We start from the raw sequence: 144,179 nt of genomic DNA, 5'->3' as shown, positions 1-144,179 counted from the left end.
GCTTCCCTGAGACCCCCGCAGCAGCGCGATGTGCAGCGCTGCTGCGGGGGCCTCCTTCCCTGCAGGTCCCCAGATCCAATATGGTGACGGGGACCTTCGGGGGCCTGTAGGGAGGCGTCTTTCTCAGTGCCTGCTGAGAGCAGGCTCTGAAAAAGCCTCCAGCAGTGCCTGCAGATTGCCGATCTGACACACTGCTGTGCAAGGTGTCAGATCAGCGATATGACATATTACAATAATGTCCCCCCCTGGGACAATGTAATAAAGTTTAAAAAAAAAGTGTAAAAATAATTTATAAAAAAATCGCTAAATAAATTAAAAAAAAAAATATTCCCTAATAAATTAATTTTTTGGAAATAAAAAAAAAAGCCAATAAAAGTACACATATTTGGTATTGCCGCGTCTGTAACGACCTACCCTATAAAAGTGTCCCACTAGTTATGAACCCCTTAAAAAATAAAAATAAAAAGCAAAGCAAAAAATAATGCTTTACTATCATACCGCCGAACAAAAAGTGCAATAACACGCGATCAAAAAGACGGATATAAATAACCATGGTACCGCTGAAAACATCATCTTGTCAGACCAAAAAAACAAGCCACCATACAGCATCATCAGCGAAAAAATAAAAAAGTTATAGCTCGCAGAATAAAGAGATGCAAAAATAATTATTTTTTATATAAATTTGTTTTCATTGCATAAAAGTGATAAAACATAAAAAAAGACATAAATGAGGTACCGCTGTAATCGCACTGACCAGGAGAATAAAACCGCTTTATCAATTTTACCGCACGCGGAACGGTGTAAACGCACCCCCCAAAAGAAATTCATGAAATGCTTGTTTTTGTTCATTCTGCGTCCCAAAAATCGGAATAAAAAGCGATCAAAAAAAGTCACGTACCCGTAAATGGTACCAATAAAAACGTCAACTCGTCCTGCAAAAAATAAGACATAACATGACTCGGTGGGTCAAAATATAGAAAAATTATAGCTCTCAAAATGTGGTGATGCAAAACTATTTTTACAATTAAAAGCGTCTTTTAGCATATGACAGCTGCCAAACATAAAAACCCGCTAAAAATATTAAATCAAACCCCCCTTTATCACCCCCTTAGTTAGGGAAAAATAATAAAATAAAAAAAATGTATTTATTTCCATTTTCCCATTAGGGTCAGATCAGTGACTGCTCTCAAAGTCATCAGGATCCTCATGGGACATTATGGATTATCTTCTCTGCGGACAGGTGAGGAATATTGTCATTATTTTATTTTTGGTACAGGAGACGTTTGCTTCAGTGCATTAGGTGTTCGGTAGTATGGTTTAATTTAGATTCAATATAGGAATCTGTGCCATTATTTCAAATAAAGGACTTTATTCTGGGTGTGTTTTTTATTTACAATTCGACTATGGGGTTAGCAATGGGAGCATCGTATAGATGCCTTTCCATTACTAACTTGTGGGCTTGATGTCACCTGACAATACAAAGGTGACATCACCACCCCCAACAATCACTCCACTTGCCACCGCTACAGGGCAAGTGTCATGATCCAGGTTGGATGATGACAGTTAAAAGCACATGTAACCTTTTTTTTTTCCTTAAGCTGTGTGCTTAAAGATAATTTTGCCCCTGGTGGTCATTAGGGTAATTGCATTGTGGTGATTTCAGTTCTAGTTTTGCCCCCGGTGGCCATTAGGGTCATTGCACGCTGGTTACTTTAGTGCACGTGATTATGAAGCAGGTGTGATTGTTGGCTCTTACCTATAAAAGAGTTTCAGGTGGTTGCAATCACTGTTGGTGTTAGTGGTCATTTCCAACCATCCTTGGTGGAGAAAGGAGCTAGAGAGAGTTCCTGGCAGCTCAGTCAGAGTCCTGGTGTGGAAGGAGCTAGAGAGAGTTCCTTGCAGCTCTGAAAAAGCTTGGTGAAGTAGCAGCGATTCTGGAGGAAAGCTGCATTCTGGTGGTGGACTCTGTTGCTGGGAGCAAGAGCAACAGAGAAAAGCTAAGTGGTGTTATCCCTGTTTGTGACTTCCCTTATGTGTGTTTTAGTGCAGTGGTGGGATTAGTTTCTGCACCGTCCAATTCATTAGAAAGGGCTAGGTGCAGGGCGAGCTAGGGTTCTTAGGTTCCAGCTCGGCAACAGGTGCGAAGCCTGTATAGGGACTGTTAGGAGTGTAGACACTGACTCAGGGGAGTGCAGGAGGTCTCCACGTCCCCGTTCCCTATCGCAGGGCCCACTATTGTAATTGTTTCCCTGGTGTTTCCCCTTATTATTTAAATTCGCCCTGCTGGAGGCGGTGTATCCAGTTTCACTTGTAATTCTGAAATTCGCCTGCTGGAGTCGGTGTATCCAGCTGCACGTTTTATTATTTAAATTTGCCCTGCTGGAGGTGGTGTTGTCCAGGGTCACGTGTGTCATAAATTCGCCCTGCTGGAGGCGGTGTGTCCAGTCACACGTGATCATCACATTATCACCAACCGAACATTTTTCTCTGGTGAGCCATGGGCCAAGTTCAGACCAGTGAGCAGTTGCTGCTGGCCCTCACTGAGATGAGTGAGGAGCTACATGATGTGTTTCAGCAGCACCTGCAGCGGAATTATGGGTCTAAGGCCTATCCTCTGCCTCAACTAGAGGGTCCATATACGGCTTTGGCGAGGATGTGCTGTGGAGTCTCTGCTGGGGAGCAGGACTTGCTTATACAGGCGGACGTACCCAGGCAGGTGGGTGGAGTCGGTGTCCCCATGGTGATGCCTGGTGTTCCCCAAGGTGAAGGGGTACGTCTCTGTAGTGAGCAGACTAATGATTTAGTCCTTGGCATTGACACCGAAAATTCGGTAATATCAGAGAAGCCATGTCCCCCTGGTCGTGTGGAGGAAGACGACCTGGTAGTGCATATTTCCTCCTCACCCTCAGAAGGTACTATGTCAGCAGAGGTGATGGTTGGCGAGGTACCTGAGGGCATACCGGTGCTTGTGGACAGTGGAGCAGAAGTCAGTCTGATGGATGCTCAGGTTGTCCAGACTCATAGTCTGAGGTGTGAGACGCTGGACAAACCCATAAGCGTCCAGGTGATTAACTCTGTCCCACTGAGCCAGGGGGGGTTAAACCAAGTCGTAGAGGACAATGTGCTGCATAGTGGACATCAACATGAGTCCCAGTCATACTACGCCTTGGAGGGAAAGCTAGCACCTATCGTTTTGGACCCCCCTTGGTCTAAAAAACACAACCCGGTCTTAGATTGGTGGATGAGGGAAGTAGTCAGCTGGGAGCAGTCGTGTGAGGGCTACTGCCTAGGGGCTTCTGTCCCTGCCGTCTCTCTACAATTGTCCCCTTCCTCTCCAGTGAGAGCAGCGGAGATGCTGCAGGAGAGTAGGGGCAAGGCTCAACCCTCACCATTAGCCAACCCTAAGAGGCGCAGACCTCGTAGTAGGAGGGGTTGGAGGGTGGTGTTTCCCTTGGTGAATTGCGGGGGTGTGAGTGTGGTGACACAGGGGGACACCTCTGTTGTCAGTTCCAGAAAGAGTTCACCCTGTTTTTACAAACGTTCAGGTCCGTACCTGTGTGTGAACGAGCATGTATGGGTGGCCCCCAAAAACATCCAGTGGAAGTGTGTTGCGGGGGTCTGGAATTCTCAGGTGATCGGGCCATATCTGGTGTCGGCTATCCAGGGCCCGGAGACTTACCGGCTGGAGTTACCCACATACTTGCCAATACACCCCTCGTTCCCCAGATCGGTGCTTTGGAGATGGGTGGTGCCTCCGGAACATACATTGCCAATATCAGCGGTGTTCGTTTGTCATCAACCTGACGTGCAGGTAGTTGCAGGGGTGAACTCTGGATCTGGTCGTCCCCTCTGTAGGTGGTTCCCTGATGAGGAGCGGTCTTGAGGGTCCAGAGGCCCCTCATTGAGGGAGGGTACTGTCATGATCCAGGTTGGATGATGACAGTTAAAAGCACATGTAACCTTTTTTTTTCCTTAAGCTGTGTGCTTAATGATAGTTTTGCCCCCCGGTGGCCATTAGGGTCATTGCACTGTGGTGGTTTCAGTTCTAGTTTTGCCCCGGTGGCTGTTAGGGTCATTGCACTCTTGTTACTTTAGTTTAGTGCACATGATTATGAAGCAGGAGTGATTGCTGGCTCTTACCTATAAAAGAGTTTCAGGTGGTTGCAATCACTGTTGGTGATAGTGGTCATTTCCAACCATCCTTGGTGGAGGAAGGAGCTAGAGAGAGTTCCTGGCAGCTCAGTCAGAGTCCTGGTGTGGAAGGAGCTAGAGAGAGTTCCTTGCAGCTCTGACAAAGCTTGGTGAAGTAGCAGCGATTCTGGAGGAAAGCTGCATTCTGGTGGTGGACTCTGTTGCTGGGAGCAAGAGCAACAGAGCAAAGTTAAGTGGTGTTATCCCTGTTTGTGACTTCCCTTATGTGTGTTTTAGTGCAGTGGTGGGATTAGTTTCTGCACCGTCCAATTCATTAGAAAGGGCTAGGTGCAAGGCGAGCTAGGGTTCTTAGGTTCCAGCTCGGCGACAGGTGCGGAGCCTGTATAGGGACTGTTAGGAGTGTAGACACTGACTCAGGGGAGTGCAGGAGGTCTCCACGTCCCCGCTCCCTATCGCAGGGCCCACTATTGTAATTGTTTCCCTGGTGTTTCCCCTTATTATTTAAATTCGCCCTGCTGGAGGCGGTGTATCCAGTTTCATGTGTAATTCTGAAATTCGCCTGCTGGAGGCAGTGTATCCGGCTGCACGTTTTATTATTTAAATTCGCCCTGCTGGAGGCGGTGTATCCAGGGTCGCATGTGTCATAAATTCGCCCTGCTGGAGGCGGTGTGCCCAGTCACACGTGATCATCACAGCAAGTGGGAAAAGCCGGGCAAAGCACCAGAATATTTTTTAAATCAACCCCCCCAACCACTACCCCACTTGCCACCACTACAGGGTAAGTAGGAAGAGCAAGACTAAGCACCAGATTTGGCGCATCTTATAGATGCGCCTTTTCTGCAGTGGCTGAAAGCTGATGTTTTTAGTCTGGGAGGGGGCCAAAATCCATGGCCTCTTCCTATGTTGTCAGCTCACAGTTGTCTGCCTAGCCTTTGCTGGTTAGATTCTATAGGTGGACCCCATGTTAATTTTTTCCGGGGTCCCCCTGTAGCCTAGCCAGTAAAGGCTAAACAAACAGCTGTGAGCTGATATTAATAGCCTGGGAACCTTTATGGCTTTTGGCTCCTTCCTGGAATATTAACATCAACCCTCTACGGTCGTCTTTCACTCTGCTTGTTATTAAAATTACGCGGGAGTCCACGCAAATTTTTTTTTTTCATTTTCTTTTTAAATTAACAGTTGCTGTTTGGTTACAGCCTATGTAGGTAATTCTGTTAACGCACCAACATAGGCTGGTGACAATGTGTGTGTTTGTTTGTATGTGTGTTGTGTTTACTTATCGACTTAGTAATGACGGTGTCTGGCTGACACCAGCTGGCTGGCTGGTTTTTCATTATAAAATCTAGGGATGGTGTCAATGACAGCTGCTGACACTAAGCCCTAATTCCATTACCCTGATGCCACACAGTATCAGAATGAAAAAGGTGTTGAGCCAAGGAATTACAACACAAAACCTTTTTAAAAAATATCTTACTTTAGTTAAAAAAACCTTCACTGATGTACAAAATGCAAGCAAAAAATGCATGCAAAATATAAGCAAAAATACAGCAAAATGCAAGTTTTTGCAACAGCGTTTTTGCTGCCAAGAGACGCAGAAACCTAGCAGAAATTTCTGAAAGCAAATACTCATTGTGCGCACATACCCTGACAGTTCAGACCAGCGGCATGGTCTCACTGCTGGTTCAAATTCTGCGTTCTATTCATTTGCTACAAAAAAGCAAAGACACTGATGCTGGTCGGATCCAATGAACCAGGAGTTTCAGAGCTATGCTTGCGGACTCTATCGCAAAGAGCTTTACAGTGTATTCCTTGCCTATGGTACACTGTGAGCAGGCAATGAGCAGTAAGATAAAAAATCCCTCCATCCAAGACAATCCCTTTAATCTCAGCTTCCTTCATGTTTAAAACAACAAATTCATCATACATAGTAAGTAATCAATACAAAGGTACATCTTTTCTCTAATATTATCTTAATCCAATTTTCTTAGTTTATGACAACCTTACTTCACATGCACTAACCTTATGTCACCTAAGAGCTTACACCCTACAGGAGAGTGAGAGATGATCCCGCTGACCATAAAAGCTTACACCATACAGGAGAGAGAGAGGACCACAGCTGACCATAAGAGCTTACGCTCTAAAGGAGAGAGAGAGGACCCCGCTGACCTTAAGAGCTTACACTCTACAGGAGAGAGGACCCAACTGACCATAAAAGCTTACACCCTACAGGAGAGAGGACCCCACTGACCATAAGAGCTTGCAATCTACAGGAGAGAGTGAGGACCCCACTGACCATAACAGCTTACACTCTACAGAAGAGAGTGAGGACCCCACTAACCATAACAGCTTATACTCAACACAAGAGAGAGAGGACCCCACTGACCATAAGAGCTTACAATCTACAGGAGAGAGTGAGGACCCCACTGACCATAACAGCTTACACTCTACAGAAGAGAGAGAGGACCCCACTGACCATAAGAGCTTACACTCTACAGGAGAGAGAGAACCCCACTGACCATAAGAGCTTACACCCTACAGGAGAGAGAGGACCCCACTGACCATAAGAGCTTACACCTTACAGGAGAGAGAGGACCCCGCTGACCATAAGAGCTTACACTCTACAGGAGAGATAGGACCCCATTGACCATAAGAGCTTATGTAAGGGGTGTACCAAGATTACGTGAAACTCCACTCCCCTTTCTCATGCTGGTATTATAATGTATGTTATATTTATACTATTGGGTAGTGAATTGTATATATGTATAATGTATGATTAGCTAGCAGTATGTCAGTCAACTAGATGGGAACACATGAGTATAAAGGGAAGAGTAAATAGTTAGAATAGGAGGGGCCAACTGTGGGTAAGCAGCAAGTTCCCGGCAATTTAGTCAGTAAAGCCTGAGAGCCAGGATAGGGCGGGTGGACCCTGTAATGTTAACCAGGGAGCCCAGCTCGTCCAGGGCAAGGAGTGCAGGACAGCTACGTCATGAGGACCGTCAGCTACATAGGCAGATGCCTGAGTATCTGGAGCGAAACGGACCGGGAACTCCTAAAGCTGGTCAGACAGATAGCTGCGGAGCTGGGAAGTACGTTGCGATATGGCAACGTTTCAATAGAGGCAAGGGACAGCACAGGGACAGAGGGTGTCATAATGTGTAAGGAATAGTGTTGAGCATTCCGATACCGCAAGTATCGGGTATCGGCCGATACTTGCTGTATCGGAATTCCGATACCGACTTCCGATATTTTTTCAATATCGGAAGTCGGCATCGGAATCGGAAGTTCAAAGTTGATTGACAGCCTGACGTCATCATGATGCGCGGTGTGTGCGCATCATGATGCGCCGTCATTTCGGGCCTTCCGGGGGTCTCTGCCGGCCTGCCGGGGGGCTGTGTGGACTGCCCGGGGTCTGTACCGGCCTGCCGGGGGGCTGTGCCGGCCTGCCGGTGGTCTGTGCACCCTGTGGGGGGCTGTGCTGGCCTGCCGGGGGGCTGTGCTGATGTCCGGGGGTCTGTGCAAGCATCGTCCGATGGGACTACAAGTCCCATCTGGCGATGCCTGCTACCATGACAGTGATTGACACATTAGCCAATGATGGGACAGTAGTAGTCCCATCATCCGGCTAATGTGTTAAATGTTAAAAAAAAAAAAAAAAAAAAATACTACATACATACTACATGCTACATACATACTACATACATACCACATACATACTACATACATACTACATACATACTACATACATACCACATATATACCACATACATACTACATACATACTACATACATACTACATACATACTATATACATAACACATATATACTACATGCATGCTACATACATACTACATGCTACATATATACTACATACATACTACATACATACATACTACATATATACTACATGCATGCTACATACATACTACATGCTACATACATACTACATATATACTACATGCATACTACATACATACTACATGCATGCTACATACATACTACATGCTACATACATACCACATACATACTACATACATACTACATGCATGCTACATACTACATACATACTACATGCTACATACATACTACATATATACTACATGCATGCTACATACATACTACATGCTACATACATACTACATATATACTACATGCATGCTACATACATACTACATGCTACATACATACTACATATATACTACATGCATGCTACATACATACTACATGCTACATACATAATACATATATACTACATACATACTACATACATACTACATGCATGCTACATACATACTACATGCTACATACATACCACATACATGCTACATACATACTACATACTACATACATACTACATATATACTACATGCATGCTACATACATACTGCATGCTACATGCATGCTACATACATACTACATACATACTACATGCTACATACATAGCATGGAAATTCCCACGCAGCAATGGCATAAAGTGAGACTAGGGACTTTTTTTTTTTTAAGTGGCGGAGGAATACAGTGCGGAAGGATACCTACCTTCCGTCATTGGATTCCTGCAGCCCGTAGAGAACGGCAGCAACAGCTGATGCTGCAGTTCTCTACCCAAGATCGTCGTGGGACACACTCGTGGACTGCTTCGGATCGTGGGTGAGTATTTTTGTGGTTTGTTATGTTAATATTTATTCCGTAAAAGACAATGGCTTCGGGGAACAATGTGACAAGTATTGGTAAGTATGTTACTCTATGTTATATGTACTGTATGTCTATGTATGTATTGTATGAATGTATTGTATGTAGTATGTATGTAGTATATATGTGGTATGTATGTAGCATGTAGTATGTATGTAGTATGTATGTAGCATGCATGTAGCATGCAGTATGTATGTAGCATGCATGTAGTATATATGTAGTATGTATGTAGCATGTAGTATGTATGTAGTATATATGTGGTATGTATGTAGCATGTAGTATGTATGTAGTATGTATGTAGCATGCATGTAGCATGCAGTATGTATGTAGCATGCATGTAGTATATATGTAGTATGTATGTAGCATGTAGTATGTATGTAGTATGTATGTGGTATGTATGTAGCATGTAGTATGTATGTAGCATGCATGTAGTATGTATGTAGTATGTATGTAGTATATATGTAGTATGTATGTAGTATGTATATAGCATATATGTAGTATGTATGTAGCATGTAGTATATATGTAGTATATATGTAGCATGTAGTATGTATGTAGTATGTATGTGGTATGTATGTAGCATGTAGTATGTATGTAGCATGCAGTATGTATGTAGTATATATGTAGTATGTATGTAGCATGTAGTATATATGTAGTATGCATGTTGCATGCATGTAGTATATATGTAGTATGTATGTTGCATGTAGTATATATGTAGTATGTATGTTGCATGTAGTATATATGTAGTATGCATGTTGCATGCATGTAGTATATATGTAGTATGTATGTTGCATGTAGTATATATGTAGTATGAATGTAGCATGTATGTAGTATGAATGTAGCATGTATGTAGTATATATGTAGTATGTATGTAGCATGTAGTATGTATGTAGTATGTATGTAGCATATATGTAGTATGTATGTAGCATGTAGTATATATGTAGTATATATGTAGCATGTAGTATGTATGTAGTATGTATGTGGTATGTATGTAGCATGTATGTAGCATGCAGTATGCATGTAGTATATATGTAGTATGTATGTAGCATGTAGTATATATGTAGTATGCATGTTGCATGCATGTAGTATATATGTAGTATGTATGTTGCATGTAGTATATATGTAGTATGTATGTTGCATGTAGTATATATGTAGTATGCATGTTGCATGCATGTAGTATATATGTAGTATGTATGTTGCATGTAGTATATATGTAGTATGAATGTAGCATGTATGTAGTATGTAGTATGAATGTAGCATGTATGTAGTATGCATGTTGTATGTATGTAGCATGTATGTAGCATGTAATTTTTTTTTTTTTTTTTACATTCAACACATTAGCCGGATGATGGGACTACTACTGTCCCATCATTGGCTAATGTGTCAATCACTGTCATGGTAGCAGGCATCGCCCGATGGGACTTGTAGTCCCATCGGACGATGCCTGCACAGACCCCCGAAGCCTGCACAGCCCCCCGGCAGGCCGGCACAGCCCCCCGGCAGGCCGGCACAGCCCCACGGAGCCTGCACAGCCCCCCGGCAGGCCGGCACAGCCCCCCGGCAGGCCGGCACAGCCCACCGGAGCCTGCACAGCCCCCCGGCAGGCCGGCACAGACCACCGGAGCCTGCACAGACCCCCTGGCAGGCCGGCACAGCCCCCCGAAAGGCCCGTACAGACCCCAGAGAGGCTGTACAAGGGAAAAACAGGATTTTTCTTATTCCGATACCGGAAGTCCCATAGACTTGAATGGGACTTCCGGTATCGGAATCGGCGATACAGATACTTTTTTTTAAGATCGGCCGATCCATTCCGATCCGATACTTTGAAGTATCGGACGGTATCGCTCAACTCTAGTAAGGAACTGTGTGCTGTATCAGTATGTGAACTGGATCAGCTGTGTCAAGCACTGAGTAAAGTTAATTGTTTAAAGTTGGACCTGAACTCTGCTTGTGTTTGTCAAGTAACCAAAGCAAGGAACCCTTGCCGGCTCAGGGAGGACCCTGAGGACCAGTCAAGTGAGTCAGAGACTTTGCGTGTATGTGGCGGATGGCCAGGGTGTGCCTAAGCAGCCATCATTGCGGGCCACGACTACGGTCCTGGCACCCCTTACACACTCTACAGGAGAGGGAGGACCCTACTGACCGTGAGCTTACACTCTACAGAAGAGAGAGGACCCCGCTGACCATAAGAGCTTACATTCTACAGGAGAGAGAGACGCCCACTGACCATAAGAGCTTACACTCTACATGAGGGAGGACCCCGCTGACCATAAGAGCTTTCACTCCACAGGAGAGAGAGAGGACCCCACTGACCATAAGAGTTTACATTCTACAGGAGAGAGGACCTGCTGACCATAAAAGCTTACACTCTACAGGAGAGATAGAGGACCCCACTGACCATAAGAACTTACACTCCATAGGAGAGAGATGACCCCACTGACCCCACTGGAGCAACTTCAGAGAAGAGCGACCAGAATGGTGACCAGTCTGCAAATCATGTCCTATGAGGAACGGTTACAGGAATTGGGAATGTTTAGCTTGCAAAAAAGAAGACTGAGAGGAGACTTAATAGCAGTCTACAGATATCTCAATGACTGTCACATTGTAGAAGGGTCATCTTTATTCTCATTTGCACAAGGAAAGACTAGAAGCAATGGGATCAAACTGAATGGAAGGAGACACCGATTATAAATTAGAAAAAACTTTTTGACAGAGTGAACAATGAGTGGAACAGGCTGCCACGAGAAGTGGTGAGTTCTCCTTCAATGGAAGTCTTCAAACAGACTGGACAGACATCGGTCTTGGATGATTTAGTGAATCCTGCTTTGAGTAGGGGGTTGGACTAGATGACCCAGGAGGTCCCTTCCAACTCTACCATTCTATGATTCTATGACCTTGGCAATTATCGAGTGCTGCTATTTTGCATACATGGGGTTAATGTCACAAGTGTAGATGTGTCATCTTCCAAATAGATCTGTAAATTCCCAGTCAGCAAAACCAGACACTTGGAATATCACATTGTTTCCAGTGTGAAAGGAATCAAACAGGGCTAGACAGCTTACAATGTACAGAAAATAAAGGCATGCATTGTACTTTCCGACATGTAGAAGATATGCTTGCAAATTTAATTAAGGGACTGCCAACATAAATAACTAAGGCTACTTTCACACATCAGTTTTTTGCCGTCAGGCAGGATCCGGCTTCTTTTTAGAAAAAACGGATCCGGCATAAATTTTGGAGAACTGTAGAAACGGATCCGTTTTTTTGCTGGATCCGTCTCTGTTCCTGGAGGCTGGCCAATTAGATCTGAGCATGCGCAGACTTAAAAAAAACGGATCCGGTGGCTGGATCCGTCTTTTTCTGGATCCGGCGCATTCCGGCGCCCATAGACTTTCATTGTAGCAAAAAGCTGGAAGCTTCCGGCTTTTTCGCCGGAGACAAAAAACGTTACAGTAGACGTTTTTTCCAGACGCCGGAATGAGACAAGTTGCCGGATCCGGCAAAAAACGGATGAAACGCAATGCCATCCGGCACGATCCGGCGCTAATGCAAGTCAATGGGGAAAAACCGGATCCGGCATTGCATTTTGCCGGATCCGGTTTTACAAAAAAAAGCCGGATCGCGCCTGAAGGCAAAAAACTTATGTGTGAAAGAGGCCTAATTGAAAATCATAGGTAATCTGTAGCATTATGGAGTTAGTTTCCAAGAAGAGTCTTGCTAATAGTATCATTTATAAATAATTTATAAAATAATGTACAAGATACCAATAATGAATAATAAACCTGAAATGTGGAAACAAAACAAAATATCTCTATGTGAACATAGAGTACCTTGAAAAAGTATTCACCACCTCAAGAGTTTTTCCACTTTTTCATGTTACACCCACAAACTTAAATTTATTTTATTGGGATCTTATGTGATATACCAACTTAAAGTAGCAAGTATTTGGGAAGTGCAAAGGAAATGATACATGGTTTTCTAAATATTTTAAAAATATAAACCTGAAAAGTTAATACTTTGTAGGACCACTTTTCGCTGCAAGTCTCATTGGGGTATTTCGCTCTACCAGCTTTTGATATCTAGAAGCTGAAATTTTTCCTCATTGTTCTTTGCAAACTACAGTGGGTACGGAAAGTATTCAGACCCCTTTAAATTTTCACTCTTTGTTTCATTGCAGCCATTTGGTAAATTCAAAAAAGTTCATTTTTTTTGTTTACTACAATTTGATTTTTTCATTAATGTACACTTTGCACCCCATCTTGAATGAAAAAACAGAAATGTAGAATTTTTTGCAAATTTATTAAAAAGAAAAACTGAAATATCACATGGTCATAATTATTCAGACCCTTTGCTCAGTATTGCATAGAAGCACCCTTTTGAGCTAGTACAGCCATGAGTCTTCTTGGGAATGATGCAACAAGTTATTCACACCTGGATTTGAGGATCCTCTGCCATTCTTCTTTGCAGATCCATGCCAGTTCTGTCAGGTTGGATGGTGAACGTTGGGGGACAGCCATTTTCAGGTCTCTCCAGAGATGCTCAATTGGGTTTAGGTCAGGGTTCTGGCTGAGCCAGACAAGAATGGTCACATAGTTTGTCATGATCCCAGTGCAGGCTTTTGAGCTGCACGTCAGGGGTTAATGTCTGGAGCTCAGTGCAGGTTTTGACCTGCACAACTGGGGTTAATGATTGTGGCCTCTTTTTGGTTCTGGGAGAGCTTCTTAAACCCCTGGGAAGCTCCAATCCCTGTCAGTTATACTTTTGCCTTTGGCCGAGTGTGGTGACCTCTGTGTGCCTGTGCCTGTTCGTTGTTATAGCTTGTTTATATGGTTCTGACCTGGTTCTGTTCCCCGTTGTGAGTTTGCCTGTTGATTCTGTACTGCGCTACCCTCTCTGTGTATGACTCATTGCCTGTGATCTGATTACTCTCTGCTCACCCCTCTTGTACCTTGCAGCTATCTCTGTGTATGACTCATTGGCTACGTCCTGACTATCCTCCCTGTCTATTCCCCTTGGTAACTTTGTCTCGCAGTTACCCTGCTAGGAGTTCTCTTGCAGCTCCTAGCTCTCTGGAGTTTAGGCCACGCCCCTAGCAGTCACGTGCTTCAGGTCCTGCTGCTCTGAAGTACGCACCTATTCGGCTGCTGCCCGCTCCACAGGTATCTTTGAGCACAGTTCGCTTTACTCAGGACACGCGCACTGGCTCAGTGAGCAAGCTCAGTGCGGTGTTCCTAACATTATAACTGACCTTGAATTTTTTTTTTCTCTCCTCACTTCTGCAGCATGGACCCAATGTGTGCTTTATCTGAGCAGGTGAAATGCTTGACTCAGTCGCTGCAGAAGCTTAGTTTGGAACACCAAGCTCTGGCTCAGTCCCAATGGTGGGTTGAGGACTCAGTTCAGGGGGTGCTTTCCGCAGGCTTTCAGCAGGTGGGGAATAGAGATGTCATTTTACCCGAATCCCTGGTTAAATTGCCATATACGTTTGCTGGTAACAAAGATGAATTCCTAGCATTTAAGGAGGGCTGTAAGCTCTTTTTCTCTTTGAGACCCCGCTCCTCTGGGGATGAGAAACAGAGGGTGGGGGTGGTTATGTCCCTGCTTAGGGGGTCCCCACAAGCCTGGGCATTTTCGCTTTCCTCTTCTGCCCTGGAGAGAATGTCTGTGGATGCGTTTTTTGAAGCCTTAGGGCATATTTATGATGAGCCTGATAGAGTGCGTTTGGCTGAGGACAAGGTGATGAGTGTCTGTCAGTGGGAACACTCAGCCGAGTGGTTCTGTACTGAATTCAGGCGTTGGGCAGCCAAGATTTCTTGGAGTGATGCAGCCCTTTGGGGGCTGTTCCGTAGAGGCCTGTGTGAACGTCTGAAGGATGCCTTGGCACTCCATCCTCCACCTGACTCCCTGGAGGAAGCCATGACCCAAGCGGTTTGCATGGATCGCAGACTATGGGCTAGAGGCGTTATGCAACTGAAACATCATTATTCTCCAGTGGAGATGAGACCCGGACTCTTCCTGTAGCTATGGAGGTGAGCATTGTCACCTGTGAGGAAAAGGAAAGAAGACGCCGCTGGGAGAAGCAGTTGTGCTTCTATTGTGGGGAATCTGGACACTGGAAGAAGGACTGCCCCGCCTGTCTGTCATCCTCCAAATGGCGGGAAACGACTAGGTCTGAGTAGTAGTCGAGGAGGCTACCCAGACCTTCAGGTACAATTTTTTCTCACGTGCAAAAATGGTGCTGCAGGTGGAACTGGAACTTGGTAATGGTCCGGTTCAGACTACTGCTTTTGTTGACTGTGGTTCTGCTGTGAACCTGAATGATACCAAAATTATGACTCTTAATAAGATAGGGACAGTCAGGCTTCAGGATCCTGTTAAACTTGTGGCAATTGACTCATCCCCTCTTACCCAGGATTGTATCTGTTGCAGGTCTGAACTTTTTTCTCTAAAATTGGGTTCCACTCATGTGGAAAAACTAAGTTGTCTTGTGCTAGATAACTTACCTGCAGGACTGGTACTGGGGATGCCTTGGCTTCAACGCCATAATCCTACCATTGATTGGGTTACAGGGGAGATCACTCAATGGGGATGCAAGGATAAATGTGGTAACCTGGGACATCTTGTTAACGCTGTTAAATCCGTATCTGTGTCGTCTGTCGGTCTGGAAGGTGTTCCGGAGTACCTGAAGGATTTTGACGACGTTTTTTCCGAAAGTGAGGCTGGGGCGCTGCCACCACATAGACCCTACGATTGTGCCATTGATTTAGTACCCGGAGCCAAGTTACCTAAGGCTCGATTGTTCAATTTGTCTGGGCCTGAGCGCCAAGCCATGAAGGAGTACATAGCTGAGAGTCTCCGCAAAGGGCATATCAGGCCTTCTGTGTCACCTGTGGCAGCAGGATTCTTCTTTGTGAAGAAGAAAGATGGTGGTTTGCGGCCGTGCCTCAACTTTCGGGAACTGAACAAGATAACGGTTAGGAACACTTACCCGCTTCCCCTCATCCCAGACTTATGTAATCAGTTAGCTGGGGCCCAATGGTTCTCCAAGTTAGATCTCTGGGGGGCCTACAATCTGATAAGGGTTCGGGAAGGGGACGAGTGGAAAACTGCATTCCTCATATCAGAAGGACTTTTTGAAAACATGGTTATGCCATTTGGGTTAACTAATGCACCCGCTATTTTCATCAATGTGGTGTTTTCTGACCTGATAGGCCGTTTTGTTAATATTTATTTGGATGACATTTTGGTGTATTCCCCGGGCAGCCAATCTCACTTGCAACATCTACAGACAGTTCTCCAGAGACTCAGGGAGAACCAATTGTTCGCTAAATTGGAAAAATGTTCGTTTTTTGTACAGGAACTGTCTTTTTTGGGGTTGATTGTGTCCTGTGAGGGGTTTCGTATGGATCCTAAGAAGGTGCTGGCGATCGCTGACTGGGTTCAGCCTCGAGATCTCAAGGGGCTCCAGCGTTTCTTAGGATTTGCGAACTATTATCGGAGATTCGTTAAAGGTTTCTCACAAGTGGTTAAACCACTCACGGATCTTACCCAGAAGGGCGCTGATGTAAAAAAATGGTCTGTACTCGCTAAGGAGTCCTTCTCAGCTATTGAGAAATGTTTCATATCCGCCCCGATGTTGGTACAACCAGACTCGTCCAAACCATTCATTGTGGAGGTGGATGCTTCTGAAGTGGGGACTGTGTTGTCCCAGGGTCCGGCCACCCTTACCAATCTCAGACCCTGTGCCTTCTTCTCCAAGAAGTTCTCTTCAGCTGAGAGAAACTATGATGTAGGCAATAGAGAACTTCTTGCGGTCAAGCTGTCGTTTGAGGAATGGAGGCACATTTTGGAAGGGGCGGCTCACCCTATCACGGTTGTCACGGATCAAAAAATTTGGCATACCTTGAATCTGCTAAGAGGCTTACTCCTAGACAAGCCCGTTGGTCACTTTTTTTTTCACGATTTCAGTTCTCCATTACTTTTCAACCGGGGTCCAAAAATGTTAAAGCGGATGCCCTGTCCAGAAGTTTTGACCCAGTGTCTCCTCCTGAGCCGCCGTCCTCCATTCTTCCCCCAGGGGTGGTAGTGGCGGGGGTCTCATCTGAGTTGGAACAAGAAATTCTAAGGGCTCAGGCCCTAGCTCCGGCAACCAGGCCAGGGGATAAATTGTTTGTTCCAGATTTATTGCGGCATAGACTTCTGCAGGAGTTTCATGAGTCTAGGCTGAGTGCTCATCCAGGTATCACGGCCACTAGAGAGGCAGTAGCCAGGGGTTTTTGGTGGCCTTCACTAAGGTCCAATGTCAAGAAATTTGTTTCTGCTTGTGGTGTGTGTGCCTGTTCCAAAAGCTTGCATAACCGGCCGGCTGGGGAACTCATACCTTTACCGGTTCCTGATAGGCCATGGACTCATCCTTCCATGGATTTTATTACCGGCCTTCCACCTCCCAGGGGCAATACCGTGATCTGGGTGATGGTTGATAGGTTTTCTAAACAGGCCCATTTCATTCCCTTGGCAGCATTACCCTCAGCAGAAACATTGTCAAGATTGTTTGTGCAGCATGTGGTCCGATTGCATGGGGTACCCATGAATGTGGTTTCTGACAGAGGTGTGCAGTTTGTGGCAAAATTTTGGAGGGTGTTCTGTATGAAATTGGGCATCTCACTCTCCTTCTCGTCGGCATATCACCCGGAGAGTAATGGTCAGACAGAACGCACCAATCAATCCCTGGAACAAATTCTCAGGTGTCTGACCTCCGCCAGACAGGAGGATTGGTGTGACGCGTTACCGTTGGCGGAATTCGCTTTTAACAACTGGGTGAGTCAGTCCACCAACATGTCCCCATTCCTGATGGGTGAGTCAGTCCACCAACATGTCCCCATTCCTGATTATCTATGGGTTTAATCCACAATTTGGGGAGTTTTCACGGGTGGATTCTGGTTGTCCAGGGGTAGAGGGGTCCATTCAACGGTTAAAAAATCTCTGGGCTGAAGTCCAGCGTAATATCTCTCGGGCCCAGGGTAGGTACAAATATTTTGCTGACAAAAAGAGAGCCTCGGGAGACATGTTTCAGGTGGGAGAGAAGGTTTTGCTTTCCACACGTAACATCAACTTAAAGGTACCATCAGCTAAGTTGGGACCAAAGTTCAATGGTCCGTACGAGATTATGGAGATAGTCAAACTAGTGGCATATAGGTTGCGTCTCCCCGCCTCCTTAAAAATATCCAATGTGTTCCATTAATCTCTGTTGAAATCCGTAGGGTTTGTCAAAGAGGTCTCCGAGCCTGTTGTTCCTCCAGTGCTGGTGGAGGGTCAATTGGAGTATGAGGTCGGACATATTGTGGACTCTCGGCGGGTGCGCCTCTCTTTGCAGTATCTGGTCCACTGGAAGGGATATGGACCAGAGGAGCGCTCATGGGTCCCTGCTCGCTCTGTACATGCAGATCGCCTGGTTTGTGCTTTCCATGCCAAGTACCCGGGGAAGCCTGGGGGTCCAGAGGCCCCTCGTTGAGAGGGGGGTACTGTCATGATCCCAGTGCAGGTTTTTGAGCTGCACGTCAGGGGTTAATGTCTGGAGCTCAGTGCAGGTTTTGACCTGCACAACTGGGGTTAATGATTGTGGCCTCTTTTTGGTTCTGGGAGAGCTTCTTAAACCCCTGGGAAGCTCCAATCCCTGTCAGTTATACTTTTGCCTTTGGCCGAGTGTGGTAACCTCTGTGTGCCTGTTTGTTGTTATAGCTTGTTTATATGGTTCTGACCTGGTTCTGTTCCCCGTTGTGAGTTTGCCTGTTGATTCTGTACTGCGCTACCCTCTCTGTGTATGACTCATTGCCTGTGATCTGACTACTCTCTGCTCACCCCTCTTGTACCTTGCAGCTATCTCTGTGTATGACTCATTGGCTACGTCCTGACTCTTGCAGCTCCTAGCTCTCTGGAGTTTAGGCCACGCCCCTAGCAGTCACGTGCTTCAGGTCCTGCTGCTCTGAAGTACGCACCTATTCGGCTGCTGCCCGCTCCACAGGTATCTTTGAGCACAGTTCGCCTTACTCAGGACACACGCACTGGCTCAGTGAGCAAGCTCAGTGCGGTGTTCCTGACATAGTTGTTCTGAAGCCACTCCTTTGTTATTTTAGCTGTGTGCTTAGGGTCATTGTCTTGTTGGAACATGAACCTTCTGCCAAGGTCCAGAGCACTCTGGAAGAGGTTTTCATCCAGGATATCTCTTTACTTGGCCGCATTCAAGTTTCCTTCAGTTGCAACCAGTCGTCCTGTCCCTGCAGCTGAAAAACAATCCCATAGCATGATGCTGCCACAGCCATATTTTACTGTTGGGATTGTATTGGGCAGGTGATGAGCAGTACCTGTTTTCTCCACACATACTGCTTAGAATTATCACCAAAAAGTTCTATCTTCGTCTCACCAGACCAGAGAATCTTATTTCTCATACTCTGGGAGTCCTTCAAGTATTTTAAGCAAACTCTATGTGGGCTTTCATATGTTTTGCACTGAGGAGAGGCTTCTGTCGGGCCACTGTACCATAAAGGCCTGACTGGTGGAGGGCTGCAGTGATAGTTGACTTTGTGGAACTTTCTCCCATCTCCCTGCTGCATCTGTGGAACTCAGTCACAGTGATCTTGGTGTTCTTCTTTACCTCTCTCGCCAAGGCTCTTCTCTCATGATTGCTCAGTTTGGCTGGATGGCCAGGTCTAGGAAGACTTCTGGTGGCCCCAAACGTCTTCCATTTAAGGATTATGAAGGACACTGTGCTCTTAGGAACCTTGAGTACTGCAGAAATTCTTTTGTAACCTTGGCCAGATCTGTGCCTTGCCACAATTCTGTCTCTGAGCTCCTTGGCCCGTTCCTTTGACCTCATGATTCTTATTTGGTCTGACATGCACTGTGAGGTGAGAGGTCTTATATAGACAGGAGTGTGCCTTTACAAATCAAGTCCTATCAGTTTAAACACAGCTGGACTCCAATGAATGAGTAGAATCAACTCAAGGAGGATCGCAAGGAAATGGACAGCATGGGACTTAAATGTAAGTGTCTGCGCAAAGGGTTTGAATACTTATGAACATGTGATATTTCAGTTTTTCTTTTTTAATAAATTTTCAAAAATTTCTACATTTTTGCTTTTTCAATCAAGATGGGGTGCATAGTGTACATTAATGAGAAAAAAATGAACTTTTTTGAATTTACCAATGGCTGCAATGAAACAAAGAGTGAAAAATTTAAAGGGGTCTGAATACTTTCCGTACCCACTGTACATACTGTACGTCCTTAGGAGTCCAAGAAAATATCTGTCATAGTAACAATTCTGCACCCCCACTTCTTCTGTTAGGGGACAGTCAGGAAGCCTCAATCCACACTAGAATGTCGGCTGATCCCACCAATATCGACAGGTTCAGCCAACTTTAGATGCACCGTCTAACACTGAATCAGAGGAAACTGTAAAGTGCTCAAGGTTTTTCCTATGGAGCAAATGATCCTATTAAAAATAAATGTCAATAGAAGTTTTCTTATATTAATAGTGTTTGTACTATCATCACATTCAGGTTTAAAAACCTGCCATGTATAAAGAGATGAGTGACACAACAAAGGCACTTTTCCCTTGTTGCAGAAGTCTGTCTTAAATTGCTTTTGCAGGAAGTTCCTACTTATGTGTCAAATGCTGATTGACTGACATATGGTATACTCTTGATGAGTTTTTTTCAACGTCTGTATTACACAGTATTTTGTCCCAGCAGCGGAGCACCATAATACATGTCACATGGTCAGCACACAATCTTTATGAATAAAATGAGGACACTTCCTTTCAATCAACCTTGGAGGGGAATCTTCCATTTTTCTTCTTTAAAAAGAGGTTTTGCAGCATTTGTGTAATATAACAAGTAATTTATCCCTTGCTATAGCCATCTCGGAGTCCTGTGAGGTGTATAAATCACTCCTTATATTATTCTATGATCATAGATCTTCTTGGTGACCGAATATTTTTTCGTTTCTGACTTACTTTGTGTTTTTATGATCAGTCCAGTTGTTTATTAAGGAGTTGTATGCTATAACTAATGTGACTAGTAGAGAACAGCGAAAAGTAATATATTACATCTTAAAATTTAGCACTGTAACTAGTGATGAGTGAGCACTTAAATGCTCGGGTACTCGTTACTTGAGTCTAGCAAATCGTAATGCTCAGGTGCTCGACCCAAGTAACGAGTATAATGGAAGTCAATGTGACACTCAAGCATTTTTCCATTGCCAGCCGTGAGTTCTGGAGATGATGGAAATAGTGCTGAAATGGCATGGGAACAGCATGCAGTAGACCCCTGGAAGCATCTCTGAATCCTAGGTTGCAGGTAGGAACAATGTTGTCAGAATATTACACCACTTATACAGACTGACAACAAAACATACAAAACCGAGGATAAAATGGATTTGACTGGAAAAAATGTTAAGAAACATTCCTTCCAGGATAATAACTTGTACATGAGTATTCAGATTAATGGAGTTTGTTGTGGATTTACTGCACATTTCGAAGTTAAAAACAATTCTTCCTCAGGGGATGATATAAAAAGTTTTATATCATCCCCTGAGGAAGAAGTGTTTTTAACTTCAAAACGCGTTGGACTATGAATAAATCTGCCATTCTTTTATAAATGAATGAATCTGTGTCATGTCTAGCAGCGCAGTAAATCCACAAAAAGCTCCATTTCTTAGGAACGGCGGAACGCTCTAAATAAAAATAAATAATAAAGTGCGTTCTCCGCTCGGGGTCCACCGTGCAGTAGATGTAAACACTGCTGATAAATAGTGACAGACGAGCAATATGGCGGAAATGCGCACGCGGGTTGAACGTCACCCAAGTGCGCTAAGCAATCTCTGTTTGCTCACAGAGATGTCAGCAGAGGTAAACACAAAAGGCTGAGCCTGTTAGTGTCACAGGTCTCAGGTAAATGCACACACGGTAGCTGGTCACAGGAGCAGGACCCAATACAGAGGAGCTGCGTCCATCTAGATCTACCGTGCGTGCGGCGTCGCTACTGCGGACGCCAAAGAGGGCTGCAACTGCAGCGCGGCCTAGGACACTGCCGCTGGTCGACAAAGCAAGGAAGCAGGCGCAATGTCGGACGCTAGCACTGTGGATGATGCTGTAGTGGCTTGAGGCTTGCCACACGCTGGCGCTGACTCTAATCTAAGTCCCTGTACACATTCGTAATATCAGAGGGAGGGGATCTTAATGAGTCATTCGCAGGTTTATACATCCATCATCATTCACACAGTAGCAACTAGAGACTATACTAGCGCATGGCCGAACGGTCATGCGCGCTTTTTATAGCCGGGACCTTCCGGAAGCTTCCAGATCTCCGAGATGGACCAATGAGATCTGGAGCAGGACCTGGGCACATGACTCCCGATCTCCAATGGGAGATCGTCTCGTGAGCATGCCCAGTAGGAGAACAGAGGGACTTAGTCTCTGGAGGGATCTGCTGCAAAGCAATCTCCTCTGCGGTAGAAAGACAGCAGGAGACCGCAGAATGTGAGGCTCTGGATTCCTGCAGAGCAGATGCAGAAACCTGACGCCTAACACCATTAATCTGAATATTCCTGCGGCCACTGGTTTGACCTGTGGATGTTCGGCAGCTGACTGACATTTCCATGTGCTTTACCTCTCCTACATCAGGGGAGTGGATTTATAATATTGTCTGAACTCTGTCTATCAGATAAGACCCTATTTGCGCTTTCTCAATTCCTACAGTGTGAGTCAGTGAACTTGTACATGAGGCAATGCGATTTTTTTTCAACAAACAATTTTTTGGGGTTTTGTGTCCCAACTCTAGCACGATAAATGCTATATAAAATGTCACTGCAGAAAAAAATTGCTATATTACAATGCCAGCAAAATGTGCCCACTTCAAATGCACGTATAAGGCTGGTTTCACATTTGCGTTTTTTAGCGCTGGAAAAAAACGCATACCTGCGCATGCGTTTTTTCCCCTATATTTAACATGGGTGCGCATACCTGCGCACTGGTAAGCGCATGTATGCGATTTTCATGCGCTGCGTTTTTTTGGGGTGTGCGTTGGTATTTTCCAGACGCAGCATGTTGCATTTTTTGGCCCTTGAAAAAAGCGCATGCGCACGTATGCGCACGTTTTGCGCTAAAAATGGCCATTATAGCCTATGGATGCGCATACGTGCGCACTGGCATGCGCAGGTATGCGTTTTTTTAGCGCTGCGTTTTTTTGGTGGTGTCCACTTGTTGTCCTAGTTATAATCTTCTAAAGTCAAAAAAAAAAAGTCTATATAAAGGAGGTGCCTGCCAAAACTCTGCCACTACTACACTGACAGATTGAAGAGCAGACAGTCAACCAAGAACCCATTATATCAGCGAAGAATGTGAGTATATTACATTATATGCCTGTCCTTTTAAATTATGTATGTACTAATGATTTTTATTATTTTTACATGCAGTATGTCTTCAGAATCAGAGTATTCCCCATCGCGGCAGGAATTGGCGCAAGCAGACCGTGAGGTGATTATTTTTGTGCATCTGGTAAGTATATCTGCTGCTTCTCCAAATCTCTTACGTTTTTTTCAACTTTTTTAAGACATCGTCATCATCCTCTTCTGTGGACGGGACTAGTGAGGGCGAAGAGCAGGAGCAGCGAAGCCAAGTCCCGGTGGTGATACGGAATGTAAGTATCAAATGATTTGTAATGTTCTTTATTTTTTATCTTCTATTTTTACTCTTTTTTATGTATCTTTTTTTGTAACTTTTTATTCAATTTAAATTGGATTATTCTAATGAATGTGTTTTGTCTAGGTTCCACAACGAGATGAAGACGTGTACCTGGATAATGAGCAGCTCATCAGCCTGGTCCAGGAGCGTTCGCCGTTGTGGGACAGCCGTGACCGGCTGCACAAGGACATTGTGGTGACCCGGCGGCTATGGAATGAGGTGGCCGCAGCGTTGATGGATGGCTGGGACAGCGCCACAGCATCCTCCAAAAAGGCGTTTAGTGAGTATTTCCCTGCTCTGTATTGTGCCGCAGTGACTGTTGTCCTTGACGGCACTGTTGGGTTTCGTGCTAGGTGTATTCTAGCAGGAAACCCAACAGTGTCATCGGGGTCTACAGTGACTGCTTTGAGTATTGTATTGCTACATTGTGCCGCAGTGACTGTTGTCCTTGACGGCACTGTTGGGTTTCGTGCTAGGTGTATTCTAGCAGGAAACCCAACAGTGTCATCGTGGTCTACAGTGACTGCTTTGAGTATTGTATTGCTACATTGTGCCGCAGTGACTGTTGTCCTTGACGGCACTGTTGGGTTTCGTGCTAGGTGTATTCTAGCAGGAAACCCAACAGTGTCATCGGGGTCTACAGTGACTGCTTTGAGTATTGTATTGCTACATTGTGCCGCAGTGACTGTTGTCCTTGACGGCACTGTTGGGTTTCGTGCTAGGTGTATTCTAGCAGGAAACCCAACAGTGTCATCGGGGTCTACAGTGACTGCTTTGAGTATTGTATTGCTACATTGTGCCGCAGTGACTGTTGTCCTTGACGGCACTGTTGGGTTTCGTGCTAGGTGTATTCTAGCAGGAAACCCAACAGTGTCATCGTGGTCTACAGTGACTGCTTTGAGTATTGTATTGCTACATTGTGCCGCAGTGACTGTTGTCCTTGACGGCACTGTTGGGTTTCGTGCTAGGTGTATTCTAGCAGGAAACCCAACAGTGTCATCGGGGTCTACAGTGACTGCTTTGAGTATTGTATTGCTACATTGTGCCGCAGTGACTGTTGTCCTTGACGGCACTGTTGGGTTTCGTGCTAGGTGTATTCTAGCAGGAAACCCAACAGTGTCATCGGGGTCTACAGTGACTGCTTTGAGTATTGTATTGCTACATTGTGCCGCAGTGACTGTTGTCCTTGACGGCACTGTTTTTTTTTATCAACAGTGGACAAAGTCCGAACACGTTGGCGTTCGATCAAGGACCGCTTCAACAGTGATGTTCGTGCTGAGGGCCAGGTTCGCAGTGGATCTGCGTCAAGGACCAGAACTAGATACCGTCACTGTAACGCGTTGCAGTTCCTAAGACCGGTCCTTGCCACGAGATCGTAAGTATTATAAATTTTGGGTTTTTATTTTTATTAATCTGTGTTTTTCTAATCCACAGCTGATGCTTCTTGTAAAGGCATGGTAGTAATGATTTTCCTTTCTTCAACAGCACCTGAAGCAGCACCCTGCAACCTGGCCCTGGAGCGGTCCTTCCTCGGACGTCCTCTGACCCGTCCCAGCCATCCGACAGCCAGGAAGCACCTTGCAGGTCAACCACACACACAGCTGGTGACCAGGAAGCTGGGCCATCAGGTGTTCCCCTGTCCCAGGTCTCTGCCACTGGTTATGCGTGCACTACCCGCCAGCGGCAGAGGGCCTTGGACAGGAATGTCTTGCCCGAGTTTATGCATTTGAGCGAGACATTTAATTCCAGCCTCAAGTCACTGTCCGACAGAGTTGAAAGCGGTTTTGCACTCATGGAACGTGGTTTTAACCACTTTGAACACCGCTTCAATTCTGTAGAACAGCGCCTTGACCGTCTGGAGGCCGACCGCAACAGACCAGCACACCATTTTTTTAGTAAGATTGAAAAGGGCATGGCGGAACACCTTAGTCCTGATCAACAGCTGAATGTGCTGCAGGCCTGCAACAATGCTTTCTTGCAGGCTATGCAGCATAATCGGTACGGTCAGCAGTCAGTGGTGTCCTTTCCACCTGTGCCACCATTGACTCGCTTCACCTCACTACCGACTTGTGCTGCATACCACTGCACGGACACCTCTATTCAAAGCCAGGACACCCACCGTTATACCACCACAAGTCTGAGTGCAGCTGGTCACTTCACCGACACCACCATGGCAAGCGCTGCTCCTGTCTGGAGCACCACCGCCACTCCCATGCATGCGTGGAGCTCAGCCACCACTAGGCAAACATGGAACAGCCCTGCCGCTACAACAACGTGTAGTAGCCCTGCCACCACCACTCTGCAAACCTGGACCATCACTGCCGCCACCAGTCCTCCTGCAAGGACGAGCACTGACAACGAAGAGCAGCAGCAGCAGCCACCTCAGCAGCAGCTCCAGCCACCTCATCAGCAGCCACCTCAGCAGCAGCAGCAGCCACCTCAGCAGCAGCAGCCACCTCAGCAGCAGCTGCAACCACCTCAGCAGCAGCTGCAACCACCTCAGCAGCAGCAGCCACCTCAGCAGCAGCCGCCACCTCAGCAGCAGCCGCCACCTCAGCAGCAGCAGCCGCCACCTCAGCAGCAGCAGCAGCCACACCTGCAGACGGGGGACCTACACTCAATATTTGCCCCTACTTCAAGGCGAAATCCATCAAGGCGGGCATTGGGCCAAAGTCGGTCCAGGCACACAAGCCTACGGCGACATGCCATTACAACTAATGTACCTGAACAGATTTCCTCTCCTCCAAGTGTTCCTAGTTTGATTCCCTTAACTGGACTACCTTCCCCCACAAGTTTTGTTGCCCCTTCCCCTCAAACACCGTCTTCAACAGCAAGTGTTGCATATTCCCTGCACACCCCCAAATTGAAACCATCTGCCCCCAAACGCCGGAAAAAATAATTTTTTGGTTTATTTTTGTGATAAAAAATAAATTTACATTTGTGGTTCACCATTACTAAGTTTCATTAATGTTGTTTGCGCCGCTCACACACACTGATGGGTAAATACATGTTAAAAACCAACCCAAGACCTAGTATAGTCATATGTGAAATAACACGGACTAGTATAGTCATACCAAGGCCTAGTGTAATAACTCGAGTTTTACCAACTTGGATCTGGTTTCATGAAAAATAAACTGTTGAAACTTGTCTTAAAAATAATTTTCTTTCTAGTTTCACCAGTTTGTTTTTTGTGAAACAAGATGCTAGTTGTTAAAAATCGAGTTATTACAGTAGGCCTTGGTATGACTATACTAGGCCGTAGTATTTCACATATTACTATACTACTAGCCCCAAGGCCTACTATACTCATATTTGAAATACCACGGCCTAGTATAGTCATTCCAAGGCCTAGTGTAATAACTCTAGTTTTACCAACTAGAATCCGGTTTCATGAAAAACAAACTGTTGAAACTTATAAGTTTCTTTCTAGTTTCACCAGTTTGTTTTTTGTGAAACAAGATGCTAGTTGTTAAAAATCGAGTTATTACAGTAGGCCTTGGTATGACTATACTAGGCCGTGGTATTTCACATATGACTATACTAGTAGGCCCAAGGCCTACTATACTCATATTTGAAATACCACGGCCTAGTGTAGTCATTCCAAGGCCTAGTGTAATAACTCTAGTTTTACCAACTAGAATCTGGTTTCATGAAAAACAAACTGTTGAAACTTATAAGTTTCTTTCTAGTTTCACCAGTTTGTTTTTTGTGAAACAAGATGCTAGTTGTTAAAAATCGAGTTATTACAGTATGCCTTGGTATGACTATACTAGGCCGTGGTATTTCACATATGACTATACTAGTAGGCCCAAGGCCTACTATACTCATATTTGAAATACCACGGCCTAGTATAGTCATTCCAAGGCCTAGTGTAATAACTCTAGTTTTACCAACTAGAATCTGGTTTCATGAAAAACAAACTGTTGAAACTTATAAGTTTCTTTCTAGTTTCACCAGTTTGTTTTTTGTGAAACAAGATGCTAGTTGTTAAAAATCGAGTTATTACAGTATGCCTTGGTATGACTATACTAGGCCGTGGTATTTCACATATGACTATACTAGTAGGCCCAAGGCCTACTATACTCATATTTGAAATACCACGGCCTAGTATAGTCATTCCAAGGCCTAGTGTAATAACTCTAGTTTTACCAACTGGAATCTGGTTTCATGAAAAACAAACTGTTGAAACTTATGTTTCTTTCTAGTTTCACCAGTTTGTTTTTTGTGAAACAAGATGCTAGTTGTTAAAAATCGAGTTATTACAGTATGCCTTGGTATGACTATACTAGGCCGTGGTATTTCACATATGACTATACTAGTAGGCCCAAGGCCTACTATACTCATATTTGAAATACCACGGCCTAGTATAGTCATTCAAAGGCCTAGTGTAATAACTTGTAAGTTTGAATGGAGCAGATTACATTCATCCACTCAATGCTGACTTGTATTCCCCATGGACTTTCATTGGGGTTGGGTTTTGAGGGTTGTGTTTTGAGAAAATCACATACTTTGTTTTCAACTAGTTGCACAATTTTCTCTTGAAAAAAAATGGTTTCCTGATTCATGGCCTGCAGCTTTGCTCGTTCCAATATATTTCACGCAGACTAGCAATGCTGCATTTTAACTCATATGTGTATTTACCTGCCCAGGTGTGTGAACATCAAAAAATTCAGTTATACATGGGAAGTTTTTTATTAAATTGGAGTTTCAAAAATATAGTGCACTCAGTAATGGTATCAAATAAGGTTTTTTATTACCATAAACAAACAAAAACATTACACCATTTCATCTTGCCAGTGCACCCGTCCTACATCAGAAATAAAGTAGGCCGCAAATTGGTCCCTCATTTGGCCAACTTCAACGGATGACCTGAGAGTGTGCTGAGTGAATTCAGGCAATGGGTTAGTAGCATCATCGTCCAGTTCAAAGGTCGGGTGCTCTTTAGCCATCACAAAGTTATGTAGAACCACACAGGCCTTCACCACCTCATCGACTGTTTCAAGTTTAAGATTAATGGCCGTGCCCAGAATTCGCCATCTGGAAACAAGAATCCCAAAAGCACACTCGACAGTTCTTCTGGCCCTTGTCAGCCTGTAATTAAATATTTTTTTGGTGTGGTCCAAGTCCCGGCTGGAGTAGGGTTTCAGTAAGTTTCCGCACATTTGAAAAGCCTCATCGCCAACCATTACAAAGGGCAGTGGCGGAGCTTCGGTGTGAGGAAGAGGCCGTGGCATAGGGAAATTAAATTGGTTGCCATACAACCTCCGGCCCATGTCTGAGTTTTTAAAAGCCTGTGAGTCATTACCACGGCCAAATGCTCCAATGTCCACTGCTACAAACATACATCCGGCATCCGCAATCGCAATGAGTACTATTGAAAAGTACTTTTTGTAATTATAGTACTCAGATCCCGTTCTTTGGGGTTTGATGATCCGTATGTGTTTACCATCAACAGCTCCCAAACAGTTGGGAAAATTGCATACTGTCCAGAATTTGTCAGCAATTTCCATCCACTTTTCAGCGGTGGGCAGGGGCATAAATTCTGGGCAAAGAACATTCCAGAGAGCCCGGCAGGTGTCAGCAACAATTCCAGACAAGGTAGAGATTCCAATACGGTACTGGAAGTGTAGTGAAGATAGGGTTTCTCCAGTCGCCAGGAATCTGTGAACAGACAAAGAAGTAAAATTAATATTTATGTATATTATTTTAAAAAACTATAAAATAAAATATTAGTACATTCACGAAAACTAATTACCCACGGTTTTGAATACTAAATTTAAAAAAAAACCATCAGACCGCACCCCTTGGTTTTTAAAACATACCGTAATGTCACCAGTAGCCGTTCCTCAGGAGGAATCGCACGACGGAGCTGTGTGTCCTGTCTCCGGATGGATTGTTGGACACGAGCAAGCAAATCCATGAAACTTTCGTGGGACATCCTGATATAATCTGTAAATTTCTCCGGGTTTGCCTGTAGCTCGCTGTAGAGGGTGTGGTATGCCCCACGGCTCTCCCGGAGTTCAACAATCGGATGTATCCACATACGCCGCCGTCTTCGCTGCCTCTCTCTCTTCCTTTGTTCATGGCAAGCAACTGCATACGCCTGAGCCATCGCGATGTCCAAATCCAAGTTGAAGTGAAAACTCTTCCAGCGCAGATCCATGGTCACGAGAAGAATCAAGCAAATGTGAAGAATACTGTAGACAGGGTCTATATATTAACATACCACACCCACAATGAAGTCCCATTGGTCTTGTGTGTTGTTGAATGGTTGTTTTTTCATTTTTGTGGGGTTTTTCCAAAATCTGTAAAAAAACGCAAACGCACAAAAAACGCATACAAACGCGCAAAAACGCTGCGTTTTTTTCCTGCATGCGCACAAAAATGCTTGAAAAAAACGCAGCGTTTGTATGCATTTGTATGCGTTTTTTTAATGCGTTTTTTTGCGGGAAAAACGCGCTGCAAAAAAAAGCAAGTGTGAAACTAGCCTTAGACTCCAGTATCAATATAGCAATGCAATTTTTTTAACTAACAATTTTTTGGTGGGGGTTTGAGGCCCACCATATAAAATTTCCCTGTAGAACAAAATTGCATTATTACAATGCCAGCAAAATATGCCCTCTTCAGAAAGTTCCACAAAGTCAACTATCACTGCAGCCCTCCACAAGTACAGAGATATCCTGGATGAAAACCTCTTCCAGAGTGCTCTGGACTTCAGACTTGGCTGAAGGTTCACCTTCCAACAAGACAAAGACTCTAAGCACTCAGCTAAAATAACAAAGGAGTGGTTTCAGAACAACTCTGTGACCATTCCTGATTGGTCCAGCCAGAGCCCTGACCTAAAGCCAATTGAGCATCTCTGGAGAGACCTGAAAATGGCTGTCCACCAACGTTCACCATCCAACCTGACAGAACTGGAGAGGATCTGCAAGGAAGAATGGCAGAGGATCCCCAAACCCAGGTGTGAAAAACTTGTTGCATCATTCCCAAGAAGACTCATGGTTGTACTAGCTCAAAAGGGTGCTCCTACTCAATACTGAGCAAAGGGTCTGAATACTTATAACCATGTGATATTTCAGTTTTTCTTTTTTAATAAATTTGCAAAAATTTCTACATTTCTGTTTTTTTCCGTCAAGATGGAGTGCAGAGTGTATATTAATGAGAAAAAAAAGAACTTTTTTCATTTACCAAATGGCTGCATTGAAACAAAGAGTGAAAAATGTAAATGGGTCTGAATACTTTCTGTACCTACTGTATATAATATAATTATGTTTTGTAAAAGACACTGAATATTATTCCACAACAATTATTTTCCATGTGTTTATGTAATATGTGTTTTGGATTATAAAATAACTTTTAGAGCATAGTTTGTATGATCCAGACAAAAAGACAAAAATGAGACCTGTCACTTTTACAATAGGGAAGGATTTAATCCTTCTCATGGATGCTTTGAGGTACACATCTGAGCCACAGTAAAGCATTGGACAGGATTCTAGAATGCTATACCTGTTTCCTAAACCAAGCTACTTCTCCAGGAGTGGAAAGATTTCATAAGGGTTCCCCTGGGGTAATAAGGCTGGGAATAACTAATCTAAATTATAGCCTGTTTCTTTCTGTTAATTATTCATAGGCTGAATTACTACCTCAGTGACAGTTGTACAGACTGCCCATATCATAGCTTCATCACCTTTCACTGCCATTAGTTCACATCTATTTCTGACAAGCAGATGGTTTAACTTTTCAACTTCTCTGGATATTTCTTATATTATAATCTACTGGAAAGGTAAAAAATTCCTGTATGTGTATTATGTGCTATGTACATTCGTCATTGTGTTAGTGAGTTCTTAGTGTTTTGTGTGTATTAGTAGATAATATGTTATAATAACACATGCAAATTCTAATATCTTGAGTGCCTAATATTTTTAATTTTGTAAATCTCTGAATTCCCTCTCAAAGTTTTATTATATAGTGCTTTCTAGCACTTGCATAAACACTTCTTTCACGCATGTATGCATCCACACATAAAGGATATGGAAATATTTAGATGTACTTCAGCTTTATTGTACAATAATTGGAGAATTCAAACCCAGAGGTCCATATTGCATGAATAATGCCAGTATAATAGACCTCGGCAAAGCGCGGCCCATCGGCCACATTCGGCTCTTTGGCTGTTCCGATGCACCCCGAGGACCGGAACAGCCGAAGGGCTTTATGGAGTGTCATCCCACACCACATGGCCACTCTCAGCACTCTGCTTCACTTTCACTAATATCTGCATCCTCAGCCTGCAGTTACCGGTGAATACAATGGAAACGGAGCCATCAGATCCTGTTTCACCACTGAGCCTGTGAGTCACAGCGCAGCAGGCACAATGATGTCAGTACATCACCTCACAGTAGACAGACTGTTGCTTTGGGTTAGGTTAGGTGTTTTTTTTTTTTTAACATCGTGCTGCAGGGGAAAGTTGGACATAATAATGTAAGGGGGCTGTGTGGGGATATCTTTCATAGAATCATAGAATCGTAGAGTTGGAAGGGACCTCCTGGGCCATCTGGTCCAACCCCCTGCTCAAAGCAGGATTCGCTAAATCATCCCAGTCAGATGTCTGTCCAGCCTCTGTTTGAAGACTTCCATTGAAGGAGAACTCACCACTTCTCGTGGCAGCCTGTTCCACTCATTGATCACTCTAACTGTCAAAAAGTTTTTTCTAATATCTAATCTGTGTCTCCTCCCATTCAGTTTCATCCCATTGCTTCTAGTCTTTCCTTGTGCAAATGAGAATAAAGTTGATCCTTCTACAATGTGACAGCCCTTTAGATATTTGTAGACAGCTATTAAGTCTCCTCTCAGTCTTCTCTTTTGCAAACTAAACATTCCCAAATCCTGCAACCTTTCCTCATAAGACAGGGTTTGCAGACCGGTCACCATTCTGGTCACTCTTTTCTGAACTTGCTCCAGTTTGTTGATGTCTTTTTTAAAATGTGGTGCCCAAAACTGGACACAATATTCCAGATGAGGTCTGACCAAAGAGGAGTAGAGGGAAATAATGACTTCACGTGATCTAGACTGTATGCTTCTGTTAATACATCCTAGAATTGCATTTGCCTTTTTTGCTGCTGCATCACACTGTTGACTCATATTCAGTCTGTGATCTATTAGTATACCCAAGTCTTTTTCACATGTGCTGTCACTTAGCCCTATTCCTCCCATTCTATATATGCTTTTTCCATTTTTATTGCCCAGATGTAGTACTTTGCATTTCTCCCTGTTAAAAACCATTCTGTTAGTTGCTGCCCACTTCTCCAGTTTATTTAAATCTTTTTGAATCCTCTCTCTCTCTTCTCTAGTATTAGCTATCCATCCTAGCTTTGTGTCATCAGCAAATTTAATCAGTTTACCCTCAATTCCTTCATCTAAATCGTTGATAAAGATGTTGAACAATACAGGGCCCAGGACAGAGCCCTGTGGTACCCCACTTGAGACATTCTTCCAACTGGATGTGCAGCCATTTACGACCACTCTTTGGGTCCGATCACTAAGCCAGTTATGAATCCACCTAACAGTTGCCTTGTCCATTCCATACTTAATCATTTTTTCAATAAGGATTGTATGAGAGACTTTGTCAAATGCTTTGCTGAAGTCAAGATATACTATATCTACAGCATTTCCTTGATCCACCCAATCAGTGATACCGTCATAGAAGGAAATTAAGTTAGTCTGACATGACTTATTAGTTACAAACCCATGCTGACTCTGTTTAATCACTTCATTCTTATCCAGGTATTGACATACATGTTGTTTAATAATTTGTTCAAAGATCTTTCCTGGTATAGAAGTCAGACTCACCGGCCTATAGTTACCTGGGTCCACCTTCTTCCCCTTTTTGAAGATAGGAACAACATTTGCTCTTCTCCAGTCTTCTGGCACTTCTCCTGTTCTCCAAGAATTTTCAAAGATTATAGAGAGGGGTTCAAAAATTTCTTCTGCTATCTCCTTCAGTACTCTGGGGTGTAATTCATCTGGACCTGGAGACTTGAATTCATTTAGGCTAGCTAAGTGTTTCCTCACTATCTTTCTGTTTATAGATATCCTGGATTCTTCTATTCCCTTAATAGGACAGTGAATAACAGTTGATGTTACATTTCCTTTCTGAGAGAAAACAGATGCAAAATAGGAATTTAAAAGTTCAGCCTTCTCAACATCCTGTCTTACCAATTCATCATTTTCATCCTGTAAAAATCCTATAGCATCTTTGACTTTTCTTTTACTTTTGACATATCCCCAAAATCCTTTATTATTGCTTTTGACATCTCTTGCAAGCCTCAATTCATTTTCAGCTTTAGCTAATCTGATTTGTGCCCTGCAGGTTCTGCAGACAGCATTATATTCTTCTTTAGATATGCCTCCCTCTTTCCATTTTATAAACATTTTTTTCTTCCTTTTTAGCATGTGCTTAAGTTCTGTGTTCATCCATCCTGGTTTCCTTAACTGCTTCCTATTCTTCCCTCTTTTCGGAATTGTTAACAACTGTGCTTTGAGAATTTCATTTTTCAAGATTTCCCATCCTTCCTGGACATTTTTGTCTTTAAGGATATCCAGCCATTGGATCCCTCCAATTCTCTTTCTGAATCCCTTAAAATCTGCCTTTCTGAAATCTAACCTTGACGTCTGAGTCTTCACAGGTCTTCCGCCTCTAGTTATCCAAAATTCTAAAATAGCATGGTCGCTACCTCCTAGGGTCCCAGCCACTTTTACCTCCTCAACCATTTCCTCCCTGTTTATAAGGATTAGATCCAAGGTAGCAGTTCCCCTTGTTTTCTCCCTTACCTTTTGGAAGATAAAGTTGTCAGCAAGAGAGGATAAGAATTTCCTTGACCTGTTAGTTTTGCCTGAGAGAGATTCCCAACAAATGTCTGGATAGTTGAAATCTCCCATGACAACTATGTCATATTTTTTGGAGAACTTGGCCATTTGATGCATAAAGAGTTCATCCATAGCTTCAGCTTGCACAGGCGGCCTGTAGTAAATGCCTACAATGGTGTCCTTTCCATTGTTCTGTCCTTGTATTCTTACCCAAACAGTTTCCACAGAACTCCCAGTCTCTGAAGCTTCAATCTCTGTGCAGATATACGCGTTTCTAACATACAATGCGACACCCCCTCCTCGTTTATCAAGTCTGTTTCTTGCAAATAAGTTGTATCCTTCTAGTCTTGTATTCCAATCATGTGTATTGTCCCACCAAGTTTCAGTGATTCCAATGACATCATATTTCTTTTCCTGTGTTAGTAGTTCCAATTCTCCTTGTTTGTTGCCCATGCTTTGTGCATTAGTATAGAAACATTTTAGTTTGTGATTGGTTTCTCTTTCTCCAATATTTTTATTAATTAGATTCTTTCGTCTTTGTTCTTCCTTTCCACTTCTAATAGCAGAGTTCTCAATAGCATTTGTCAGGTGTATGGCTTTTCCTGGTCTTTTGCTTCCCTTCCCATGTTGTTCTAGTTTAAAGCTCTCCTTACAAGTGTAGCAAGGCGACTTCCAAATACATGCTTACCAGTCTTCGTAAGGTGCACCCCATCTCTAGCAAGTAGTCCATCGTATAAGTAGTTCACTCCGTGATCCAGAAATCCAAATCGTTGCTGACGGCACCATCGACGTAGCCAGTTGTTCACCTGCAGAATCTTATTCCACCTCCTTGTTCCTTTCTGTAAGGTAGGGATGTGGGAATATAATACTGTGTAAGTGGGCTGTGGGGGCACAATGCTGTGTAAGGGGGCTGTGTGGGGAAATAATACTTGTAAGTGAGCAGCATGGGGACACAATACTATGTAAGGGGGATGTTAAGGACATAATACTGTGTAAGAAGACTGTGTGGAGACATTAAACTGTGTAAGTGGGCAGCGTGGGGACATAATACTGTGTAAGAAGACTATGTGGGGACATAAAACTGTGTAAGGGGCTGTGTGGTGATGGAGCTGTGTGGGGACATGATTCTGAGTGGGGGGCTGTGCAGGGACATAATACTGTGTAAGGGGGCTGTGTGAGGACATCTTTTTGAGTGGGGTTCTGTGTAGGGACATAATGTGTAAAAGGACTAAGTAGGGACATCATTCTGAATGGTGGGCTGTGTGGCAACATAATACTGTGTAAGGGGGCTGTGTGGGGACAGTGGAGCATCATACTGTATTGGAAACTGTTGATCATATACAAGAGCTGAATAACAGGAGTAGTATGATTTACTGCTTTATATAAACTTTATAAACAGCAGTAAATTACAAGGTTGTTATTCTTGGCTACGAGTAAGAATTCTGCTCAATATTAAGTCGTAATAATTAATATAAAACAATAGTAATAAGCAGAATTAAGTTTGGCCTATTGGTTCAGCCCTCTACAAGAGTCACAGTATCTTATGAGTCCCCTTGGGAAAATTAAGTGCCCACCCCTGCTGTATAACATATAGTGCTAGGTCAACGTTGTACCATTTGGCTGAACATAGTGTACCAGGACAACAACTATGGCCTAACCAGCTATATTGTTTATTTGTATGTAATGTAAAACAAGAGTCAGATTATACACAAACATAGCAAATGTTAATGTAAAACTTTGTTCACATACGACATGGGAAGAGTTATGTAAAGAGTAACAGTAGCCTTAAATTGAATAAATGCAGCGATAATTAGGAAAAATATGAATTTTCAGCTGTATATTCATTAAGCATTATGTGTATTAAAGAGTTTTTCACATCTTAAAAAGATGGGTATAAATGGAATGTGCGTGTAAAAATTATTAACATTTGATAAAATTGTCAATATATCTTGCTTTTTTAAATATCTTACTGCTTATAGTTCTAGGGGAACATGTACAGTGCTTACAAGATTTTTTCTATAAAAAAAAGACAGTATAGAGAGACAGAAATATTGCAGTAGTAATGTCACGAGTGTGTGATGTCCTCCTGGGAGATCTGGGGTTAGAAAGTCATTACGTATTGTGAATCTCATGTCATCCATTTAGCCTGTTTGTTTTGTGTCCTATATTAAATGGATTTAGTTTCCTTTAGTGCTGAACAAGTTAACGACCCTTTCTATGCTGGTTAGAAACATGTAGCTCCATCTCTCAGCTGCTCCTGATCTGGTCATTCCCTCTCTCTATAAAAACTGGACAGGCTTTCTCTTCCTCACCAGTGAAAGTTATACTTCCTGGTTCTCTGGAGTCGTTGTGCTGAGTTGGCGACCATTTGTTGCTGCTGGAGATTGTTGTATGCTGTTTTTGGGTGTATGCTTTTCTCCTTATCCTATCGCTATTTGGTTTGTACATTACTCCCCTTCCCTATATAGATCTTTGCCTTTGGTGAGTGTTTTGGTATGTTAATAGCTTTTCTGTTATCCCTGTTTGTCTCATGTGTTGATACACAAGCATTTCTCTCCTGGGACTCCTGTGGGAGGAGGGGGGGACAATTTAGGATATAACAGGAGAACAGTGAGGCAGGAGGCCCAAACCTCCTCACCTTCAGAGGTACATTGAAAACAGGGATAATTAGGGTCCCAGCCCAAGGGACAGTGAATGGTCCATTTCCCTATCTCACGTACAACCACAGCATGACAAGTAAATGAAAAGTAATAGTAAATATAATTATCTGGCTATTACTGAGACTTTATTAGACAAATAACAAGAGATTGAAGGAATGGGCTTATAAAGAAGTATAGTAATCCTACAAACAACAAAAAATAAAATATGCATAGAAGTTTTAAAGTATTTGGTAAAAAAAATATCTTGTTAGATTTAGAATTAAAAACAGTTGAAAATGAGTCAGAAGATATTAAGGACTTATGCATTACAATGAATAGATAGCAATTGAGGGCAAGCATTGGTGAAAGTGTGAATACCATCAATTGAAGTCTGAGAACAAGAGTAAGATATACAAAAAGTGAAAGGAAATATCCAAAATACAGTTAGACTTGTACTAGCTTATTTGCACCATCATCAGGATATTTACAGTCAAATCATACAGACACACAATACTGTGAGGGAACTATGGTAATTTCTAGAAAAATATAAAGGCTACAAGATTCACATGTTATATTTTTCTCTCCATCTGGGATGCCGCCAGCCCCAACTGGTGTTTCGGCACGGCCTTTGTCCTTAAAATAGTACAATTTTTTCAATGAGAAAAGACTATTTGTAAGAGCATAATTACCTGGATGTGTCCTATAAGGCGCATGGTTAAAATGGGTGTGTACTTCAACGTGTAAAATGGCATTGTAGTGCCAGTGTCCCTGCACACTTACTCCCTCCTCCGGCAGGGACGCCAACTTACCTTCTTTTTTCAACTAGCTAACACGGTACCAAACTCTTTTTTTCTTTTGACTTATACACCATCACGGCCCCGGTCCTTCACTTCTTCCCTCGCCTCCTTCTGCTGCTGCCCCGAGTCTGGGCTTGGCTCATAGATGCTTAGGCACTCTTAAAGGGACAGCACGCACCATCCTAGAGTCCCCAGCCAATGACTGGGAGACACTTATTATTTAATGCACCTCCACCTGTTGGGAGGTGTCCGTTCAACGTGTTTAGTCAGTTTTTCTGCACGCTTACTAGTTCTCAGGTCCACTGTGTGTACCTGCTGTGCCAGTCTGTATACCAGCCGTACCTGCCATTCCAGTCTGTATACCAGCCATAAATGTCTACACCTGCTGTGCCAGTCTGCATACCAGCCGTATCTGCACCTTCTTGTCTGCATACCAGCGGTACCTGCCTTCACCTGCCAGTCTGAACACCAGCTGTACCTGCCTGCACCTGCCGTGCCAGTCTGTATACCAGCTGTACCTGCCTGCATCTGCGTGCCAGTCTGTATACCAGCTGTACCTGCCTGCACCTGCCATGTCAGTCTGTATACGAACAGTACCTGCCAAGTCTAACCCTACCATCAGAGACTCTAGCGAAGAGTCGGGAGTTTGCCTAGACATGCCCCTCCAGGCTCGCCTCAGGCCACGGCACAGTGGTTTCACTACCACGGACGTTACTGTTTGCTCAGGCCATGGAATCCGCTGGCTCTCAAATATCCTCCATCTCCGACCTGTACCAGAAAGTCTCCCACCAGAAAGACCAGCAGGACAAAACCTTCTTCTAACTGCGCACAGTGACCCCCCTGCTTAGACACGCCTTTCATCAGCAGTCACATTCACTTCTGCTCAAGCTGCAACAACCTCAGTCACAACTCACCGGACCCCAACTGTTGGCTCCACCATGCTATCACAGTGATCACTCTCTATACCAGGAGGTTCATCAATGTATGCTGCACTTCAAAATCTTGGCACATCAGTACGCTTCTGATTGAGCCAAAGTGGAATTCATCATGTCTCACCTTACTGGCGAAGCTTTCATGTGACTCAATTCCCTATGGAAGAGAGGGGATGCTCTTGTCTCGAACCTCCAGTCTTTTTTAGTAGCTTTCTGTAAGGTCTTTGATTAGCCAGGCCGTGTTTCTTTTGCATCATCTTCCCTCCTCAGATTGCACAAGGGAGATCTCACAGTGGTCCAGTAAGCCGGTTGATTCCGTACCCTGTCCACCGAACTCGCCTGGAACAATGAGGAGCTGGTGGCCGCCTTCTGGGAGGGTCTTTCTGGGAAAATTAAGAACAAACTGGCATGTCGTGATATTCCTACCTTGTTGGATGACCTGGTATCTCTGGATAACCGGATCAACATCAGGTTTCAGGAGCGCTCCAAGCAGGTGATCCGCAAGAGATCTATGCACTTGGCTTCTACCTTCCAACGGCCGATCATGATGTGGATCCCAGCCTTGACACCTTCCCCTGAATCCATGCAAATCGACCGGGCGAAGATGGCAAAGCATCGTCAGGAAGCCCGTTGTGCTTAGGGAAGGTGCTTCTATTGCGGCAGTCCTGAACACTTAAGCTGCTCCTGCCCTGAAATACCAGGAAACTCCAGAGCCAAGGATCTGTTGGAGAGGCTACAAGTACCCAGCTTTGCCGAGCTCGATGATCCTGTTCATGACGCCAGTTGGAGTGCCCCACAGGGCCGTCGTTACTCAGTACCAGAATGGTCAGGCTCTTTAAAGGGCAGTGGCCCGGTCCATGGCCCTGGGCATCCAGTAAAGATGGATGTTAAATGAAGGATGATGATGATAATGGGGAAGGATGATGGGAAAATGGTAGGGAAAATGAAGTCGTGACACCACCTGTGGTTTCCGGTCAGAGTTGATCAGCGCTGCAAAACAGATCTTCCGGACTGATGATGATGCAGCTGAGTTGTCACAGCTCTCCACAGGCAGAGCTTTTGTCCCGGGGCAGCCAAGATGGTATCGGTCGAGTCGGTGACTGTGATGATGCATGCGGTGTAGGGCAGGCGAGACACAAATGACAATAGGGACAGTTGGGTGCAGTTTCAGAGTTTGTAGTCATGATTCTTGTGTACACGCTGACCCACTTGATACTGTGTCCCCCGCGTGAGGGGTCCAGCAAACTCCCAGGTAGATTGGGAACACCTTTTCGGGACTCCCCTTGATGTTTACCTTTCTAGGCTGCCTCACTGCCCTGATCTTCACCTCTCCTGCCCTGTGCCTTCACAAGCAATGTCCCCCGAGCCAGCAGCCGTGGACCTTGTTGGGCGATGTTCTCGGATTCCCCTTGCTCCTATCTGGCTGCCTTCTTTGGGGAATGATTGTGGTTGCAGCTGTGGCATTTGAAGTTACCTCACCCTCCAGCTTACTAGCTCAGCCTGGTTTGTTATTCTCCACTAGACTTAGGGGCCGGCTCCCCCACTGTGGCCTGGTCGTTCCACGTCTGGATATGGGCCCCACGGGTGGCTTCTGCACTACTCATGCCCCAAGGACACCTTCTATTCTCCAATGAGCTTCCTTCCAGATGTTTCTCACTGACTCTTACTCTCCCCACGTCAGTCCTGCTTTCCCGCTGGTCTGTCACCGACTGACTGAATCTTGCCCGAACAATCTTTTTACCTCAGCCTTAAATCCGTCCACCAACTGCCACTGATTGGATATCCTCTCTCACACCACTCACTAAGCTACACCCTTCTCCCTACCTTTCCCACTCACCTACCAACACCCTTTACTCCTCAGACAGGGATGAGGCCTTCCTCCCTAAGGGTACACCCAGATGCCCTGACTGAACTGGTGTGTGTTGGGTGCGAGTGTTGGACTCCTGGGTGGTGCTCCCTCCTTACCTGAGGGTGGGATGAGGTGCAGTACCTCTGTGGCGACTGGACCCTCAGGGGCGCAATATTAGCTTCTTGCGTCAATCGGGAGCCAAGTCTAACCTTACCATCAGGGGCTCTATAAGGGCTTGCTTTTTTCAAACAAGCTGTAGTATTTATTTTGAGATATGTACAACTTTTGTATCACTATTTTTTTTTTTAAATTTTAGATTTTTGTGAGGAGGGATGAAGAAAAATAGCAATTTGGAGCTTGCTATTTCTAATTTGTTTATGTGGCTTTTACTGTGAGCAATAAATATCCATATTCTTGTTATAGTACATGTTATTACAACTGTATGACTTTTTAAGTTATGTTTCTTTTCCAGATAAAACAATTTTTTTTATTAGAAAAAAAGGGATTTTTGGGAGGGTATTTTTTCTCTCTTTTTTTTTTGAACAAAACAACAACGCAAAAACAAAAGCTTAAAAATCCCCTGGAAGGATCTTATAGACTGTGGTGTATGCAAGACCTACAGGCCTTTATCAGGCCTCCAGTTGTCACAACAACTCATTGGTTGCAACCCAGCAATTGCGTTGCAGGTTGTGCCACTGGGCTGAAAGCAGACGAAACAATTCATCTGTCAAACTGCTTTATGAAGGGGTTAAACTGCGGTGTACAGCCGTCAGGCTCTGCACTAGTAATGAAGCTGTATCGTGCAATCAGCATGACGTGTATATCTGTCATGAAGCTTGAATTACTTGTGCTCGTGACAGATATAAATGTCATGTAGTGTTAAGGGATTAAAAACATAAAGAGCTACAATTTCATGTATAGTTTAAAAGTAGGCAGAACTTACAGCAATAAATCTGCCCCATTGTTTAGTCACGTAGTTACAGCTGACTTTTTTCCTGTTACACATTCTGTCTTTTTAGAACATTAAATAAAAATTCCCCTTTAATTATGTATCATTGTGAATATGAAGCTGCTGTCATCATTTGTCTCCTCTGCAGTCACAGTGCAAGGGCCAGTGCATACATCACCCACTACACCGCTATACCCGAGCGATGTCAGCAGCGAGGAGAGAGTGATGTGTGTGCTCTGTCCTGTACAGGGACAGTGGTCACTAATAGAGGTTTATCTAACACAGAAGGAGCGATGGAAATCTAAATAAGTGGGTGGAACAGTGCACCAAGGCATGGAGAAACTGATTTGTATTGTTGCGCCATTTCCTACAAGGCTCTGTTGCTAGTTTGAAGTTTAAATTTGGGACTTTAAGACCTGCATACAAATTAAATTTAAGTTGAGCAAATTCTCTAATATGTATGGGGGAAGGTGGGGACTTTAATTAAAATGTTTATTCCTTTTGTTCCAAAGGTTGGGTTCACAGGAGCGAATTTCACTGTCCCTATATGGACTGCAATCACTGACTGTAAGCCTCCTGACTGAACTTGGAGCCTCGGAGATACATTTAAATTCAGGTCAGAAGACCTGCCACCAGACCAGGCATTGTGGTCTGTGAAATAGACTTGTGTGAACCCAGCCTAAGGAAAATAATCCAGCACAAGAGGAGGCTGACAGGAGCTTTCTTCACTCTTCCCATTGAAAACACATAAATGCTTGCCTGGGAGACATAGCTAGTAGCTGCATGGCTATTTAAGATTTATGGACACCTTAAAGTGGTTGTCCGGTCTAAAATGACAAGTCTGGGGCACTCTGTATGACTGCAGACTTGTGAAACCTCCCAGCGCATGCACTGTGTGCTTCGAGGATTCACAAGTGTCTGAGCTGGAAACGGTGGTCAAGTATGCAATATGCATACTCCCGGCCAGAACCCGTCTAGTGGGCACAGCCTCGCTCCCTAGAGGCGGTGTGGCTTTCTTCAATCCAAGTATATGGAGCAAGGCCATGCTCACTAGACAGGCTCTGGCCAGGAGTGTGCATATCACATATTTGACTGCCATTACCAGCATAGACACCGGAGAATACTCGCAACATACAGTTTGTGAGCTTGGAGGATTCATAAGTCTGCAGTTACACAGAGTGACTGCAAACTTGTCATTCTCAACCAAACTACCCCTTTAACAGAGTGTAGAAGAAACTGAGCAGATTAATGCAGATATTTATAAGATAAAAGGAATACCCATGGCTGTTGTGCATACAGTACTTGCCAATTCTTTCACAATTTTGTAAAGGCTACTGGTAAAAAAGGAGAGACCTCTTGGGCTCCTGAAGGAAAAAGAAACTCTCCTTTAAATGGAATCCACCTTCTCCCAGTTTCTGCACTCCTCTCTAATTTTTATTTATTATACAGTTTATATGGCTATCCGTTTCCAAAACCTTAACCACATTTTATGGAAAGCTTCAACCTGGCACATAAAATTGAAACAGGAGAACAAAGTGCAGTAAAAAGTAATCTTCTGCAAGCACATATGGACAGTGGAGGTTCTAGCAGGAACGCGGGATGCAGTCACGCAGGGGAGGCAGAACAAAGATTAAACAGGTTTATTTACAGGGTAATGTACTCCACGCAGGGAGTGAGGGATTGTAGGGTGATAAGGAATGGGGCAGAACTGGGAGAGTGGCAGGGTAGGTCAGGGATGAAAGAAAGTTCAGTAATAAAGAGGTGAAACTTATCAGTCTGTAGCCTTCTTGGGTGCAGCTCCTCAGGGTTCCAACAGTGGCACCAACAACAGCGGCACATGACGTTTTGGTGAGGTCTGTAATAGGCGGGGATCCAACTGTGGCACCGACAACAGCGGCGCAGGACATCTCTGTGAAGTCTCTGTGGTCGTCCACAAATGGTGGACCTGTATGCAGGGGTCTGTCAAGTGTGCGGTTACTCTTGGGCAGAGCGTGTGCGGTACTCACTATCACGCCGGGTACGGCACTCGGCTTAGCTCTGCTCTGCTGGCACGGCTTCACTCTGTACGTCGCCACACTGGTACTTTCTGGTGGGGGAAGCAGAGCACGATGTTCTCTGCGCTGCGCTGTCCTCTGCACTGCTCTGCGCCGGCGCCAGACTGACCTTTTTGGCGCGCTTCTCCCTTTTATCCCCCTGCTGCGTGTACTTTCCCGGCTCTCCTGGGTGACCGGGAAGCCCCGTCTCTCTCCTCCTTACCTCCTGTAGCAGGGGAAGGTCTGTCTCTCTCGGGCTTCCTCCCAGAAACAGAGGATGCAGCCTTTTTAGTTTCGGACCCGGCATGCAGGTACCCAAGGTCCAGTCAACCTCCTTACACATTCACGCTTCTATGTGCCTGAAAGTATCTTTTTTCTATTTTTTTTTTTACTTTATGATCAACTGTACCTCAATAGACTAAATAAAATGTGTACAAAATTCACTCAAACAAAAAAAAAAAAGATAATCATCTGCTGGGTGCTCTAGACTAATCCAGTAACTATAATAAAAAGCTGGTCTTTGGAGTATTACAGTTCTTAAAGAAAAAAAAGAATAATAGTTCAGACAGCCAAATTTACAGAGCTCACAAAATGTTCTAAAAGTAAGAGGATTAGGGATAACCTGGGAATATTCTAGACGATTTAAAATGCTAAGTCCTATTTGTTATAGAACATTTCAAGCAAAGGAACATAACAGTCTCTAGTTGTATGAGCTTCATTAATACTGTAAGGAAAAACACACGAAAGAGAGCTGGGGGATTCGGATATCACCCTGCCGTTACCAATCTGTGACGGCGCGTACACAGTCGCATCTCTCTGCAGCTATCCTTACCCTCAGGTCAGTCAGGGAACTGCACCTAGGAGAAGTGGTTGCCAGAGAGGCTGCCCTGTCAAATACTGGTTATCGAGGCACTCTGCAATGAAGGCGGTATATACTATATATCACCAGTCCCAGGCCGGGAATATTTATATATATCTATCTATCTATCTATATCTAAACCTCCGGTCTGTCCCTGCCAGTATCCCCCAATAACACCAGAACGGTTTGCTGCCTCCAGTTCCTCATTAGATATAAGCCCGGTCCATTAACAAGCTTATATCAGGTCAGAAACCAACCCCAGGTAGCGTGTAAGTATTAGCCGAACTCACAGATGTGGGAAATCGGGTTTTGGGATAAAAGAGCAGCCCCAAATTAATTTTAACTCCTTTCTGACATCAGACGTACTATCCCGTCAATGGGACCCGGGCCCCTGTGCCCATGGACGGGATAGTACGTCTAGCTCGATCAGCGGCGCCCACGTGGTGAGCGCCGCTGATCGCGGCCAGGTGTCAGCTGATTATCACAGCTGACACCCGGCACAATGTGTCAGGGGCGGTCACGGACCGCCCCCGACAGGTTAACCCCTTGCACACCGCAATCAAACATGATAGCGGTGTACCGGGGGTTAAAGGGAAGCATCGGCAGGGAGGGGGCTCCTTCCGTGCTTCCCTGAGCCCACCACAGCAGCGCAATGTGCAGCGCTGCTGCGGGGGGCTCCTTCTCTGCAGGCCCCCGAATCCAAGATGGCGACGGGGGCCTTCGGGGCCTGCAGGGAGCTGACTTCCTAAGTGCCTGCAAAGCGCAGGCATGAGGAAGTCTGCAGCAGTGCCTGTGACAGATCGCTGATCTGTCACAGTGATCTGTGATGTGACAGATCAGCGATCTGTCACAGATCAGCGATCTGTCACAGGACAGTGATGTCCCACCTGGGACTATGTAATAAAGTTTAAAAAAAAAAAAAAAAAGTGTTAAAATAATTTTTTTTAAAAATCGCCAAATAAATTAGAAAAAAAAAAAATATTCCCCCAATAAATCCATTTTTTGGAAATAAAGAAAAAAAAAAAAACATATTAGGTATCGCCGCGTCCGTAACGACCTGCCCTATAAAACTGTCCCATTAGTTAACCCCTTTAGCGAACCCCTTAAAAAATAAAAATAAAAAAAACAAAAAGTGCAATAACGCGCGATAAAAACAACGCATATAAATATCCATAGTACCGCTGAAAACGTCATCTTGTCCCGCAAAAAAACGAGGTGCCATACAGCATCATCAGTGAAAAAATTAAAAAGTTATAGCTCACAGAATAAAGCGATGCAAAAATAATTTTTTATATAAAATAGTTTTCATTGCATAAAACCGACAAAACATAAAAAACGACCTAAATGAGGTATCGCTGTAACCGTACTGACCCGAAAAATAAAACCGCTTTATCAATTTTACCGCACGCGGAACGGTGTAAGCGCACCCCCCCCAAAAGAAATTAATGAAACGCTGGTTTTTGTTCATTCTGCGTCCCAAAAATTGGAATAAAAAGCGATCAAAAAATGTCACGTGCTCGAAAATGGTACCAATAAAAACGTCAACTTGTCCCGCAAAAACTAAGACCTCACATGACTCGGTGGGTCAAAATACGGAAAAATTATAGCTCACAATATGTGGTGATGCAAAAACTATTTTTACAATAAAAAGCGTCTTTTAGCGTATGACAGCTGCCAAACATAAAAACCCGCCATAAATAGTAAATCAAACCCCCCGTTATCACCCCCTTAGTAAGGGAAAAATAATAAAATTAAAAGAAAATGTATTTATTTCCATTTTCCCATTAGGGTTAGGGCTAGGGTTAGGGCCAGGGCTAGGGTTAGGGCTAGGGTTCGGGTTGGAGTTAGAATTGGGGGTTTCCACTGTTTGGGCACATCAGGTGCTCTCCAAATGCAACATGGCATCTGATCTGAATTCCAGCCAAATCTGAGTTGAAAAAGCCAAATGGTGCTCCTTCCCTTCCAAGCTCTGCCATGCGCCCAAACAGTGTTTTACCCCCACATGTAGGGTATCAGTCTACTCAGGAAAAATTGCAAAACAACTTTTGGGGTCCAATTTCTCCTGTTACCCTTGGGAAAATAAAAAATTGGGGGCAAAAATATAATTTTTGTGGAAAAAAATGATTTTTTTTATTTTCACGCCCGGGCGTTATAAACTTCTGTGAAGCACTTGGGGGTTCAAAGTGCTCACCACAAATCTAGATAAGTTCCGTGGGGGGGTCTAGTGTCCAAAATGGGGACACTTGTGGGGAGTTTCAATAGTTTAGGTACATCAGGGGCTCTCCAAAGGCAACATGACACCCGCAGACCATTCCATCAAAGTCTGCATTCCAAAACGTCACTACTTCCCTTCCGAGCCCCGACGTGTGTCCATACAGTAGTTTTTTCCCACATATGGGGTGTCAGCGTACTCAGGACAAATTGGACAGCAACTTTTGGGGTCCAATTTCTCCTGGTACCCTTGGGAAAATAAAAAAACTGGTGACTAAAAGATCATGTTTGTGGAAAAAATACGAATTTTTTATTTTCACGCCCGGGCGTTATAAACTTCTGTGAAGCACTGGGGGGTTCAAAGTTCTCACCACACATCTAGATAAGTTCCTTGGGGGGTCTAGTTTCCAAAATGGTGTCATTTGTGGGGGGTTTCCACTGTTTTGGTACATCAGGGGTTTTCCAATCGCGACATGGTGTCCGATCTCAATTCCAGCCAAAAACGTCAAATGGCGCTGCTTCCCTTCAGAGCTCTGCCATGCACCCAAATAGTGGTTTACTCCCACATGTGGGGTATTGGCGTACTCAGGACAAATTGCACAATAACTTTTAGGGTCCTGTTACCCTTGGGAAAATAAAAATTGGGTGTGAAAAGATTTTTGTGGAAAAAATATGTACGTTATAAACTTCTGTGAAGCCCTTGTGGGTTCAAACTTCTCACCACATATCTAGATAAGTTCCTTGGGGGGTCTAGTTTCCAAAATGGGGTCACTTGTGGGGGGTTTCCACTGTTTAGGTACATCAGGGGCTCTCCAAACGTGACATGGCGTCCGATCTGAATTCCAGCCAATTTTGCATTGAAAAAGTCAAACGGCGCTCCTTCCCTTCTGAGCTCTGCCATGTGCCGAAACAGTGGTTCCCCCCACATATCAGGTATCAGCGTACTCAGGACAAATTGCACAATAACTTTTGTAGTCCAATTTCTCCTGTTACCCTGGGTAAAATAAAAAAAATTGAACCTGAAGTATTTTTTTTTTAAAAAAAGTTAGATGCTCATTTTTTTTTTTTAAATATTAAAAAAATTCCTGTGACGCACCTAAAGGGTTAAGAAACTTCTTGAATGTGGTTTTGAGCACCTTAAGGAGTGCAGTTTTTAGAATGGTGTCACTTTTGGGTATTTTCTATCATATAGACCCCTCAAAGTGGCTTCAAATGTGATGTGGTCCGTAAAAATAAAATGGTGTTGCAAAAATGAGAAATCGCTGGTCAATTTTTAACCCTTATAACTTCCTAACAAAAAAAAATTTTGGTTCCAAAATTGTGCTGATGTAAAGTAAACATGTGGGAAATGTTACTTATCAGTTTTTTGTGTGCCGTATCTCTGTGATTTAAGGGCATAAAAATTCAAAGTTGGAAAATTGCGAAATTTTCAAAATTTTCGCCAAATTTCCATTTTTTTCACAAATAAACGCAAGCTATTTGAATGAAATTTTACCACTATCATGAAGTACAATATGTCACGAGAAAACAGTGTCAGAATCACTGGGATCCATGGAAGCGTTCCAGAGTTATGACCTCATAAAGGGACACTGGTCAGAATTGTAAAAATTGGCCCGGTCATGAACGTGCAAACCACCCTTGGGGGTGAAGGGGTTAATTGCCAAATGGCACACTAGATACTACAAATATATGCAGAGTAATATACAGAGGTTACAGCCAGAAGTACAGATAAAAGTTGGGTACAGGTTGGGAATAGCAGTTAGCTGGATGTGTAAAGTTACCATTTCTTATCACTTGTGGATGAGGGGATGCTCTCGTATCCACAGGCACCTTCTTAGCTTCTGGTCCGTCTCCACACATGACATGACATGGCTCCATGGCAGAACAAAGACAAAGGCTAAAGGTGTGTAGCTAGCTTTTAACCCCTAGCTCGCCCTATCCCATATTTGCCACCGCCCCTCTGGGTGGGACTGAACTCTCCTCCCTTGACCTCCTAGGTGAAATAATTCCCAATATCTTGGATGGGACATAAATTCCTAGAGGGAGGTCCAAACAGGACAACTGTCGTCTCAACGGGTTCGTTGGCGCTGGACTAATACGGAGAGTCCAACCTTGGGTTGGGTAAGAGGTTCTGAAGAGGATGTCTCGATAGCTCGGTATCCAGGACAGCTAGTGAAATATGAGACGCAGGGGTGCGTGCGGAGGGCTCCCAGGGTTATAATGGTTTATTGGACTTAACCCTGAGATTCACAGTACTCTCATAATTCATCTCTAGGTGTCGGTGACCAAGTGTCTAGAGCTTTCCCTTTATGTTGGCTGCCTTGCACAAAAGACAGCAGGGGATCTTAGCTCTGCCCCTCCTCGCCTTCAGTAACACGTGGCCTCTAATTCTTTGGCCATTTGGAAAAAGTTCTGTTCTTTTGGGATTTGTGTACTTCCCCCAAGAGTGGGGGCCACATAAGGAGTGGAGGAAGATCTCTGGACAATATATTGGGCCTGAATTAATAAATCCAAAATGGAGTCTCCCTCCCTCACACCTCCATGCTTTAGAGGGCGCTAGGGGGTATCACATTCCTGTGTTCCCCCTCGCGTCCTTCTGCAACCCGCTTGCTGGGATAACCCATTAGCATTCCCATGCGCAGGTGTGGCGCCCCTGAGGCTTCAGTCGCCACAGAGGTACTGCACCTTCTCCTAAGGTGTGGTACCCCACCATCCAGGTAGGGTGGGAACTCCCTTTCACATTCCAACACCTGCACCCCACACACAGGATAGTTCAGCAGGGACCCATCCATGCTTTATGCTGGAAAGGTCATAGGGTGCCTTTTGTGGTCCCTGGCTTCGTAACACGGGAGGTGCTGGGGAGGCGGGTTTAGTTAGCTATAAAGGAGAGGGAAGGTGTAGGATTTCAGGTCAGTCTGACAGAGGGTCAGAGAGAAAGGAAGTCACTCAGACAGGAGTGAGGATCCCTGGAAGGGGGATGGAGGAAGGAGTGCTGCAGCTGCCCCCGTGAGCTGGGCCAGCTGGCACGGGAAGGAAGAGGAGAAAAAGACAGACTGGAGACTACAGATTCCATAAGAGAGATAGAACAGATCGGAACGAAGGAGAATAGAAGGACGGTGGGAAGCAGGTTGAGAAAGAGAGAGAACCTTTCCAGTCCAGAGCGCAAAAGCTGGGGCCTGGTCCCCGAGGTTGATTGGATCGTTAAGTCCGGCAACAGACACCGGAGGAGTAGTGAGCCCCTAACGCCTTACTCCCATCATAGACTTGGGACACAACAGCAACTGGATAGTGAGCCGGGACACAGAGAGGAGTCCCCGAAGCAGGCTACAGCTGTCTGTCATACAAGTAGAGACTAGGAACACCTAGAGAGAGGCATTCCAGGGTAACTAAGTACTGGAGTGCTTCGCACCTAAAGGCGCATTGGAGGAGTCATTCAGTAAGGTACATATTGGCGGAGTGTGGAGGGGAGAATCCTATCCTGCCTGGTGGTTGACTGGGGCCCTGACCTGAAGAACACAGTGTGGAGGCAGGCTGTTGTGTGAACTGCAGTGAGTAAAGCTTTGGAACCGCATACTCTGGTGTCCTCTAGTTATTCCAGCACCGCTACACCTGGGTACCGGCATCTATACCATTCTGCGCCTCTCCTCATCCATTGCACCTACACTGTCCTGGGACTACAGCTCCACCTGTGGGGAGCTACACCATCTTTGCTGCACCACACCATCAGTCCCAGTGGATCTGCATGCAGCATTGGCTCAACATCTTACTTGCCAAACACCACGGGTGGCGTCACGAACTATCCAAATAAACTATTACACCATTAACATCATCGCCATTGATATTGGGCGCCCAGGGCCACGGACCGGGTCACCACTGCTGTGACACACATTCCCCCTGACACCGGCCCGGTACCGAGTACCCCGCTGCCCTGGGAGGGGCGACCCACAGGCCCCCTTTTGTGGTGAATGGTGAAGTGGTACTGCTGGAGAGCGAGGCTCCTGAGGGGGTTGTGGTCCCTCTCCGTGGTGAAGTGGTGTCCGTATAAGTAGGGCTGCAGACGCTGCGGGGTCCATACAATTGCCAGGCATTCCTTTTCCATCGTGGAGTAGGCCACCTCCCTCGGCAATATCTTCCTGTTCAGGTACAAGACAAAATGTTCCTGGCCCATCGAGTTAACCTGACTGAGCACAGCACCGAGGCCAAAGTCACTGGCATCGGCCTGTACTACAAACGGCCATTCAAAGCCAGCAGCTTGTAGTACTGGAAAGCTAGAGAGGGTGGTTTTGAGCGACTGGAAAGCTGTCTCGCAGAGGACTGTCCAGTTAACTGCGACAAGCAGCTTCTTCTTGGTGAGGTCCGTCAGGGGCTTTGCCAGGGTACTATAGTGTGGGACGAACCGCCTATAGTACCCGGCGGTCCCCAAGAAGGTCATCACCTGCTTCTTTGTCCTGAGGGTGGGCCTGGATGCAATGGCATTGACTTTCCCAGGTTCTGGATTCAGTATCCCCCCACCTACCCGGTGACTCAGGTAGAGAACCTCGCTCATACCTAGCTGGCACTTTTCCGGCTTGATGGTCAAGCACCTGCGCCAGATGCTCTAGGTGATCCTCCCAGGTAGGTCTAAAGATGGCAATATCATCCAGGTACGCGGCCGCCTACCCTTCAAGTCCCTTGAGCAGTGTGTTGACCATCCGCTGAAAAGTGGCAGGGGTATTCTTCATGCCAAACGGCATCACTGTGCACTCTTACAGCCCAAAAGGGGTAATAAAGGCAGAGCGTTCCTTTGTCTCATGGGTCAGGGGAATCTGCCACTATCCAAGGCAAAGATCCATGATGGTTAGGTAGTTAGCCCCTTCCTCAGGAAGGTTGCACACTGAGGGCACTGTGAGGGCATAGGCCTCACGCTCATGATGGACTTTCATCATGTTCACGTGGAAAGTCTTCCTCCTTCCATGGGCGTGGTCTAGGGTGACCATGTACGTGACGGCATGGAACCGCTGGTGCACAAGGTATGGGCCCTCCCAGGCCGCCTGAAGCTTGTTCTGTGGTACGGGGACCAGTACCCACACTTTTTGACCCACCTGATGGGTCCTCTCACAAGCATTCTGGTCGTAACAGCGCTTCTGGTCAGTCTGGGCTTGGACCATATTGTCATGCACCAGCCGCGTCAAGGCCATCATTTTGTCCAGGAAGCGCAGGACATACTCGATGACTGACACTTCAGGGGTGGCCAAGTCCCCTTCCCATGCCTCTTTCACTAGAGACAGGGGCCCCTGTACGCGTCGGCCATACAGGAGCTCAAAGGGTGAGAACTCTGTTGAGGCCTGTGGAACCTCCCGGTAGGCAAACAAGCCTGGGAAGTACCGCTGCCAATCTCTCCCGTGGGAGTCGACCAACATCTTAAGCATCTGCTTCAAGGTGCCATTGAACCGCTCACACAGGTCATTAGTCTGTGGGTGGTACGGGCTGGCTCCAGATGTTCCACATGTATTTGCTTACAGAGGGACTCCATCAGCTGCGACATGAACTGGGTCCCTCGGTCGGTAACCATTTCCTGGGGAAACCCACTTAGGAGAAGATCTCCAGTAAGGCGGTACACACCTGGTTGGCCCGAATGGACGACAAAGCTACCGCTTCCGGGTACCGGTGGCAGAATCATCAGTGTGATGAACAAAGCAGGATTTAGTGCTCCAATGTTGAATAGCAAGGCCTTTTAGTATGATAATGAGATAAGGCCCAAAACAGAACTTAAAAGCTTGAGTAGGAGCCATGCCAGCATGGGGCAGGAAGGGGCCTTGGGGCTTCAATTAGAATCTACCTGTCAGCTAGACACAGAAATACTCATCCATTGTCTCTCCCAGCCGCCCCGACTCCATCCTAGGATCATGGATTATGAGCACATCTTTCGAGTTATGGACTCATGGAAAATATTCGAGTGACCCTGAGGAAATCGCGCATCTGGCAGTGCGACTCCTGAGTCGGTGAGGACTCTGGGACCTGAGATATAGAGATTGGCCCTCCACAGCGACCCAATGGGGCCATGTTTACTCTCCACACGACAGGCAAAACAAACCGCAATCACTGGTACCTCTCATGTCCTGATCCGATCGTGCTGTTGAAAGTTACCCCCTTTCTTAGATATTGGGAATAAGTTCTGCAGGGAGCTAAAGGGTGGAGATTATTAGCCCACCCTCTGACACAGGGGGAGGGACCCAGCATGCTTAAGAACAGCAGCACATGGCAGAGACAATGACTCTCACAGAAGAACCAGACGATGATGGTCTAAGAAGGAACTGGGGACAGATCTGCCAAGGGGAGCAGCGGCCCACGCTTTGGGAACTCCTGCCCTGGGGCCTTACCTGGTGGCTCCACGTCTCCTGTGACACCCCCAATCCCCAGGGTCTGTTCCTCTCCCTGCAGCGGTTCTGAACTCAGCAGTCTAGACTCATGTAGGGGCCCTGCACTTCCTGTGGCAGCCCCCTTCCAACTATGAGTCTCCCCCGCGCAGCTCCATGCACCCTGTCTCTTCAACTAGAGGACAATAGATCCCAGCCAGCACACTGGCTGATAGCACCTGAGGGCATCTTAACAACTTTTGCTTGTTACAGGTGCTTACTCTGTGCATGTAATGTTAGTGTATGGGAAAGTTTCAGATTTCATTTCCCCCTCCACACCAGGAGGCACAGTCAAGACAGTCTATGGGAGCCGAACTTGGGGGTTCAGTGGCCACATAATGGAACACTAGCTGTCCCAAATCGGTCCAAAGAAAAACATTGGTGGGAATATTTGCCGTTACCCCCACATTCCCCTCCCGATGGTGACGGGTTGGTAATTGTCAAAGGACCTACCACCACCCCCTCCCACACACAAAACAGTGGACGGTTTCTGGGATGGGGCCTTATGGTGCTCGGGACATATGGTCTTGAAGTGTCCTAGTTGGTTGCAATGATGACATCGGCGGGGTTCCACCCCTGACCTGGAGAGGGGAGCAGAGGGGTGCGCCCCTACATTCTAGGGGCTGGGGAAACAGAGGCAGGATTGGTCTTACCCCCTTTTTGACTCTCATAGTTGTGGTCTAACTATGATGTCAATTACAGGCCTCTCTCATCTTTTTAAGTGGGAGAACTTGAACAACTGGTGGCTGACTAAATACTTTTTTTCCTGCTGTAGAAAGATAAAAAGATAAATAGATAAATACTGTAGATAGATTGTGAATTTCACTTGAAAAATGGTTCCTGGCTGGCCATTATAGTTATATCTGTAAGCATTATCATTACTAAACACTCAACAGTGACATCAGTTTACTAAATATTCATGTACTGATGTACCACGCTTACAACCTGAGGATTTTTATCTTCCCCCTTCCTTCCTAAATAGTAGCAGCCACCTGCTATATGACACACATTTAAGCTCAGACAAAGGCATTTACAAAATTTCCTGTTTTCTCAGAACACAGACATTTGCCCAAGACAGAGATCTGATTTTCTCTAAAATGAAAAACACTTAAAGGTCTTTAAAACATCCATTGCACAATGAATAAGGGTAAATTCACACTAGGTTTTTTAACAGAGTTTTTTTTCTGCAGCAAAACCTGATCTCTTGGCAGGAAAGAAGCTGCAGAAAAAAAAGCAGGTTTTACTTGCTTTTTCTTGTGTTTTTGGCAAACTAAACTTGTCTCTTTTGCATGCTGATAGGATATTTTTTTATTTTGCACTAAACTATCAGCATGCAAAAGAGACAAGTTTAGTTTGCCAAAAACACAAGAAAAAGCAAGTAAAACCTGCTTTTTTTTCTGCAGCTTCTTTCCTGCCAAGAGATCAGGTTTTGCTGCCTTATTTATGCCAAAACCTGATTCTGTAAAATAGGATATTTTTTTATTTTGCACTAAACTATTTTACAGAATCAGGTTTTGGCATAAATAAGGCAGCAAAACCTGATACTCGTGTTTTTGCTGCAGATTTTCAGCGTTTTTTCACCACTAGAGATGGGCGGACACCTGGATGTTCGGGTCCGGCTGAACAGTTACAAAAAGTTCGGGTTCTGGTACCAGAACAGTAACTTGACCCCATTCACTTAAATGGAGGGCCCGGACATCCAGTGTTTGTTGCGCTGTCATGTGCACCACACTGGGGCAAACACTGCTTCTGATCGGCAGTAAAATCATCACCACCAGTCTACCAGCCGCAGCTCCTCTGCTGTCAAATGACAGCATAAGCCCTCAGCTATGATCCCTCCGATAAAGTTTACCTCTGGTCATTGGTATCGCCTGATGGGACTACTGCTCCCATCAGCTGCCGCCTGCTGCCGCTAACAACAGTGAGAGCAGGAGTGGCTGATGGGAGTATTCATGAGCCAGTGCCTGTGCTGTAAATAAATACATTTTATTTAAAAAACAGGTGTGGGTTCCCCTGTATTTTTGATAACCAGCCAGGCATAACTTACAGCTGGGGGCTGCAACCCTCAGCTGTCAGCTTCAGAAAGGTTGTCAAGAATAGAGAGGTCCCCATGCCGTAGTTTTTAATTATTTAAATAATTTTTTTTTAAAAAAATGGCGTGGGGTCCTCCCTATTTTTGACATCCAGACAAGCTACAGCAGACAGCTAGGGGCTGGTATTTTCAGGCTGGTAAGGGGCCATGGATATTGTTCTCCAAGCCTAAAAATAGCAACCCGCAGCCGTCCAGAAAAGCAGCAGCAACATCTATTAGATGTATTGTATTGTCAGGTGACATCAAGCCCACGGATTAGTATTGGAGAGGCATCTATAAGACACCTATCCATTACTAATCCTATAGCTATATGGAAAATAAAGACACAACCACAATAAAGTCCATTATTTGAAATAAAACAAGATACACTTTTACTTTTTTATTTAAAAATAACAAACACAGTTATACTCACCTAACACCCATTCCACTGACTCCATCGTGTCCTATAGTAAAACAAAAATAAAAAAACAACAATATCTCTTACTTGTCCATCATTCTGTCCCATGTCGTAATCCAGAATACCAGCCCAGGCTGTCTGCTTTAGCTTGGCTGGTTGTCAAAAATGGGGTTCGCCCACGGTTTTTTTAAATTATTTATTTAAATAATTAAAAAATACCCCTCTATTCTTGATAACCAGCTTTGTTGAAGCTGACAGCTGAGGTTTGCATCCCCCAGCTGTGCATTTTGCCTGGCTAGTTATCAAAAATACAGGGGAACCCGTGCTTTTTTTTAATTTAAATTATTTACCTACAGCACAGGCTGATGAATACTCCCATCAGCTGCTCCTGCTCTCACTGTTATCAGTGGCTGCAGGCATCGGCTGATGGGAACTGTAGTAATCCCATTAGCCCACATCAGTGACCGGACGTAAACTTTACTTCGATCATAGCTGTGGGCTCACACTGTCATTTGACAGCGGGGTGTGATGCGAGTCACTATAGTAAATATTAGGCCAAGAAGTGGAGAGAAAGACTACAAGTTTCACAAGCTGACACAAAATGTCTAATATCCTTATGCATAGCAGACCACCAAAAGAGTCTAGCAAATGCCTTCTGGGTGGCATTGACCCCAGGATGACCACTCAACACAGAATCATGGGATTCTTGCAAAAGGTGTAATCTGAGATACACAGGGACAAACAGCTTGCATTCAGGGGTACTGGAAGGAGCCAAGGACTGAGCAGTACGGATTTCAGCTTCCAGCTCAGAGGAAACCATGACCACAACAATACCCCGAGGAAGAAAGGAGGAAGGAAGTTCTGAAGGAGACACAGAATCAAGACTAAGAGACAGGGCATCCGCCCTCACGTTCTTAGACCCTGGTATGAACATAATAGAAAAATTAAATTGCAAAAAAAATAAAGACCATCGGGCCTGTCTAGGTGTCAACTGCTTGACAGATTCAATATAAGCTAGATTTTTGTGAACGGTCACCACGGTGACTGGATGAACGGCTCCTTCCAAAAAATGTCTCCATTCTTCAAAAGCCAACATGACAGCAAGTAACTCCCAATTATCCACATCATAGTTTCTTTCAGCAGGAGAAAATTTGTTAGAGAAGAAGGCACATGGTCGCAAGTTACTTAAAGTCTCAGGACCTTGAGACAATACAGCCCCCATCCCGACCTCAGAAGCATCTACCTCCACAATGAATGGCCTCTGGAGGTCTGGTTGCACAAGAACAAGAGAAGACATAAAACATTTCTTCAAATTTTCAAAAGCCCCAACCGCTTCTCGCAACCAAACCTTTAGCTCCACCCCTTTACAAACGAGGTCCGTAAGAGGCTTGACGATCTAAGAAAATCCTCTAATAAATTTTTTGTAATAATTTGCAAACCCTAAAAAGTGCTGCAGAGCGTTGAGGTCGCTGGGTTGAACCCAATGAATGATATCCTGAACTTTCACAGGATCCATCTTAATCCCTGGAGGCTGACACAATGAAACCCAAGAATGATATTTTTTGAACAGAAAAGGTGCATTTTTCAATTTTAGCGAACAAATAATTATCTCTCAACCTTTGCAGAACCAAACGGACATGTTTATAATGTGAATCCAGGTCAGGTGAGAAAATCAGGTCATCATCTAAATAAACCACAATAAATCTCCCAATATAATCAGAGAAAATATCATTCATAAAATTTTGAAAAACTGCGTGCGCATTCGTTAGACCAAAAGTCATGACGAGATTTTCAAAGAGACCTTCAGATGTTAAAAACACTGTCTTCCACTCATCACCCTCACAAATCCGTATCAGATTATATGCCCCTCTGAGATCCAGTTTGGAAAACCATTTTGTCCTGGAAAGCTGATTATATAGATCAGGGATAAGTGGAAGCAGATAAGTATTTTTAACTGTTATTTTGCTTAATTCTCAGAAATCGAGGCAGGGACGGAGACCTCCATCTTTCTTTTTAACAAAAAAAAAATCTGGCAGCTACCAGCGATGAGAAAGGACGAACATGACTTTTCCTAAACTTTCGTTAATATAAAGATTCATGGCTGACCGCTCAGGGCCAGAAAAGTTATACAAGTGAGCCTTAGGTAATTTGGCATTAGGAATGAGATTAATTCCGTATGAAGAGACCCCACCTGGAGTGTGAACTCCACCATAACTAACTGAACGAGATTTTTGAGCAATGGTGTTCTACCAATGGTCATGATTTGAATAGGGCTTTGCAGCTTAAATGTCCCTAATCCTAACTTCAGAACAAGTCCCGAATCAATGAAGTTAGCCGCAGATCCGCAGTCAATAAAGGCAAATGTGAACAGGTCGTGCCAAGCAATATTTTAAGAAATGTCCAGCTCGGCCACAATAGAGACAAAGTCCAAGTTCCTGAAGGTGTCTCCTCTCATTAATCCTTGAGCTGGCAACACCAACCTTCATAGGTTCCACCTCAATAATTTACAACTCTCTTTAAAAATTCTGAACTGGTATATTTTCCCCGAACACGAACGGTAACATGGACTTCCTGGTGAACTCCATGTTCGGTGTCCGTGTCCGAACAGTGGGTGTTCAGTACAGACTCCAAACTTTACTGTTCGGATTTGCCCATCTCTATTCACCACCCATTCATGTCAATGGGTGAAAAACACTGGAAAAAACATGAAAGAAGTGACATGCTTTATTGTGCAAAAAAAAAAAATGCAAAGCACAAAATACTGATAACAAAAAAAAAAAAGTTGCGTGCATGAGATTTCTGAAATCTCAGACATAGCTAGTACAGTAAAATATAGCTGAAAATTTGCCTAAAAAAAGACTAATGTGAACTTACCCTTACTGTTATTGTATATAGAAAAGTGCCACGTTATGATATTCAACATGTACACTGTTCTTTATAAATGCATGCCATCCATCATCATAGATGTAAACAACCAAGGTCAATATCAAGTCATATAGAAAAGGAGAGTACATCACAAATAAAATAAATAATTTTTTTTCAGTTCTTTAAATCTAGTCTTAGAATAGACCATCTATATTAGCATTGGTAATGGGCATAAACTTTCTGTTCTCTACAGATGACATCTCAGCAGCAATGTCATTATCATCACGCGTGGGAATACAATGATCTGCCTATATTATAGAGCTGGAGGCAGATACAGGTCATAGAGCATGCTCAGATAACCTTTCAATAAAAGTACCGTAAATGAGATTTCTCTAAGCTACAAGTTTCTATTGTTAACGGCATCTAAATGCAGTTAAAGCAGATGAGTATTTCACACATGATGACTTACGGTACTCTCATATTTAAAAAAAAAAGATTAGAAAAAAGCAATATTTTTCATTGTGTAGTTTTACTTAGTAAACAAAGACACAGACCATGAGACAGAGTACCCCTACATTAGCAGCTTACACATTTCACCGACAGACCATGAGGCAGAGTACCCCTACATTAGCAGCTTACACATTTCACCCACAGACCATGAGGCAGAGTACCCCATACATTAGCAGCTTACACATTTCACCCACAGACCATGAGGCAGAATACCCATACATTAGCAGCTTACACATTTCACCCACAGACCATGAGGCAGAGTTCCCCTACATTAGCAGCTTACACATTTCACCCACAGACCATGAGGCAGAGTACCCCTACATTAGCAGCTTACACATTTCACCCACAGACCATGAGGCAGAATACCCCTACATTAGCAGCTTACACATTTCACCCACAGACCATGAGGCAGAGTACCCATACATTAGCAGCTTACACATTTCACCCACAGACCATGAGGCAGAGTACCCCTACATTAGCAGCTTACACATTTCACCCACAGACCATGAGGCAGAGTACCCCTACATTAGCAGCTTACACATTTCACCCACAGACCATGAGGCAGCGTACCCCTACATTAGCAGCTTACACATTTCACCCACAGACCATGAGGCAGAGTACCCATACATTAGCAGCTTACAAATTTCAAACACAGACCATGGGGCAGGGGCAGAGTACCACTTAAGAAACAGCTTAAGAATTTCACCCACAGACCATGGGGCAGAGTGCCGGTACATTAGCAGCTTACAAATTTCACACACATATCATGGGCCAGAGTACCCCCTCTGATGCAGCTTAAAAATGTTACCCACAGACCAAGGGGCAGGGTACACCCTAAGAAGAAACTAACAAATTTCACCCACAGACCATGGTGCAGAGTACCCATACATTAGCAGTTTGCAAATTTCACCCACAGACTATGGGGAACAGTACTCCCCCCAAAAGCAGCTTACAAATTTCACCCACAAACCATGTGGTAGAGTACTAGTACACTAGAAGATTCCACACTTCACCCACAGACTAAGGAGCAGAGTACTCTCGTAAGAAGCAGGTTACAAATTGCACCCATAGACCATGGGGCGGAGTACCCATAGATTTGCAGCTTACAAATTTCACACACATATCATGGGGCAGAGTACCCACTCAGAAGCAGCTTAAAAATGTTACCCACAGACCATGGGGCAGGGTACGCCCTAAGAAGCAGCTTAAAAATAAAACCCAGAGACTATGGGGCAGAGTACCCCCTAAGAAACAGCTTACAAGTTTCACTTTCAGACCACGGGGCAGAGTACTCGTACACTAGAAGATTCCACACACAGACTATGGGGCAGAGTACACCCTCAGAAGCAGCTTACACATTTCACCCAAAGAGCATGGTGCAGAGTACCCCCACAGCTCCAAAATGTCTGCTCCAGGAGAGTATGTTCCAAATACAGCCGATGAAAAGCTTGTAGTATCTTGGATCGAGTCAGCGGTCCGCAGCAAGGCTTGCTACCGGCAGTCCAGTTAAAAATTCTATCTTTAGAGAATGTTTCCAAATTTCCCCCACAGAAGCTGATAACAAATTTCACACCCAGACAATGGCCCACCGTACCCCCACAAGCAGGGTTTCAGAGTACACACAGCAGCTTTTGTCAAACTACACCCACAGACAGGGCTGCCACTAGGAATTTCGGGGCCCCATACTGGCAAAATTTTTGGGGCCCCCTTGAGACTCCGCCCAGGCTCCACCCTTCAAACTGTCCACAGCCTCACCGCTCTTTCTTGGAAAAACTCCACTTCTCACCAATCACACATTAACAGTTCCCATCACCAGATCACACATATAGCCGGAAGCTTTTGTTTTGTCCAAAAGATTTTTTTAAGCCGCCACCACAACACGGTAGACACTTTTGGCTGAGCTCTACTCTACTGTAACCTATTAAATATTTGTTTAAAAATATACCTAAATTGTATTGCATATTTTTTTATTTTTCAATTTTTAAAATGACCAATAATATCACATACAAGAGACAAATACCACCGCAAAATGACCAGACACATTACTACCACATAGTGATTTATAATACCACATACAAGGAAAAAATACCGCCACACCATGTCCAGACCACATATTACCACCACAGTGACCAAATAATACCACGTACAAGGAACAAATACCACCGCACCATGACCAGACCACATATTACCACCAGAAAGTGACCAAATAATAGCACATACAAGGGACAAATAACGCAACACCATGTCCAGACCACATATCACCACATAGTGACTGAATAGTACAATACTATCACCACATGTGCCATTATACACAGGAGATCTGTACTTAGTATGCAGTGTCTGTGTACAGGTAATACAATGATCAATGACATTGTACACAGGAGCACTGTATATAATGTTTAGGTAATACAGTGATCACTGGTGACATTATACACAGGACCTCTGTATATAGTTTACAGTGTATAGTGTCAGTGTATCGGTAACCCACTAACTCACCAGTGACGTCTCTAGGTGAAGTCCTTCATCTTCTCATTTCATCTTTAATCCAGCACAGACCGTCATCACTTCTTCCAGCCAGGGCTCGTCTCTGCAGGAAATAACAGTTATCTAGAGCTCCGCTTGCAGAACACATTACTTATTTTTTCCCAAATTCTACATTACACCACATGACGAAAAAAAGGCAACATAGTATCACTCTGCACAGTAACAGGACCGCTCCCCCATTTAAACCAATATACTCAAAAAATAAAATAAATACATCTCTGCAGTAATAATATCCTTTAATTAGCCCCTATGGTAATAATATCCCCCATCCTGCCCGCCGTGTGTCTCATTCCTGGCTTCAGCCATATGTTCTCCCATCCTGCCCTCATGAGTATCCATTCTGCCCCATATGATCTCCCCATCCTGCCCCATCTGTCTCCATCATATCCATCCCGCCCAATGATCCTGCATGATCTGTCTCCATCCTGCATGATCTGTCTACAATCCTGCCCCATCTGTCTCCAATCCTGCCCCATCTGCCTCCAATCCTGCTCCCATGTCTTTCATCCTGCCCCTTGTCTCCAATTCTGCCCCATGATCCTGCACCATCTGTCTCCATCCTTCCCCATGATCCTGCACATCTGTCTCCATCCTGCCCCATGATCCTGCACCATCTGTCTCCATCCTGCCCCCTGTGTCACCAATACTGCCCTCATGTCTCCAATACTGCCCCGTGTCTCCAGTCCTGCCCAATAATCCTGCCCCATCTGTCTCCATCCCGCACCATGTTTTCATCCTGCCCTGTGTCTCCAATCCTGCCCCCAGTGTCTCCAATCCTGCCCCCATGTCTTTTATCCTGCCCCCATGTCTCCAATAATGCCCCCTGTGTATCCAATCATGCCCCCTTTGTCTCCAATCATGCCCCTGTGTCTCCAATCATGCCCCCAGTGGCTTCAATCCTGCCCCCAGTGGCTTCAATCCTGCCCCCAGTGTCTCCAATCCTGCCACGTCTCCATCCTACCCCCAGTGTCTCCAATCCTGCCCCATCTCCATCCTGCTGGCTTGCCGCTTTCAATTCTAATTTTAAAAAAAACAAAAAAAAAACAAAAAAAAAAAACACCTTTCTCCTTACCTTGCCGCGCTCCAGCAGTGAGCGATCTTCACTCCAACCTGAAAGCGCGCACTCGCCGGCGACTGACAATGACTCGCCAGTGATGTGCACGCTGATGTCAGCTGCCAGCCTCCGATTGGTTGGCGGCTTTAACTATTGCCGGACCGACAATAGAGTAACTGGACCTGCGTCCTGGACGCAGGTTCAGCTACTTGACTGGCAGAATCCTGCCACTGGGGGCGGGGCAATGGGGCCTGATGGGTAGAGGTGACGGGGATTGATGCGGGCCCCCTCTGCTGATCGGGCTCCATACGCCAGTCAGGGCAGTAATGCCCTGATGGTGGTCCTGCCCACAGATATGGGTTCAAGAAAACACACAGCACCTTTTGGCACAGTACTATGACAGACATGATAGACGGAGAGTAGAAAAAAATGTTTATACACACTTCACTTCCACCAACTCAGTTGAAGATTCTAAAAGTAAGGTACTCTCAGAGAGATGGGTGCAGAGAACAGAGTGTTTTTTGTAAAACTGCATGCACGCAAAACCTAATACTATCCCTCACTTCAGCTATGTCCTGTCCCTATGCAAAGCAGAGTAGAAATAAAAAACAAGAATCTTGAACCAGGAGGCACAGGTCCAAATGGAGGAGGAGGTGGACATGGCGATATAGCTGGAAGAAGAGGAGGTAGCCAACACAGTTCTTTGTGTTTTTATTTGTGGAGGAGGCCCCCAAATGAAACGAATAGCAAATAGGGTTGAAGACTGCCTGGGTGCGGCTGTTTTAGTTGTCTAGTCATCCAAAGGTATGAACAAGTCGTGTGGTATCCATGCCTAGTTCATTTAAGAAATGTTAGTATACCCACGTTGGATGTGGACAGGCGAATGCTGCGTTGGCAAATTCCTCCTCCTCCTTGTTGCTCCATTGAGCCCCCGCTGTCAGGTAGGAAAGCCATTAGTATATTTTCTACCAGCGTGTGCTTGTATTCAAGCATTTTGCAACCCCTCTTTTGCTGCTCTGTTGTGGCAGAATGGCCACCTCCTCTTCCTCCGAACTGCACACGTCAATGGGATGGCCTCCGCTCCATGTGGGTCTATGACCCCATCATCCTATGCATCATCTTTCACCAACTCTTTTACCCTCCTTGCCAGTCTGCACATTGCATAAAGACTCTGCAGTTGGCAATTGAGTTTCTGACACGTGTGCCGTGGTCTACTGACCGTGTGTAGTAGCCCTCCCATGTACTCATCATCACTAACAAGTGTTTGGGCAACAATACACTTAGTCTCTTCCACTTTTGGAGCAGCGGCAGGTGGATGTGCTATCAAAAAGCAAAAGAGACTGCTGCTTGACTTGGGGCTCAGACTGCTTAGCTGATTTGTAAGGGGGTGAGGCGGAAGCTGGATGACCATGTTTCTCAGGTGCCAACTCTGAACTTTCTGCACTGGACCAGGTGTAAGAAAATGTGAAGGAACTGGAGCCTCTCTTGACCATTCAATCTAACACCTTTTCAACATCTTGTTGCCTCACCATTCGTGCAGGTGTATTCGGGCCTATGAAAGGAGGCATAACGTTCTGTCGCCTGCACGCACCAGAGGAAAGTGTTGGGATTGTGGGCGTAGCAGATACAGAACGACCACGTCATCTCCCTGTATCAGCTACACCGCCACCACCACGGATACGTTCCTTATTTGATGCTTTCCTCTTTTTTGGAAGTTGATTTTGTAAACACTACTCGCAAAGATATGGTGGAAGAGTAGATTTATTTATTTGCAACAGTACTAGAAAAAACATAGCAGTCCTGAAAACATGTCTTTGGCCTAAAAATGGCAAGTAGATGGTTGATGCAAATTATTTGTTTCACACTCATAGAAACCAAATAACAGCCCAGAAAAATTAGTTTTGGGGCCTAGAAATAGCAATGACACGGCTGATGCGATATATTGATTTGCAAAACTACTAGAAAACAGACACCAGACCTTAAAAATTATTTTTGGGGCCTAGAAATGGCAACAAGGCGGCTGATGCGATATACTGATTTGCAAAACTACTAGAATATACACAGTGTGCTTGACAATTTTATTGCATATACAATTGGTTTCGTCTTTGATTTTACACCAGATCGGAAATTTTTTTTTATGGGGCCTAGAAATTGCAACAATATGGCTGATGCAATATATTGATTTGAAAAAGTACTAGAAACCAGACCCCAGGCATGAAAAAGTATTTTTGGGGTCTAGAAATGGCAACGACACAGATGGTGCGATATATTGATTTGCAAAAGTACTAGAAAATGGAACCCCAGGCCTGAAAAAAATATTTTTGGGGCCCAGAAATGGCAATGACACAGCTGATGGAATCTATTGATTTGCTAAAGTACTACAATATTCACACCAGGCCTGAAAAATTATTTATGGGGCTTAAAAATGGCAACGAGATGGCTGATGCGATATATTGCTTTGCAAAAGTAGTAGAAAACACACAGCATGCCTGAAAAAGTGTTTTTTTGGGCCTACAAAAGCCAACGAGGTGGCTGATGGAAAATAATGATTTGCAAAACTACTATAATACAAACAGGCCTGAAAAATTATTACAGTACACACAGCGGCTTAAAGGACAGTACTCCGACAGGCGGGGGGGTGCAGAGTACACACAGTGGCTTAAAGGACAATACTCTTACAGACGGGTGGGGTGCAGAGTACGCACAGCAGCTTAAAAGAACAGTATTCCCACAGGTGGGGGGTGCAGAGTACACACAGCGGCTTAAAGGACAGTACTCCCACAGGTGGGGGGTGCAGAGTACACAAGGCCACTGAAAGGACAGTATGACCTCAGATGGGGGGTGCAGAGTACACACAGCAGCTTAAAGGACAATACTCTTACAGACTGGTGGGGTGCAGAGTACACACAGCAGCTTAAAGGTACTCTGTCACCCCATTTTAGCCCTATCAACTGCCGGCATCACCATCAGGGGCTTATCTACAGCATTCTATAATGCTGTAGATAAGCCCCCGATGTAACCTGAAAGATAAGAAAAAAAAAAAAAAGAGATAGATTATACTCACCCCGGCCTCTCTGACCTTTCCCGGCGCCTGCGTATTTCAGTACTCTGCTCTGCCCTCAAGAGGCCAGATAAAGTACGCCTGCGCAGGAGCAAAGGGAGAAGCAAGGAGGAGGATATCATCCAATGAAGATGGGAGGCGCCAGACCGGACCGCGACACCCACCGCACCCGACCCCGCCTCCCGGTGAGTATAATATAACTTTTTTCTTCTTATCTTTCAGGTTACATCGGGGGCTTATCTACAGCATTACAGAATGCTGTAGATAAGCCCCTGATGGTGGTGGCCACAGCTGATAGGGCTAAAATGGGGTGACAGATTCCCTTTAAAGGACAGTACTCCCACAGGTGGGGGGTGCAGAGTACACACAGCAGATTGAAAAACAGTACTCCCAAAGGCGGGGGGTGCAGAGTACACACAACTTTTAGCACAGTAATCTCACAGGCTGAGGCTGCACAGTACACACAGTGGCTTTTACCACAGAAATAGCACATGTAGGGGTTGCAGAGTGCACAGAGTGTTGTGTTTGCTGAGTACGCCGTCAAAATCTGTCCCTCAGTCCGGATGTGTCATATCCCTACCCTAACAAGAGCATAATGGAGGCGGCACTCGTTATCTGGCCTGGCCGGATCAAGTGCTGCGCTGGTCAATCACAGTCTGTGATCGCTTCAGAAGTGCCCACAGTCTAAAAGCTTCCTGACTGGATGCGCTTCAGCCTTTCAACAGTCTTTATTAGACTGCCGAACCTGAACAGAAATCTGGACATAAAGTAAAATGAGTGTCCGGTAAGAACCCCAAACTTTCCGTTTCGGGTTCGCTCATCTCTGATAGTAATTGATTCTCTTAGCATCTTTGGTGGAGCTGATGAAGAACAACACTTGTTGAATGGTTGTCAGCAACAATGAAAGACTTGTAGTTGCCAAGGATAAATCAGGTCCAGTAGAGAAACCCTGTGCTCTAAAATTATTCATGGAAACCATGTAACAAAGGGATTTCCAAAGCAAAAAAAAAAAAACATCCTAAAAATTTACAATTTTCATTGTGGCCACTGAGCTTACTATCTTGTTATGTAGTAATCAGTTTTCACTTATCATTCACTTATTATCATCACAGGCAGGATTAAAGCGCCTCATAGCTTCCTTGATCTGCCAACCATGCTCTTGTGTGCACCATATGGATCTATTCTCTCCAGAGGCAAATATTTATATAAAAGTGTAAGCATGAAAAATGTACAATAAGAGCCTATAAACATATTTGGATGCCTTACCCTGAAAGTTATACAAAGCTATGCTCATGAGACCTTAAAGTTATAACATTACACTTAAAAGTACGGTACCTTAGAAGTTCCTATAGAGAATTACTGAAGACCCACATTAATGCACCAATTTACATTTAATAATAATAAATATTTCTATAGTTCCAACATATTCCTCACACTTTACTACAATTTGAAGATTTTATGTACAACTAGCTGAAGAGCCCGGAGTTGCCAGGGCATAGTATCTAACTGTGGTTATTTAAAACAAATTATAATGATTATATTGCACGTAAAAACATTTCACATCATATATTCAACACTAAAGATTTGCAACACAAATTAACTAAATGATTACCTAAGTACTGATAGTATTTTATTTTCAACTCATTCAAGAGCCTTTTGATAAACATTTTTTATTTTTCCTTTCGGTGCATAGATGAACAGATTTTTGGCAGTTCCAACTCTTGAACAGGCCACGTAAAGCTGACCATGAGAAAAGCATGGAGATTGCAAATCGATCCCTACTACTTTCAAGGACTGTCCCTGAGCATTGTTAATGGACATTGCCAGTTGAAGTGGAAACTGGAGGCTTTTAAAATAAAAAGGCAAATCAGATGGAATGAGTGGAATTCTTGGAATTAAAATGTCCTCCCCTTTGGCACATCCTGTTGCTGAGCTGTGTAGCTTATCCTATCCTGTGTGATACTGTCTCCTGAGATGTGTATCTAATCCTATCCTGTGTGATACTGTCTGATGAGCTGTGTATCTTATCCTATCCTGTGTGATACTGACTGCTGAGCTGTGTATCTAAGGCCTCTTTCACACTTCAGTTTTTTACAATCAGTCACAATCCGCCAGGTTTTGAAAAAAACGGATCCTCAATTTTCTTTTGAGGATCCGTTTTTTTTTTCCCCATTGACCCCCATTAATGGCGGATTGTGGCGCATTGCCGTCCGTTGCATCCGTATTTTTTGAGGATCCGCCAAAAGTTGCTGTCCGTCACCATCCTCAAAGATTTCAAAACGGAGCTTGCAACGTTTTTTTCTCTGGCGGATCCTCCAGACACTGATTTAACCCGCAATTCTTTCTGGGTGCCGGACAAGAAAAAAAAAATTTCTCTCTCTCTCCCGGCCAGCGGTTCCTTTAAATTTCCTCATTTTTCAGGATCCGTCTGAAAACGGATCCTGTGCCATCCGTTCACATCAGTTGAGAACGGATCCGCTTGTCTGCCTTTTTGGCGGATTTGAACTGATGCAAAAAACTGAAGTGTGAAAGAGGCCTAATCCTATCCTGTGTCACTGTCTGCTGAGCTGTGTATTTAATCCTATTCTGTGTGATACTGTTTGCTGAGCTGTGTATCTAACCCTATCCTGTGGGATACTGTCTCCTGAGCTGTGTATCTAACCATATCCTGTGGGATACTGTCTCCTGAGCTGTGTCACTAATCTTATCCTGCGTGTTAGGGTACGTGCACACGCTGCGGAATCCGCTGCGGATTAATCCGCACGGATTTTGCAAAAACCGCAGATAATCCGCAGGTCCAAAGACCTGCGGATTATCTGCGGTTTTGCCTGCGGTTTGGTCCTGCGGATTCACTATCTCCACAATGGTGGAGATAGGAACCCGCAGCGGTTTCCGCAGAAAGAATTGACATGCAATTCTTTCTGCGGATTCAAAACCGCAGCAAATCCGCGCGGTTTTTTCCGCAGCGTCGGCACAGCGTTTTTTTTTCCCATTCAAATGAATGGTACTGTACACCGCAGCTAAAACTGCTGCGTGTCCGCAGCGGCCAAAACCACTGCGGAAACGCAGCGGAATCCGCAGCGTGTGCACACAGCCTTACTGTTTGCTGAGCCGTGTAACTAATCCTATCCTGTGCGATACTGTCTGCTGAACCGTGTATCTAATCCTATCCTGTGCGATACTGTCTGCTGAACCGTGTATCTAATCCTATCCTGTGCGATACTATCTTCTGAGCCGTGTATCTAATCCTATCCTGTGTGTTACTGTCTGCTGAGCCGTGTATCTAATCCTATCCTGTGTGATACTGTTTGCTGAGCTACGCATCTAATCCTATCCTGTGTGATACTGGACTGTGCATCTAATCCTATCCTGTGTGATACTGACTGCTGAGCTTTGTATCTAATCCTATCCTGTGTGATACTGACTGCTGAGCCGTGTATCTAATCCTATCCTGTGTGATACTGTCTACTGAGCCATGTATCTCATCCTCTCCTGTGTGTTATTGTCTGCTGAGCCGTGTATCGAATCCTATCCTGTGTGATACTGACTGCTGAGCCGTGTATCTAATCCTATCCTGTGTGATACTGACTGCTGAGCCGTGTATCTAATCCTATCCTGTGTGATACTGACTGCTGAGCCGTAAGGTAAAAAAAGAAAATTTTTTCAGCTCACCCTAAAGAAGACAGCTATAAGTCCGATCGGTGCACGGAATGTGGAAACAGGATCCCTCTGCAGCAAAGCGTAATATGGAAAAAAATTCCAGCATCCAGATCAGTAATTAGATTAAAAAAATTTTTATTCCTTTATTCCAAAATTTAAAAAAATCATAAGATTCTCCATCATGATAAGAGACGCATCAGGACGTGTAGTTGGACGCGTTTCAGACAAAAAAACAGTCCTTATTCTAAGACAACCTGTCTGGGCTGTCTTAGAATAAGGACTGGTTTTTTGTCCGAAACGCGTCCAACTACACGTCCTGATGCGTCTCTTATCATGATGGAGAATCTTATGATTTTTTTAAATTTTGGAATAAAGGAATAAAAATTTTTTTAATCTAATTACTGATCTGGATGCTGGAATTTTTTTCCATATTACGCTTGACTGCTGAGCCGTGTATCTAATCCTATCCTGTGTGATACTGACTGCTGAGCCGTGTATCTAATCCTATCCTGCGTGATACTGTCTGCTGAGCCGTGTATCTAATCCTATCCTGTGTGATACTGTCTGCTGAGCTACGCATCTAATCCTATCCTGTGTGATACTGGGCTGTGTATCTAATCCTATCCTGTGTGATACTGGGTTCCCCCTGCAGTCTGTGTCAGAGGGTGGTCTGTGTCGGCATAGTAATAAATTGTGTTATTTCCAGCCTTACAGAAGGACGATAACACCATAGAAATGATAAGAATATTAGGCCTCAGTTACCACAACTGTCTGCAAGGAAAACTGTTGCTCACAGCAACCAATCACAGCTCAGCTTCTTTTAAACAGCTCTGGTGAAATGAAAGATGCCTATTGACTGGTTGCTATGTTAAGTGGATGTGCCTATACACACACACACACACACATATATTATATATATGTGTGAGGTAGCATTGTCAGGGATTCTCGCTTAGCCACCACAAAACCAGATCCAGCACGGGTTTTCATAAAGCAGTATAGTCCATGAGGTTTATTCATCATCATAAACCAAAGCAGCAATAAAACTTCATATAAACAGCAGAGCATCCATTATAGCTTCACTCTGTAAACCCTGTGTTCACACAGGTTGTACAATGTCCAATACGCAGACTTTTCAGCCTCACAGTTATATCTCACCTCGTCAGGGTTCTCTCATGGCTGCTTCTCCATGCTGCAGACATTCATTCCCTCCAGGGAACTCTCAGGCACTTGCAGCCATTACTCCCAGCGTCCACACGTGCTGTCAGGCAGGAAGCCCCATCTCAGCGGAACCTTCCACACTGGACCAACCGGGTCCAAGCATTCACCACCTGTGACCTACCCTGGCCACATTATATGGTTCATAGCCACGCCCACCGGGTCACATGACTGACCTCATCACAGGTCCTTCAAGCATTTACACACTTTCCAACAGTGCTTTAAACACACCCACTGAGTGTGTTTGTAGGTAACTGTCCCGCCCATATCCCTAGTTACCTGGAGACTTCTCCCTTACACATTGAAACAACACTTCAGCAATATCATTGCTGAACAACACATAAGTCTCCATCCCAAAGCCACCCATTTTGGGATACATAACGGCCATTCCGTATTCTGCCATTCATCCTTTCTCCTGGGACATCCACACAGCGCCCCCTAGCGGACACAGTGGTTACTACACACACACATATATATATATATATATATATATATATATATATATATATATATATATACACACACACACACACGAGTCTATGTAAGACATCACATAGTTCAACACCTACCAAGAGGAGTGAGGGCAAGATTACAATCTGCAAGGAAATAGGGGTGACAGAAAGGTAAAGAAGTGCTTGTCCTGTATGGTCCAGCCATCATTATAATAAATAGTGGCATTCAAGTAAAACTGTATAAACTGGTCATCAGCCAGTATCTGTACAACTAAAGATACAAAAGTGCTACTGAGTGCATGGAAGGTGTGAGAACGATGATAGAAGGAGACAGATTTTGGAGAAAACTTAGAAAGCTAGGATAGGGAATAGTTAGATTAGTGAGGTGATTTGCTATTCGCACTCAGAAAGGACTAATGAATGAATCTTGTCCCCAGGATATATAATCCATACCATTATATATATTTTTTTTTACAATTTCTCTTATTGAACTCATTCTGGAAATGACATCTGATACATAAGAATTTTTACACATAATCCTTCAATGATGTAAATAGCTCCACTGCTTGCAGGGGGTGGGAGCTGCAAGTACCGTTCCAATTCTATAGCTCCGTAAAGCAGTCACTGAATGCAATCTACTAGTTCACTATTACTAGAGAAATATTACAGATTGGGCTAAGGGGATCTTTAACGGGAATCCATCAGCAGGTTTCTGCTATGTATTCTGAAGACAGCAGGAGAGGCTGAAACACAGAGAGGCTGAAAAACAGAAGTCACTTGCCAAAATGCTGCTATTGTTTACTAACTGTGAAGGATTTATCACTAAGAGATTACCGTTGCTGCACTACACTAGTCCAGCAATGTTCAGTCCTGTGATAAGCACCTGTCTATGGACTTTGTAAACAGAGAGTGTGGTGTGGGCGGGGTTAGCTTTCTCAGCTCTGCTGCATTCTAAATCTAAAAGCTCTGATTGTGTCAGAACTGCACAACCCAGTAACCTAAGTGATACATAGTTAGATTCAGCTTCTCTTTGCCCACATTTTGCTGCTCTTAGATGATGTAGCAAAAACCTGCTGAGAGATTCCTTTAATCTGTGCTTAATCAGAAAAATATTTGAGGAAGGCCTAATGAAATACAGATACAGAAATGCACGAGGCTGAAGTTGGTTTCTTATTCGTCCAGTTTCTTATTCGGTGCTGAAGTTGGTTTCTTATCCATCAGTTTCTTATTCGGCAATTTTTTCTTTTCTGTTTTTATAGGTTTAACAACAAAAAATAAGCATCACAATAATAACATAAAATGCAGTGAGGTGCCATGATGTGAATACACTTAAAAACAGCTGCAAAAATTATAAAATGGTCACAAAAATGGGCACCGATGGGCGTTAATGAAAGGGTTAAATGACTTTGAGCAAGTGATATCACACTGTAGACATACAGAACAGGGAGCCCCACATCAAAACCAGGTCTCTCCAGCCTGGCCCAAATGGGTTCTGGGCATCAGAATTGGCATCAAAGTGGGCAAACAGCCGATTTTTAGAGATCTGAATAAGTAACTGAGGTTTTTAAAGGGTTAAATAGCTTTGGGTCACTGATCACACACCAAAAATACACAGACATTAATGCCCTCTACAAAAAACAGAGGGAAAAAAATTGCCGAATAAGAAACCAACTTCAGCATCGCCAGAAATGTATTGTAAATAATTTGGCTGTATTCATTCTATTCTCTAAATGTTGCATCCTTGATTATTTGAAAAAAAGGGAGAAAAGAGACACAGGATAACATGCACACAACAGCAGAATGTCCATGTGAAAAAAGGCTTTTATTGACATACAATAGCGAGAGAGATCCAAGTGTACAATAAAAACAATTAAAAACCACAAATGAAACAAAAGTGGGCAGGTGGAGAATACATGCAGTATACAAAGGAAGAAATGTTTATATAAATAAGTGTTTCAAAATATGCATTCACAACAATGCCCTCTATCACCATATAATATGCATAAAATGTTTAGTATAAACATATGGACAATTTGCAGCAGTAAAGTCTGATCAGTCTAATAGTCACTCGTAAGTATGTAAACAATCCAAATGATTACCATGCTAGTCCATAGATGAGGGAAGGCAATTGCTGGATCACATGAAAATTACCTAAGCATACTCACACTGCCCACAGAACTCAACGCGTGTCGCTGCTTCCCCTGACAAAGCTGCAGGTTAGCAGCGACACGTGTTGGGTTCTGTGGGCAGTGTGAGTATGCTTAGGTAATTTTTAGACTGATCAGACTTTCATTTGCTCTACTTGGCACAGTGTTGCACCCAGTTATCATATTCAGGTCATATTTTCTGTGGTGCCCACCTATATACATATATATCCTTGATTATTTCATAAACATACCATACATTATATAAAACAAAGCCTCCTATGTAGCTTACTTTATAATGGTGACATTATCAAACAGAGCAGAAATTAAGGAGATCGGGTCCTGGATTTATAAAAGTGCCACATAGAAGTGTGTTTCCCAAACAAAAGATTGCTGGAGTTTTCCAAAACCAGGGCTTTTGTCAGAGCTTAACCTGTTATTAGACAAAACGGGAGATAAGCTCAACCTGCAGAGATTGGTTTCATTCACACAACATAAAGGTTTTCTAGTGGCTTGTTGCAGCTTGGCTTTATGTATCATTTTGCTCTTCTAAATCTATTAAAGTAAACCAGCCAGCAAGAGAAACAACTTTTACCTGTATGATCGATGGGTAACATGTATCAGACACTGACTGTTTGATTTCAGCCAGGTATATTTGACTCTGAAATGCTGCGGTGTCTCAGAGTAAAACATACTTTAAAAGCTGCTGGGGGCAGAGCCACAATGGTGACTATTCAAAAAGACTGGTCCCTCCCTAGTGCCTTCTCCGTACCCCTGCAAGCATATGGAAAGACATGTCACTGATTTGCAGTACACGGTTAGTCACCTATGTGGATTGGTCCCTGGCCAGCTGTTAAAGTACATTTTTCTCCAAAACGCTGCAGCATTTCAGAGTTAAACATACACTGCTCAAAAAAATAATGGGAACACTATAATACCACATCCTAGATATCTCTAAATGATATATTCCAGTTGCAAATTTTTATTCATTGCATAGTGGAATGTGTTCAGAACAATAAAACAATTATCAATGTAAATCAAAATGAATATCCCAAGGAGGTCTGTATTAGGAATGATACTCAAAATTAAAGTGGAAAATCAAATTATAGGCTGATCCAACTTCAGTGGAAATGCCTCATGACAAGGAAAAGATGCTCAGCATTATGTGTGGCCTCCACATGCCTGTATGACCTCCCTACTGTACAACGCCTGGGCATGCTCCTGATGAAGCGGCAGAAGGTCTCCTGAGGGATCTCCTCCCAGACCTGGACTAAAGCATTCGCCAACTCCTGGACAGTCTGTGGTGCAATGTGACGTTTGTGGATGGAGCGAGACATGATGTCCCAGATGTGCTCAATCATATTCAGGTCTGGGGAAAGGGCGAGCCAGTCCATAGCTTCCATGCCTTCACCTTGCAGGAACTGCTGACACACTCCAGCCACATGAGGTCTGGCATTGTCCTGCATTAGGAGGAACCCAGGACCAACCGCACCAGCATATGGTCTCACATGGGGTCTGAGGGTCTCATCTCGGTACCTAATGGCAGTCAGGCTACTTCTGGCAAGCACATGGAGGGCTGTTTGGCCCTCCAAAGAAATGCCACCCCACACCATTACTGACCCACTGCCAAACCGGTCATGCTGAAGGATGTTGCAAGCAGCAGATTGCTCTCCACGGCATCTCCAGACTCTGTCCCGTCTGTGACATGTGCTCACTGTGAACCTGCTTTCATCTGTGAAGAGCACAGGGCGCCAGTGGAGAATTTGCCAATCCTGGTGTTCTGTGGAAATTGCCAAGCATCCTGCCCGGTGTTGGGCTGTGAGCTCCACCCCCATCTGTGGACATCGGACCCTCAGACCATCCTCATGGAGTCGGTTTCTACCATTTGTGCAGACATATGCACATTTGTGGCCTGCTGGAGGTCATTTTGCAGGGCTCTGGCAGTGCTCCTCCTGTTCCTCCTTGCACAAAGGCGGAGGTAGCAGCCCTGCTGCTAGGTTGTTGCCCTCCTATGGCCCCCTGGACGTCTCCTGGTGTATTGGCCTGTCTCCTTGTTGCTCCGTCAGTCTCTGTACACTACGCTGACAGACACAGCAAACTTTCTTGCCACAGCTCGCATTGATGTGCCATCCTGGATGAGCTGCACTACCTGAGCCACTTGTGTGCGTTGTAGAGTCCGTCTCATGCTACCACGAGTGTGAAAGCACAACCAACATTCAAAAGTGACCAAAACATCAGCCAGAAAGCATTGGTACTGAGATGTGGTCTGTGGTCCCCACCTGCAGAACCACTCCTTTATTGAGGGTGTCTTGATAATTGACAATAATTTCCATCTGTTGTCTATTCCATTTGCACAACAGCATGTGAAATTGATTGCCAATCAGTGTTGCTTCCTAAGTGGACAGTTTGATTTCACAGAAGTTTGATTTACTTGGAGTTATATTCTGTTGTTTAAGTGTTCCCTTTATTTTTTTGAGCAGTGTAAATGGCTGAAATCATACAGCTAGTGTCTGATACATGCTGTCCATAGATTGTCAGGTTCCCTTTAAACATATTTAGTAGTCTAACTGGAAGTGTGGTTGCAAGGAGAAAATGAAGTAATACAGTGCCTTGCAAAAGTATTCGGCCCCCTGGAACTTTTCAACCTTTTCCCACATATCATGCTTCAAACATAAAGATACAAAATGTAAATTTTGGTGAAGAATCAACAAGTGGGACATAATTGTGAAGTTGAACGAAATTTATTGGTTATTTTAAATTTTTGTGGAAATTCAAAAACTGAAAAGTGGGGCGTGCAATATTATTCGGCCCCTTTACTTTCAGTGCAGCAAACTCACTCCAGAAGTTCATTGTGGATCTCTGAAAGATCCAATGTTGTCCTAAATGACTAATGATGATAAAATAAATCCACCTGTGTGTAATAAAGTCTCAGTATAAATGCACCTGTTCTGTGATAGTCTCAGGGTTCTGTTTGAAGCACAGAGAGCATCATCAAGATCAAGGAACACAACAGGCAGGTCCGTGATACTGTTGTGGAGAAGTTCAAAGCAGGATTTGGATACAAAATGATTTCCAAAACATCCCAAGGAGCACGGTGCAAGCGATCATATTGAAATAGGAGTATCATACCACTTCAAATCTACCAAGACCTGGCCGTCCCTCTAAACTTTCATCTCAAACATAGAGAAGACTGATCAGAGATGCAGCCAAGAGGCCAGACAGGCCCAAATGCATCTACACTAATCCAGGGTGCAGCGGACCCAAGTAAAATGGCAGCTGCACAGGTGCATAAATACCAAATGAAACAGCCAGCCTACAATCAGGGATTGGCCGTGTGGTACACCAGTGCAGAAAAAATAATCCGCATGTGGCAGTGTTCACACAGGGAATGCAGGGCTTCTGGCTCACAATCTCTTAGTAACACCATATAGGGGGGCTGCCCAGTGCCAACCAGAATGCATCCCGCGTGAACAGAGGCCACAAGTTTGCAGAACCATTTGGGCCCAACTGCACCCTGGAAAAAATATAAAAAGTGCACAACAAACATATCAATATATGTAAGGTATTGGTTGATATTAAGGCCTTAATACGGAAGCTGACAAACTGCGTCAAAGTTCCTTACACTTGTCAGTCCCTACTCTAACATGAAAGCCACAAAAAGAGGAAAAAATCCTCCAAAAAAATTCAGTTACAAACCAGACAGGCCCAAATGCATCTGCACTAATCCAGGGTGCAGCGGACCCAAGTAAAATGGCAGCTGCATAGGTGCATAAATACCAAATGAAACAGCCAGCCTACAATCAGGGATTGGCCGTATGGTACACCAGTGCAGAAAAAATAATCCGCATGTGGCAGTGTTCATTAGTGCAGATGCATTTGGGCCTGTCTGGTTTGTAACTGAATTTTTTGAAGGATTTTTTCCTCTTTTTGTGGTTTTCATACAGCCAAGAGGCCCATGATCACTCTGGATGAACTGCAGAGATCTACAGCTGAGGTGGCACAGTCTGTCCATAGGACAACAATCAGTTGTACACTGCACAAATCTGGCCTTTATGGAAGAGTGGCGAGAAGAAAGCCATTTCTCAAAGATATCCATAAAAAGTGTCTTTTAAAGTTTGCAACAAGCCACCTTGGAGACACACCAAACAAGTGGAAGAAGGTGCTCTGGTCAAATGAAACCAAAATCGAACTTTTTGGCAACAATGCCAAACGATATGTTTGGAGTAAAGGCAACACAGCTCATCACCCTGAACACACCATCCCCACTATCAAACATGGTGGTGGCAGCATCATGGTTTGGGCCTGCTTTTCTTCAGCAGGGACAGGGAAGATGATTAAAATTGATGGGAAGATGGATGGAGCCAAATACAGGACCATTCTTGAAGAAAACCTGTTGGAGTCTGCAAAAGACCTGAGACTGAGATGGAGATTTGTCTTCCAACAAGACAATGATCCCAAACATAAAACAAAATCTACAATGGAATGGTTCACAAATAAACGTATCCAGGTGTTAGAATGGCCAAGTCAAAGTCCAGACCTGAATCCAATCGAGAATCTGTGGAAAGAGTTGAAAACTGCTGTTCACAAACGATCTCCATCAAACCTCACCGAGCTTGAGCTGTTTGCCGAGGAAGAATGGGCAAGAATTTCAGTCTCTCAATGTACAAAACTGATAGAGAAATACCCCAAGCGACTTGCAGCTGTAATCGCAGCAAAAGGTGGCACAACAAAGTATTAAGTTAAAGGGGCCGAATAATATTGCACGCCCCACTTTTCAGTTTTTGAATTTCCACAAAAATTTAAAATAAATAAATTTCATTCAACTTCACAATTGTGTCCCACTTGTTGTTGATTCTTCACCAAAAATTTACATTTGGTATCTTTATATTTGAAGCATGATACTGTATGTGGGAAAAGGTTGAAAAGTTCCAGGGGGTCGAATACTTTCGCAAGGCACTGTATTTTCCTTGTAAGCCACTGGAGAGATGCTAGGGGCTGTGAACAAGTCTACTGTTCTCTAATGTTCATTTCACAATGATCATGAAGTCTAAACAGGCTGCTGATCACCCAACAAAAAAGAAAAATGTTTGTTCGTCGGGTGCAATGATCTTTTGGTTTTCGGTCGCACATCATCTATGTAAACTAGACCTGCACTGTCGAGAACAATGGCAGCCTATTCACACTGAACGATTATAGATCCTTTAGTGCACATCTTAAGCAAGGTCTGCCTGTGTAAACAGGCTATCAAGAAGACTGTCGACAGGCAAACATGCCAGTCAACGGTTGTTAAAGATTAAGGCCCCTTTACATTTAGCGATGCACCAGCGATCCCGACCACGATACGACCCCGTCAGGATCGCTGGTTCATTGCTAAATGGGTGAGCTGCCAAACAGGAAGATCTCACTAGCGATGCAGCAGCGGTCGGCGGTCGCACCACTTACCTTTCAGACGCGGCGAGGGTGTCTGGTCTTCCGCCCACGTCCACGGCTCGCTCGTCGGCGCCAGCAGGAAGCCGACGACGAGAAATGGACCAGGCCGATCTCGCGCTATTAGCAATAGCCAGAGGGGGAGCCGATCGGAGGTAAGTATCACATGTAGCAATTTCGCTAGCAGTATCGCTGCTGCGTCACAAAATCGGTGACGCTTTAGCAATATTGCTAGCGATATTGCTATGTGTAAAGCCCCCATTAGTCAAGAAGCAGGGAGATATTCTACTGCACTCACTGTGTAGTGAGCACTGAGCCTTCCCAAATGCTTCATTTTCTTCCTGCAGCTGCACACCTAATTTGATTGCTGAATATGTTTAACATGGTGTTTACCTGCAGATTACCAATAGGGCTGCAGGTATATACAGTTCTTCTTTGCTGACAGGTTACCTTTAATTTAAAGGAGGTTAACCCCTCTCCATGTTAGATAAAGTCCATGTCTCAGAGGAGATGCGCCTACAGTATCTTAAAAAACTATTCATACCTGAAGAGATGGTAACACATTGCAAGCTTTCGAGACTACTCAGGTCTCTTCATCAGGCTAGACTAATACAAAATCTGAAGTCACATATTTATGCACAATACAGCCTAGAAAAAATGCAATAGATAAGACAAGTGACGTGAAGCAGAACTATCAATATGGGAGAGGGAGAAACATAAATATAAACATTGGACCAGTTCATAGATAAGGAGTCCGGATGTTTTATGGTCCTCTGATTGGGGTCTAGTTCTGTGTTGTGAAGCCCCCACGGTTTTAAAAGGAAATTCCTTAATTGATGTAAAAAGACATAAATCCATGCGACACATTCATTCCAGCATTGAGAGTGTCAAAGTTCGTCATAAATTTGTACTCCCAAACTCGTCTCTCTCTCTGAGAATTGAAGTTACCTTTCAATATCAGTAATTTCATATCCACGCTGCTGTGATCAGGGATACAGAAATGTTTTGCCACAGGTAGATCCATTCTTTTTTCTCTTATTTTTTCTCAATGTTTATATTTATGTTTCTCCCTCTCCCATATTGATAGTTCTGCTTCACGTCACTTGTCTTATCTATTGCATTTTTTCTAGGCTGTATTGTGCATAAATATGTGACTTCAGATTTTGTATTAGTCTAGCCTGATGAAGAGACCTGAGTAGTCTGGAAAGCTTGCAATGTGTTACCATCTTTTCAGTTAGCCATTAAAAGGTATCAACTACTGAGGACTCTCAATCCTGAATATTTTTCTATCTACTGGCTAACACGGTACAAAGATATACATCTTTCCTGTATTCATACCTGAGAACTTTTCCACATATTTTCACATTACATCTACAAACTTAAATATATGTTATGTGATATACCAACACAAAGTAGCGACTATTTGTAACGTGTTAAGGAAATTATATAAGGTTTTTTAATTATTTTAAAAATTTAAATCTGGAAATTGTGACATGCATTCAGCCCCCTGTAGTCTGATACCCCTTAATAAAATCCTGAGTGACCAATTGCCTCCAGATGTCACATAATTAGTAAATTGAGTCCACCTGTGTGAAATTTATTCTCAGTATAACTACAGCTGTTCTGTGAAGACTTCAGAGGTTTGTTTGAGAACATTATGGATGAAACAGCATCATGAACACCAACAACGGCATACACAGACAGGTCAGGAGTAAAGTTATGCAGAAGAGTAAAGCAGGCTTAGGTTACAAAAAAATACCTCAAGCTCTGACCATCTCACGTACATTGTTCAACCCATCATCCAAAAATGGAAGGAGCATGGCACATTTGCAAACCTACTAATACATGGCTGTTCACCTAAATTGACATCCCAAGCAAGGAGAGCACTAATTAGAGCAGCAGCCAAGATGCCCATGGTCATTCTGGAGGAGCTGCAGAGGTGCACACATCTTAGGTTGGAGAATCTATCCACAGGATAACTATTAGGCCGGGGTCACACTTGCGACTGCAATGTGAGAAACTTGTGCGAGTCTCTCGCATCAATACCCAGCACTGCCGCCAGCACTTGGGACCGAAGCGTTCCCGCACACTCTGATCCCGAGTGTCAGCGGCAGCGCTGGATATTGAGGCAAGAGACTGGAACTCACAAGTGTCACCCCAGCCTTACAAGTATAGTCTACAAATCTGGCTTTTATGTTAGAGTAGCAAGAAGAAAGTCATTTTTGAAAGCTAGCCATAAGAAGTCCCATTTACAATTTGTAAGAAGCCGTGTGGGGGACACGGTAGACTATGGAAAAAGGTACTGTGGTCAGATGAGACTAAAGTAAAACATTATGTGCTAACTGCAAACTGCTATGGGATGGAAAACACCATCCAACTGGGTGGTGGCAGTATCATGCTGTGGGGATGCTTTTCTTCCGCAGGAACAGGCAAGCTGGTCAGAGTTGATTGTAAATGCATGGCACAATTATCAAATGTACACATTTAAAATAATTAGAAAACCATGTATCATTTTACAAATACTTGCTACTTTGTGCTAGTATATCACATAAAATCAATATATAAAAAAAAAAAATAAGTTTGTGGGTCTAACATGAAAAAGTGTGGAAACGTTCACTGAGTAAGAATACTTTTAGAAGGCACTGTATATGCAAATTCTGACAAAAAATGAAATCAAATGCCAAATCCCTTTGTGCACCTGAAATAGAAGCACTCATTCCCCTCTCCCCATAAAAAAAACAAAAAAAACAACAGAGGAGCCATTGGCTAATCCAAGCGTATGTGGTATGGGGAAGTTGGGAGAGAAAGCTGTCAACCAAACAAGCCTTTGACTGATAGCTGTGTGAGGTGTGTGAAGACTTTTAGTCTGTACACAGGGAAGTTCACATACAGTTAGGTCCATATATATTTGGACAGAGACATTTTTCTAATTTTGGTTCTAGACATTACCACAATGAATTTTAAACAAAACAATTCAGATGCAGTTGAAGTTCAGACTTTCAGCTTTCATTTGAGGGTATCCACATTATAATTGGATGAAGGGTTTAGGAGTTTCAGCTCCTTAACATGTGCCACCCTGTATTTAAAAGGGACCAAAAGTATTTGGACAATTGACTCCAAGGTTATTTCATAGACGGGTGTGGGCAATCCCTTCGTTAGGTCATTCTCAATTAAGCAGATAAAAGGCCTGGAGTTGATTTGAGGTGTGGTGCTTGCATTTGGAAGGTTTTGCTGTGAAGGAAACATGCGGTCAAAGGAGCTCTCCATGCAGGTGAAACAAGCCATCCTTAAGCTGCAAAAACAGAAAAAACCCATCCGAGAAATTGCTACATTAGGAGTGGCAAAATCTACTGTTTGGTACATCCTGAGAAAGAAAGAAAGCAATGGTGAACTTGACAATGCAAAAAGACCTGGGCGCCCACGGAAGACAACAGTGGTGGATGATCGCACAATAATCTCCATGGTGAAGAGAAACCCCTTCACAATAGCCAACCAAGTGAACAACACTCTCCAGGAAGTAGGCGTATCAATATCCAAACCTACCATAAAGAGAAGACTGCATGAAAGTAAATACAGAGGGTTCACTGCACGGTGAAAGCCACTCATAAGCATCAAGAATAAAAAGGCTAGACTGGACTTTGCTAAAAAACATGTAAAAAAGCCAGCACAGTTCTGGAAGAACATTCTTTGGACAGATGAAACCAAGATCAACCTCTACCAGAAGGATGGAAAGAGAAAAGTATGGCAAAGGCGTGGTACAGCTCATGATCCAAAGCATACCACATCATCTGTAAAACACGGCGGAGGCAGTGTGATGGCTTGGGTATGCATGGCTGCCAGTGGCACTGGGTCACTAGTGTTTATTGATGTAACACAGGACAGAAGCAGCCAAATGAATTCTGAGGTATTCAGAGCCATATTGTGTGCTCAGATCCAGCCAAATGCAGCCAAACTGATTGGTCGTCGTTTCATACTACAGATGGACAATGACCCAAAACATAAAGCCAAAGCAACCCAGGAGTTTATTAAAGCAAAGAAGTGAAATTTTCTTGAATGGCCAAGTCAGTCACCTGATCTCAACCCAATTGAGCATGCATTTCACTTGTTAAAGACAAAACTTCAGACAGAAAGGCCCACAAACAGCAACTGAAAACCACTGCAGTGAAGGCCTAGCAGAGCATCAAAAAGGAGGACACACAGCGTCTGGTGATGTCCATGAGTTCAAGACTTCAGGCAGTCATTGCCAACAAAGGGTTTTCAACCAATTACTAGAAATGAACATTTTATTTACAATTATTTAATCTGTCCAATTACTTTTGGTCCCTTTAAAAACAGGGTGGCACATGTTAAGGTGCTGAAACTCCTAAACCCTTCATTCAATTTTAATGTGGATACCCTGAAATGAAAGCTGAAAGTCTGAATTTCAACTGCATCTGAATTGTTTTGTTTAAAATTCATTGTGGTAATGTCTGGAACCAAAATTAGAAAAATGTTGTCTGTCCAAATATATATGGACCCAACTGTACCTGCTGCAGACACATACAGTAATAAAATAAATGGTTTGGCATTTTACAAAAGTGAAACATTCTTATGCATATTGCTATTTTTAGAAGGGGACACTGTTTACATCCTGATGAACGTTCTCCTATGTAATAACATATGTACACACATAACTAAAGCTTAATTTACACTGAAAGATTATAATGAATGAGCATTCTTAAGAATGATCGTTCACAATAATGGTAGTGTAAACCGGCTGCCGATAACCCAATAAATGAACAAAATGCTCGTTCATTGGATAAAATGATTTTTTGTGCAGCGCAAAACAGGACTGTGTAAATAGGACTTCCATTGCCGAGAACAATGGCAGCCTACTGCATAGTTCGCATTGTTTACTTCCAGTCTTAATGATGGGCATGCAGGACTACAATGGGCCTAATTAATTAATAGGTGTACACCACTTTAAGAAGGACTCCCATTAAAAATTTTATACTCTTAATATATTGCAATCATATTATATAGCACTGTGTACTTACAATAGCTCATTTTTGTTTTCTACTCAGAATTCTTTTGTTCTCCATTAGGCCTATGACATCATGTGATTAAAAACTGACCAGCTGAATCCTTCTAAGCTCTATGTAAAAACAGGAGGTCAATATTGTCTGCACAAGTCTATGGGGTTTGGGAGGCAGGAGAAGCTGGGTCAGGAGATGAAGAGGGGGATGATAAATGCTGGCACAAGACTTCCTGTTTCTACATAAAGCAGAAAAAAACTGGATAATTAACAAGGTATAAAGGCAAAATGAGCAATTGTAAGTACACAGTGCTGTATAATATGATACTGCAATATATTAAGAGTTTAAAAACTTTGATGAGAGTGCTTCTTTAACCCCTTACCGACGTCAGGTGTATTATTACGCCGACGTCAAACTCCCTCCCTTTGATGAAGGCTCCGGTGGTTAGCCCAAATCTTTTCCAGGACATGTCAGATATTTTGAACAGCTGACATGTGCCCGGAATAGTCGTAGGTGGAATCGCGGTGCATTAACTAGTTAAATGCCGCTGTCAAACGCTGACAGCGGCATTTAACTCACGCTTCGGGCCATCGAGCCGGAAATCTGTCCACCTATGACCCCCCATCACGTGATTGTCAGTCATCGGTTCGTTGGCATGACAACCAGAGGTTTCCTGGAGACCTCCATGGTTGTCACTGCCGGCTTGGTGTGAGCGCCACCCAGTTGTCGGCGCTCATAGCAAGTAATTCTACTACATAGAGGCGATCTGATCTTTGCCTTTATGTTGCAGAGGCGATCGAGTTGTGGCAGCTTCTAGCCTCCATTGGAGACTATTGAAGCATGCCAAAAGTAAAAAAAAAAAAAAAAAAATTGTTTTCAAAAATATAAAAAAATAAAAGTTCAAATCACCCCCCCCTTCGTGCCATTCAAAATAGAAAAATTCAAACATACACATTTAGTATCGCCGCATTCAGAATCGCCCGATCAATAAAAAAAAAAAAGAATTAACCTGATCGCTAAACAGCGTAGTGAGAAAAGAGTAAAAAAGCCAGAATTAAGTTTTTTTGGTTGCCGCGACATTGCAATAACGAGCGATCAAAAGATTGTATCTGCACCAAGATGGTATCATTAAAAATGTCAGCTCGGCGTGCAAAAAATAAGCCCTCACCCAACCCGAGATGACGAAAAATAGAGACGCTACAGGTATTGGAAAATGGCGCAAATTTTTTTTTTTTTTTTTACAAAGTTTCTAATTTGTTTTCATCACTTAGATAAAAGAGAAACTAGACAAGTTTGGTGTTTATGAACTTGTAATGACCTGGAGAATCATAGAGGCAGGTCAGTTTTAGCATTTAGTGGACCTAGTAAAAAAGCCAAACAAAAAACAACTGTGGGATTGAACTTTTTTTGCAATTTCACCGCACTTGGAATTTTTTTTCCTGTTTTCAATACACAACATGGTAAAACCAATAGTGTTGTTTAAAAGTACAACTCATACAGCTAAAAACAAGCCCTCATACGGCCATACTGATGGAAATTAAAAAAAATTAGGGTTCTGAGAAGGGGAGCAAAAAATGAAAATGCAAAACCGAAAATACCTCCGGTCATGAAGAGGTTAATTAATTAGGTGCATCTTATCAGTGGCGTGCACCTTTTTGTGCCTCACCAGAAATGTTACTCCATTCAGGGACTGAAGTAACATTTCTGGAGTAAGTAACGCCACTACTTTTAATAAATGTGTTGCGCGTCAATGCCCCTCCCAGCTTCACTGATTTTGAAAACTTAAAGATGCTAAGGTTATCTTCCAATGCGTGTTGTGCAAAAATATGTGCTGAATGTATGTACAAGTGCGTGTTGTGCAAAAATTCTGTGAGATTTGAAGGTATTTTATGCTAGAATTCTGGTGTAACTATCTTTAAGAATGGGGGCCTAAACCTATAACAAAGAGGACATCAGAAGGCCAATTGAGCTTTCTTGTGCTCTTTCATTCAACTCTTGCATCTTTACACAAAATCAACATGATGGATCTGTAGTAGACTTAATATTTGAGAACGGATTTAAAATATTTTCTAGTAAAATCACTCAAACATTATAGCGATACTAAAAGCTCTTTTAGTGACCATGCATCAATGTCAGAGATGAAAACAAGGACAGAACACAAGGTATATCACATTTCACCTTCTCATTGTTCATGTAAACAGCAGTTAACATGAAGACTAAAGGCCCCGTCACACTTAGCGATCTCGCTAGCGAGATCGCTGATTTTGTGACACATCAGCGATCTCGCCAGCGAGATCGCTGTGTGACGGGGGATCAGCGACTGGCCCCCCTGCCGGTTATCGCTGATCGTGCTCGAGCGGCCTGGGCCGTTTTTCGATCGCTGGTCTCCCGCTGCCCTGCATGTGGCAGCAAGAGACCAGCGATCAGCGACGCTGGTTGCTAATGTAAACGTCGGGAATCCAGGAGCCGCGGCTCCTGGATACCCGACGTTTACGTTAGAAACTAGCGTCCAGCGTCGCTGGTCCTGATCGCTGGGGCTGTCTATATGACAGCTCACCAGCGATCAGCCTAACGATGTCCCAGCGATCCCATCATGTCGGATTGTTGGTGGGATCGCTGGGACATCGTTTAGTGTGACGGGGCCTTAAACCATCTATGAAAACATCAAGATACAATTCTCTGGCAACAAGCACAATAGTAAAACAGTGCTATCTTTATGGGTGCTTGGAATAATGGCACACAGTTTCATGCAAAAACTTTTTACAATATTAAAATATAAACTCCATGGTGTATACTCCTTTACTACTCACACTGATCAGCCATAACAGTAAAGACTATTGACAGGTGATGAAGGAGTAAGTAGGTAACATTGATTATATCATTAATACAAACTAACTGTCTCTGGGTGCGATATATTAGGCCGCTAGTTAAGTTATTGAAATTGATTTATTAGAAGCAAGAAAAATGGGCAAGCGTGAGGATCTGAGAGACGTTGACAAGGGCTGAATTGTAATGGCTAGAAGTCCAGATCAGAGCATTTCCAAAAAGATGGGATGTTCCTGTTTTGTAGTTGTGAACCAGCAACAATCATGGGCATCCAAGTCGCCCTGATACACAAGAGCGAAGACTAACCTGTCAGGTCCAATCCTAAAGAAGAGGCGCTGTAGAACAACTCAATGGAAAAGTTTATGCTGGTTGTAATAGAAAGTAGAACATACAACACATTGTCTATTGCTTCAAAGTGCTCATGCTGACCCCTGTCCACTGCTAAAGGGTCTACACTGGGCAATCCGAACTGGACCACGGGGCAGTGGAAGAAGGTCTATTCAGACAAATCAGATTTTCTATTCAACATGTGGAGAGACAGATATTTATTTCTTACATGAGGAAGAGTTAGGGCCCCGTCACACAGAGCGACTCACCAGCGATCCCGACAACGATATCAACGTGTCAGGATCGTTGGTGAGTCGCTACATGATCGCTGGTGAGCTGTCAAACAGACAGCTTCACCAGCGATCAGCACCAACGACGCCGAGCGCGCGGCGTCGCTGTGTACTTTAGTTACCAGCGCGCTGATGCAGGGAGCTGGTAACAAAGGTACACATCGGGTTTCTAAGGGGCTGCGCGCCCCTTAGAAACCCTGCATTTACCCTAGTTACCAGCTCCTGCTCGCTGGTCTCCCGCCTGTCACACGCAGCGATGCATGCTGGCCAGTGGGAGACCAGCGACCCCAAAAATGGCCAGAGGTTTCCACAGCGATTAGCGATACCGGCAGGGGGGCCAGTCGCTGATAGCTGTCACACACAGCGATCTCGCTGATGAGATCGCTATGTGCGACGGGGGCGTTAGGGCAGTAAGCACTAGAGGAAGAGGAAAACCTGGGAGAGGCAGTGTGATGCTACGGGCAATGTTCTGCTGCTTAACCTTGGTTTTACCATTCATGTTGTAAGGTAGCGCTGTCATTCAAGGTTGGGGACACTCGCTTGGCAGCCAAATAATCACGTCCGGCACGGGTTTTCCATAAAACAATAACAGTCCATGCGGTTTATTTAGGCATCATAAACCCACAGCAGCAACATAAATTTAATATCAACAGCATAGCGTCCATGACAGAGCTTCACTCTGTAAACCCTGTGGTCACACAGGTTGTGCAATGTCCAGCACACAGGCTCTTCAGCCTCACAGATATCTCACTCCGTCAGGGCTTACCTCATGGCTGCTTCTCAGTGCAGACATTCATTCCCTCCAGGGAACACTCACACACACGTCTCACGTTTACAGGAAGGCAGACCCATCTTCCTTCAGTCGGTCTCACGTCAGCCCAGATGAGACCTTTCATACGGACCAGCCGGGTCCCAGCATTCCCCTCATGTTACCTACCCTGGCCACCTTATATGGTCCGTAGCCACGCCCACCGGGTCACATGGCTATGACCTCGTCACAGGTCCTTCAACCACTCATACACACTTTACAATAGCATAGCGTTCTTAACCACACCCCTGGGTGTATTTGTAGGTAACTGGTCCGGCCTGTCCCACCAGCTACCTAGAGACTTCCCAAACACATTGAAACAGCACCTCAGCAGTATCACTGCTGATAAACAAACACAAGTCTCCATTCCAAGGCCACCCACCTTGAGATACATAACGGTCATTCAGTATTCTGCCACTCATCCTCTCTCCTGGGACATCCACACAGCGCCCCCTAGCAGACAGTGGTCACTTCACCACATACCTCCCCCCTCTGTTCAAACTTGTTGGGTTGAACACACAACATAACCCCAGGATCTCGAGACCGGGTACTCACTACACCTTGCCCTACAGGTCAAGAGAACCGTCTCCATCTGTCATACGGCCTTATTCCTACATTAGGCCTCCCCCGCCCCCAGCGGTCAGAATATCGGTCGTTGTCTTTGACCCTCCAGTCACGGTCTGTCTGCATCATCAGACACTGTTTAGTCACCATCCTCTCTCTATCTAAGCGTCTTGTAACAAATGGTACCCCACCACAAGTTTGCTTTTCAGTGCATTAACCTCACGGATCATTGCAACTTGCTGTCTCCGTATCAATCTCCAGTTCACGCTGTAATCTACGCTGCAACGTATTGGCACATTGAGCCTCTCTCTGCTTCTTCCACCTGGCACTTCAGCTGTTTCAGATGCACATTATTTCCCTTAGCCAGGTCTTTGTACAGCTCAGAACTACGCCTTTCATCATCCATTTGCCTTAGTACAACCTTCAGCTTTTTCTCCGTACGACGTACTTGTTTGCTTGCAGATTGTCGCACTTTAATTTCCGCATCAAGCTGTTCCTCGAGTTATGCAACTTTTGCTTCTTGCTCCTTATTCTGGCGAACTAATTGCTGACAGGCACTCTCATTCTTCTGAGCATTACTACGTTCTGTCTTCAGATCAGCATTCATCTAGTCAACCTGAAGCGTGGCCTTTATCAGCCTCAGGCTAATTCTACATTGCCTTGTTCTTCCTCCACTACTTCCAGCTGAACAATGCGAGACTCTAACCGCCTCTTTGCTTCCAAAGCCAGAGCATCTTTACCACTGTTGTTGGCAATCACATCAGCCAGTTCATCTCTTTCCTGCTGTGCTTGCCTTTTAGCATGCTCTGCAGCAGCAAGCTTCTCTTGCATATGGATCATCTCTGCTTCCATACTCTCCAGTTTCTTCTGGTCTTCACTCTGTTCATCACTCAGGCCTGGCCGCTGTAAGTCTTCATCCCACTTCTCACGCAGAAGGCCTCTTACAGTTTCTGTTAGTACTCCTACCTCTTCTCTGAGGGACTTATTGAGACCTTGCCATGATGCCAGGTGACCTTTGAGCTCGAAGACTTCTTTCTCTAGCTCATCCAGTCTGTGCTCCCTCTCTCAGAGCCACAGTCACCCCTAGAGTCTGAGTCATGCTGATCATCCAAGAAAACCCTCCAGTTACCCTCTGACCGTGTGTCCACTCGTCGTCTCATGTCCCAGCCCACCATCCGTCATGTCAGGAGACGTCAGGTCCGTATGTTGGGCAGATATAACCCCTTTTTCCGGTCACTTCTACAACTGACCTCTCCAGCTTAGCAGGCGTCACCGCCACAATGTCTGCTAACCCAACAGTAGGAATTTCTCCATCCTCCTGCCATATATCATCAAACAAGACAAAGTCCCGGCCCCTCTCAAAGGTATGCACTAAGTTTGGTGGCATACTACCACCTTGACATATAACCCCCTTTGTCATCTCAAATCACGACTCTGCCCACCGTATAGTTCACGATGACCCCATGTTTGCAGCAAACCCTGATGTTTTTCTCAGTCAGAGATAAAACGAGCGGAGTTGCTGTCAGAGTCACCTGACTCTTTGAGTCCAGCCTACCAGAGACTCCTTCCCTGTGCAGCATCACGGTACACACCTGTGGCCTGTCGTTATCTGGAAAATACATGCCGCACTCCTCAAAAGACATACACACACAATGCAGTTCCCCAGACATGTCCACTGAGGTACCCAGTGCAGCCCCTTTTGTAAACTCGGCCCCTTTCTGGGCCACCATCCCAATTTGGGCCACCGCCTCCCTCTGAGACTCCACCCCTTTTGGGCTACCACCCTGATTTGGGTCACCGCCCCCTTCTGGGACTCCACCCTCTTTTGGGCTACCACCCCGATTTGGGCCACCGCCCCCTTTCGGGATCTCCCCATGTCCGTTCTACAGGTCTTCCCAGACCACAGTTCACACAACACAGTTTAAGTCTCTTTTACAATACCACACAAGTCCTTGCTGGCACCACCAAAGCTCCTGCTGTTACCGAGCTCCGACACCTCCGGCTGCCGTTCACACACAGCTGCTGGTGTCACCTTCGTAACCCCGCCGGAAGCCGCTTGTCCCCTTTTTGACTCTCCTGAGCCACCGCAACCTGACTTTAGAGAGAAAAGAAAAAAAAAAAAAAAAACACGCATGCAACACCAAACTCGCGTGTCCTGTCTGTGCGCTATTCAGGACGTACCGTCTCCGCACAGGGCGCACCGGGTGCTATTCAGGGAGCCGACCCTCCTCCCAGGGTCTCCCAACACACCGGCCTCACCAGGTTCAGGGGCTCGGCAGGTGTTATTCAGGACATCCGTCTCCGCCTGAGACTGTCCAACACTTACGCCTCACCAGATCCAAGGTCATACCACATGCTCCAGGGATGCGACTCTTCTCCTAGAATCTCCCAACACTGACCCTCCAGGACCTTGCTCACTGAAACCTCCAGGTACAGTCTCTCACTGACCCAGGTCAGTACAACACAAACACCTGTCCGTTACCTGTGTCGGCCACACAGGTCCTCGGGTACCTCTTATCCACAGACTCACCCTAGCAATCACCAGTCTCTCACTGACCCAGGTCAGCATTTCACACGGCCTTCACGACCGTCACCTGCCGGCCGCACAGGTTCTCGGACCCCTCTACCGCAGAGGTGTCCTATAAGTCTTTTCCACTGACCCCTCAGCGTTGCCAGCACTGCACCATGTGCCTTTGGAAACCATTGCCCTTAGCAACCGAATTTTGCAGTCCTCTTCGGTTGCTCCTAGCAACAAGGCTACAACACTGCCCATAGCATTCTCCACCAATTGTAAGGTAGCGCTGTCATTCAAGGTTGGGGACACTCGCTTGGCAGCCAAATAGTCACGTCCGGCATGGGTTTTCCATAAAACAATAACAGTCCATGTGTGACGTCCGTCCGCGGATTTGGACTGCAGTAGGGACAGCACCCCGAGGAACCCCAAGACCCTTAACCCCTATACAGGGATCTGGAATTGTCGCAAGGCCCAGGGGGTAGCTGTCTAGCGGAGCAGTGGACCAGAGCAGGACGGTCGCCAATATAGAAGAAGGCAGGAAACCAAAAACGTAGTCACAAACCGGGAGAGCGGCGGAGGTACAGGAACGGCAGGCAGTGGCAGAGTCGATAGTCCAGGCCAAGGTCACAAACCGGGAGAGTAGCAGAGGTACAAAATCATCAGGCAGTAGAGGGGTCAGGAATCCAGGCCGAGGTCGGTGTCGAAAAGTGGAGAGGCGCGGAGGTACAAAAACGGAAGGCAGTAGAGAGGTCAGAAATCCAGGCTGAGGTCAGAGTCAAACAATAGCAAATCACACAGAAGCACATAGGGGAACCAAGAATATATCCGGCGGCTTGCAAGACCAGTCCCAAGGTATTTGAGGGAACAGGTCATCCCTGACAGGCTCCCGGACTGATGAGGTCATCTGGACCGCCCGAAGGACCAGGCCAGATTGTGATGCACCAACCCCTTCATGACTGACAGAGGAGCTGAGCCTGCGTCCACCAGATGCCTGCGCAGGAGCCCCTTCTCTGTCGCCATCATTCGGGGGCGAACCACGGCGCCTCCCAGTGGCCGAGGCAGGAACAGCAGGCTCCGAGTCTGACGGCGACGTGACACTCCGGCGCCTCCTAGTGGCCGAGGCCGGGACAGCAGGCCCCGGGTCTGACGGGGACGTGACTGTACCACCCCCTCCAAGAGGGGCCTCCAGACACTCCAAACCCGGCCTGTCAGGGTGAAGGAGATGAAATCTCCTAATTAATGCTTTGGCATGGATATTGCCCTCGGGGACCCAGGACCTTTCCTCCGGGCCGTAGCCACTCCAGTGTACAATATACTGTACGGAGCCTCTCACAAGGCGGGAGTCAAGGATACCCTGGACTTCATACTCCAAGGTACCCCTGACCGAAACAGGAGGAGGAGCGGACTGGACAGGGAATCGGGGAGCGATACAGCTTGAGGAGAGACTTGTGGAACACGTTGGGCAATTTAAAATGACTGCGGAAGTTTTAAACGGAAGGCTACCGGTTTATCACCTCTATAATTTCGTAGGGGCCAATAAATCTGGGACCCAGTTTGGCAGACGGCACTTTACCTTGTCTCCAACTCCCAGGTGCGGCCCCTTGGATTGCCGTCTGTTCACAGCCGAAGCCTGTCTAACCTAGGCCCCTTTCAAGTTCGAGTTTACCTCAGACCAAATCGTTTTTAAGCGATGTATATTTTTCTCTACCCCAGGGAGCTCCGACAACCTGGCCAAGAACAAAAGCGCAGATGCAGTCCATGGTTGCAGAAAAAGGGGGTAGTCTTAATGGAGTCCTGGTGTCGATTATTTAGGGCAAACTCAGCTAATGGCAGATGTTCCACCCAATCAGACTGATGTTCTGACACATAACAGCGGAGGTATTGCTCCAGAGCCTGGTTGGCACGCTCGGTATGACCACTGGTTTCGGGGTGGTAGGCAGAGGAGAAGGACAACTCAATACCTATGCGTTTGCAGAACGCCCTCCAAAATTGAGACGAACTGGGTACCCCTGTCGGACACAATATTCACCGGAGCACCGTGAAGACGTACCACATGTACAATGAACAGTTTACTCAAAGTTTCGGAGTTAGGTAACCCAGACAGGGGGACAAAATGACACTGTTTGCTGAACCTGTCCACCACCACCCAGATACACGTTTTCCCATCTGAGGGGGGGGCAGGTCCGTAATGAAGTCCATGGAGATGTGGGTCCATGGACTTTCAGGGGTGGGCAAGGACTGGAGCCAGCCGGCAGGGCGATTATGGGGGGGGACTTGGCGCGGGCACAGACTTCACATGCTAAAACAGTCTTTACAGTCCTTAACCACTGTCGGCCACCAAAAGTTCCTAGTTACCAGTCTGGTGGTATTATTGAGACCAGGATGGCCTGCCAGAACAAAGTCATGCGATTCTTTAAGAACTTGTAAGCGAAATGTAGCTGGGATGAACAATTTTTTGGGGGGCGTAGTGTCAGGAGCTTGTTCTGGGGACCTACAGACCAGCCGACACAACGATCCCATTGGCCAATATCGGGACTGGTTCACAGTCCTCGGCTTGTGAGGGGCAAAAACAGAGAGAGGGCATCGGCCCTCACATTTTTAGTACCAGGGCGAAAGGGGAAGAAAAAAAAAAAAAAACAAAAAAAAACAAACCTAGAAAAGAATAAGGCCCACCTTGCCTGTCTAGGATTTAGTCTTTTAGCTGACTCCAGGTAGGTCAGATTCTTGTGATCAGTAATTACAGTGATCTCATGTTTAGCGCCTTCGAGGAAGTGGCGCCATTCCTCGAAGGCCCATTTACTTGGCAGAGAATTTGCGGGGAAAAAAAGCACATGGGCGAAGCTGGGTGAGGGATGCAGTGCCTTGCGATAGCACTGCTCCCACTCCGACTTCAGAGGCATCTACTTCTACAATAAATGGGCGGTCCAGATCAGGCTGGACCAAAAGCGGATTGGCCACAAAGCACTCCTAGAGTAGAAAATGCCTGATTTGCCTCAGGGTTCCAACTGACCACGTCTGCCCCTTTCCGGGTCAAGTCCGTGAGTGGTTTGGCAATTTCTGAGAAACCCCTGATGAACTTGCGGTAGTAATTAGCAAACCACAAAAATCGCTGCAGCGCTTTGAGCGATTTGGGTTGCGCACAAGCTTTAATAGGTTGGATCTTGGCAGGATCCATGCGGAACCCTTTGCCTGAGACCATGTATCCCAAAAACTGTACCTCCTCAGCAACAAAAAAAAAACAAAAAAACATTTCTCCAGTTTAGCAAACAAGGAGTGTTCTCGCAGACTCTGTAGCACAGAACAAACATGTTGAGCGTGTATCACAGGGTCAGCAGAGTAAATCAGAATGTCATCCAAATACACGACGACATACACCCCACAAATATCTCTGAAAATATCATTAACAAAGTTTTGAAACACAGCCGGTGCGTTACTGAGTCCGAACGGCATTACAAGGTACTCAAAGTGGCCAAGGGTGTATTAAACGCGGCTTTCCACTCATCGCCATCTCTTATTAGATTATGTGCCCCCCAGAGGTCAAGTTTAGTAAACCAACGGGCTCCCATTAGCAGATTAAAAAGATCAGGGATGAGTGGAAGCGGATACTGGTTCTTTATAGTGATTGCGTTTAATTCCCGGTAATCAATGCAGGGTCTGAGACCCCCATCTTTCTTCTCCACAAAGAAGAACCCGGCCCCAACAGGTGAAATAGATGGTCTAATAAACCCTTTTTTTTAAGCTGTCTGCAATATAGTAATTCATGGCCTGACACTCTGGAGCGGAGAGATTAAATATTCTCCCTTTAGGGAGACGGGCATCCGGAATCAGATCTATAGGGAAATCATACTCTCTGTGAGGGAGAAGCTTATCAGATTCTAAAATAGAAAAGACATCTTCATAGTCCCTGAGAGCAAACGGTATGAGGGGGGTTTTAACCTTAACTTGGTTTACTGCTAATGATATGCAATTATCCTGACACTGCGAACTCCAGCGTACGTCACCCAAGTGCCAGTCAATGACAGGATTGTGCTGGCGTAACCATGGCATACCCAGAATAACTGCAGAGGATAAATTGTCCATCACAAAAAATGACAAGCTCAGTATGTAATGCTCCCACAGACATAGCAATTTTGGCAGTAACAAGATTAACCCCCTCCTGAATAATAGATGTGCCATTAATAGCCGTGGTTTTAATAGGGGCATTAAGTTTTAGTAGTGGTACACCAAGATTCCTAGCAGTCAAAGAATCCATAAAATTTCCTTCAGATCCACTAACCACATAAGCTTTTAAACACAAAGTTTTCTGACCAAATGAAAAAGAGATAGGTAATAAAAAAAACTTTAGCCGCATCTGCGGGCAGTACCTGAGCCCCTGGGCAACCATGGCCAGAGCTGCCCAGAGGCCGATGTCCCAGGAGTATGGATCTCTGACGTTCAGCTTTCTCCCTGAAGTCCCCAGACTGCAGCATGCTGGTGCAGGAAGATGAAAGTGATCCTCCAGGCTGTGCACTGAAGCAAGTAACAGGTGTTTAGGCCAAAAATCAGCTCAGGCAGGAGAAGGAAAGGAAAAAAAAAAAAAAAAAAAAGTTCAGGGAGACTGCTTTTGTATATGGATATATAAACAAGAAGCAGTTTTTGTGGCCGGATATAATGTGACGTCCATCCACGGATCTGGACTGCAGTAGGGACAGCACCCCGAGACCCTTAACCCCTATACAGGGATCTGGAATTGTAGCAAGGCCCAAGGGGTAGCTGTCTAGCGGAGCAGTGGACCAGAGCAGGACGATCGCCAATATAGAAGGCAAGAAACCAAAAACGTAGTCAGAAACCGGGAGAGCGGCGGAGGTACAGGAACGGCAGGCAGTGGCAGAGTCGATAGTCCAGGCCAAGGTCACAAACTGGGAGAGTAGCAGAGGTACAAAATCGTCAGGCAGTAGAGGGGTCAGGAATCCAGGCCGAGGTCAGTGTCGAAAAGCGGAGAGGTGGAGGTACAAAAACGGCAGGCAGTAGAGAGGTCAGAAATCCAGGCTGAGGTCAGAGTCAAACAATAGCAAATCACACAGAAGCACATAGGGGAACCAAGAATATATCCAGCGGCTTGCAAGACCAGTCCCAAGGTATTTGAGGGATCAGGTCATCCCTCACAGGCTCCTGGACTGATGGTCATCTGGACCGCCCCCAGGACCAGGCCAGATGGTGATGCACCAACCCCTTCATGACTGACAGAGGAGCGGAGCCTGCGTCCACTAGATGCCTGCACAGGAGCCCCTTCTCTGTCGCCGCCATCATTCGATGGCCGAGGCAGGAACAGCAGGCCCCCCCCTGATTCTGACGGCGACGTGACACCATGCGGTTTATTTAGGCATCATAAACCCACAGCACAACATAAAGTTCATATCAACAGCATAGCGTCCATGACAGAGCTTCACTCTGTAAACCCTGTGGTCACACAGGTTGTGCAATGTCCAGCACACTGGCTCTTCAGCCTCACAGATATCTCACTCTGTCAGGGTTTACCTCATGGCTGATTCTCAGTGCAGACATTCATTCCCTCCAGGGAACTCTCACACACACGTCTCACGTGTACAGGAAGGCAGACCCATCTTCCTTCAGTCGGTCTCACGTCAGCCCAGTTGAGACCTTTCATACAGACCAACAGGGTCCCAGCATTCCCCTCATGTGACCTACCCTGGCCACCTTATATGGTCCGTAGCCACGCCCACTGGGTCACATGGCTATAACCTCATCACAGGTCCTTCAACCACTCACACACTTTACAATAGCGTTCTTAACCACACCCCTGGGTGGATTTGTAGGTAACTGGTCCTGCATGTCTCACCAGCTACCTAGAGACTTCCCAAACACATTGAAACAGCACCTCAGCAGTATCACTGCTGATCAACACACACAAGTCTCCCTTCCAAGCCCACCCACCTTGAGATGCATAACGGTCATTCAGTATTCTGCCACTCATCCTCTCTCCTGGGACATCCACACAGCGCCCCCTAGCGGACACAGTGGTCACTACACCACAATGTGTAACATTTATGTGAGCCACCCACCTAAACATTTTCATTGCAGACCAAGTCCAATCCTTCATGGCAGTGGCCTCTTTTAGCAAACTTATTCAGGAATGGTTTGAGGAACATCTGTGTGAGGTCCAATTCATAGAGATTCCATCTTGCATTGTAAGGCCTCCATACACATTAGATTAACAGTTGACAGTCTAATGTGTATGGGGGCCTGCCTTAGAGGATTATCACAGGAGTTAGGCAACTCTCTTGAATGACTTCGGACACCGATCCTTTTGTTCGCTGTAGAACAGCTGCTTCGAAAGATGTCTGGCAGCAGCTTTTTACTAGATAACAAAGGAGCGCTTGGCAGATGAAGCGCTCCAGTGACTGAGGGCCCCGTCACACATAGCGATGCACCAGCGATCCCGACAACGATATGACCTTGTCAGGATCGCTAGTATGTCGCTACATGATCGCTGGTGAGCTGCCAAACAGGCAGCTTCACCAGCGATCAGCACCAGCGACACGCGGGTAACAAGCGATGCCCGTCGCTTAGTTACCCAATGTGTACATTAGTTACCAGCACACTGGTGCAGGGAGCTGGTAACCAAGGTACATATCGGGTTTCTAAGCGGCGCACGGCACTTAGAAACCCGATGTGTACCTTGTTTATCAGCGCCAGCTCGCTTATCGCTGGCCTCCCGCCTGCCACACACAGTGATGCATGCTGGCCAGCGGGAGACCAGCGATCAAAAAAATGTCCTGGCCATTCCAGGACGATCAGCGATACCCGGCAGGGGGGGGGGGGGGGGGCGGTCGCTGGTAAGCGTCACAAAACTTGTGACTCAGCAGCGATTTCGCTAGCGTGATCGCGGTGTGTGATGGGGCTTGAGAGCGTTGGGTGAGATAGCTTAACCATCATTCAGCCGACAGCCATCTAATGTGGGCTTTAAAATACTTAAAAGACCTGCGACCAAAGCCTTGGCGCCAGGTATCTCAGGACACCTTCAGAGGTATGGTGTTGTCAAAGCACTATTGGGTCACAGCTAATCTGATGGCACAAGGAAATACACAATGCTAAGCAGATGGCTGTTAATACCACTGATAAGTGTATACAGTGTGGGTCTTTTTTTAATAAGATTAATTAGCACATACATGAGTTTATCTATGTAGCTCTATTCTGCTTTATTTATCCTCTCCATAAGAGGTTGCCATGATACTCCTGATACACTGAGTGCTAATCTACAGAGCCAGGTTTTGTAGACTTGTTGACTCATACGCGGGGCTGCTCCTGTGACATTACAGCTACTCAAATTAAAGCTTTCTCAGACTTGGACTTGTGCCAGGTTGATTGACTCTGCCTCAGTGTTGAATGATAACCTTCAGGTGTCTGAAATGGTGAGGTGAAGGATAGAAGAGTCTAGCAAACTTTGCAATCTATATCTGTATGAAGGCAATTGAACAGCACATACAGAATATCTGTGGCTGGAGTAGACACTTTCATAAAGTATCAATGTGCTTGCCAGGAAGAAATTGTTCTATCCTGGCCTAATGGGGTCAGGATCCATTTTTTTTTTTTTTTAACTTTTACTGGGTAAAGAGTGGCTTCTTTTATAAACCTGATACTTATAAAGTTCATACCTAAAAAACTACATTTTGACCTTTTCTAGTAATACAAGACACAAAGTATGAAGCTTTAGTTAGAAACATCCAACCTGCCCATGTGGGAAACATATAACAAGGTTTGTATAAGCATGTAAAGTCAGCCCCACAAATAAATCAGTAAGACACATACATATAGAGGCTCCCCTTAATAACCTACATTCATTGCAGTGCTCGACTTTATAAGGCTGCGCTTAGACTAGCGCATTAAATTTTTTGTATCCATATGTTCGGGGTTTTTTTTTTTCTACATCTGTATGCATTAATCATCAGTGAAAACATTTTAGGAAACTGTATTTAGTTTCCTATATTAATAATTGCAATGGATCTAGGGAAAAATGGATGTTGTGCTAATGGCGTCGGTATGACATCTATATTTTTACACCAATCCATGAAGTTTAACGGGTTGCGGTAAAGATCATTGTTTTCAGCAGTGCATTGCCCCGTGTGACCACAGACAATACTTTCAGCAGGCAACAGACTTTTTTGGGTCAGTCTAACAGGAAAACATATTGAACAGGCACTGCCCATCTGTGGAAGATGGTAACCCTGAGAAACCACTTACAGTGCGCATCTCTCCTCTCCCTCCTGACCGGAAGGCAATGTTCACAGAGGTTTTGAGGTGGACAAATCTAAAGGGTTTTATCATGACATGAGGAAATCCCTTCTGAAACGCTCTTTTTGGGGTTTTTCGTTTCTAGTTTTTTTTTTTCAACAATAACAGGATTTTTAGTTGCTTACCGTAAAATCTGTTTCTCTGAGCTTTCATTGGGGGACACAGAAACCATGGGTGTATGCTGCTGCCACGAGGAGGCTGACACTATGCAGAAAAAAAGTTAGCTCCTCCTCCGCAGTGTACACCCCACCGACAGGAAGTAGGATGTTCAGTTAGTGAAAAAGCAGTAGGAGAAGCAATCTATAAACAAGATAAAAACCACAGAAAACACATATCCATACTGTAACAATATTATACAGTAAACCGTGCTGTTCAACTTGGGAGGGTGCTGTCCCCAAATGAAGGCTCAGAGAAACAGATTTTACGGTAAGCAACTAAAAATCCTGTTTTCTCTATCGCTTCATTGGGGGACACAGAAACCATGGGACGTCCCAAAGCAGTCCTCAAGGGGAGGGAACAGCCAACAACCCCAATCGGGACGAGGAAGTCACCCTCATCACCTGTGAGGTCTTTACACCCCGACCGGCACTTGCCGAAGCTAGGCATAGGCTCTGAAAAACCTCATGGACCTGTGGAGGACATATGATCGCACTGCAGAGGTGCCAGAAGAAGGCCCAAAGAGTACCGCCAGGACACACACTGCCCGGCCAGTGTGCGTCGTACTGAAAGGAACGCAGTCGTTCCTGAGCCGGCAACCTTACTAATGTCGACCAGGTTCCGCGAGCAGACGGTGACCTGGAGGCCAGGGGACCTCAATACTTCAAGCCGGAGCTTTATAAGTACCGTTGCTGTGGCCAGTTAGGCTGGTTTCACATTTGCGCTTTTGTGCGCAGCGCATCGTGCGCACCTATGTTTAACATGACGTGCGCATGGTCTTGTGCACACTTGTGCTTTTGTGCGCATGCGTTTTTGTCTTTTGCGCCAGGCGCGCCAGACGCAACGTGTTGGATTTTTTGGTGCGCCCTGTCTCGGCAAAAAAACGCATGCGCACGCTTGCGCAAATACAACACATTGAAGTCTATGGGAACGCACGCGTGCGCATGGTCTTGCGCACGGTTGCGTTTTTTTTGCGCATGCGTTTTTGAGTGAAACAAGTCTAGAATGTTCTCTAGACAATGGAAAAAAATGTCACACCTAAAAACGCATGTGCATTAAAAAACGCAAACGCATGCAAAAATGCATGTAAAACGCAAGCAACGCTGCGTTTTTTTTACGCATCAGCGTGCGCATGACATAAAAAACGCGCGTTTGTTTTGCGCTTTTCTTTGCGTTTTTTATGCGCACGATGCGCTGCGCAAAAAAACGCTAATGTGAAACTAGCCTAAGCCTGATGAGAGAGCGCCACGAAAGGAAAACTTCGAGGCGGACGAAAGAAAGGGAATTTAGAGTGATGTAGAGTGGACCCTTGATCCACAGGAAGTGTTTTTTTTCTCCTCTCTTTCTTCTTCTACCTTTCCCGTTTTCTTCTCGTCTTCAGCACCTGGGGGAAAGAGAGAAAGTACCTCCTCAATCACGAAAATCGGACGTCCGGAATCCATGTTGCTGGACGTCCGTGTCTCCTTGACCGACAGGCTCTGGTGGGCGAGCGGGTGGGAGACGTAGGCAGGACCAGGTATTCTCTCTCTTGCGGATCCCCTAAACACGCGTCTGTGTTAGGGATTTTGGGGTCCTGCCGTCCAGACATGAGGATACGGGGTGGCAGTACACGCCGTACTCAGTCTCTGTGTGGGAGTACAGTAGTGACCATTCACACTGTATCCCTCCGTAAACCTGAAAAGAAACGACGCACATTAGGTAGATAAGGGTCTAGTGAAAGACCCGTGTCCACCTCCTACTGACACTAAGCTAAACTGAACATCCTACTTCCTGTCGGTGGGGTGTACACTGCGGAGGAGATAACTTTTTTCTGCATACTGTCAGCCTCCTAGTGGCAGCAGCATACACCCATGGTTTCTGTGTCCCCCAATGAAGAGAAATTTTGATTCGATAGTGCCTCCATTTTTTCCAAAAATCTCTTCAGGAAAAGAAAACCCTCCTCATATGAACAGGGAGAGTATGTCCACAGCCTTTCTTGCTGAGTGTTCAAGAGTTTTTGAAGAGGATATGGAGCTTCACTCAGTCTATGCTCAAAAAACACCAGGCCTGAATGCTCAAAGCTTTTACGTGAAAACCCTGGAATAAAGTTTTGAAAAAAGTCACAAAATTTTGAAGCAGTGCAAAGCTGCACCATTTTTGCCCAGCTGTGGCAGGATGTGTGGCGTGTTCCACAGAAGGGGACACCCCTTGTCACACACTCCAGACTCATTCAAGGGAATCGGTCACCTATTTTTGATGCGACCACTGCCATCAGGGGCTTACCTACAGCATTCTGTAATGTTGCAGATAAGCCCCCTATGTTACCTGAAAGAGAAGAAAAACGAGTTAGATTATACTCACCCGGGGGTCCGGGTCTGGTCTGATGGGTGTCGCGGTTCGGCACCTCCCATCTTCTAGCGATGACGTCCTCTTCTTTGCTTCCCGTTGCGGCTCCGGCGTACTGCTCTGCCCTGTTGAGGGCAGAGTAAAGTACTGCAGTGCGCAGGACCTCTCTGACCTTTTCTGGCGCCTGTAGTACTCTGCTCTGCCCTCAGCAGGGCAGATCAGTACACCTGCGCCACGACGGGAAGAGGATGTCATCACTAGAAGATGGGAGGCGCCAGACTGGACCGCCCCCTCGGTGTATATAACTCGTTTTTCTTCTCTTTCAGGTTACATCAGGGGCTTATCTACAGCATTGCAGAATGCTCACCTTATAAGCAAAAAATAGGTGAAGATTCCCTTTAAGAGCCAGGCTCCAGCACGTCGCCTCATCAGGGCCAACGGGAAGTCAGCGGTCTCCGTGAATCTGTGCCTAGAGTGAGCAGATAAAGAGGATTTCCCATAGATGACTATTTTCAGTCATTTCTAAAGGTTTTTTTGAAGCAGTTCTTGAGAAATTTAAGGTATATTAACACTTTTTGCTGAGTTTTCGCAGAAAAAACTCCACTCAAAACTCAATGTGAACACACCCAAAGAGCGTGTGCAGACAGCATCCTTTCCAAAATCCAGAGTCCACGTGAAGAAGAGCTAAAACGCTGCGCAGATCTTCTGGCTTTTCTCATTTCTTCTGTGTCAGGATGCAAAAACGTGAAGTAACTAAAACAGAAAGTGTCCGCCATTGTGCCTGCTGCTACTGCCTGGAGACCAAAACACGACGCTCAGAGACGGTGTTCTGCAGAGGATTCCTCCAAGGTCTGTGGTGACGGCAGTGTGCAGAGGAGCTCCAGAGAACCTGCGGCCTCCTGGCAGCACCGCTCTGCATCACCAGCTCGCCATAGCCACTATGGCGGCCTCTGGTCTGAAGTAACCGCCGAGGCTCACGAGGCCGCACAGCACATGAGCACAGAGACTTATTTGAAATCCTCCCGCCCGGTGACGCTGCCGCCTGCAGGGGGCGTTCCGGCCGGGTGACGCGGCAGATCGGGTGTCTGGGAGTCTCCGCCCTCAGCAGTCAGTCCGAGTACATGGCGACTGCGGCAAAGAAGCAGAGACAAGACGCAGGGCAAGAGGAGCAGCTGAGCGGAGCGGTCCAGCCTTGTCCCCGGTGCTCCCTCCATATGATACATACGAGATCGGTGAGTGCGGCCCCGGGCCTCGCTGCGGCAGCCGGCGCCTCCATTGTGTGAGAAGTCTTCGGCAACGGAACAATGGGAGCTCAGCCGCCTCATTACACGGGCCGGCGGCTCCCGCGGACTACTCCGGAGCGAGACAGCCGGTCATGGCCGATATACCGGGCCTGTAATTACCGCCATGTCTATCGGCCCCACATGTCGGTGTACGGGACATATATGCGGACCGTATAATAATAGTATGGACGGAAGGACGTACCGGCCGTGTGAGGGTCTCCGAGGGGGGGAGGACGTACCGGCCGTGTGAGGGTCTGCGGGGGGGGGGAAGGACGTACCGGCCGTGTGAGGGTCTGCGGGGGGGGGGGAAGGACGTACCGGCCGTGTGAGGGTCTGCGGGGGGGGGGAAGGACGTACCGGCCGTGTGAGGGTCTGCGGGGGGGGGGAAGGACGTACCGGCCGTGTGAGGGTCTGCGGGGGGGGGGAAGGACGTACCGGCCGTGTGAGGGTCTGCGGGGGGGGGGAAGGACGTACCGGCCGTGTGAGGGTCTGCGGGGGGGGGGGGAAGGACGTACCGGCCGTGTGAGGGTCTGCGGGGGGGGGGGGGAAGGACGTACCGGCCGTGTGAGGGTCTGCGGGGGGGGGGAAGGACGTACCGGCCGTGTGAGGGGCTGCGGGGGGGGGGAAGGACGTACCGGCCGTGTGAGGGGCTGCGGGGGGGGGGGGAAGGACGTACCGGCCGTGTGAGGGGCTGCGGGGGGGGGGGAAGGACGTACCGGCCGTGTGAGGGGCTGCGGGGAGGGAAGGACGTACCGGCCGTGTGAGGGGCTGCGGGGAGGGAAGGACGTACCGGCCGTGTGAGGGGCTGCGGGGGGGGGGGGAGGACGTACCGGCCGTGTGAGGGGGGGGGGGGAGGACGTACCGGCCGTGTGAGGGGCTGCGGGGAGGGAAGGACGTACCGGCCGTGTGAGGGGCTGCGGGGAGGGAAGGACGTACCGGCCGTGTGAGGGGCTGCGGGGAGGGAAGGACGTACCGGCCGTGTGAGGGGCTGCGGGGAGGGAAGGACGTACCGGCCGTGTGAGGGGCTGCGGGGGGAAGGACGTACCGGCCGTGTGAGGGTCTCCGAGGGGAAGGACGTACCGGCCGTGTGAGGGGCTGCGGGGGAAGGAATGTACCGGCCGTGTGAGGGTCTCCGAGGGGAAGGACGTACCGGCCGTGTGAGGGTCTCTGGGGGGAGGGGAGAGGACGTACCGGCCGTGTGCGGTGGGGGGGGGGGTGTCGTGTGAGAGGCTGCGGACGGTGACGTACACGCCGCTGTGAATACGAGCCGCCGTACGTGCCGGCGGTGACTGACTTGTGGCCTCTCCAGCTGGCAGCTGTGGGGAGGCGGCCGCACTCCGGGGTCTGCGGCCAATGGCGGCTCCCTCGCCAGCCCCCTCATGTATGGAGCTCGTCGTGGTGTACGGCGCTGTGCTGTGCCGGCGCCACATCCGGGTGTGGGAGGAGGGGGATGTGGATGTGACACAAGCTCCATCTGCAACGTGTCGGCTGCGGGAGCCCAGTGCCTACACTAGCCGGCGTGTCCTGTGACTACTGCGCCTATCGGGCAGTGTGAGCTTATCAGAACTACTGCACCCATGAGCAGGTCGCTCCTCGGGCCACAGGGAATAACGAGCCGCCGATGCGGAAACGTGCGAGCCGGGAATTCCCTGCAGACTGCACGGACCGGTGCGTCATCAGTGACGTCACGTGTAGTGCTGGAGCCGGCCCCGCGTGTCGCCTGTCGTACCAGCTGCTGTATTGTATCGTGATGTGTCAGCTGCCTCTGTCGTGTCTACAGCAATTAAAGGAGCACTTAACCTAGGAATTAATGTGTAAAATGGGGAGAAAGCCACCACTAGTGAGCAAAAGGAGCCATCGGTCAACTTCCCCCTGCCTACTGACACTGGTCTGGGGGCCACAAGGGCAGTACATGGCCACCAATCCCACTGACATGGCAGCTTGTGGTGCCCTCCGCCTGTCACCCACTGTACACTGCAGCGGTGGGCATCGTACAATCATTCCCACTTGTGTGAACACTTAGGCCTCTTTCACACTTCAGTTTTTTAGCATCAGTTCAAATCTGCCAAAAAGTCAGAGAAGCGGATCCGTTCTGAACGGATGGCATAGGATCCGTTTTCAGACGGATCCTGAAAATGAGGAAATATAAAGGGAGAGATTGATTTTGTCCGGCACCCAGAAAGAATTTCGGGTTAAATCAGTGTCTGGAGGATCCGCCACAGAAAAAAACGTTGCAAGCTCCGTTTTGAAATCTTTGAGGATGGTGACGGGCAGCAACTTTTGGCGGATCGTCACAATCCGCCATTAATGCAAGTCAATGGGGAAAAAAACGGATCCTCAAAAGAAAATTGAGGATCCGTTTTTTTCAAAACCTGGCGGATTGTGACTGATTGTAAAAAACGGAAGTGTGAAAGAGGCCTTAGATGTTGAGCTCTTGTGTGGTTGTAGGGAAATGGTACATGAATTTCTTTCATACAGACCAGTGACCCGTCCCTATATTCCTCTGTACAGTATTGCTGCAGCTTGCGCTGCTCTTCCTCGTGATACCGCAGACGGACATGCTACTGACAGACTGGAATCAGCGTGGCACAGTTGTACTGTAAGTCAGGCTCTGCCATAAGTGTGTCAAGAACACATTACCTTTATAAATGGAAGCCAGCAATTTAGAATGAAGCAGGTCTCTGATAACGGAAGAATGTGATCTAAAATGATAGAAGCGATGGCGTCCCCGCCATCATTTGTATGATCACTGGCTGCAGCTGTCACATGCCTTACATCCCAACATGACTGAGTCCAGGGATTGGCTGCAGTGGTCACGTGAATATTGCCAGGAAATGCCATTGCTTTATGATCAGAGTGGATTTGGCCACCAGGACCCCCATGCATCTTAAAAATACTGTGACTGCTTTAGTACTGCCCCCTTCTTGTTTTCCCTGCTCTGCAGCACCCAAACCCCCTCTGTGCAGGGAACGGTCACAGGCTATTCATATAAGCAAGGGGAATGCAGTGCCATAGCCACATCAGTCTCCTGATCTGCAGCGATCTGAGGTCAGCCCCTATTGATTAACCCAGCAACTGGTCAGGTCTTAAGTGGATTACCCTTTAACGTTGTGGAGAATTGGAATTTTAAAATTGTAATAATTCTAACTATCCCTCCAACCTTGGAAAACATTAGGTAGGAGAGCATTTTATATGATGTATAAGACTTGATAAAGAATAAAACCTCATGGGACCTGATACAAGAGTTCATGCTGGTAAACAACCACTATATAAAGGCAGGAAAATCTTTTATATGCGTTGAAGTTGGAAAACACTAATATAAGGGCTGCCCTGTGATATTACTGGTAATGTAACATATAGGGTTCTGAGGACAATCCTGTATAGTATTCCTAGTGATGTAATGTAGTTCAGGGTACTGAGGGTAACTACGTCTGGCACCATTATAGTCTATGGCCCCATCGGCCCATAGTCCCAATCCTATTTTGCGCAATGTGAAAGCACTGTAAGGTTACTAGTGATGTAATGTATGGTACTGAGGACTATTCTCTAATGATAGTACCCTATTATTACATTACATGATTAGTAATGTGATATAAAGTCGCCCTCAGTTTCTAGTGATCTAATATTATGGGTACTAAAATTACAGGATCACCCTCAGTACCATATATTAGTATAGTATATTATCACTTCTTTACCCTTTATTACATGAGTAGTAATGTTATACAGGATCACCCTCAGTACCATATATTATGTTACATCACTAGTAGCATTACAGGATCATCCTCAGTACTCGGTTATTACTTCTGTACTCTATTTAAGGTTACATTACTAGTATTAAAGTATCGCCCTAAATAGACTAATACTTTACACTAATTTTTGTGTATATTTAATGATTTGTTTCCTTGTATCTTCGTCTTTATTCTTTTCTGATTCAGTAAGGTGGAAATGTCTCCTTTGTGTCCTGCGCCAGGCATTCCTACTAATCTGTCTCTTTTCTTTCAGGGTTTGTGAGAATAAGATGGATGCCAGCTTCGATTGTGATTGTGGTGAGCTGGAGCCACCTGATCATTAACAGACAAACTCTTGTATAATATCAAGTCTGCCACGTTTTCCTCTTCGGATGCACTGTATAGAAAATATCAAATTAAATTTCTAGTGCTTACCAGCACCATAGAATGACGCTGCTCAGGACCAGTTCAACACTGAATGTATCTGCACTGTGAGGAGGATGTTCATTGAAGCCGATTTCTTGCATATTTATTCACCTTTTTGTTTCATGTTACCTTGTTTTGCACAGTAGAAGCGTGTGCATAGTATGTCATTTCATTCCGTTTCACTTCTAGCGAGTGTTTTGGTCGATGTTTGCTGGAATGCTGCATCTCTTGTGAACTATGAATACTGTCATTTTTATACAGTCAAAACTGAGCTTTAGCATTACTGCTTGTGGGATACATCAGGCCTGGCAGGCTCATATGCTTTGAAAATTGGAGTGAACCATTCTAAAGAAGAGTATTTTGTAAAGTGTATGAAACCTTTTCTTTAGAAGCTAGCAGCGGTTTATTGTCAGATATTTTGGAAAAGTGAAAATTTCAGGAGAAAGGTTAAGAAGCCAAAATGGCTGAAAAGTTTGAAAGCCTCATGAACATTCATGGGTTTGATTTGGGCTCTCGTTATATGGACTTAAAACCGCTTGGCTATGGTGGTAACGGCTTAGTTTTTTCTGCTGTTGACAATGACTGTGATAAGCGGGTGGCTGTGAAGAAAATTGTCCTGACTGATCCTCAGAGTGTCAAACATGCTCTGCGGGAGATCAAAATTATTCGGAGACTCGATCATGAAAACATTGTTAAAGTATATGAAATTCTCGGCCCCAATGGAAATCAATTAATCGATGATGTGAGCTCCCTAACCGAGCTGAACTCAGTTTACATTGTTCAGGAGTATATGGAGACCGACCTAGCCAAACTCCTTGAGCAAGGCCCTCTACGTGAAGAACATGCCCGGCTTTTCATGTACCAGCTGTTACGTGGGCTTAAGTACATCCACTCTGCTAATGTGCTACACAGAGATCTCAAGCCAGCAAACCTGTTCATAAACACTGAAGACTTGGTCGTAAGGATTGGAGATTTTGGTCTTGCACGTATCATGGATCCCCATTACTCTCATAAGGTGAGCGCTGCAGAATGTGTTTTAAGTAGATGATTACTAAGAGTTCTTTTATGGTGGCTGATTTGTGAACAAGTGTTCTAGTAATGCTCATTTCCAAGAGGTGTCCAGTGTAATTGGGGTGCCACTCGAAAAGGGAGCAAAAACCTTAATCATCATTCTCAACGGCATAACGTCCTGTGTAAACAGTCGGATATTGCTGAAAAGCAATATATTACATTTTAGCCAAATTTACCATTAAAACCACTGACAGATTGTGTGAATAACATTCTAATTACTTTAGTAACTATCAAGGGGTGGGATATAAAATTGTAAAATGAAGTCTGAAATGTGGAAGTGAATTTGACAGGGGTGAAATTGTGATGTCTAGATAACTTTGTCAGAACATCTCCTAAACAGCAGGAAGTGAGTATTACTGATATGAATATATGGATTTCTGTACACTACCAAAAGCAACTAAAATGGCTAAATGAGAAAACAAACTAGCCCTTGGAAGAATGTGACCTAGTCGGCCACAGTAGCCTCTTTCAGCAGAATAATAGCTCTCCGAAATGGTTTTAGGAGAATGGCAAAAAGTCTTTGGCCTCCAAATTTCCCTGATCTCAATTCAATAAAGCATCTGTGTGCTTTTCTATACATGGTACCTAAACTTTTTTTTTTTTTTGTCCAGCATGAAAAGTTATGAAACTTTGCAAGTTACTTTGACTGTGAAAGGTTCATGTCTCACTAACACTTGGGATAAACCGCTACAGGAGATTGTTCTGATCATCACAATGCTGAGGACACCATTGCTGACTTGTGTTGAGCGAACGTGCTTGGATAAGGCGTTATCTGAGCATGCTCGGGTGCCAACAGAGTATCTTTAGCGTGCCCGAATATTGTGAGTCCCCACGGCTGCATGTCTCATGGCTGCTTGACAGCCGCAACATGTATTGTGGCTGTCTAACAGCCACAAGACATGCAGCCGCGGGGACTCAACAGTATTCGATCACGCTGAAGATACTCTGTTGGCACCCGAGATAACACCTTATCCAAGCAGGTTCGCTCAACACTAGTGCTAACCCTTTCACTGCAATCATCTGTATTCCAAATCAGTATGTCCTGTTATTGACGTATCTGAATAACAAGCCGGGGTTTGGAAGCCACTAACAAGCATTTTACTTCACATGAATTAAGGCAAATTCCCTAGTGGGAGTGATTTGCAAAGTTTCATAACTTTTTTTTTACTTGACAATTGTAAAACTAAAATAAAAAGTTACCATTTTGCAGCACGAGGGGGGTCTACATATAGTTTTATTGTTACATGTATTCAGTGTATGTTACCACTTGAGTCTACCCAGTACCCTTGAGATATGATTACTTACATTATAGGCCCTAAGCCTCCTCACTGCTGTGTTGGCAGGAGCAGTGTTCTTGTGGTGCCCATTAGTGGTAATGGCCTACACATATAACTGACCCTCGTCACGCTGTGACCATGTGGCACCTGACAGATGTAAGAGGCAGAAATGCATGTGTGCATTTTATTCAGACTTGTCTTGCTGCTACATATCTACATTAGTAGAAAAGTATTAAAAGTGGTTTGCATTGCCTCTATTGTTCATTACAAATGTAATGTTTTTAAACTTTTTGCTTCCTTCAAGACTGTAACTTCCATAAAGCTTGTCTCTAGTGACTAAAATCATGTGCCAGGCCTAACTATCGTATGCAAGTTTCATTGAATGAAACCGTGCAAGAAAAAATTCCAAACAAATGAGACTTCTGAGATTTATTATGAGCGCTGTGCACATCCTGTTATGCACCATAATTACTGGATAACCTCAATAGGGATTTGTGCTGTAACCGTGTTGTTCAGAGACTGGGCTAATGCTGCTTATTCTTGCAGCACAAGAACCTCCTACATTTCCTAATCAATTACATGCTATCATTTCTACATTACTAGATTTGATTTGTGTGATGTTGGATAATTTGAATCAAATTAATTTTACCTCCGAAGGAATACAGTTCATTATGGTGGTGTAACAGACATCCTAAAATTCTCTTGTCGGCACATCCTTTTGTAGTGCTTACAAATATACATACTATGACCGTGACCTCACATTCACTTCTAAACAATTGTCAACGTGATTGGCCCCAGTCTGCAAGATTTACACTATACATTAATTCAGTTATGGCTTGTTTAAGCCATTGCCAGACATCTCTCCCAGAGGACCGAAGAATCAACTCCTAAAATTCAACCAGCCTAGCATCATTTTTCAGTGACAATCTGGTGTCAACCATATACAAGAATCATGGTAGGGCCCACCAAAAAAGAGGTCTTTAAATTCCTCTGCACCTTTTATTAGAATTTTCTGCAAAAACTGCAAGACGCAAATAAGATTTAATGGAATATTCAAAAATATACTGACAGAAAATGATGACAAATACATTCAAAGAGACAAAGTGTGGGCTATTTTTTCATGACTACATTTTACACTAGTACCTGTTATATTCTAATTCTTTGCAGTGGGTGCTGTGATTGTAGTGTCAGCAGCACGGTACGGTGGCTCAGTGGTTAGCACTGCAGCCTTGCAGCACTAGAGTCCTGGGTTCAATCACCAGAGAACTCCAGACCCCAGCAGCACACTTCCACTGGATGTTTTTAGTGGACACCCACACATACTCAGCAACACCAGCAGCCACCGGGGCAAAAACTAATATTAACCCCCAATGGCCTGAAAGGAAAAAAGCTTTAATATGAGAGCCTGGATCTGCCGCAGATCCAAAAATGGATTGTTGCAATAGGGAGCATTATATTGGACTCATTATACTGTATGGAGCAATATATTGGGCTCATTATACTCTATGGGGCCCATCCTATAATGTATGGAGTGGATAGCACGGTGGCTCTGTGGTTAGCACTGCAGCCTTGCAGCACTGAGGTCCTGGGTTGAAATCCCACCAAGGACAACATCTGCAAGGAATTTGTATGTTCTCCCCGTGTTTGCGTGGATTTCCTTAGGGTTCTCCAGTTTCCTCCCACATTCCAAAGACATACTGATAGGGAATTTAGATTGTGAGCCCCATCGGGGACAGCGATGATAATGTGTGCAAACTGTAAAGCGCTGCGGAATATGTTAGCGCTATATAAAAATAAAGATTATTATCATTAACAAGTAGGAAAACTTTACTCTAAAGAAGAAGCCTAATTTTTCTGCAAGCCTGACATGAACATTTTAGCAATTTGTCATTTCAGATAGAAAAGAGCAGATTTTCCATCAAGTTAATCACTTTTTTTTTCCTCTTCTATCTAGGGACATCTTTCTGAAGGACTTGTCACAAAATGGTACAGATCTCCTCGCCTTTTACTTTCACCAAACAATTACACTAAAGCTATAGACATGTGGGCGGCTGGGTGCATTTTTGCAGAGATGCTGACTGGAAAGACCCTGTTTGCAGGTTGGTAGTTGAGTTAGGCATTTTAATAGTCTCATCAAACTAATTCTCATTTGTCATTACTTAGTAAGTAGCCTTAATGGGGAATATTGGTTTGTGCATAATCTTTTTAATGAGGTATTTATGAGGATATTTGAAATACATTAACTTTGTTTTGTATTTGCATTATATGGTAGTTACATAGGCTTGTATATTTCATCTTTAGTCTGTGTTGTCATTGTAATGTTACTTTTACCATTTTATAGGTGCTCATGAACTTGAGCAGATGCAGCTGATCTTAGAATCGATCCCTGTTGTACATGAAGAAGACAGACAAGAACTTCTCACTGTAATCCCAGTCTATATAAAAAAGGATATGACCATGCCACATACTCCTTTGACACAGCTGCTCCCAGGCATTAGCCCTGAAGGTGAGCACCAGAAATACTAGAAGCAAAAAAATAGATGCTTAGCATATGCATTTGTAAATGTATTGATATTGGATGGAGGGGAAAAAACATTTTTTTTTTTTTTTTTTCTTAACAGCCCTAGATTTTCTGGAGCAAATTCTGACATTCAGTCCTATGGATAGACTAACAGCAGAGGAAGCTTTGTCTCACCCATACATGAGCATCTATTCATTTCCTCTGGATGAGCCAATTTCCAGCCATCCTTTTCATATTGAAGATGAGGTGGATGATATCTTGCTGATGGAGGACAACCACAGCCCTGTTTGTAATTGGGAAAGGTATTTTTAATACTTTCACTATATATTTTAATAAAGGCTATGAATATAATTGCTACTGACTCCATATACACAATGCATTTTGAATGTGATTGCATCAAATGAAGAGGAAGAAAAAAGTAAACTAAGTTTGTTTTTCTCTCCAGATATCATGATAGTCAGTATTCAGACCATGATTGGCCTATACACTATAATTTTGATGTTGATGAAGTCCAGCGAGATCCGAGGGCTCTCTCTGATGGAAGCGATGAAGAAGAGGTGCAGGTCGACCCTCGCAAATATCTTGATGGAGATCGAGAAAAGTATTTGGAAGATCCAGCTTTTGACCCATACTTTTCTGCAGAGCCCTCTTGGCAATATTCAGATCACCATGAGAACAAATATTGTGACCTGGAGTGTAGCAACTCTTGTAACTTCAAAATGAGGGCCACATCTTATCTAGATAATCTAGTGTGGAGGGAGACTGAAGTGAATCATTATTATGAGCCAAAACTTATTATAGATCTGTCTAACTGGAAAGAGCAAAGTAAGGAGAGGTCTGATAAGAGAGGTAAATCAAAATGTGAAAGAAATGGTCTGGTAAAGGCTCAGATAGCTCTTAAGGAAGCGTCACAGCAGCTAGTTGAAAAGGAAAGGGAGAAACGTAAAGAGTTTGACTTTGATTCATTTATTGCAGGTACCATTGAGCTCAGTTTGCAGCATGAATCTTCCAGTGTTGACAAACTCAATGATTTAAATAGTTCCGTAACACAACTTGAATACAAATCCTTAATATCAAAGTCTGTAAGTTTAGAAAAACAGGAGAAAGCAATGGCTAACTTGGCACAATTGGGAACCCTAAACCAAAATTCTTGGGACAGTCCAATCAAAAGTGGTGAAGACTGTTTTCTCATAGACCAGTTTTGTTGTGAAGTAAGAAAAGATGATCATGTTGAAAAGGAAAATACCTACACAGGTTACTTAGATAATTTATTTAGTAAGAAGGAAGAGGCAGAGGAGTTTGATCCTGAGCCAATAGAAGATGAAAAGGTTGGAAGTAAAGAAAACGATGAGGGCTTCCTGAGCTTTAGTGGAGACATCTTTTTTACTAAGCAGCTGGATTGTATTGGCATCCCACAATTTCACAATCCTCTCGGATCACCTCTTAAATCAATACAAGCCACACTGACCCCATCTGTCATGAAACCATCCCCACAAATTCCCCGTAAAACTTACAGCAGCATTCTGAAACATCTAAACTAAAACACTCAAATTTCTTTGTGTCCTTTATCAATTGTCCTGCGTTTTGTTTTTTATTTTTCTTTCTACATAACATTTTCTTACTTGAATTGTATTTTTAGTATGTATTTAACATTTAGTTTTGTTTACCATTGTTTTTATGATCTAGAATTATTACTTTCTACATTTTAATTTTAAACTGGCATGGCATTTGCACACAAGGAGAAAAAAAAACAACAACAAAATAATGCAACATAGGCAGAGACAGGAAAAATGCACTAAATGAAGTCTAAATCAAATCAGTTGCTAACTTTTTCAGCATAGAATGATATTGCCTTGATCTAACACAGTGAGACATATTTTCTTAGAAATGTCAGTTTTATTTTTGAGGCTAGTTCATTGTGTTTTTAAGATTTTATTTCATATCTATTTCTTTAAACACATGATACCAGCAGCAACTGAAGAATGCAGATTTTGGTACGCATGTGTTATCTACCTCAAGGTAACAGTAGGTGGTCACTTCTAGGCCATCAGTAGTGCTGTCCATCAGGCACCTCTGTTAAGCCAGCATTATTGTAGTAGCTATTCCTAAATGAGAAATTGCAGAGATATTTATAATTGTTCTGAATTGCATCCTATGTAGTGAAGTGTTTAATATGCAGTATTTTATTTATTATATCACAATTATTTGAGAATCTAGGTGCTGAATGGTTTGGAAGAACCATGAGCAATTTCCACCTCTGGTACAATAGTGATGAGAGAACATGCTCGGATAAGGTGTTATCCGAGCATGCTCGTGTGCTAACCGAGTTACTTCTGCGTGCTTGAAAAATGTTAGTACCCACGCCTGCATGTCTCGCTGCTTTTCAGCAGCCATAACACATGCATGGACTGCCTAACAAATGGGCAGTCCCTGCATGTGTTGTGGCTGTCTAACAGCTGCAGGAACTCAAACATTTTTTTTTTTTTTTTTTTTTTTTTCAAGCACTCCAAAGACACTTGGTTAGCACCCGAGCATGCTCTGATAACACCTTATTTGAGCACATTTGCTCATCATTATTAAACAACTCTAGGGCCCCCTAAAAAACAGTGCTGGGGCATCAACATCTAGACAGCCTTAGGCAGTCCATTTCTCAAGTTTTTTTTGTTTTTAATTGTGTTTACATTTTTGTACATCGAACCTGCATATTAACAAACTGTGTCTTCACTTTTCTTTTCACCATTTTGTTTTCATTTCAAGGAAAGTTCTCACTGTGTGTAGGAGTTTGTATTTTCAAGTGCTTGACAGATCTCTACAAGACTATAGGAATTGCTTAAATATTAACTACTCCTAGAAACTTTTCATTTTTTTATTGTAATGCTAAGAATGGCGTGCATGGAGTTAATTATGGTACAACATTACTGTAAGTTAAGATTTGTCGATGTAAGATTTTTTTCTCTTATTGTATGTTTTTACTGAAATTCCCTCTTTTATTTGTTTTGAAACCTGCATGAAAAGAATAGCATGTAGTATCTAAATTCCCTGGAAACTTGTTTTGCCTCTGAATTTTGCATACTATTTGTGTACTATTGGGTCCCCTATTTAAGACAAATAAACATGGCCAGCAACAAATTGGATTTCATTTGTGGGTGTATTTATTTATTTTTTTTCTCCTGTCTTCAATGATTTTCACACAGCTATGTTTCTGAAAAAAAAAAATGTGCAGTAACCATTTTTTTTTTCCCATACCTGTTTAGAAATTTGGTCATTAGACACTTCATCAATGGTAAACTCTGCTAACATCACTGGGAGCTGAAAAAAAAATGCCATTTTCTTGTTTTGTTGCAACAGAATTTTTTTTTTGCCACAGAAGAACTGCGCTACTGTGTATTCTACTCAAGTCTTGGAAAATTCCAGAAAGCACTCAGAGGTTGTAGTGCGAAGAAGTCATTGAGAATAATCACTATTGTAGTAATTTCTGTTACTGTACCATTAATGAGAATGGGTTTTATTGTAATCCATATTCTTTAAAAGCAAACAAATTCCAATACACAATCAATATAAAACGTCTGCACATCCCTGTTATGATCAGGTTTATCATACCAAGAAGAATAATTTCAAACTTGTGTGCAAATCCATTGAACAACTGAAATAATTTTTGAGAGAAAATACACAAAAGCATCTACATTTTAATTTCTTAAGTGTGAACCCCCTCTTATAATTGTGGATGTGATTGGCTACTTCTGAACACAATCACATTTAAACTCATGTTAAATAGTTGTCTGTACAGAGCTGCAATCATTCATAGTGATTCTAATTACATCCCATATAAAATTTACCTGTTCCAGTAGATTTTATTTTTCCCTTATCCCATGACTGCACCACCTGAGAAAGGGTATCTGCACATCAATGACAGTAAACCTACTGAATAAAACGGCGGTACTTCTCCGCATCAGTTTTGGTTTCCTGTCCTTGAGGGACCCTTAGAAGTGAGCGGTACATTGGACTTACCCATGTCTTTCGGGTGTCCAGAACGGGATGCCTTCTGGAGGGGTGAGATGCCACTTGCCAGGAGGTTGATGCAACATTGTGCAGGCAGAGACCTTTTGGTGAAAAGTTGCTTGCTGACATGAGGTCCTGGGGCTGCAGGAGCACCCTATGTGGAGTGCGCCGGGACATGCTTCCTTCCGGTCTGCGCTGGTGAAACTCGGTGGACCATTGCGATGAATGTGCCGAAAAGCATGGCCGCTCGGTGTATGCACGGGGACATAGGGCGGATATCTGGTGCGTCCAATGACACCGCGCGCTAGAAACCACAGCGGCTGTCTGGGTCTGTGCAGGGCTGGGCAAGGCTCTCTGCGCACAGTGCCCCTGATTCAGATGACCTGGAAACCGGGAGGGGCCAGACAGGTGTGCCTGGGCCACCCCGCTATATAGGGAGTGGTCCCAGGGTTATGCTGGTGTTTTTTTACGGCAGTCCTGTTAATTGGATATGCAGTAAAAATGTTCCCAGGTTGCTATAGGTGTGTCCTGTATTTGAAGGACACTTAGTACCACGTCCCAATCCAGCAGAAAGACCAGCAGTACCTGAGAGTACCCGTGTATATACTCAAACAAATCGGGCCCTTCCATTACATGGGACTACCCTTTGATCTATCCATGGCTCTAAGGATTTTGACGAAGATCATTCTGGAAGTAACAGAATCCTCTCTGAGAAAAAAATGTATTGTGCCATATCGACGATTTTTCAGTAGTAGCAGGTTGATGGAGAACTGCAGTCGCTAACTGATGCAGGTCATAACCAGCCCGACTCTGCTAGGATGGATGATAATTTTGGGAAATCAAGGCTAGAGCCTCTAAGGATTCAGCCTTTCTTAGGGCTTATTTTGGACTCTGAAGAACAAGCTTGTCATCTGCCGAAAGAAAAGCAGGATCATAACCCTCGATTGGCATCAATTACCAATCCGGTTATGACTGAGGAATGCTGTCGTTGATAAGGACAATGACTTCCTGTATTCTGGTGGTCCAGTGGGCCCAGATTCACTCCAGGAATTTGCAGCAAGATGTCCTAGAAGGAGAAAGGAAACTCCGGTAGAGTTGAGATGACATTCATCCACTCAATGCCGACTTTTATTCCCCATTGACTTGCATTGGGGTCGGGTTTTGGACGAAACAACTTTTTTTTGCCCTAGTCAGACAAGTTTCATCCAAATCAAATTTTGTTTCATTCGGGTTTCACGAAACCCGATCCGACCAAAGTCGCTCAACTCTACTCCGAGGCTATTTAGAAGGAAAGATTATACTTTCCCAAACGTCCATTGATTCCATGGCATGGTGGCTGGACGTGAAGAATCTGAAATGGAATCCCATGGTCTTACCAGGTTACAGATGTGATTGTGACGGATGTGAGTTTGGAAGGATAGGGAGCTTATCTCGGAGATCGCATCGTCCAGGGAGTCTGGTCAGAGACAGAAGTCTGCTATTCCTCAAGCATGAAGGAGCTACTGGTAGGGAAGGAGCTCCACTACTGCTCTTTTTACCATCTAAAAGAGCAGTACATTAGAGCGACAACTGGATGACAGTTGCTTATATCAACTATTCGATGGGTGCAAGATCTCTGCCCCTTAAATGTTCCTGTCAGAGACAGTTCTTCAGTTAATAGAACAACATCAGTTGAGGCTGACTTTGCTACACATAAGAGGGAAAGAAAACGAAGCAGCACACTTCCTCAGCCGGAATACCCTGAAGCAAGGGGAATGGGAACTGAATCCGCTAATATTTCAGCAGATTTTAGATCAGTGGGGGCAGCCGTAAATAGACCTGTTCACCAACAAGCAAAACAGGAAAACAAAAATATTCTGCTCTTTTAAACCCAAGAGAAAACCATATGCAGTGGATGTGCTACAGATTCCCTGGGACTTTAAACTAGCTTACACTTTTCCCTCATTGGTGCTCCAGCAGTCCTCAGGAAAATCCAGGAGAAAAGAGAGAACGTCATTTTCATTGCTCCCTTTTGGCCCAAAGGCCATGGCTCTTATGGATGAGGATGATGTCCTTGTCAGATCCCTGTATACTCTGGATTTCCTCAAGCAGGGACCAGTGTGTCATCCTCAGAGGTCAGGCCTGCATTAGACGGCCTGGAGTTTGAGGGGTCGCTATTAATACAAAAAGGCTTCTCCTCAGCCTTAGCCTCTACCCTGCTCCAGAGCAGGAAGCCAGTAACAACTAGGATATATGGCAGAACACGGGCTAAATTCTTGACTAGGTCCAGGCAGCCCGTGGGGTGTAAAGTCCCGGTAAAAGCCATATTAGAGTTTCTTCAAAAATTAGTATGGAGATGGGTCTAGCCACTGGCACCCTTAAGGTGCAGGGGTCTGCTTTAGGAGCACCATATAATTATAACAGCGTCAGGTGGATTATTAGGTTCATAACGACGTGAAATAGATCAAGACCAATACCAGCCCCAAAGATGCCAACTTGGGACTTAAACCTAGTTCTGGAGGCACTAACAAAGTCTCCCTTTGAGCCCATAGAGGAGTTGCCAGCGAGGGTACTCGCATGGAAAACTTTGATAGTAGTGGCCCTAACATCAGCCTAGGGTCACTGATTTACAGACTTCATCCGTCAACCACCCCTTTTATACAGCTCTCGGAAGATAGTTGTTTTAAGAGTAGACCCAGCGTATCTCCGAAAGTAGCCTCAAAATTTCATAGGAGCCAAGAGAATTCCCCCTTCCTTTTTTTAGTAGCCCAAAAAATTCAGAGGAACAGAAACTTCACACATTAGATGTTAGTAGAGTCTTTGTGCAATACTTGGCCATGTCAAAGCAGTGGAGAAGGAGCGAGTCCTTATTCGTGTTTTTCCAGGGGATGAGGAAAGGTCTTAAAGTAACAAGGGGGGTACCATAGCTAGATGGATTAGGGACGCCATTAGCCTAGCGTACTGCTCTAGTAATGTACCAGTTCCTGAGAACCTGAAGGTCCATTCCACAAGGGACATGGCAACTGTCTGGGCTGAGAAGCGGAGGTGTCAATCTACAGGATATGTAAGGCAGCAACATATTCTTCCCCTTCAACCTTCTATACGCACTACTGTCTTAATCTGTCTTCCTCTGATGACCTGTCCTTTGAGAGGAAGGTGTTACGAACGGTGATCCTTCCTTAAGGTGCCTTGGTTTATAGAAATCGTTCAGGTGTTGCTGTCGTCATGAGAGAAGGGGAAAAAAAAATCTTAATTTCTTATCTGTAATGGGACTTTACAAAGCCCATGACAGCACCATTGTATTCCCTCCCCGTTTTTATCACTAATGGTGTGCACTTAAGGGTGTTTATTAGTGATGGTTATGTTCCTAAAGGTCTGGAGGTCCTCTCATGCTCTGAAACCCAAACTGATGCGGATGAGAGGTACTGCACTTTTATTCAGTAGTTTTCCTGTCCTTGATGGGTGGATACCCTTTCTCAGGTGGTGCTGTCATAGGCTCTGTAAAATCCCGTTACCAGTAAGTGACTAAGATTTTTCCAATTTACAGCACAGGCCTTGGTCTGTAAACAAAAATAAATTAAAAAAATTACAACACAGCAAAGGAATCTTTTTTTTTTTTTGTGGTAGGTTATAAGGAGAAGGGTACAAAAAATTTTTTCAAGGCATTAGATATACTGTACAACACTTCTTTCGGTAATCAAGAAGTGGTTTAAATCTGGCACAAGTGACATTACTTAAAATTGGATATCACTAAAAAAGTGAAGAAATGAGAAAATTGGTTCCCAGAGGCCTACAGCAACATTAAAGGAGCTGCAGGAATTTGTCAATTACTGGTTGTGTACTGCATGTGACAACAATCTCTTGTTTTCTTCAGGTTTTTGGCCTGTGGGGAAGGGTGACATGATGGTAGCCTTTTCTTACAAAAAAAAATCCAAGCCCAGCTATATTTTAGCCAAAACCTGCAAGTCTGCATTTGGAAAAACATATTATGGTCTGAGGTGACTATAATTGACCCTTTTGGCCATAATGCATGTATTAACAATATTCCGTTTTCCCACATTAATTTTTTCTGGCCTGTAGGGTAGGGTGTCAACACATGACAAAAAACAAAACATCCAAGCCTCGCTATGTTTTGCCAAAACCTACATCAAGTATGCAGCATGTGGGAACATTTGATATGGTCTGATGAGAGCAAGGTTGAATTTTTTGGCTAACATTCCAAAAGGTATGGCCCATAAGAGGAAGGAAAAAGGAGGAAAACTGGGTCCCCAGAATCGGACATTTCTAGAGACTTTGTCAGGGGCGAGGATTCTTCCGGGTAGTCTTCAGCGTCTTCTACGGAGGACGACTGTGGCCACTTCTGTTTTCCCCGTAAACTGGGTGGATAAACTGATGAAGACAGTCAGGAATACCATGGGAATAGTAGAGACAAACCCTGAGCAATCAGTTCAGGATGTCATGTTTGGGGGTCTGGACCAGAGGAAATGCATGTCCTTCCCCTTGAATGACAAGATCCACACTTGTACACTGGGAGTGGAAAGGACCAGAGAGGAAATGTTCCCTTATTCCAGCTTTTAAAAGAAGGTATCCTTTTGATGACTCAGTGTCAAATTCTTGGGATAAGGCCCCGAAACTTGATGCGGCAGTAACCAAAACGTCTTGATTATTCCCTATCTGGACGATTTGATTATTGTGGGCCGGTTGGCTGATCATTGCTCTATGCAATTATGAGAGATAATGGCCACTTTGGAAAATTTGGGGTGGGTATTGAATGCCTAGAGTCCCTAAAGGTGCAGGAGTTCATAGGGCTAATTTTAGACTCAAGAATGTAGACTACCAGCTGGTAAATTAGATAACATCCGGTGATAAGAACATTCAACAGTCCCTTTTAGGGTCACTAACCTCCTGCATCCCAGCAGTCCGGTGGGCTCAATTTCATACAAGAGCCTTACAATGGGACACTGCAATGGTAGTGGGGAGGAGGGAGGGGGAGGTTTGGAAGCTTACCACGTTGTGAATCCCTGGATCAATGGTTTAGATGGAGTTCATCCTGAGGCTGGGTTCACATTACGTTTAGCAGCCTGTTCAGCGCATAGCGTTGATGGGCTGCGTTAACAGTATAGCATAGCGCGATTGCGTTATGCTATACCCGCTAGCGCAGATGAGTCACATGTGCTTGCACGGATGATTCATCTGCGCTAGCGGTGATGGAGCCTCAGACGCTGCAGGCCACGTCCAAGGCTCCGTCACTGAATGACGGCACATCGCGAACACGTACCGCTTTACGGCATGCGTCTCGATGCTCCCGACAATGGGGCTCAATGGCAGCGTTAACGGACTGGCTAAAACACAGTGTGCCGCACCTGCTGGTAAATACAGACAAATATGGAGGAAAAGGAAGTGTGTCGACACATCCAGGATATAAGTAAAATCTTTTTTTATTGAAAAATAGATTAAATATATATAGCTGGAGAAGTAGTATATATCAATCTTCCTCCACTGTATGTACCACAATAGTAGCAAGAAGAATATAGCAGATAAATTCTGTGGTTTAAAACATAACCTTTACTTGTTAGGTTTTTTTGATTAAAAAAAGGTTTTCACCTCAATAAATTTTCGTGAACCAAAAACACTAGTGCATAAATATAAAAACACACTTTCATTCCCTGTCTGGGATAAATTGTAGACCCTTTAACTCCCTGTTTGGGAAGCAGGAAAAAATATAACATCCATCACATACAGATCATCTATGTGAAACAACAATTAGCCCAAATTAGTACGACTTTCAATTGAGCTTATTTTTACCACCTCGTTCACATATATTAATCAGGAGTTATAAGAAAAGGAACATTCTCACCATATGCTGGTTTTCCTTAGCCAGAACTTCAAGGAGTAGGAGTTCCAATATTGTCTTTTTATTCCCTATTATGTAACTGAACCTGGGACCCCGGGGACGTGGCCTGACTGGACATGTGAGCAAAAGCAGGAGAGATTAGCTCCGGGAGATATAACCTGTAAGATACTCCACTGGGCCTTGAACAACTTTAGAATCAGTAATATCATCCCCCCTCTGAGCTCCTGTACTCACTGGTGTGCATCGGATCCTGATCCATGGCCGGGGGAGCTGCTAGGAGGTAGCGTGAGTCAGCTGCAGGAGCAGATAAGAGAAATCAAGATGGCGCTGGGGACGCCTTCAGGTACTATACGTGAGAAGTCGTCTGCTGAAAATGCAGCACTTAAACTGGCCAGCTCACATTATGTGGACAAACCAGCCAATGCGATCAAAAGAGAAATGGGAGAGTGCAATGGGATCCATAGAGGAAAATCACTGGTCAGATATACTGGAAAGAGTTCCACAGCTGTCTTTAAGTGAATCCCACAGACTGTCCCATATATATCTGATACACCAGGCATACAGTGCACCTCAATTCATAATTAACATAGGATTTCGTTAAAGTCCCCACTGTCCTAGATGCAAAACTAACATGGAAGATATGTTTCATATGTTGTGGAGCTAGCCTAACTTGGTGGCCTTTTGGAGGAGTGTTGTAGCAACGATTAACAGGGTTTATTAAGTTGATGTAGAGCTTACACCATTAATATGCATATTGGGATATGTTGAAGATCTGTCTTTTGATGAGGACGGCAGAATAGCGGCAGCACGTATGTTATATATGGCAAGAAAATTGATAGCCCAAAAATGGATAGCAGATCAGGAGCCTATGATATCAGGATTTATTGATAAAGTTAACTGGTTAGTAAATTTGGAAAAAGACATATACCTAAAAAGAGATGTTATCTCTAATTTTGACAAGATATGGGGTCTGTGGATTGATGGCTCTAGTTAGACATCTGGGGAACTGAGGAGATTTCGGCTTGCTTTGAGTTATGTTAATATGATGCCTCAAATTAAACTTCTTTGAAAATTAATTAAAATGTTGTTATTGCTTCCACAAGTTATATGTAATTGGTTTGACTATTGTTGCTATGTTCAAATATTTGTTCACCTAATTATGCTAGTTTTGCAGGGCCAAGATGTATACATAACTCATTATTAATGCTTCTTAAGGTTGGGGGTGGAAAACTGTGTTTCTCCAATGTTTGTCTGGTTGTGGCTGTTTTTCCTTTTTTTTTTTCTTTTGTGTAAATCTTTATAAAAGTCAATAAAAAGAATTGATTAAAAAAAGAACCTGGGACCCCAAGACTCCCACCCTTACAAGTGCAGTCCACAGCTAGCCCTGTCACTAACCAGCCCTGGACTAGCCCTGTGTGCCTCCCAACCCATTTCCTAAATAACTTTATTCATCAGGGGAATGGCAGGGGTATTCCTCATCAGGAGTAGCTGGGCAGCATATCCCTCCACTGGGAATAGCAAAGAGGCAATAACATTCGCATTACTAACATCACCCCTCTTAAAGGGAATCTGTCACCTATTTTTTCGACCTCAAGCTGTGGCCACTGCCATCAGGGGCTTATCTACAGCATTCTGTAATGCTGTAGATAAGCCCCCATGTAACCTGAAAGAGAAGAAAAACGAGTTATATTATACTCACCCAGGGGTTGTCCTAGTCTGGTTTTGGTCCAATGGGTGTCGCGGTCCGGTCCAGCGCTTCCCATCTTCTAGCAGTGACGTCCTCTTCTTTGCTTCCCGTTGCGGCTCCGGCGCAGGCGCCGGGAAAGGTCTGAGAGGTCCGGCGCCTGTGCACTGCAGGACTCTGCTCTGCCCTCAACAGGGCAGAGCAGTGCACCGCGACGGGAAGCAAAGAAGAAAACACCTGAAGAGATTGATAATCCTCTTCTTTGTTTCAATTGACATCTCTCATGTTGGAGCCATAATTCATGTCAGTCCACTTTATGCAACAGCTCTCCAAAGTGTGATCACTCCTTTTCAGATGCAGACTAACGAGTAGATCTAATTTGACGCAGGTGTTAGTTTTGGGAATTAAAATTTACAGGGCGATTCCATAATTTTTTCCCTCAGAATTGAGTGATTCCATGATTTTTCCCCTATGCTTGGTTAAAAAAAAGTAACTATTACTAACTACCACATTTTTTGTTCTTGATTTCTTTTAGTGTTTCCTAAAGCCAGAAAATTGCCATTTGAAATGACATTAGTTTTGTGCCATGTCTGTGATCTGCTTTTTTTTCTACAAAATTAAGCAACTGAATGAACATCCTCCAAGGCCGGTGATTCCATAATTTTTGCCAGGGGTTGTATAACATACAGAAGGCGTCATTTACTACAGGATAGACTGGTACATAGCCATTTTTTACCACTAAGAACAAATACCTGGTTAATATCGGAAATAAAAGGTTGTTTTAGTTGTGGGAAATGCGTGGTGTGTCCATTTATCAAAAAATGTAAGATTTTTGGAAGTACTAATACCGACGAGACTTTTAAAAAAGCCAAGAAGCCAGCGCTGTCTATGGTCAGCACACAATACATAAAGTGCAAATGCACATATTAGTTTCTAACTGAACTTTAAAATGAGACATTTAGCAAACAATTGATCAATCCTTTGAGCCACCCCGCCATGCCAAGGCATTCTCATATGGGGCAGTCCTACTCTACGTTTTTTATATTCGCTGTGCCATTACAGCCTCCTAAATGTATTAAAAGCAAGACTATAAAATGTAAACGTACCCAAAGCATTTCTGAATCACTCCTGTGGTGCCAGAAGGGCAAGCGCAGATAAAGGCCAACCAGGTCCGGACATGGACATCTCAGATCTGACCTCCACACTGCCAGACCAGCAACCATAGATGAAGGGTGAAACAGGCCCAGACACAGGTGCATAATCAAATAGAGCCTGGGGAGAGGAGGCCTGCTGTATGTGTGTACAGCAGCCTAGATCAATCACAATAAAGACAGAATGGCGTGCATAACCAGGCACGCATGGCAAAATGTGGGGGTCAGCCACAAACCAGTAACAAAAAACCAGTAAACAAAAAAGCCAAGAAGCCAGTGCTGCCTATAGTCAGCACACAATACATGAAGTGCAAATACACATATTAGGTTGTAACTGAACTTTAAAAAGAGACATTTAGCAAACAATTGATCAATTCTTTGAGCCACCCCGCCATGCCAAGGCATTCTCATATGGGGCAGTCCTACTCTACTTTTTTTATATTCACTGTGCCATTACGGCCACCTAAATGTATAAAAAGTAGTTTTGAGCGACTTTTGGCTTTTTAGGGTCGAGTTTCGTTTCATGAAACCCGACTTTTCCAAAAGTCGGGTCGAGCAAAATCGGCCGACTATAGGGAAAAGTCGGGGTCGTCCCGAAACACAAAACCCAATGTAAGTCAATGGAGAATTAAAGTCGGCAGTGAGAGGACAGGAAACACCAACAGTGCCCATTTGAATGCCAAAAGCATAAATTCTTGTTACTGAAGCTTGTCAACCTTAATTAACTTCATAATACTAGTTACGCACGGAAAAATGGGGGTTATTTGGCTACAGTTGTGGGGGGGGGGGCTGGCTCCAGGTTTTCGTGGGCCCAGGGCCAAAGAGTTCCCCTTTAACACATACCACAACTCATGATGCTCCGATACGGCAGAGAAATAGCAGTATAGTACAATGAAAAATACTTCACTTCTTACATCTCATGACTGATATCCATTTTAAATTCACCAATACCTCCAAAAACGGACAGTATATAACTCCATACAGTATTACGGCCAGCGCTTAGTGCGCTATACAGAGTAATGAGGCCCATATATTTCTTCATACGGAATCATTATTCCCATATAATGTTTCAAACCGTATGTGATGAGCTCCACATAATGCTACAGTATATGTTGGTCCCAATGGATGAACCTCCACTGTCTTATGGGCCCAAATAATGCTCCATATATAATGGGCCCCATTTCTACTGCTCTAGTGTATAATGGGCCCTGTAAATGCTGCCCCAGTGTCTGATGTCCACCTTTGGAATGCTCCAGTGTATGGTGGGCCCCATATATCATTCACCAGAGTATAGTGCTCCCCAAAAATTGCTGTCCCAACATTGAAAACAATTACATAAGTCTCCTTGCTAGGGAATCCCTGCACTACTCTGAACTCCTTGTCGTCCCCATCTTCCATCTCACTGCACTTGACTGTTTAGGCCCTCCCACCGTCAGAGACACTTTTGCGTACTATGCGGTGCCCTGTGCCAGTGCCATTGCCCATGAGTATGCCCCCCCACCTGCTCAAGGAACCTGCACTTTCATCTGCACCTTCCTCTTTGTCACCGTGTAAGGTGGTATAGTATGTGGGAAGGGGAACCTGAGTTTCCTCTGGGTCAGATTCTAGCTGTGTAGAGTGCGAGGGGAATGTAGTGGTCTGGGTCAATGTACCAGCAGCATCATCCAGCAGTGGCTGGGCCTCAGTGCACTTGTGGTGTCCCCAAGAGTACGGTCGCCACTGTGGCATTGCCTTCCTCCTAGGGAGTGTGTTGTCAAGCTTGGGAGCAACGAAGGATCTCTAGCAGTGAAACCAACACATTTCCCACTCCAGGCCAGCAGGGAGACCTCTGAACCTGACTGCTGAGGAGCTGCTCTCTGTGGTCGGGAGGAGGTAAGTTAGGGCACTCTGTGCAGGCAAGGGGAAGTGTGTGGACGTGAGAAGGGGAGCTGGAGGATGAGCAGAGTTAAGGCTCACTCCTAGCTGGAGCGCATGGTCCGGATTCCGGTCTCCGAGTTTGTAGGGACACTGACATTCCTGCAGCAGAAACCGGGGGAAGTAGCAGCTATAAATGCTCTGTACCCAACTAAGGCTCGGAGGCCCCAGCATCGACGTGTGCGAGGCAGAAGGAAAAGGCTACAGCTGTCTGCCATACAAGTAAAGTCTGAGGAACATCTGTTAGACAGGAGGCATTTCAGTGAACCGCGGTCCTGTGAGTGCTTCCCCCACAAGCGCTAGAAAGGAGACGTTCAGGAAGGTACACGTTGGCGGAGTGTTGGAAGGGAGCTTTCCATTCTGGTCCCGGAGGTTGGCAGAGGTCCTGACCCGGAGGACACAGCACGGAGGCAGGCATCTGTGTAACCTGCAGACTGTGAGTAAAGCTTTGGAACTGCACGCTCTGGTGTCCTACAGTTATTCCAGCACTGCTACATCTGGGTACCAGCACCTACACCGCCTGTGCCTTTCCCCCATCACTACATCTACACTTCCCTGGGACTCCAGCTCCACCTGTGGGGAACTTCACCATCTTTGCTGCACAACACCATCAGTCCCAGAGGATCTGCATGCAGCGTCGGCCTAACATCTATGTTGCCGAACACCACAGGTGGCGTCAAACTATCTATATAAACTCTTTACCATTATACCACGCCATTTACATGGGCGCCCAGGGCCACCATCCGGGTCACCGCTGCTGTGACACATCCCACTGACACCGGCCCGGTACCGAGTACCCCACAGCCCTGGGTGGGCGACCCATATGCCGTCTGCTGATCGGGCGGCGTTATTCCCACGAACCTCCAAACAGCGTCCCTGAAGGCAAAGTTTTTGGTTTCCGGGGGCAGTATGATTGCAAAGCTGAACCTTAAAGGAATGTCCAAAAGGGCACCACCAGGAGTGGAGCCTGTGGCTTAATTGGACTGCACCCGGGAAACCACTACCATACAAGCTACAGAAAAGATGGACAGATTGCAAGCTTTGTCGATTCTGTGTGTGGTGTGGTATGTCCGTTTGTAGTTGTGCTAGCGATTTCTCAGCTTTATTCCGTTAACGACCGAGACTCCGGCATGGCCCCGCGGTACGCGTCAAGCTTACTAGAGGGATACGCGAGGCTGTGGCACGTGAGATCGAGCAATAACAGGCCTAGCATTCTAGTACATGTCCGGGGCTGCATGCACGCTACACTGAAAGGACCAGCTTTTGTTGCTTACAGGTGCAGATAACCTGCTGAACTCCGTTAGTGATGGGGATCTGGGATTCAGATTATTCCCCGCGAACGATGATTTCCCAGTAAGTTCAGGTCAACCGCAATTCCGGAGTTAGGCCTAACCGTCAATCCTGAAAAAATTACGTGTCCAAACCACAGGTGCTGTAGCTTGCTTAACAGCTCGGCAGCCGTTCTCAGGCCCAGTATGGATTCAACAACATTGTAGAAAGTTGATAAAGGGTACAGTTTCACCGGCTAACACGTATATATGTAGCCTAGTTTACACATTAAAAATATATGTCTATAGATCAGGAGGCAGACTCGGATGTTCTCAGGCCCAGTATGGATTTGACCAGATTGTACAAAGTTGAGAAAGGGTACTTTATCACTGGATAGCAGGTATATATAGCATAGTTTAAACAAGTAAAATCTCCGTGTTCTCAGTATGGATTACACAGCAATCTAAAAAGTGGAAAAAAGGAAATGCATTTGAGGCGTACACAACTATATACTTTTGGTGTTATTTTTACATCTTCATATATATTTCTATCTCAGTAATACAGTCCAGCCTCTCCGCAATAGGAAATGAGATGCATACAATTCGTGACATAAAGGCTATTGATTGCAGAAATCTAGGAATTATTATTCACGGGAAAAACTTCCGTCACAATTCTCATAGGCGGTGCTGACCCTCAATTAATTTGTGTGTTGAGACAGTGAAAACATTTTTTGGTGAATAAAGTCTTGCTGTATCGCACTTCCGTTGATTCCATCACTGTTACTCATCTCAATCCAATTTTTATCACAGGGAGCGATGTAAACATGGTGCTCACTGGCTATCATGATCTGTCACGTAACTTTGGAGTGCAAAAGACAGAAGCCACAGGCCGTAGGCGATTCTATTTGATTGGCATGAGAGGGCACATTTTGAAATGTGCATCGGAATGTCACACGTTTGTGAGTAGGAAAACTGTGAAAGCTGATGATAAACCACCACTGCATGTAATTGTGAGTCGACGTCCATAAGAAATGGAAGCCACTGATCATCTGGAGCTAGAGCCCGGCCAGCAGGACAGGGCATAGCTACATCTTAACCATCATCTTTCAGTTCAATCAATTTGTAGTGGCAGTCCCAGTGATGGATTTGACAGCCCAGACTACACAGCGGAGGAGCAAAGAGAGGTAAACATTGCAAATGCTGGGGCCCTGCCCAAGCAAGGGGGGCACACTCGTGGGCGTCGGTACTGGCACTGGGCCCCTCATAGTACGGCGGTGTGTCTGACGGCGGGTGTGCACCACCACTGTCAGAGACACTTGATTGCACTATGAGGGACCCTATGCCAGTGCCCGCGCCCAAGAGTCGGCCTACCCACCTGTCCAGGGCAACGGCACTCGCACGGTTTTGTGCACTAGGTGGTGACCCCGGCCATGGGGGGGGGTGCCCACTTAGGGAGGTTTACAAAGTGGCATATGTAGATGTGGGTCATTCAGCTGCTGCAAAAGGTGAAATAGGTCAAGTTCGCGGAATAGGTGGAGGACCAAAGCAAGCCATTTTTCTGGCAACCTATGTGTCATCAAGGGAAGGTGGGACAAAATCCTTGGAAACCCATGCATGGTTCATTTTAATGAAGGTTAGATCATCCACATTTTGGGTTGACAGACGGGTCCTTTTTTCTGTCAGGATTGATCCAGCTGCACTGAAGACTCTTTCCGATAGCACACTTGCAGCTGGGCAAGCGAGCTCCTGTAAGGCATATTGGGCCAATTCAGGCCAGGTGTCCAGTTTAGCGGCCCAATAGTCAAAGGGGAATGACCTGTGTGGGAGAACATCGATATGGCAGGAAAAGTAGTTGTTAACCATAGTTGACAACTGCTGTCTCCTGTCACTTTCCATCGATGCAGTATTACCAGTTGTGTGAGCGGTCCGTGAAAAATCAGTCCACAACATTGTCATGAAACCCCTGTCTCCAACGCCACTTCTGCTGTGTGCACCACGAACACCTCTGCCAAGCTGCCCCCGGCCCGTACGGCTCGTGTGAGAACCATCACCGCTGCTGTGTGCTGGGAATGCCTCAACCAACCGGTTAACCAGAGTTGCTTGTTTAGTAGCCAATATTAGGTCAAGGTTCTCCTGTGGCATGATGTCTTGTAATTTGCCTTTATAGCGTGGATCCAGGATGCTGGCCAACCAGTAGTCGTCATCGTTCATCATTTTGGCAATGCGGGGGTCCCTTTTTAGGATCTGCAAGGCATAATCTGACATGTGGGCCAATGTTCCCGGTGTCAATGATGCACTGCGAGTGCTGGGTGGAGGAGCACTTTCTAGCAAATCCACATCCCTCCAGTCACGCACAAACCCTGTACCAGACCTTGCCACGCCAACATTTTCACTTGCCCCACGAGATGCATCCTCCTCCCCTAAGTAATCATCCCCATCATCATCCTCCTCCTCCTCTTCTTCCTCCACCTCGTCCAGGAGAGGTCCCTGAGCAGACAATGGCTGAATGTCATCAAGGATTCCCTCCACCTCTTCCTCCTCGTCAACATTGGCTGCAGACGCCTGCTCCTTAAGGTGCGTCAAAGTTTGCATGAGCAGACGCATAAGTGGGATGGTCATGCTTAGGATGGCGTCGTCTGCGCTTACCAGCCGTGTGCATTCCTCAAACCACTGAAGGACTTTACAGAGGTCTTTCAGCTTCGACCACTGCACACCTGTCAACTCCATGTCTGCTCTCAAAGTGCCTGGCCATGTATCCTCCCACAAATGCATTATGTTCTGCCTCTGCTCGCACAGCCGCTCAACCATGTGCAGGGTGGAGTTCCACCTTGTTGCAATGTCGATAAAGAGGTGGTGGTTGGGAAGGTGGAGCAATCGCTGCAGCTTCTGCATACGAATGGAGTGTACAGGCGACCGGCGGATGTGCGCGCACAGTCTTCGCACCTTCTGGAGCAGGGCTGTTAACTCCGGATAATTATTGAGGAAGCACTGCACCACCAGGTTCAAGGTGTGAGCCAAGCAAGGTATGTGGCTGAGTTTTGAAAGGGCTATGGCTGCCACAAAATTACGGCCATTATCACTAACTACCTTGCCTGCCTCAAGATGTACACTGCCCAGCCATGACTCAGTTTGTCGCTGAAAGTACTCGGCCAGCACCTCGGCGGTGTGTCTGTCGCCCAAACACATCATCTGCCACACAGCCTGCTGACGCTTTCCACTAGCTGCTCGATAGGGGGACACCTCGTTTGCAACAGTGGCAGCTGCAGATGGAGTGCTCGTACGACTGCGCTCTGTGGACGAGCTTTCGCTTCTGGAGGAGGAGGAGGAGGGTCGAACGCCTACAGCCAACTGTTTCCTATACCGTGGGCTAGGCAGCACTGTCCCACCACCGCTGTCCCCTGTGGACCCTGCATCCACCACATTAACCCAGTGCGCAGTGATGGACACATAACGGCCCTGGCCATGCCGACTGGACCATGCATCAGTTGTGAGGTGCACCTTTCCACTCACTGACTGCTTGAGTGCATGGACAATGCGGTCTTTCACATGATGGTGGAGGGCTGGGATGGCTTTGCGAGAGAAGAAGTGGCGACTGGGTAGGTCATAGCGTGGTACTGTATAGGCCATGAGTTCGCAGAAAGCTGCGCTTTCCACCAACTGATAGGGCATCATCTCTAACGAGATTAGTTTGGCAATGTGGGCGTTTAAACCCAGTGTACGCGGATGAGAGACTGAGTACTTTCTTGACCTACTCATAGTGTCTGGGAGGGTGAGCTGGACTTGAGAGCTGCATATGGTGGAAGTAGCGGTGGACAGGGCGGACTGAGAGAGGGTTGATGATGGTGATGGAGTTGGTGTTCTTTCTGATGGCCTAGATTTAGTCTTTCGTTGATATAACAGTGGGATTCCCTGACTGCTGTGGCCTTGCAACGACACCTCAACATTTGCTGCTGTGCTAACCGGTGGGCTTACAGTGGGGGAAACAATGTAGCGTTGCTGACTACCTTCTTTGTGATCAGTTGCACATGTGGTACTTGAGGTTTGGTGTTGTGTCCACACTTGCAAGTGCATGCTGGATAAATGTCTAAGCATGCAACTGGTATTCAAATTTTTCAGATTTTTCCCTCGGCTAAAGGTCTTTGCGCACTTCTTACAGATAACCTTGGCCTGATCATGAGGATTTTATTCAAAAAAGTGCCACACTGCACTCTTCCTACTTTGGCAGACATTTTGCGGCCTAGCACGCTGTGATATTTTGACCCTCTGGACAAGCTGTCCAGCAACTCTTTTGATTTTTGGAACCTGTCTTTGGAGTGCTCCGGGCCTGCCAGATAACAGCTGTTGCGATGTCGATGTCTGCTGTGGATGCTCCTCCTCCTCATCTGAGCTATTGGAAGCAGCACCCTTTTCCCCCAATGGATGCCAATCTGGGTCAACAACTGGGTCATCCATCACCTCCTCTTCAATGTCATGTGCACCTTCCTCTGTGTCACCGTGTATGGTGGTATAGTGTGCGGGAAGGGGCACCTGAGTCTCATCAGGGTCAGAATCTGGCTCTGTACTCTGCGAGGACAATGTAGTGCTCTGAGTGAATGTACCAGCAGAATCATCTATCAGTGGCTGTGCATCAGTGCACTCCATGTCAGATTCATCTTGGCCTGGGTAATTCACCATTTCACTTGATAATCCAGGCATGGTATGTGAAAACAGCTCCATGGAGTAATCAGTAGTATGGCCTGCGTCATCCTTCAATCTTGGTTGGGGTGAAGGACACAAGGAAAGGTGTGGTTCATGAACATGAGCCTCCAATGACGACTCAGTGCTTTTATTTTTTACAACTTCAGAAGAGGAGGCGATAGAGCTGGAGGCTGAGTCAGCAATGTAAGCCAAAACTTTTTCCTGAAGCTCTGGCTTTAAAAGCGGTTTGCCAACTCCTAGAAAACTAAGCCTTCGAGGCCTTGTGGAGCCAGACGATGACGCAGGCTCAAGACCTCCTGCATTCGGTCCTATTTTGCTTTTGCCAGTACCATCAGATCCACCACCAACACCATCATTACCAGCTGCCAACCCCCGCCCAATTCCACGGCCTCTTCCACCAGCCTTCCTCATTTTTGGTAGAAATGTAGACAAAATCCAACAAACTATATAGTAATGTAAAACAAGGTACAAGGTGTCCATAGGACAGGGGAGATTTTGAATTTCTGCACACACTTGTGGACACTGGACACTTTTGGATTGTGTGAGGCCCACTGAATATCACAGCGCTATGTCACAGGCTCGATGTCACAGGTGTGAAAAATGTGACTAGAGGATAACGGAGATTTTGAATTTCTGCACACACTTGTGGACACTGGACACTTTTGGATTGTGTGAGGCCCACTGAATATCACAGTGCTATGTCACAGGCTTAATGTCGCAGGTGTGAAAAATGTGAATAGAGGATAACGGAGATTTTGAACTTCAGCACACACTTGTGGACACTGGACATTTTTGGATTGTGTGAGGCCCACTGAATATCACAGCGCTATGTCACAGGCTTAATGTCACAGGTGTGAAAAATGTGACTAGAGGATAACGGAGATTTTGAATTTCAGCACACACTTGTGGACACTGGACACTTTTTGATTGTGTGAGGCCCACTGAATATCACAGCGCTATGTCACAGGCTCGATGTCGCAGGTGTGAACAATGTCACTAGAGGAAAACGGAGATTTTGAATTTCTGCACACACTTGTGGACACTGGACACTTTTGGATTGTGTGAGGCCCACTGAATATCACAGCGCTATGTCACAGGCTCGATGTCGCAGGTGTGAAAAATGTCACTAGAGGATAACGGAGATTTTGAATTTCTGCACACACTTGTGGACACTGGACACTTTTGGATTGTGTGAGGCCCACTGAATATCACAGCGCTATGTCACAGGCTCGATGTCGCAGGTGTGAAAAATGTCACTAGAGGATAACAGAGATTTTGAATTTCTGCACACACTTGTGGACACTGGACACTTTTGGATTGTGTGAGGCCCAGTGAATATCACAGCGCTATGTCACAGGCAGAAATTGGCTAGTGTATGACAAACTACAAGGTGTATATAGAATTGGGCAGAATAGGAATCTCCCTAGAGTGTAGGTCTGTAAGAACGGAACAAGTCCTCGACTTATCCTTACAGAGCGACACACAGATAGCTTCACTGTGGCCGTGATAACAGCCGTTACACGGTACTGAGAGAGGAGCGTGCACGTACACGGCTGTCCGGTGTACGTAAAATTGTCAAGCTCCTTGTTTTTTAAGTATACGGACTGACACACGCTGTCTCTCTATAGTTTTGAATGTGATCAAACAGCAAATATATTTAACTGTTTGAAAACTAGACAAAACTAGAAGGTGCAGGTCTGTAAGAACGGAACATGTCCTCGACTTATCCTTACAGAGCGACACACAGATAGCTTCACTGTGGCCGTGATAACAGCCGTTACACGGTACTGAGAGAGGAGCGTGCACGTACACGGCTGTCCGGTGTACGTAAAATTGTCAAGCTCCGTGTTTTTTAAGTATATGGACTGACACACGCTGTCTCTCTATAGTTTTGAATGTGATCAAACAGAAAATATATTTAACTGTTTGAAAACTAGACAAAACTAGAAGGTGCAGGTCTGTAAGAACGGAACATGTCCTCGACTTATCCTTACAGAGCAACACACAGATAGCTTCACTGTGGCCATGATAACAGCCGTTACACGGTACTGAGAGAGGAGCGTGCACGTACACGGCTGTCCGGTGTACGTACAATTGTCAAGCTCCGTGTTTTTTAAGTATACGGACTGACACACGCTGTCTCTCTATAGTTTTGAATGTGATCAAACAGCAAATATATTTAACTGTTTGAAAACTAGACAAAACTAGAAGGTGCAGGTCTGTAAGAACGGAACATGTCCTCGACTTATCCTTACAGAGTGACACACAGATAGCTTCACTGTGGCTGTGATAACAGCCGTTACATGGTACTGTGTGAGGAGTGTGCACCGCTGTATGGTGTGAAAAAATGCACGCTCAGTACCTCACCAGGATAAAAAAAAAATTGGGATTGCTTTTAAAAAAGCAGTTTGCAGAGCAGTGGGTAAACAGCAATGCAGCCATCAGGAAGCCTTAGAAGGCAGCCTAACAACCAACACCGCTGATCCAGCAAAATATAGCCTCCACTTGCACTGCACACACAGTGACTGGTGTGTTGTACAGGCAAAATCGCTAGCAGCAGAAGCAGTTTTTGGTGTCTTCTTCCCTGCCTAATGCTCTCCCTACAAAATCAGCAGCAGCAGCAGCTCTAGGCAGCCCCTGCCTATGTCATCACATTGCCCACAGTGTCCGTGGATCCTGATTGGCTGAAAAAGAGCGCAAAACAAACTTTTGAAACGCGGCTTTGGCGCTAAAGTCGCCAACCTCGTGGCCGACCTCATCCTAGGGTCGGGTTTCGTTTCATGAAACCCGACTTTGCCAAAAGTTGGCGACTTTTGAAATTTTTCGACCCGTTTCGCTCAACTCTAATTAAAAGCCAAGACTATAAAATGCAAACGTACCCGAAGCATTTCTGAATCACTCCCGTGGCACATTTATGAGGCCATAATAGCACAGCGAGTATAAAAAACATAGAGTAGTTAGAAACTAATATGTGCATTTGCACTTTATGCATTGTGTGCTGAACATAGGCTGCGCTGGCTTTTTGGCTTTTTTGTTTTTTTTGACGAGACTTCTACTATTAGAAACTTCATAAATTGCCAAACAGAGGGGGTAATTTATAAGGGAACATGCCAAAGTGGTCTTGAATACATTGGAAAGACCAAAAGGGAACTCAGATGGAGAATAGGGGAACACCTTGGTGACATTGAGCATAAGCGGGATATCTCCATTGCAAGACATATAAATGAATTCCATGAAGGTAATAAAATGGCAATGAAATTTATCGGCATAGAAAAGGTGAGGAAGCCAATAAGAGGGGGAGACTGGGATTGCCTCATTTTACAGAGAGGCAAGATGGATTTTCCATCTAAATACGGTCTCCCCCTATGGGTTTAATGAACAGCTAACTTTTGGCTGCTTCATTTGAACAGTGAGGTACTTATCTCCTCCCAAAAAACTGCTGTAATACTATTTATGACCACCTTTAATTATGAGACACAAAACAATTTTTTCCACTTTCATGGTAACCCCTTTACCCTCAAGGGTGGTTTGCATGTTAATGACCAGGCCAATTTTTACAACTCTGACCACTGTCCCTTTATAAGGTAATAACTCTGGAACGCTTCCATGGATCCCGGTGACTCTGACAATGTTTTCTCTTGACATAGTGTACTTAATGATAGTGGTAACATTTCTTTGATATAACTTGTGTTTATTTGTGAAAAAAAAACCGGAAATTTGGCGAATATTTTGAAAATTTCGCAATTTTCCAACTTCGAATTTTCATGCCCTTAAATCACAGAGAAATATGTCACACAAAATAGTTAATAAATAACATTTCCCACATGTCTACTTTACATCAGCACAATTTTGGAACCAAAATTTTTTTTGTTAGGAAGTTATAAGGGTTAAAATTTGACCAGCTATTTCTCATTTTTATAACACCATTTTTTTACAGACCACATCACATTTGAAGTCACTTTGAGGGGTCTATATGATAGAAAATACCCAAAAGTGACACCATTCTAAAAACTGCACCCCTCAGGGTGCTCAAAACCACATTCAAGAAGTTTATTAACCCTTCAGGTGCTTCACAGGAATTTTTGGAATGTTTAAAAAAAAATGAACATTTAACTTTTTTTCACAAAAAATTTACTTTAGATCCAATTTGTTTTATTTTACCAAGGGTAACAGGAGAAATGGAACCCCAAATGTTGTTGTGCAATTTGTCCTGAGCACGCTAATACCCCATATATGCAGGTAAACCACTGTTTGGGCGCATGGCAGAGCTTGGAAGGGAAGGAGCACCATTTGACTTTTCAATGCAAAATTGGCTAGAATTCAGATCGGACGCCATGTTGCGTTTGCAGAGCCCCTGATGTGCCTAAATAGTGGAAACCCCCCACAAGTGACACCATTTTGGAAAGTAGTGTCGGGGGAGCTATTTAGGGAGGGCTAAATTAACCCTTCACGGTTGAGCCAGTGATGTCCAAATTATTCCACAGAGTGTTGCTAGCAACTCAAATGACCACACGGAGACAGGGGTCTCTGTACGGGAGGATCGAGACAGATCACCAGTCCCCTTTATTTTAGTCACTTCTTTTATAACATTTTGCTTAATTATGAAAAGTTCTCAACTACCAATAACATCATGATAATACTTCACTTTATAAGCCAATAATATTGCAAGAAAACCGGAAACTACATATATGTCCATATCCAAATGGCATATTCTTCAGAGTTTTACACCCCCACCTCCCTTATCTTGCACCTGATGGGAACAGTCTGGTTTCATGACAGTTTGAACTTTTACCTAATTACAAAATTTATCTTACAGCTACAAAAATGGAGAAACGAAACCTTCAGGAAAAATGGAGAAGTGAAACTTCAGCTCTGATTTTAGTATTAACCCTTCACATTCCCCCTAGATAAATTTTGTTAACACATATGCAGCATCAGAGGTGCTATCCCAAGCTAACAGCTTGAGGGGTACTGGTCTTCACATGACTGATGCCGTGTTACCAGTCATGGCTGTCGCGGCGCACCCGTCCCCCCTGTATACTGCAGTTCACGAATAACAATTTTTGATGACGATGGTGGTGAACTTTTGTAGGTTGCCATGTGTTTGGCTTCAACATCTTCATCAAGTAGCCTTTTGAGATCGGTGCAGAGAAGAGCAGGGGCGACGACACCTTTGGTATCATCAGTGCAGAATTTCCTAATACATACAGGAATACACCAAAGAACAAGTTTTAGTATCACATATACAACAAGGATACAGGCAGCAATATGCAACAAGCTCTGTAAGATCCCAGCTACCCAGCCCCCAATTCCCTTAAATCAATTGGCTGGATTGAGAAAGGAGAAGGTATCTGACCACCAACTGTCCTTATTACAATCATTATCTTTATCGTATTGATCTCTGAGTCTTTGAATATCTTCTAACTTTAACTTTTAACTTCTACCAATAATAATATGAAAAATGCGAAAAACTTAGACATGTCCCCCTTATTTGCTATTGACTTGTTTAACCAGCTTGCAGTGTGATGCGTGAATCCAAGTCGGTCTCCCTTCTAGGTTCACTGATATAGGGGTGATAAGGAGAACTTGATAGGGACCGTCATACAAGGGTTCTAGTCCATGTTTCCTGACATGCCTCTTCACGACTACCAATTCACCAGGCTTCAGGTTATAACAGGTGTCGGTTTCTGCTGAATCTGGAAAAGAAAAGAAAACTAGAGCATGGGTGTTAGCAAGATTTTTACTAAGCTGAATAACACATTGAACAGCACGGTCAGTTTCTTCTGATAACTGCTGAGGCTGGAAATTTGCAACTGGGGGCCTAGCACCAAACAATATCTCATATGGGAACAAATCATATTTTACAATAGGGATAGTACGAATGTGGTATAGTACAATGGGTAGGAGCTCTGGCCATGGAGCTGTAGTCTCCTGCATCATTTTGGTCAATTGTCCCTTCATTGTGCCGTTCAGCCTCTCAACTTTCCCACTGGATTGTGGGTGGTACGGAGTATGGAGGGCAACAGTGGATCCAAGCATTGTCAGAACTTCTTGGTACACATGACATGAGAAGGCTGGACCTTGATCACTTTCAACAACTTCTGGAACCCCATATCTGCATATAACTTCCATCACCAGTTTCTTTGCTGTGGTCTTTGCAGTCATGTTGGTAACGGAATGCTTCCGGCCAACTGGAGAACCGGGGCCCAGTAGAATTTTTGCACCAGTGCGAGAGCCTGATTCTTTTCTCGATGTGTACGTCCATGTGCCCATGTGGCATTAGCAGGGTACATCCGCTTAGGGAGACACACAAGTTGGTCCTTTTTTTTTCCAGAGACAATTATCCACTCATCTCCCATCAGTCTTCCATTGCTTCACCTCTTCCTTTGGACACATTCTCTCCATCGTCATTACCCCCTTAAGCCCCAAGGGTGGTTTGCACGTTCATGACCGGGCCAATTTTTACAATTCTGACCACTGTCCCTTTATGAGGTTATAACTCTGAAACGCTTTTCTCACATGTTTACTTTACATCAGCACAATTTTGGAACCAAAATTTTTTTTGGTTAGGAAGTTATAAGGGTTAAAAATTGACCAGCGATTTCTCATTTTTGCAACACCATTTTATTTTTACGGACCACATCACATTTGAAGCCACTTTGAGGGGTCTATATGATAGAAAATACCCAAAAGTGACACCATTCTAAAAACTGCACCCCTCAAGGTGCTCAAAACCACATTCAAGAAGTTTATTAACCCTTTAGATGCGTCACAGGAATTTTTTGAATATTTAAAAAAAATGAACATTTAACTTTTTTTCACAAAAAAAATACTTCAGGTTCAATTTTTTTTATTTTACCAAGGGTAACAGGAGAAATTGGACTGCAAAAGTTATTGTGCAATTTGTCCTGAGTACGCTGATACCTGATATGTGGGGGGGAACCACTGTTTCGGCGCATGGCAGACCTCAGAAGGGAAGACGCGCCGTTTGACTTTTTCAATGAAAAATTGGCTGGAATTCAGATCGGACGCCATGTCGCGTTTGGAGAGCCCCTGATGTACCTAAACAGTGGAAACCCCCCACAAATGACCCCATTTTGGAAACTAGACCCCCCAAGGAACTTATCTAGATATGTGGTGAGAACTTTGAACCCACAAGGGCTTCACAGAAGTTTATAACGTACAGCAGTACAATTAAAAAATCATATTTTTTCCACAAAAATGATCTTTTCACCCCCAATTTTTATTTTTCCAAGGGTAACAGGACCCTAAAAGTTACTGTGCAATTTGTCCTGAGTACGCTGATACCCCATATGTTGGTGTAAATCACTATTTGGGCGCATGGCAGAGCTCGGAAGGGAAGCAGCGCCATTTGACGTTTTTGGCTGGAATTGAGATCGGACACCATGTCGCGATTGGAAAACCCCTGATGTACCAAAACAGTGGAAACTCCCCACAAATGACTCTATTTTGGAAACTAGACACCCCAAGGAACTAGATGTGCGGTGAGAACTTTGAACCCCCAAGGGCTTCACAGAAGTTTATAACATACAGCCGTACAATTAAAAAAATCATATTTTTTCCACAAAAATGATCTTTTCACCCTCAATTCATATTTTTCCAAGGGTAACAGGACCCTAAAAGTTATTGTGCAATTTGTCCTGAGTGCGCTGATACCCCACATGTGGGGGTAAACCACTATTTGGGCGCATGGCAGAGCTCGGAAGGGAAGCAGCGCCATTTGACGTTTTTGGCTGGAATTGAGATCGGACACCATGTTGCGTTTGGAAAGCCCCTGATGTACCAAAACAGTAGAAACCCCCCCACAAATGACACCATTTTGGAAACTAGACCCCCCAAGGAACTTATCTAGATGTGTGGTGAGCACTTTGAACACGCCAGTCCTTCACAGAAGTTTATAACGCCTGGGCGTGAAAATAAAAAAATCATATTTTTTTCACAAACATGATCTTTTAGTCACCAATTTTTTTTATTTTCCCAAGGGTACAAGGAGAAATTGGACCCCAAAAGTTGTTTTCCAATTTGTCCTGAGTACGCTGACACCCCATATGTGGGAGAAAACTACTGTATGGGCACACGTCGGGGCTCGGAAGGGAAGTAGTGACGTTTTGGAATGCAGACTTTGATGGAATGGTCTGCAAGTGTCATGTTGCCTTTGGAGAGCCCCTAATGTACCTAAACAGTGGAAACCCCCAACAAATGACCCCATTTTGGAAACTAGACCCCCTAATGAACTTATCTAGATGTGTGGTGAGCACTTTGAACCCCCCAGTGCTTCACAGAAGTTTATAACGACCGGGCGTGAAAATAAAAATATCGTATTTTTTCAACAAACATCATCTTTTAGTCCCCATTTTTTTTATTTTCCCAAGGGTAACAGGAGAAATTAGACCCCAAAAGTTGTTGTCCAATTTGTCCTGAGTATGGTGACACCCCATATGTGGGTGAAAACTACTGTATGGGCACACGTCGGGGCTCGGAAGTGAAGTAGTGACATTTTGGAATGCAGACTTTGATGGAATGGTCTGCAGGTGACATGTTGCCTTTGGAGAGCCCCTAATGTACCTAAACAGTGGAAACCCCCCACAAATGACCCCATTTTGGAAACTAGACCCCCTAAGGAACGTATCTAGATGTGTGGTGAGCACTTTGAACACCCCAGTGCTTCACAGAAGTTTATAACGACCGGGCGTGAAAATAAAAATATCGTATTTTTTCAACAAACATCATCTTTTAGTCCCCATTTTTTTTATTTTCCCAAGGGTAACAGGATAAACTGGACCCCAAAAGTTGTTTTGCAATTTGTCCTGAGTACGCTGACACACCATATGTGGGAGAAAACTACTGTATGGGCACACGTCGGGGCTCGGAAGGGAAGTAGTGACGTTTTGGAATGCAGACTTTGATGGAATGGTCCGCAGGTGTCATGTTGCCTTTGGAGAGCCCCTAATGTACCTAAACAGTGGAAACCCCCCACAAATGACCCTATTTTGGAAACGAGACCCCCTAAGGAACTTATCTAGATGTGTGGTGAGCACTTTGGACCCCCAAGAGCTTCACAGAAGTTTATAATGCCCAGGCATGAAAATAAAAAAATCGTATTTTTTCCACAAACATGATCAATTAGTCTCCAATTTTTTTAGTTTCCCAAGGGTAACAGGAGAAATTGGACCCCAAAAGTTGTTGTCCACTTTGTCCTGAGTACCCTGATACCTCATATGTGGGAGAAAACTACTGTATGGGGACACGGCTCGGAAGGGAAGTAGTGATGTTTTGGAATGCAGACTTTGATGGATTGGTCTGCGGGTATCATGTGCGTTTGGAGAGCCCCTGATGTACCTAGACTATTGAAACTCCCCACAAGTGACCCCATTTTGGAAACTAGACCCCCACGGAACTTATCTAGATGTGTGGTGAGCACTTTGAACCCTCAAGTGCTTCACAGAAGTTTATAACACCTGGGCGTGAAAATAAAAAAATCATTTTTTTCCACAAAAATGATATTTTTGCCCCAATTTTTTATTTTCCTAAGGGTAACAGGAGAAATTGGACCCCAAAAGTTGTTTTGCCATTTGTCCTGAGTATGCTGATACCCTATATGTGGGGGTAAAACACTGTTTGGGCGCATGGCAGAGCTTGGAAGGGAAGGAGCACCATTTGACTTTTTCAACGCAGAATTGGCTGGAATTGAGATCAGACGCCATGTTGCATTTGGAGAGCCCCTGATGTGCCCAAACAGTGGAATCCCCCCATTATAACTCCAACCCTAACCCCAACACACCCCTAACCCTAATCTCAGCCCTAATCCTAGCACTAACCCTAACCCTAGCCCTAACCCTAGCCCTAACCCAAGCCCTAACCTTAACCCTAGCCCTAACCCTAATGGGAAAATGGAAATAAATACATTTTTTTAATTTTATTATTTTTCCCTAACTAACGGGGTGATAACGGGGGTTTGATTTACTATTTATGGCGGTTTTTATGTTTGGCAGCTGTCACACGCTAAAAGACGCTTTTTATTGTAAAAATAGTTTTTGCATCACCACATATTGAGAGCTATAATTTTTCTGTATTTTGACCCACCGAGTCATGTGAGGTCTTATTCTTTGCGGGACGAGTTGACGTTTTTATTGGTACCATTTTTGGGCACGTGACTTTTTTTATCGCTTTTTATTCCGATTTTTGGGACGCAGAATGAGCAAAAACCAGCATTTCATGAATTTCTTTTGGGGGGTGCGTTTACACCGTTCCGCATGCGGTAAAATTGATCAAGTGGTTTTATTCTTCGGGTCAGTACGGTTACAGCGATACCTCATTTAGGTCGTTTTTTTATGTTTTGGCGGTTTTATGCAATGAAAACTATTTTATATAAAAAATAATTTTTTTGCATCGCTTTATTCTGCGAGCGATAACTTTTTTATTTTTTTGTGGATGATGCTGTGTCGTGGGTCGTTTTTTGCGGGACAAGCTGACGTTTTCAGCGGTACCATGGATATTTATATGCGTCTTTTTGATCGCGCGTTATTGCACTTTTTGTTCGGTGGTATGATAATAAATCATTATTTTTTGCTTCATTTTTATTTTTTAAGGGGTTCACTAAAGGGGTTAACTAATGGGACAGTTTTATAGGGCAGGTCATTACGGATGCGGCGATACCAAATATGTGTACTTTTATTGTTGTTTTGTTTTTGTTTTTTCAAAAAATGAATTTATTGGGGAATATTTTTTTTTTTTTACTAATTTATTTAGCGATTTTTTAAAAATTATTTTTACACTTTTTTTTTTAACTTTATTGCATTGTCCCAGGTGGGACATCACTGTCCTGTGACAGATCGCTGATCTGTCACATCACAGATCACTGTGACAGATCAGCGATCTGTCACAGGCACTGCTGCAGACTTCCTCATGCCTGCGCTTTGCAGGCAGTGAGGAAATCAGCTCCCTACAGCCCCCGAAGGTCCCCGTCGCCATCTTGGATCCGGGGGCCTGTAGGGAAAGAGCCCCCCGCAGCAGCGCTGCACATTGCGCTGCCATGGGGGGCTCGGGGAAGCACGGAGGGAGCCCCCTCCCTGCCGATGCTTCCCTTTAACCCCCGGTACACTGCGATCGTGTTTGATCGCGGTGTACAAGGAGTTAACGTGTCGGGGGCGGTCCGTGACCGCCCCTGACACATTGTGCCGGGTGTCAGCTGTAATAATCAGCTGACACCCAGCCGCAATCAGCGGCGCTCTCCACGTGCGTGCCGCTGATCGCTATGACGTACTCTCCCGTCCCTGGGAATTAAGTCCCAGGGCACATGGACGGGATAGTACGTCTCATGGCAGAAAGGGGTTAAGCGTTCTCGCGGGGTCCGACAGAAAACTTCAGTCTGTTGTAGATCATCAGGTTCTTGTAGGGTCAATGTTTCTTGTAACTGTTTATGCTGAGAGCGTGTGGTCACCATAGTTGGTATGGTTGGTTCAACGGGTAAGAGAGCGGCGGCTTTTGCTTGCATACCCGCAAATACATTGCCAACAGTCTGTGGTCTGGTCCTAGGACCGTGCGCCTTAACTTTGATAATAGCCACCTGAGTAGGTAATTTGATCAAGTCCATGAGGGTTTTAACAGCTTCAGCATTTTTCACTGGGGTTCCGGCAATAGTAATAAACCCTCGATTGGCCCATAGA

At 44.8% G+C, this 144,179-nt stretch overlaps 1 protein-coding gene across 2 annotated transcripts; it reads left to right on the top strand.

The window, feature by feature from the left end:
* Positions 1-31,255: 31,255 nt before the first annotated feature.
* MAPK6 (mitogen-activated protein kinase 6) lies at positions 31,256-115,079 on the top strand. Of its 2 annotated transcripts, none has more exons than XM_073568421.1 (6): positions 31,256-31,356; positions 106,925-108,091; positions 111,379-111,523; positions 111,766-111,930; positions 112,046-112,247; positions 112,391-115,079. In XM_073568421.1, the coding sequence occupies exons 2-6, from the start codon at positions 107,537-107,539 to the stop codon at positions 113,484-113,486; spliced, it is 2,163 nt and encodes a 720-aa protein (XP_073424522.1). In that variant the 5' UTR covers positions 31,256-31,356; positions 106,925-107,536; the 3' UTR covers positions 113,487-115,079. The 2 variants fall into 2 exon arrangements, with proteins under 2 accessions (XP_073424522.1, XP_073424521.1); XM_073568420.1 differs by lacking the exon at positions 31,256-31,356 and adding an exon at positions 102,695-102,871.
* Positions 115,080-144,179: the final 29,100 nt, after the last annotated feature.

This window comes from Dendrobates tinctorius, unplaced genomic scaffold (assembly GCF_039654945.1).
Source record: "Dendrobates tinctorius isolate UK_male_01 unplaced genomic scaffold, ASM3965494v1 ptg000022l, whole genome shotgun sequence".
NCBI classification, from domain to species: Eukaryota; Metazoa; Chordata; class Amphibia; order Anura; family Dendrobatidae; genus Dendrobates; species Dendrobates tinctorius.
This window is presented reverse-complemented; position numbering and strand designations above follow the sequence as displayed.

Excerpts from the sequence above, each read along its gene's own strand:
- MAPK6 (XM_073568421.1), top strand. The coding sequence starts at position 107,537 with ATGGCTGAAAAGTTTGAAAGCCTCATGAACATTCATGGGTTTGATTTG. Across the intron at positions 108,092-111,378 it reads ATCCCCATTACTCTCATAAG|GGACATCTTTCTGAAGGACT; the intron begins GTGAGCGCTGCA and ends TCTTCTATCTAG. Across the intron at positions 111,524-111,765 it reads TGGAAAGACCCTGTTTGCAG|GTGCTCATGAACTTGAGCAG; the intron begins GTTGGTAGTTGA and ends ACCATTTTATAG.